This window comes from Hemiscyllium ocellatum, chromosome 13 (assembly GCF_020745735.1).
Source record: "Hemiscyllium ocellatum isolate sHemOce1 chromosome 13, sHemOce1.pat.X.cur, whole genome shotgun sequence".
Classification (NCBI taxonomy): Eukaryota; Metazoa; Chordata; class Chondrichthyes; order Orectolobiformes; family Hemiscylliidae; genus Hemiscyllium; species Hemiscyllium ocellatum.
This window is the reverse complement of record NC_083413.1, coordinates 19,448,755-19,586,496: the sequence shown is the minus strand read 5'-3', so window position 1 is coordinate 19,586,496 and position 137,742 is coordinate 19,448,755. Positions and strand designations below refer to the sequence as shown.

At 40.2% G+C, this 137,742-nt stretch overlaps 1 protein-coding gene across 1 annotated transcript; it reads left to right on the top strand.

The window, feature by feature from the left end:
• Positions 1 to 17,510: 17,510 nt before the first annotated feature.
• LOC132821456 (ski-like protein) lies at positions 17,511 to 88,060 on the top strand. The gene is made up of 7 exons (XM_060834043.1): positions 17,511 to 19,972; positions 67,606 to 67,698; positions 68,446 to 68,546; positions 75,477 to 75,718; positions 81,624 to 81,886; positions 85,503 to 85,730; positions 87,497 to 88,060. Exons 1-7 carry the CDS (start codon positions 18,854 to 18,856, stop codon positions 87,677 to 87,679), a joined length of 2,229 nt encoding a protein of 742 aa, XP_060690026.1. The 5' UTR covers positions 17,511 to 18,853; the 3' UTR covers positions 87,680 to 88,060.
• The last annotated feature ends 49,682 nt before the right edge of the window (positions 88,061 to 137,742 follow it).

Here is a 137,742-nt window from a genome sequence, read left to right as displayed (position 1 = left end):
TACCATTCTGATTACACTTCAAAACTACTTAGCTTTTGGGAATCCTGATGTATGAGAGGCACTCTTCAATCACAAAATTATCCTGACACAGAAGGAGGCCTATTGATCCTGCATCCACTCATTAAATAAACATCATTACATGACACCAATCTCCTGCATTTTCCCTGTACACGTGCACATTTTAAAACTCTAAATAATCACCCAATAGCCTCTTGAATGCCTAAATAGAACCTGCCTCCATCACATTTCCCTGGCAGTGTACTCCAGACTCCTACCATTCTCCGTGTACACATCTCATTTGAACTTGCCCCCCCCTCCCCCATCTTAAATACATGCCTTCAAGTTATAGAAATTTCAACTCTGGTAGAAAAGATTCTAACCATCAATCCTATTTCTGCATTTCATAACTTTATAGACTTTTATCAAGTCTCCCCTCAGCCTCCACTGCTCCAGAGAAAACAACCTGAGCTTATCTAACCTTTCCTTATATCTCATACCCTCTAATTCAGGCAGCATCCTAATAAACCTTTCCTGCATCCTCTCCAATGCATTCACGTCCTTTCTGTAATGTGGCAACCAGACCTGGATGCAATAATCTAAGTGTGGCCTAACCAAAATCTTATAAAGCTGCAACATGACATCCTGACTCTTGTACTCAATTCCCTGACTAATGAAGGCAAGCTTTACCTATCTACTTGAGTGGCCACTTTTAGGCAGCTATGGTCTTGAACCCAAGATCCATCTGTACATGAATGCTGTTCAGGGTCCTGCCATTAACTATATACTTTTCCTTAACATTTGACCTCCCAAAGTACAACACCTCACACTTACCTGGACTAAACTCCATTTGCCACCTAAGTGTCAAAAATCAAAGATCCAGCTCAATGAAAGACTTGCATTAGTGCAACACCTCTCATTTCCTCAAGATTGAGAGTAATAATCCACATGCTCTTTCAAAGTGATAGTACAGATAAAATGGGCCAAATAGGTTCCTTCTGTTTTGCATCATTCATTGATAAGATAGAATTTTTTTTAACATCTCTAGGGATGAGAAGCATGGGAAATGTGAGACATGTGACACCTGAGGACCTAACAATCTTCAATGCTGCTGGAACAGTTCACACCAGGATCAGGAAAGGTGAAAAATTATGGTTCATTAACTTAACAAGACAGTAATTTTGTGATGATTTTAATCCAACAACAGGCACAGGTACTCTGCTAACTTTATTAATCCATAGAGTGTATATTGACAACTTAATAATGGTTTTGTGTTTAAAATATGTTTTCTGCAAGATAACAAGTTAGAATGAAATTTTTACATAAAGTACAAGAAATTCTTCCAACAAAAACAGAAATTGCTGGAAAAACTTAGGTCTGGCAGTATCCGTGGACAGGAAGCAGAGTTAACGTTGCGGGTCCAGTGGCCCTTCTTTAGATTTGATGGTAGCTACAAAAAGGTTGTACTTATGCAGAAGAGGTTCTTATTGCTGGTTGCACACTTCTTCTATGTCGGTTCTGAGGAAGTGTCACCTGACGTGAAACAAAAACTCTTCTTTCTTCATGCAGATTGTGCTAGCCCTGCTGAGTTTCACCAGAAATTTCTATGTGGTGGAGGCAGATATGTTAGGGGCATTTAAGTGACTTTTAGATAAGCACATGAATATACAAGAAATGGAGGCATATGGTCCCAGGGTAGGCAGAAAGGGTTAGTTTAATTTGGCATTGTGTTCAGAACAACATTGTGGGCCGAAGGGCATGTTCCTAAGCTATTCAGTTCTAAGTTCTATATAAATGATTCAGAGCTGACTTTCTGCAGATGTATAGCAGTGGCATCCCAGAATCAAAACAAACTTAGAAGAAGCTTATAGCCATCATGCTTTGTTTAATATGTACTGTGCTCAGCCAATTAAAGAGATGGAATTCTTTGTAGTGGGGTATTTTTCAATTGACTTTGAGTACTAAGGGAAGGTGGAGATGGAGTAGAACAACAGTTTCCAATGTATTGATTTGTGTTGCAATCTTGGAAGGTCAAATGGGACAGACTTCTCCAAGATGTTGCACATGCAATTACACATGCTATCTGATCAGAGCCATTTCCATACGATCCAAAGTCTTGGGTGATAGATTTTCCCCAAGCCCTGAATTTATTTTCTGTTTCAAGTGTAAATCAAAGCTGTTGTGGTTCTGTTCGCCGAGCTGGGAATTTGTGTTGCAGATGTTTCGACCCCTGTCTAGGTGACATCCTCAGTGCTTTGGAGCCTCCTGTGAAGAGCTTCTGTTTTGTTTCCTCCGACAGTTACAGTGGTTTGTCTCTGCCGCTTCTGGTTGTCAGTTCCAGCTGTCCGCCTGAATCCGTTCTGTCTGGCTGTGTCCATTCTGACTGGCCACCAGTCAACAGCCCACAAGCCAGAGACACAGGGGACGAACAGAACCACAACAACGAGCATCCGAGCTACAAATCTTCTCACAAACTGTAAATCAAAGCTGTTTTGCAATCCTGCATTCATTTCTCTTTTTCTAAAAAAAACTCTGCGTTATCTCATTTATAATTGCAACATAAATAGGGCAAAGGTCCTTGTCTGAAATCAAAGAGAATGTTTGCAAACAATTGATTACAATTAAAGGCACTGACTCTTTAGTAATCATGAAAGTAATTGTTTAGCCTTAAGTCAAGGTGTAACCCAGATGACATCTGTTTTCGGCCATAGACTACACATGTTGTTTTTCCTAATACATTGTCACGCATGGGTTTCTGTTTACTTGTCTGTTTATTCCCCTTGACAACATGTGCCTCACTTGCACTTTTCTGACCAAGAATTTCCTATAGACTAATGCCTTTGTAATAGCATATATACAACATTCTTGAGTGGGAGAAAATAGTGAAGAAATCATGGTGTAAGTAAGTTAAGCCATTTCTTATGGTGCATTCATCATCTTTTCCCAGAACTTTTGGTTTCTTGGCACACCTTTCATTAAAACTTATGAGATGTAAATTACAAAAGTCAATTCTGATTGTGAATTTCGTTATACAATGGCAAATTTCACAATGCTGTCACTAAAAGCTGATTAAAAAATAATTGTGTGTTGTCTTAGTACCAAAATGATCAACGATTGAGATAACGGTTCAATTTATATTTGAAAATATGCAAATGCTGTGCAGTTCTTAATGTTTTCACAAATTCAGAATGATCTTAACCTATGTGTCCATGTTAGGAAGGTGAAGGCCATTTGTTCATAGGTTTGGAAAATCTAGAAATGGTTTCTGTTAAGGTTGCTTGTGCAATTCATGAAGACCTAGAAGAAGACTGGGCCATTTAACTTTGAGCCTACTACACCATTCAACTCAATGCTACCTGATGTTCTACCACAACTTCACCTTCCTTTAGCACCCAAAAGTCTCTTGACATTGGTCTTGAACATACCCTGCTTTGAAAAATCCCAGCTCTTTAATTAGTAACACTGCATATATTAAACTACTAGAAATCATATGAACGATAAACCATGGATTGAGAAGTAGAAACATTACATTTTAAAGCATAATGTTTTTATTAGGGCTTAATAAACAAAACAAGGCCAGAATGTACAAGATCCTGCTTGTTTTGCCAGGATGAAATTAAGTTCATGTTGTCATTAGAACTCGAGGGAAACAAAATCTCTCTTGAAGATGAGTAATCAAACAACAGAACCAGCCATAATTGACTTGACTGGAATATTTCAAAGATAGTGGGATAGCCAGGTAGATCTTCAACTGACTGATTTTGTGCTCTTTGTTTTATTTTTTAATTAATTTAAATCCTAGCAAAAGAGAGTAAAGAACAGAAGAATTAAGGACCTGGAGTAGGCCATTTTGCCTCTCAAATTTGCTGCACTATGCAATAAATCAGCCATGGCTGATCTGATTGTAACTTTAACTCTTATTTCCTGTTTGCCCCCTTGCCACTTTTGTTAACCAAAAATCTGTCTAAATGAGTCTTGACTCCATTCAATGAGCTGAGCTGTGGATGACAATTCCAAAGATTGATGACTCTTTCAGGGAACAACTTTGTTCTTAAGTAGGGGACCCTGTATTCTGAAACTAAACTACTTATAGATTCCTCCAGTAATGGAAATATCCTTTTTACATCCATCCTATTAAACGCCTTAGAATATTAAATGTTTAAACAAAATCATCTTTCATTACTCTAAACTGTAATGAGTATAGGCACAACTGGCATAACCTTTCCTGCTAAGACAATCCCTTCATGACAGGAATCAGCCTAGACATCCTGTTTTAAAATAACTTCTACTCTAGGGGTGATCACACAATGTGCCATATAGTTGTAAGAAGATTTCCTTACTTTGAGATTCATGTATGAGGCCACCCAGATTGCTCAGTAGTGCAAGATTCTGTGGTCTCTCCCCATTCAAATAATATTCCATGGTTGTTTCCACCAGAGTGCATTGTCTCAGATTTTCCTGCATTATGTTTCCACTTCTATTTTTTTCTGTCTCATTGACTTTATATCTCTCTGCAGATTCTTGTTGTTTTGTTTGTCTTCCTACCTAACTTTATAGCATCAGCAAAGTTAGCTACACTACAGTGTGTCCCTCCATCTGTGTCATTAATGTAGATTGTAAATGGTTGCAGTCCCCAGCACTGAGACCCAACTAATTATACCCTCAAAACCTGAAAATTATCTATTTATTCTAACACTGTTTCTTGCTAGTTAGCTGTACTTCTACCTATGTGGCACCCAAACTAAGCTTAGTGAGCATTTTTGTTTTGCTGTTTGAGTGTCAATTGATAGCACTGTCAAAGTTTTGAGCTCAGTATCCCTTCCTCCCTCCAGTCACTGGTCTTGAAGCATTAACTTTCAAAGTTTGGCAGCATCTGTGGAGAGAAAACAGAGTTTCTCCAGCAATTTCATATTTTCAGCATCTGCAGATGTTTGTTTTATTTTAATGCCTGAAATCATAATTAGTTGTAGAGCACAGCACTTGAATCAGGACACATCACCTTTGCTGTGCCCAGTGATTTCTCATGTTTCTTGATATCATGTGCATTGAATGGATTAGTTAGCATGTGTAATGATATGAACCTTAAGAAGAGGCTGGGTTGGGTAATCCCCTTGGCACTGCTGGCTGAAAATATTTGCAAATACCTCAACCTTGTGTTTTGTCTTCACTGGGCAGGGCATCCCTTCATTGAGGATGTTAATGCAACGTTCATTCACTTGTTGTTTTGTTTTTTTGCTCCCTACTAGCATGTTATGTTCACACTACATAGGAACATACGAGAAGACCAAATCTACATTGTGGTTTTACCACATTGTTTTCTGTAGCATATTCTACTTAGAAGACTCAGAAACTGCAAAATAATTTAGCAAGAGCAAAATGGGAACATTTATGGTATATGTCATTTACAATGTAGATTAATGACTTGGATGATGGAAATGAATGTGCTACAGCCTGGTTTGTGGATGACACAAAACTAGGTGGGAAGGCAATTAGTGAGGATGACACAAATTGTCAACAAAGAGGGATATGGACAGGTTGAGAGAGTGGGTGAAAACTTGGCAGGTGGAATATAATATAGGAAAATGTGAGGTGATGCACTTTGGTAGAAAAAGTAGAAGAACTGAATATTATTTAAATGGGAAGAATATAGAAAGCTTGACTTGGGATAGTCAACACTGTTTTGTGAAGGGTAGGTCATGCCTCACAAATCTTATTGAGGTCTTTGAGAAGGTGACCAAACAGATGGAGGGTAATGTGTTTGATGTGGAGTATATGGATTTCAGTAAAGTGTTTGATACTGCAGGGCAAGAGTTATAGCTGGGGGAAAGTCAATTATGATGCAATTAGGCAAAATGTAGGATGTGTAGGATGGGAAAGGAAACTGCCGGGGGTGGGCACAATTGAAACGTGGATTAGACTAGATGGGACTGAGATGCAAAAGGAGCAATTCTGGAAAGTGTGAAAATAGATAAGTCCCTAGGCTGGATGGGATTTATCCTTGGATTCTCCGGAAAGCAGGGATGAGATTGCAGAGCCTTTGGTTTTGATCTTTATGTCGTCATTGTTTGCAGTGACAGTGAGCCTGGTTTTGATTGTGGGTAAAGTGTTGGAAAGGATTATAAAAGTGAGAATTTATAATCATCTACAAAGAAATAAGTTGATTTGGGATACTTAAGATGGTTTTGTGAAGGGTAGGTCATGCCTTATTGAGAAGGCGAACAAACAAGTGGATGAGGGTAAAGCACTTGATGTGGTGTATATGGATTTCAGTAAAGCATTTGATAAAGTTCCCCATGGTAGGCTATTGCAGAAAATATGGAGGCATGGAATTGAGGGTGATTTAGTACTGTGGATCAGAAATTGACTAGTTTTAAGAAGACAGAGGGGCGGTGGTTGATGGGAAATGTTCATCCTGGAGTTCAGTTACTAGTGGTATACAGCAAAGATCTGTTTTGAGGCCACTGCTGTTTGTCATTTTTACAAATGACCTGGATGAGGACATAGAAGGATGATTAGTAAATTTGCAGCTGACACTAAAGTCAGTGGAGTTGTGGACAGTGTGGAAGGATATTGCAGGTTATATAGATAAGCTTCAAGGCTGGGCTGACAGGTGGCAAATGGAGTTTAATGTGGAAAAGTGTGAAGTGATTCACTTTGGAAGGAGCAAAAGGAACACAAAGTACTGGGCTAATGGTAAGATGCTTGGTAGTGTGGCAGAGCAGAGAGATGTCGGTGTCTGTATGCATAGTTCCCTGAAAGTTGCCACCAAGATCGATAGGGTTATTAAGAAGGCATACGGTGTGTTAGCTTTTATTGGTTTGTGCTGAGTCTTAGCAACATCTATATGTATTCACCCTCCATTTCCTTTGAAATAATTGGATTGAGTTTCGGCGCCATGAGGTTATGTTGCAGCTGTACAAAACTCTGGCGCTGCTGCACTTGGATTATTGCGTACAGTTCTGGTGATTGTGACATCTGGCACAATTGTATGGTCTGACTTCACAGGTATGACCATGTCAGGCTGTTGCTTAACTAAACTATGAGACACCTCTCCCAATTTTGGCACTAATCCCAGACATTAATAAGGAGGACTTTGCAAGTTGCCCTTGGAGTATTGCGTACAGTTTTGGTCACCGCATCACAGGAAGGATGTGGAAGCATTGGAAAAGGTGAAGAGGAGATTTGAGCTGAAAATGTGTTTCTAGAAAAGTGCAGCAGGTCAGGCAGCATCCAAGGAGCAGGAGAATTGATATTTCGGGCATGAACCCTTCTTCAGGACCCTGATGAAGGGCTTATGTCCGTAACGTCGAATTTCCTGTTCCTTGGATGCTGCCTGACCTGCTGCGCTTTTCCAGCAACACATTTTCAGCTCTGATCTCTAGCATCTGCAGTCCTCACTTTCTCCCTGCAGAGGAGCTTTACCAGGATGTTGCATTGGTATGGAGGGAAGGACTTATGAAGAAAGGCTGAGGGACTTGAGGCTGTTTTCGTGAGAGAGAAGAAGGTTGAAAGGTGACTTAATTGAGATATATAAGATAATCAGAGGATTAGATAGGGTGGACAATGCAAGCCTTTTTCCTCAGATGGTGTTGGCCAGCATAAGGGGACATTGCTTTGAATTGAGGGGTGATAGATATAGAACAGATGTCAGAGGGAGGTTCTTTACTCAGAGAGTAGTAAGGATGTGGAATGCCCTGCCTGCAACAGTAGTAGACGTGACCACTTAATGGCATTTAATTGATCATTGGATAAACATATGAATGATAATGGAACAGTATTGGTTAGATGGGCTTCAGATTGATTTCACAGGTCGGTGCAACATTGAGGGCTGAAGGACCTGTACTGCGCTGTAATGTTCTATGTTCTAGCTATAGCACAAAGGGACTTGGTGGTTCTCATGCATAAATCATTCAAATGTAGTATCTATATTTAATGGGCAATAGGAAGACAAATTGACTGTTAGTTTTTATTTCAAAGGAAATGCAGGGTGAATACATCTTGCTAAACCAAGGCCTCATAGTATTATCTAGAAACTCAGCTAATGTTCTGGGACCCGGGTTGGAATCCCATCATGGCAAATGTTGGAATTTTAATTCAATTTTTAAAAATTTGGAATTAAAAATCCACTGTTGACCATGAAACCATTGTCAATTGTCGGAGAACCCATCTGGTTCACTAATGTTCTTCAGGGATGGAAATCTGCCATCCTCACTTGGCTTGGCTGACATGTGATTCCAGACCCACAGTAATGTGGTTGACTCTCAACTGCTCTCTGAATTGGCCCAGCAAGCCATTCAGTTACATCAATCACAATGAAATTTCAACAAAGAAATGAAACTGATCAACTACTGAGCATTGACCTAAGCGCTGGAAAAGATAACAGCAGAAATAACCCCGGTGAACCCGCAAAGTCCTTCTGAATAATGTCTGGTATCAGTGCCAAAATTGGGAGAGGTGTCTCATAGTCTAGTCAAGCAATAGCCTGACATAGTCATACTCAGATCCAGCAGAGGTGATGGCAGCCAGTGGTATACAGCCAGGAGGGAGTTGACCTGGGAGTCCTCAGCATCGCTGTTTATATGCCATGAAGCCTCATTGTTTCAAGTTAAACATGAGCAAAGAAACCTCCTGCTGGTTACCACATACCATCCTCCCTCAGCTGATGAATCAGTACCTCCTACATGATGAACAACACTTGGAGGAAGTACTGCAGGTGGTAAGGGTGTAAAATGTGCTCTGGGTGGGGGATTTCAATGTCCACTACCAACAGTGGCTCTGCAGGAGCACTACTGATCGTGGTGGTCAGGTCCTAAAGGACAAAGCTGCTAGACAGGTTCTGAAGCAGATGTTGAGGGAATGAACAGGAGGAAAAATACTTGATCTCAGCCTTACCAATCTGACAGTTGCAGATGGATCTTTTTGTGACGGTATTAATAAGAGTGAGAACCGCACAGTCTTTGTGGCGATAAAATCCCATCTTCACATTAAGAATATCCTCCACCATGTTGTGTGGCACTGTCATCGTGCTAAATGGGACAGACTTTGAACAAGTCACGCTCACAACTGGGCATCCATGAGGCACTGTGGGTCATCAACAGCAGCAGAATTGTACTCCAGTACAATCTGGAACCTGATGGCCGAGCATATGTCCCATGAATAATTATCATCAATCTTACTTCAATGGAGAGTGTAGGAAGGTATACTAGGAGCAGCACTTAAAAATGTCCATTTGGTGAAGCTACCAAAGGCGTGTGCTTGCATGCCAAACAGCATTAGCAGCAACTGATAGAGCTAAGCGATCCCGGAACCTAAGGACCAGATCTAAGCTCTGCAGTTCTGCTACATCCAGTCATGAATGGCGGTAGACAATTAAAGAACTCACTGAAGGAGGAAGCTACACAAGTATCTCTATCCTCAATGATGGAAAACATCAGTCCAAAGGATAACGTTGAAACATTCACAGCAATCTTCAGCCAGAAGTGCCAAGTTAATGATCCATCTCAGACTCCCAGTATTATCCAGTCTTCAGCTAATTCGATTTAGTCCACATGATACCAAGAAACAGTTGGAGGCACCGGATACTGCAAAGGTTATGAGCCCTGGAGATTAGTGCTCCAGAACTTGCTGCTCCACAAGCCAAGTTTGCCCAGGTATGTCCTGTTTATAAAAAGGAGGACAAAGCCAACCCAAACAATTACCACCCAATCAGTTTACACTCAGTCATCAGTAAAATGACAGCAGATGTCATCAGCAGCGCCTGCTCAGCAATAACCTGCTCACTGACGCCCACTTTGGGGTCCACCAAGGCCACTCAGTTCCTGACCTCATTACAGTGTTTGTTCAAACATTGCCAGAGGTGAGGTGAGAGTGACATACTTTGACATCAAGACCACATTTTGATCAAATGTAACATCAAGAACTTGCAACAAAATTGAAAATGGGTGTTTTGGGGGTAATCTCTCTCTGGTTGGAGTCATACCTGGCACACAGGAAGATGGTTATGGTCATCGCAGCTCCAGAGCATCTCTGCAGGAGTTCTTCAGGTTGGTATTCCAGACCCAACCATCTTTCACTGCTTCATTTTAACCTTCCCTCCATCATTAGTTCAGAAGTAGGGATACATGCCAATGATTGCACGATGTTCAGCACCATTCACGACTCCTCAGATACCGAAGCAGTCTATGTGCATATGTAACAAGATCTGGGCAATATCCAGACTTGGGCTGACAACTGGCAAGGAACATTCATTCCAAGCAATAACCATCTCCAATAATATTTGATCGAATCACCACCCCTTGACATTCGATGGTGTTACCATCATTGAAACCCCTACTATCAACATCTTGGGGTTACCGGTAACCAGAAACTCAGTGGCTACAAGAGGGGTCCAAAGCTAGGAATATAGTGGTGAGTAACTAAATTCCTGACTCCCCAAAGCCTGTCCACAATCTATAAGGCAAAAGTCAGAAGTGTGACCCCATTTGCCTGATTGGGTGCAGCTTCAACTACATTCAAGATGCTTCATATCTTCCAGGACAAAGCAGCATGCTGAGAGGTTCCACATCCATCAGCATCCACTTACTCTACCACCAATGATCAGTAGCTGCAGTGTGTAAGATCTACAAAGTGCATTGCAAAAATTCATCAAAGATAGCACTTTTCAAACCCAAGACTATTTCCATACAGAACAACAAGGGCAGTGGATACACGGGAACAACATCATCTGCAAGTTCCTGTCCAAGGCTCTCCTGCAAGTCACTCACCATCCTGACAAGGAAATATATCATTATTCCTTTACTGAGCTGCCGGAGGAAGAGGTGGAGGCTAGTACAATTGCAACATTTAAGAGTCATTTGGATGGGTATATGAATAGGAAAGGTTTGGAGGGATATGGGCCGGGTGCTGGCAGGTGGGACTAGATTTGGTTGGGATATCTGGTCGGCGTAGACAGATTGGACCGAAGGGTCTATTTCCATGCTGTACATCTCTATGACTCTATGACACTGTCACTGGGTCAAAAACCCTGGAATTCCCTCCCCTAAGGGCATTGTGAGTTAGCCTACAGCACATGGACTACAGCAGATCAAGAAGGCAGCTCACACCCACCTTCTCAAACACACAGAGGAATGGGCAATAATGCTGGCCAGCCAGCGATGCCTACATTTCACATGTGAATAATACAAAAACAGAAGACGCTCTTTGCCCGTTGAGTCAGTACTTCCAAAAAGGGTTTGAGGTCAGAGTCAGATAGATGTTTGTAAGAGAAAGGCTTTCTTTCTCTGGTAAGTGAAAGCCATTTAACGAAACCCAATTTGATATAACTGTAAAGACAGCCAATTTTTTGGGGGTGATTAACTGGCTCTTTGACACCTTTGGAAGCTCTGTGATGTCAGAAACCCTTCATGTATATGTTCAATCAGGACACAAAAGTAAAGTAAGGTACAAAATTACATTTTGATTGTAATAAATTAACAACCCAGAGGCCAAGAGTTCAAATCCTAACATCATAATTTTCATAATAAGTTCAGTTAATCTACCCAAGTAAATCTGCGAGCTAGTATTAGGAAAAATGACAATGAATTCTGCACATTGTAAAGCCCAAACTGCTATATATGTTTTTGTGAGAAGGGTGCTCTATACTCAATGTTACTCTAACCCCACAGTATATGATGAACTCCCAAGCTTCTGAGTAATGGATCATACAGTGTTTCCAACATCCTGAGAACCGGTGGAAAATACCTACATTTAGTCCTGAAGAAGAGTCATATTTGTCTTGAAGTATTAATTCTCTCCAACGATGTTACCATCTCTGCTGAGTTTCTCGTTATTAAAGATTTCAGGGCATTATTCTGAACTTTTCCATACATTTATCACTCAACTTGAAACAAATCTTCTGGTCATTATCACATCACTGTTTTGGTAAAATGGTCCTGTTTTCCGTGGATAGTCTTAATGAGATACTCTGTCTTCAGCCAAACAATGTTACCAGTTCACTCAATTGAGTGGTGGTGACTGGTCATTAGCTATAGTCCATTAGGACTGTAGAAATCTCTCTCCATTAGAATGAGACAATTGGTTAAGCTTGAGGGGCATCATAGAGTCATAGACTTATACAGCACAGAAACAAAACCTTCAATCCAACTCATCCATGCAAACCAGACATCCTAAACTGATTTAGTTCTATTTGCCAGCATTTGGCCCATATCCCTCAAAACCTTTCCAATTCTGTACCCAAGCAGATACCTTTTAATACCTTTGGGACCAGTGGCCATAGTTCTATTAATTATAAATTAGTTATGGGGAGGAACAAAACTGCTCCACAAGTTCAAGTTCTAAACTAGGCAAGGCAAATTTTGATGGAATTAGACAGGAACTTGAGGGGTTGATTGGGGTACTTTGTTTGCAGGTAAAGGGACCTCTGACAATCGGGAGACCTTTAAAAGTGAGATAGCTAGAGTTTAGGATCTATATGTTCCTGTGAGGGTGAAGGGCAAGGTTGGCAGGAATAGCAAACCCTGGATGACAAGAGGTATTGAGGCTTAGACCAGAAAAAAGGAGGTGTGGCTCAGGTACAGGCAGCTGGAATTAAGGGAATCCCTGGAGACCTACAGGGAATGTAGGAGTTTATTGAAGAAAGAAATCAAGAGAGTGAAAAGGGACATGAGATAGTCTTGGCTGAGAAGATTAAGGTGAATCCAAGAGGTACTTTAAGAATATTAAGAAAAAAGAATAACTAGAGAGAGAATAGGGCCCCTCAAGGACCAGAGTGGACATGTATTTGTAGAACTATAGGAGATGGGCAAGGTTCTCAATTAATATGTCTCCTCTGTGTTTACCAAAAAGAAAAACATGAAGACTTAGGAACTTGATTGTCATATTTTAGATTAGATTACTTACAATGTGGAAACAGGCCCTTCAGCCCAACAAATCCACATTGCCACCCATACCCCTACATTTACCCCTTATCTAACACTACAGGCAATTTAGCATGGCCAATTCACCTGACCCGCACATCTTTGGACTGTGGGAGGAAACCGGAGCACCCGGCGGAAACCCACGCAGACACGGGGAGAACGTGCAAACTCCACACAGTCAGTCGCCTGAGGCGGGAAACGAACTCGGGTCTCTGGCGCTGTGAGGCAGCAGTGCTAACCACTGTGCCACCGTGCCACCCACTGTCTTGGGGACAGTCCATCTCACAGTAGAGGAGGTGACCATAAATCTCCTGATCCTGACCAGATATATCCAAGAACCCTGCAAGAGGCTAGAGAGGAGATTGCAGCGGCCCTGGCTGATATTTTTGCATCATTGTTAGCCATGGGTGAGGTACCGAAAGACTGGAGGGTAGCCATTGTTCAAGTAGGGCTACAAATAAAAGCCTGGGAGCTCTTGTTGGCAAACTTAATATCTGTGGTGGGTAAGTTATTTGGGAAGATTGTTAGAGATAGGATATATGTGCATTTGAAAATACAGGATTTCATTAGGAGTAGTCAGCATGGCTTTGTGAGGGAGAAATCATACCTCACAAAATTTGCCCGAGTTCTTTGAAGAAGTGAGCAGGAAGGTTGACGAGGACAGAGCTATTGATGTAGTCTATATTGATTTCACTCAGACCTTTGATAAGATTCAACACGGTAGGCAGTTTTGGAAGGTTAGATCGCATGGAATCCGGGGGAGCTGGCAAATTGGATACCAAATTGGCTTGATGGTAAGAAAAAAGGAGAAAGTGAGGACTGCAGATGCTGGAGATCAGAGCTGAAAATGTGTTGCTTGAAAAGCGCAGCAGGTCAGGCTGCATCCAATGGAGCAGGAGAGTCGACGTTTCGGGCATGAGCCCTTCTTCAGGAATGAGGAAAGTGGGTCCAGCAGGCTAAGATAAAAGGTAGGGAGGAGGGACTTGGGGGAGGGGCATTGGAAATGCGATAGGTGGAAGGAGGTCAAGGTGAGTGTGATAGGCCAGAGTGGGGTTGGGGGCGGAGAGGTCAGGAAGATTGAGGTTAGGAAGGCGGTGCTGAGTTCGAGGGATTTGACTGAAACAAGGTGGGGGGGGGAGGGGAAATGAGGAAACTGGAGAAATCTAGGTTCATCCCTTGTGGTTGGAGGGTTCTTAGGCGGAAGATGAGGTGCTCTTCCTCCAGCCGTCGTGTTACTATGGTCTGGCGATGGAGGAGTCCAAGGACCTGCATATCCTTGGTGGAGTGGGAGGGGGAGTTGAAGTGTTGAGCCACGGGGTGGTTGGGTTGGTTGGTCCGGGTGTCCCAGAGGTGTTCCCTGAAACGTTCCGCAAGTAGGCGGCCTGCTTGTTGGACTGGACGCCTGTAACTAGTGGAGTGTCTTGGCTTGATGCTGGCCCCACTACTGTTTGTTATCAATATCAATGATTTGGATGAGAATGTACAACACATGATTATTAAGTTTGCTAATGACACTAAAATAGAAGGTATTGTGGACAGTAAGGAATGCTGTCAGAAATTGGAGCAGGACTTTGATCAGCTGGGGAAGTGGGCCGAGAAATGGGAAATTGAGTTTAATATAGAATAAATGTGAGCTCTTGTATACTGGAAAGTCAAACCAAGGTTGGAGTTTCATGGTAAATGGTAGGACTGGAAGGAGTGCAGTGGAACAGACGGATCTTAGAAAATGTGTTCAGGTTCAGAGGTCTCTGAAAGCAGACTCGCAGGTAGACTGGGCAGTGAAGAAGGCTTTTGGCACACTGGCCTTCATCAGTCAGGGCATTGAGTATAGAAATTGGGAAGTTATGCTGCACTTATACAGGACGTTGGTGAGGCTGCACTTGGATCTGTTGTGTTTTGTTTCGGTCACCTTGCTTTAGGAAGGATGCTATTAAACTGGAAAGACTGCAGAAGAAATTTAGAAGGAAATTGTTTGGATGCAATGGTCTGAGTTAGAGGGAGAGGTTGGACAAGTTAGGACTTTTTTCTTTAGAGCATAGGAGATAGAGGAGGGAACCTTATAGAGGTATATAAGATAATAAGAGGCATGGATAGGGTGATTACACTCAGTCTTTTTCCCAGGGTTAGGGAATCGAGGACTAGAGGGCATCAGTTTAAGATTAGAGGGGAAAGAATAAAAAGGAACCTGAGGGGCATCAGGTTTACACATAGAGTGGTATGGATATGGAATGAGGTGCCAGTGGAAGTGGTTGAGGCGGTTACATTAACAACATTTAAAAGGCATTTAAATACATGAAAGGGAAAGGTTTAGAAAGATTTGGATCAAGTACAGGGAAATGGGGTTAGCATGGACCAGTTTGGATCAAAGGCCTGCCTCCATGCAGTAGGACTCTTGATCCAAAATTGTAATTGTATCTGCCTCCATCTTGTTCCATACTCTCGTGAAAAAGTTGACCCTTAGGTAACTTTCAAATCTTTGCCCTCTCACCTTAGACCTAATGCCCTCCAGTTAGGACTTCACTACCCCAGGGAAAAGACCTTGTTTATTTACTCTATCCCTGCCCTACATGATTTTATAAAACTCTACAAGGTCACTCCTTAGCCTCTAATGCTCCAGGGAAAATAGCTCCAGTCTATTCAGACTCTCCCTCTAGCTCAACCACTCTGACAGCTTGTTCCATGTATGCACTACCCTCTGTATGAAAAAGCTACCCATTAGAACCCTCCTAAATCTGACCCTCTTGCCTATTCAGCCTATCTGTGCCTCTCTAGATTTTATAAACCTCTATAAGGTCAGCCTCAGCCTCTGATGCTCCAGGGAAAACTTCACATCATTGGGAAATTCAGGGCGATGGGCTTCCATGAATACCACAGCTGGTACAGATCCAGCACCATATCCTAGCTATCTAACCAACTGACTTAACCAACTTTAACCACGGGCAGTGTATTCCTGAACTATTAAGGGTTATGCAGGTTCAAATCAGGATCCATCTGACACCAAGCTCTCTGTAGTCAGCCAATAAAATGGATGTAGCTTAGCAGATTCTGTTCAGTAGGATTGGAGAAATTGCTGAACCAGTACACAGTATATACCATAATAATAAATATTACAAAAAGAAAAGGTGCAGGAATAAAATCTCAGTCTAGCTGCACTGACCAGAGAAAGATGAAGGCAGAGGTTATCACCTGAAGTTCAACTTATTTCAACATTTTGTTGTTTCTTTCTTCATCCCTTCAGATGGCTTTTATTTGATTGGTTGTGCCTAGTTTATACAGGATATCTGTTTCTTCATCATGTCCATTACCAGCTGGAGCTGGACTATGTGGGCATCCTGAGAAAGGGATCAGAGCTAGTCAGTGTTCCCAAACAAGTATGCATTGGACTGTGCTATCCTCTCTCGCATTTTCAGAAAAAATGGTCACATTAGTCTGTAAGGGGATTTATCTGTGTGCTAAACAAAAGCATGACCCTTTTCTGCAGGTCGTCCCATGGAATTGAGGATACTTTGCCTCAACTTTGTTTCAATGGTTGTTGAGATGGCTGATAAATCCAATGATTTACACACTATTTTTCTTTATTCTTTCATGGGATGTGAACATCAGGGGCAAGGTCAGCTTTTGTTTCCCATCCTTAATTGCCTTTGAACTGAGTGGATTCCAGGTCATTTCAGAGGGAAAGTAGGGTTCAACTGCATTGCTGTGCATCTGGAGTTACATGTAAGCCAGACAATTAAGGACAGCAGGTTTCCTTCCCTTAGCACATTAGTGAACCAGATTTCTTTTTCATCGTAATCAATGATAGTTTCAAGCTCACTGTTACTAATACAGTACTACCTTTCAATTCCAGACTTTGTGAAGTGAATTAACATTCTGCCTGCTGCTGTTAAAATCCTTGTCCCAAAAGAGAACCTTCCTTTTGATTACTAGTCCAATGATGGTAGAAATACATTACCACCTACCCCAAAACCTCTTTCACTTGTGGAGCACGTAAGTGCTTCAGTGAGTTGCTGTGTGGATGGTTTTATAATGATGTGACTTAACCTACATCCCCAGATCAGCACTGACATTATCTTATAATAGTGACTGTCCACTGGAACTATCTAGTTTAACTTTGGTGGATTCACTGCCACCCATCTTTTTTGGTGCATTGGTCTCAGTTTTTAAAAAAACAAATGGGAAGGATGACCATAGAAGGTTTTCTGCAGAAGGAAAGTCTAGCCTTGATTGAAGATTACTTAATAAAGTTACATTACATCTGAGGTGCACTGGAGGCGGTCGTGGTAATGCCACTGGACCAGTAATCTATCTGAATGAATTTTTTAAAAAGTGTATTTGATTGATTGTGAAGGTTCTTTGGGATTTTCAGGGTTGGCGTGCCAACGCAGGGTAACTTCTTGGCAGTCACGGTGTCCCTTTAAGGGCGGTGTGGTCAGGTGACCGGGCGTCCGCACTGGGTCGGAGAGTGTGAGTCAGCGCTCCGTCTCGCCGGCCGCGTGACGTCGGCGTTTCCTGAGTGGGCGGCGGTGACGTCGGCGCTTTCTGTGCGGCGGTGACGTCACCGGCATAGGTGGTCCGCGGCGGAGGGAGGGAGACAGACAGTCAGACGGGGGAACGACAGTCTGTCTGTCTTCGGCAAACAGCTGGCTCCCGGGGGAAGGCGAGGATTGTCAAAAGAAGTCTTGAGGAGCACGAACTGCGAGTAAGAAAAGCGGGAGAATTGTGCGGGCGAGGGAAGAGGAGGAAGGAAGGAAGGCCGGCCGCTGGGAAGAGGAGGAGGGGGCTCGAGGGTTTGACAGGTCCCCGGGACAACGAGAAGGCCGCCCCCCCACCCCCCCAGTCCCCCACCCCCACCCCCACCCCGGGCCTGTCAGCCAGCACCAATCCATCCGACACTGGGACTGTACAATCATTGACATATAGTGGTTATATAATTATTATATATACAATTCAGAGAGATACATGTGAGGGGATATAAAATTGGAAGCGGTCTGGAACTGTCAGTCCTCAGTCGACAGGAACTCCCCACCTCCTTTCCCCCGACCCCTCCTTTCTCACCCCCGCCCCCACACCCACTTCTTCATTTACATTTCCAACCTGCTTGTGGATTAGAGGAGCCGCCGTCGATCTCAAGAAACAGGCTGTTTCCCCCCCCCCCCCCAATCCCTGGGGGAGGCAAGATTTCAGTCGGCAGGCCCTCCCTGCACATCGCTGCAAAGGAGCGAGACGGAGGGACAGAGAGAGAGAGAGCGAGAATCGTCGTTTCATCGAAGAGAGGGCAGCGGCGCCTGCTTTCCACCCCCCCCCCCCCCCTGTTCACTCTACCAAAGTAAGGAGCTCAATATCAGCCTTCAGTCAGTCGCACCAGGCGTGCTTTGGATCGACAATGTGTTAAAATTCAGTCGCGAGAAAGAAAGGAAGAGGAAATTTAAATTAGGGCGACAGAAGTACGGACGATTTGCCGTGCCTTTGGCACATCCCACGTGAAATAGTGATTTGGATCCAAGTCCCTTTCTGGTTAGAAGGTGTATTTCCTCCCATCTGGCGAATGATCAAATCAGTGCTGAGAAATTTCAAACGAGGAGAAGGTTGGTTCGCCACCTGCTGAGCAGATCGTGTTTGTGTGTGTGTGTGGTTTTCGTTTCTCGTCTGAATATTGGCAGCGGAATCAGACTGCACAACCCGGCACTGTGTTGATGGAATTGATTTGATAGAGGAGTGCAAATGTGGAATCAACCGAAACTCGTATTGTGCCTTAAGTAGCTTGATCATACAGAGACTTGAGACATTTTGTTCGCGACATTCTAACCTTTATCAATGATATGTGACCAGAATGTGTTGAAATGCATGAAGACCATCGTGTTCTGATTTTGTAGGCGACAGTCATTTAACCTAAAATTGTGGCATATATATTGGAAAAAAATCATCTGGCAGTTTTCCCAGTAATGATGACAAGTGCACAAGCAGCTATGAGAGTGATGGATGGAGTTAACTTGGGTGAGGTAATCGTAAAAAAGGAGCCAATATATGATGGAGTGGGAGAACGAAGCAATGCGGAAAAGGAGTTTGATGGTAGTATTACAAACATGCTCAAAACACCAGGAGTAAAGCAGGAAAGTGGACAGGGCCTTGGAGTGGAGGAGACAGCACACACAGACATGAGTGTGTCCAAAGCTTGCCTGTTGTCAGGAGTTCGTCCATTGGATCTTAACCCTGCTCTCAAACACACGTTGGCACAGTTTCACTTGAGCAGTCAGAGTTCTCTGGGTGGGCCAGCAGCATTTTCGGCACGTTGTACTCAAGAATGTATGTCACCAGGAGGGCTTGTGCCCATGACATCACCCCCAGTGCTGCCAGGACCACTGCTTATACCCTCTGACAGTTCAACTGAGCTCACGCATACTTTACTGGAGGGAGAAACTATCTCATGCTTCATGGTTGGTGGGGAGAAGAGACTATGTTTACCACAGGTCCTGAATTCAGTGCTGAGAGATTTCTCTCTTCAACAGATCAACACTGTCTGTGATGAGCTGTATATTTATTGCTCAAGATGTACTGCAGAACAGCTGCAAATTCTCAAGGTCCTAGGCATCTTGCCTTTCAATGCTCCCTCTTGTGGACTTATAACCCAGACTGATGCTCAGAGGTTATGTAATGCCTTGGTTCATCCAGGCATACTGCCTCCAGATGCCAACAAACTCCCTGGCAAAACATGCCTTGCCCAGCTACAGAACACTGGTTGCAGTTTTGAAGTGGAACATTGGTGTCTTGGGAAATGCCAAGGTCTGTTTGTGCCACAGTTGTACAGCCACCCCGATGCTACCTGCATTCAGTGTCTGGACTGCCACATGATGTTTTCTCCCCAGAAATTTGTCCTGCATTCACACAGGTCTCCAGACAAGAGAACCTGCCACTGGGGCTTTGATTCAGCTAAATGGCGCTGCTATGTGCAGTTGAGCCGTAAATATGCAGAAACATCTGAAGAAAAGATCTTACAGCAATGTTTGGAAGAAATGAAAGAGCGATTCAACCTCAATAACCAGCAGAAAAGAATGCTTCCAAAGGTAAATTTCATATTTCACTAGAAGGATAGCTTTGCTAAAGATATATGTTACTATGCACAAATATTTCCTGGTCAATATTTTTCTCTCAATTAACCTCAGTGAAACAAATTGGCATGAATTTAATTCTTGTATGTAGTAGGTACGCTGCATTTTAATACTGAATACTACATTGGTTGTAGAGCACTTTGAGATCTAAATAGTGTGAGGTAGTCAATTGGAGACCTTTTATCCAAGATGTCATAAATCTGTGTTTTGTGTGAGCTGAGTGGTGCATTAACTTCAACATAGTGATTTTCATGTCTGAGAAATTATTCAAATTCAGCCAGACTGATAGGACAAAAAAAAAGTCTTCTCTATCTACTGCCTAAATGGTCCCAGGTGGGGGAAAAAGCTTGCAAAGTATCTCTCCAATTCCAGGTGAGCACAATGAGCCTTTAGTACAAAACTGCCTGTAACTTGGCACTGATTGACAGTCTTCCTTAGATCACAGCTTCTGGTTTAGGAAATAGAATACAAAATATCACTCTGTAATTGTTAATACCCTGGTGTCTTTGTACACCCTATTATGTATAAGTTCCAATGTGATATAAAAGCTTGCTGATGCTGGGAATCTGAAACAAAAGCAGTGTCGGAAATACTCAGTGGGTGGTAGCATCTAAAGGGAGAGCAGTGTTTTGGGTTGATTTTTTCATTAGAAATGAGAAATGTCAGGTTTAAAGATTTTATTTTTAAGAGTTAAACAGAAATAATTTAAGCAAGTACAGAGGCAGGGAAGAAGAGAGTGGAGGGAGGAACAAAAAAGGAAAGTCTTTGGGGTAAATGTCATGAATGATTAAATGTCTAGTGTGAGGAAGTGGCGAGTGATAATTGGATAAATAGAAAAAAATGAAAAATGGGTGCAGAGGAAGTGTAAATGGGAAAAGAAGAATCATCAGCTGCTATCTGGAAAAAGTGAGTGCAGTGGTTGTCATTCATATTTTTCCCTGACAAGTTGTCAACCACTCTCATTAATATCCTGAATTTAATAAAATAAAAATGTGTTAAATAAAAATTTTGTGCTTTTTGGATTAAATTTTTTTTTCCTCACTAGAATAAGTATACAATACGTATGCAAGCTGTGTACAAGGATTTAAAACAAACACTCATGGGACATGGGTCTCACTGGCTGGGCTGGTAATTATTGTCCATTTCAAGTTGCTTTTGAGAAGGTGGTGATGAGCTTCCTTGTTGAACCTCTGCAGTCCATGTATTGTAGGTGGACCTACATTAGGGTGGGAATGCTTGAATTTGACTCAATGACATTAAAAGTCAGAAGTCAAAAAAAGTTCCTTCTGCCTGGATTTGCAAAAACTGAATATAGGGTTCCAAGAATTCTTCATTCTGTTTGTTTTTGTATTTGTTTGTTTACTTCCATATTATTCCAAAAGATTTACTAAGATATTGCCAGGACTGGAGGGTTTGACTTACGTAAAGAGGCTGGATAGGCTGGGACTTTTTTCACTGGAGCGGACCAAGTTGAGGGGTGACCTTAGAGATTTATAAAATCATGAGCATAGGTAAGGGCTTTTACCTAGCGTAGGGGAGTTCAAAACTAGAGGGCATATTTTTAAGGTGAGAGGAGACTTTTTCACACACAGGGTGGATTGTATGTGATAAACTGCCAGAGGAAATGGTTGATGCAGGTACAGTTACAGCATTTAAAAAAACAATTTGGACAGGTACTTGAATAGGAAAGATTAGAGGGATATAGGCTAAATGCAGGCAAGTGGGACTGGTTTAGTTTGGGAAACTTATTCGACATGGACCATATTTCCATGCTATATGACTCTAAAACTGCAGAAAACGTTGGACTGATGGTGAATAGAGATACCCTGAGGAAATGCTTTTATTAGTAAAGGGCTCTGAATCCAGACAAGCTTTAAAATTATTTTGCATTAGTTTTAACCTTTAAAATTAATTGCATAAAATTTATAAAACAGGCCATTTGGCCTGACTAAACCTTGCTGGTCTTGTACTTCAAATGAACTCTCTCCCATAAGACCATAAGAAATAGGAACAGGAGAAGGCCGTCCAGCTCCTTGAGCTTGCTCCATCATTCAGTAGGATGATGGGTAGTCTAACACTCCTCATGTCCAGTTTCCTATCCTTTCCCCATAACCCTCAATTCCTCCATTGATCAAGAATCTATATATCTCAGCCTTAAAAATACACAAGGCCATTGGAACTCCTTGCCACAGACAGCTGTGTGGGCAAAGACTCCGCCTTCTGAGAAGAAATTCTTCCTCATCTCAGTTTTAAATTGGTGTCCCTTAATTCTGAGACTGTGCCCTCTGGTACTAAATTCTCATGAAGAGAAACGTCCTCTTAGCATTTACCCTGTCAAGCCCCTTAGGAATCCTATATGTTTCATTGAAATCACTTCTTATTCTCCTAGTCTATTTCACCCTAGCAGCAACTCTTTGATTTCTTTTCTCACTTATTTAGTCAATGAGCTTATAACTAAAGTATAGCATCATAAAAGATGCATCAGTGATTGTTTTATCTCCTAGATGCAGCTTCTGTGTAAGCTGATCATGGATCAGTTAGATTTATTGCCTAGCTGATATGTTTTATTTTCTTGAATATGATTGCATTGTGATGAAGTTTGCGCTAAACTAAATTGAAATCTTCCTCATTGTGATCTGCAATAGTGATCCCTAAAACTGTGAAAAGTCTTAAAGTTTGGTGACATTGCTAGCTTTATATAAGTACCTATGCAATAGTATTTTTTTTTCTGCATTTGAGGAACTGCTTGCAGCTAATTGTCATTTGTAAGACTTGATTTAGCACACTACTTGGTAGAATTCACAAACCAACTCCATTCCAGATGTCTTATTTTCCCATTATTGGTTGATCAATTTGATGACTGTTGATCTGAAACTTTCTGGTAATATTTAGAGCAACTGGAACAAAGATTTATAATGTCAGAGAATAGCCCTGTTCATAAGTACCATCATTTTGCTGTAGCTATTTCTGAATTTGCTCTTAATTGCTTGGACTGCCTTGTTGTACTCTGATACAACAACTGAAGGCACGGTCACCAGTGATGGAGTAACTAAAATTAAGTTGTTTCAGTCTCAAACCTGATTAGTTCTGATGGTTATTGTAGGCTGTAGGGCTAGAGGAGATGTTGAACATAGGGTGGAGTGAGGCTATGAGTGAATTTGAAAACAAGGATGAGAATTTTGAAGTTGAAAATTTCCAAGGAGCTGTTGGAGGTCAGCAAATGGTAATAGGTGAACAGAACTAAATTTAGTTATTCTCTAGGCAAGTTCATTAAATTTTAAGAGGCATTTGGATGGGTATTTGAATAGGAAGGGTTTGGAGGGATATGGGCCGGACGCTGGCAGGTGGGACTAGATTGGGTTGGGATATCTGGTCAGTATGGACAGGTTGGACCGAAGGGTCTGTTTCCGTGCTGTACATCTCTATGACTATAAAACTTCCTCTGCATTAAGAAATGGTAGCAGTTTTTGGATGACCTCGAGATTACATGAAGTAGAATGTTGGAGACCAGCTCAGAGTGCTTTCAATCAGACAATATGAGAGGAAACAAACATATGCATAAGGGTTCAAAGTTTGGGAGAAGATTTGTAGCTCGGGTGCTAATTGTTGTGGTTCTGTTTGCCGAGCTGGGAGTTTGTGTTGCAAAAGTTTCGTCCCCTGTCTAGGTGACATCCTCAGTGCTTGGGAGCCTCCTGTGAGGCGCTTCTGTGATGTTTCCTCCGGCATCTACCCCAACACACAGAAACGAAGTTGCATCAGGACACTATTCAAAAGGGCCACAACACACTGCAGCACACCAGAACTGCAAAAAGAGGAAGAAGAACACCTAAACAAGACATCCACCAAAAACAAATACCCACGCAATTTCATCAACAGATGCCTCAGGGAAAGACAACGGAATGAGGACATGCCGCAACCCAAAGGACTAGCCACACTGCCATACATTAGGAGCATTTCTGAACTGACAGCCAGACTGCTGCAACCACTAGGACTCATAACAGCACACAAACCAACAGCCACTCTCAGACAACAACTCACCAGAACGAAGGACCTGATACCCAGCATGAGCAAAACCAATGTAGTGTACAAAATCCCATGCAAGGACTGCACAAAACACTATATAGGACAAACAGGAAGACAGCTAACGACCCGCATCCATGAACACTAACTAGCCACGAAACGACACGACCAGCTATCCTTAGTAGCTACACACGCAGATGACAAGCAACATGAATTCGACTGGGACAACACTACTATTATAGGGCAAGCCAAACAGAGAACAGCTAGGGAATTCCTAGAGGCATGGCACTCATCCACAGATTGTATCAACAACACATTGACCTGGACCCAATATGCCGGCCACTGCAGCGGACAGCAAGAACTGACAACCGGAAGCGGCAGAGACAAGCCGCTATAAATGCCGGAGGAAACATCACAGGAGACTCCCAAGCACTGAGGATGTCACCTAGACAGGGGACGAAACGTTTGCAACACAAACTCCCAGCTCGGTGAACAGAACCACAACAATATGCATAAGGGTTTTTGCAACAGAAGAGTTGACAATGAAGAAGTTTGGCAATATTATGGAGGTCTAATAGGTGATCTTGGTGATGCTATAATATGTGGTCAGACCTCATCTCTGGGTCAGATTTGAAAGCAAGATAAAGTCTTTGTTTCCAGCGAGTGCGATGGAATTTGCAGTTAGGGTACAGGATTGGGGCTAAATGGGTGGTCTCTGTTACTCTTAGTATAGGATTTATGGTACCACTGGATATGGTGGAACGTAATTCAGTGTATGAATATTTGTGTAGCAGCATTATAGTAGATATTCATAATAACATTATGGTGGCTGAAGCTAGAACAAGAGGGCATAGCCTCAAAATTAAGATTTAGGACTGAATTAAGGAAGAACTTCTTTACACAAAGGGTTGTGAATCTGGAATTCCCTGCTCAGCGAAGTAGTTGAGGCTTCCTCATTGCATGTTTTTAAAGTTAAGATAAATAATTTCTTTACTGTTCAAAAAATTAAGGGTTATAGTGACAAGGTATGTAAATGGAGCTGGGGACTAGTTTAGATTGGGAAACTTATTTGGCATGGACCATATTTGCATGCATTTGACTCTATAATACTCTGTTGGACTGATGGACAGAAATACCCTGAGGAAGTGGCCGCAAAAAGATCAGCCATGATCTTATTGAAATGGAGAGCGTGCTTGAAGGGCCAGATGGCCTCCTACTCCTGATTTTTATGTTCTTAATATATTAGAAAATTATATAGCAGCTATTTATAATGTAATCACTACTGGTGAAAATGTTAAATGTACAGTTTTAAATTGTTATTTTCAAATTAAATCCTAAAATGAAGTTATAAAATTGTACTGATACAGGCCGAGTTTTAATATCTTAATGGAAATATTTCGGTTGTTAAGCTCTGTAATTAACCATGTGACTAAGAAATAGTTGATTAGTTTCTGCCAACTTGTGTGATGAAATTTGTTTTAGATAACCTGCTTTTGATTAATCTCCTTATTATGTAAGAGGTACATTGTTTTTGGAAAGAAGGGGACTTCAAAGGTGATCTTCACTTTGTGATTTTGTGGTCAGCTTTCCCAAAGATAAGTTTGGCCAGAGATAAATGAGAGAATGCCTTTGCTTCTGAAATGAAGGGAATGTTTTAATTTTAGATTGTGGTAACTGGTTCCATATACCTCTGAACTGGAGTAATGCTGACAGCATTATGCATGTAATGCTGCATTTGCTGTGTTACATTGAAGTTCGATGCCTATGAAAGCCTGAATATGTGAACTGTTTTCAAAACCACTGCTGAAGCTGATATTTCTAACATGTTTGTATCACTTCGTGTTGATGTTCTAGTTAATATAGAACGTTATAATAATATGAGAAGATTGATGAGGGAATATCTATACTCCTTTATTGTACTACTAAAATTACAGAATTTTAAAAAAAACTGGTTTTACATATGTTGCTATTTGAAAAGTGGAAAATGTTTTGGTCATTAGTGACCTCTACCTTATAGGTCAGGCCTGCCAACTGAAGGCACACTGCTGACTCAAGCCTTTATGTTTGGGTTCTGTTCTGAATTAGACTGTCTGTTTGTCAAGCCAAACCTATGACGACCAGCTGGTACAATCTGTGAGCAGTAGTCAGGAGGGCCCATTTTTACCAAGATTTCCCAATTGTTGCTGCACATTCTGTAAGTGCAGCATTCTAGATGCATTGCAGTCCTTTTGGTACATTGTTTCAGTATGTTGATATACTGACAATATTGAAATGGGATACTTTTTACCCATGCATTGCAACATGCAGACATTATGTTGGGCACTTTGGATGTGGACAGTGTGTGCCCACTCTGAATAGTTGAATTAATTTTCCAGCTCCTTACACTGAGGTTTCGCTAAGAATAGTTTATATGGGCTATTGTCCTGTCACCTGATAAAGCAAAGAGGTGCAAGTTTTAAGGTGAGGAATAATTGGTTTAGAGGAGATCTGAGGAAAAGGTTGTCACCCAGAGGGTGGTAGACATATGGGCTGAGCTGTCTGAGAGAGTGTTAGAGGCAGAATCTCTCACAGCATTCAAGAAGCATTTGGCTGGGCACTTAAAATGCAAAGGCATTGTGGACAATGGACCAAGTTTATATGGTTTTCTTTTAAAAATAGTTTCTGTAGAATTAGCAATTTCCAATTGTTTTGTGAACTGCAGCCTTGGATAGGGAAATGGGAGCAGAGATTTGGGGTAACTGGACAGGCACTGTGCCTGCTAGTGGTACGATCACTTGGTGTAAAGCACAATTACAATTTTGACCAGCAGAGTTGTGGTTGGCCTTTATGAACAAATCTGTTTCAGACATGTCAGCACTCTCACCTCTGAGTCAGAAGGTTGTGGTTCTCCAAAGATATGAGCGTAGATGTCATGTCTCTCACTCCAGTGCGGTGATTAGGGAGTATTGCACAGTTGGAGGCATTGACCTTTAGATGAAACGTTACACCATAACCCTGCCTGTTCTTTTGGGAAATGTAAACTACCCCATGGTATTATTTTGAAGAAAAGTAGGAGATTGAAGTTCTTGAGAATTATTGTGGATTAATTATCTGTCAATCAAAAACACAGATCGATGTGGTCATTATCAGACTGATGTGGAAGTTTGCTCTGGGCAAATTGGACGCTGTATTTCCCACATTACAACAGTGAATGACTGCATTGCGAAGGCTATTTGTGAAGTGCTTTTGAGACCTCTGGTGGTTGTAAAAGGTACTATATAAATGCAAGCGTCTCTTTAGATGATTGCCGATGATAAGTTTTATGAAAATACATCCATTCTCTTGCTTGAGCATTGCTGGCCTAGTGGTATTAATGAACTGTTGAATTTTGCATGGGACTAGGTGATGATTAAACCATATCAATTAGTTTTGAGCTTCATTTTAAGAGATAATGTGCATTGACATGGCACTTTTCAAAAATTTTTGTGGGTGCTTTTGCAGTTCTGGCTGAAAGTACCGTAATTCTCTATGTTTGATAGTGCTGTTAGTATGTCGGAATGTTCTTGTGGTTGATGGTATAAAGGAACAGGAAGTGCAAGTGTCAATAAGTAATCTCTGTGGACCTGATGTGTATCCAGTGGTTAGGGCTGTGGCAACCACAGTTTTTTTTTCTTTTACGTGGAACTAAGTGAGTCATTACTGTCCCCTCCCACTTCTACCTGAAACCTGTCCTCTCCACCCCATCCGTATAGGTCCTGCTGACATCACTGGCATTTCCAGTTGATAAAAGGAGATTGTGTCATGTAGTTTGTCTCCCCTCCTCACTATGGCACTTTGTATCTGGAGCAGTACTAGATTATTGAAAGATGAGTAGTGATGTGAAAGATGAGCAATACAACCCAATTTATTGTGTCATTCACTCACACAGCAACCTTTCCTTGCGTTTGCTCTTTCAATTAAAATTTCTTAAATAATTAGCAAATGAATTATTGAAATTTAGTTTTATTTGTTTAACATATATTGGTGTTCAATTTACTCCCATTTCTAGTATATTTTGTTCATATAGTATCAATGATTTTCTTGAAATCCAATTTTTTCAATATTGTGCCATGATTGTTGTAGCCACTTTTGCATGTCCGCAGTATTTTTTTAAAGTCATTTGTGATGATGATACAAAGTACATACGACTGAGCTAAGATTTAATCCAGAAATCTTGTGCAGAAACCGTACTTGATTTATTTCTCTCCCCACATTTTTTGCCAGAGCTACCAATGTTTTCAAGTGTATTTGTTCTCATTTCATTAATGTCATACTGCATTGGCAGTATTTTGCTTTCATTAAAATTTAACTCCATCTCCCTTTGCCCATTTATTAAGCTATCAACTGTCAGTAAATATTCTGGAGATGTCCACTTTAATTTCCAAAAAAAAGAAATTTTAAGGGGAAATTCTAATCATGTTAATATTGTTCCAGGAGGTCTAGTTTAAACTTATAGCAGATTCATTGCTTCTGATTAAGTATCCCAAGTCCTCCAAGAGTTGAGCATGAAGATCAAGGCCACTAATAACTGAGGGAGTGTTGTACTATTGAGGTACCCACTTTCGTAAGTGACACTAAGCTGAGGCCATGTCTCAGGTGGATGTAAAAAAATCCCATGGCATGATTTTGAAGAAGACTACACTCCAGCATGTCAGGGCCTTCAATTTGAAAATAAAGCAGATTATTCAGATGTACATTGGTGCTAGTAGAAGCTTGCTGTGTGCCTGTGTGTGATGAGTCGCCTATATTACTAGATTCCTGACACGTCAAAAAGTAAGTCATTGGCTATAAACTGCTTTGGTACATCAGGGGTCATGAAAATCCATTTGAGGGCAAAACCTACTCTTTTTTTTTACATGCGCTCAGTAAGTAGTGTATAACTGGAAAATTATAGGAACTTTGTCTCATCAGCCTGTTTTTCTTTAATGTGGTTATGGTTGATCTGTGATCTAAATCCATTTATGTGCCTTTGTCCTTACCACACAATTGTTAAGACGCAGAAGAAAGCCATTTAATTCATTATGTCTGCCCATTTTTTTCAAAAGGCCACCATGACCTAGTGCCAATCATCTGCTTTTCTCTCCATACACACTATTTCTATCCAAATTATCATCCAATGCCCTCTTAAATGCCTCACTTGAATTTGCCTCCACCACATTTCCAGGCAGTGCATTCCAAACCCTAATAGTTGCTGTGTGAAAACCTTCTACAAGGGGAAACATCTTCTCTATCAAGTCCGCTCATGATTTTGAAATGTCGTTTCCTCTCAGCCTCCTTTTCTCCAAGGAGTACTGTACCCCTTTTGGTTTACAATGATCTGTCAATCTCCGATTTGAAATGAACATTTATTTCACTATCAATTGCTGTTTGTGCAAAAGCGTTTCAAATTTCTATCATCCCTTGTGTGGGGAAATGTTTCATACTGTCTTTGAGTGCTGGTTTGATCTTTTGTAAAGCAATAAGAAATTGCCACAACTGGGCATACTTTCAGTTGACTTCCATGATCTGTTTAATTGTTGTCTTGTTCATTTTCCAAGTGTGACGTTTGATTAAAAACAGTTTAGGATGTTAGTCTTCCAGACACCAGGGTATCGATTTCCACATTCCCCTTCTCTTTCAAGATGATGTCTGTTATTCATGTTCCATTCACTTATTTTGATATGTGATATCGTTCCAAAATAGTGAATCATAACACTAATGTTTGAAAAGGAAGTTATTAATAGGCAATGTGCTGCTACTGAAAGTTATGAGCTTAATTTTTTTTCTTGCAGGGTATATCTATATATGTACTTTACAGCAACAGTTATGGTATGTTAAAGATTGAGGAAACTGTCTCTAATTAGAGCAACTCTGCTGAGATGTGCAAAATCACTGTTGAACATGGAACGACTCAGAACTAATTTGCCCATAAGGATTAGTACTGCAAAGGGCTGGCTGACCAGTTGTGGTGCCGAAGGCTTAGTTCATCTTCGATAAAGTTGAAAACAAATTGTTTGTCAAAATTCCAAATTCTTTATTTTAAATCTAGTTGTGTCATTAGAAGTTGTATGCAGTTTCCATGGAATTGGTTAATAAAATAACCATATATTTCATACATTTGAAATGGAATTGCAATCAGGATCAACAAACAAAGTTGCATTTAAAGACATGAACTTAGAAAAGTCTTAAAAGGACATAAGGAATTGGAATTATTGTAGAGAGTGGCACCCAGTCAGCAGAAGACATATCCATCAGTTGTAGACAGGATGAAAGAGTCAGGTAAGGAACGTGTGGAAAGCCAAAGCCAAAGGAATGCTGAAGGCTTGGGAATGATATTTTAAGTGCCAGTCATTGATTTTGCCATCTTGCTGTTGTTAGCAGTTTTTTTTGTCTGTATTCTTTCAACTATGTCCTTATCTCAGATGGCAGTGCATTTATTTTTAGGACTGCTGATTATCTTTCCAATACTGACATCGCCAGTGTGCTTTCCAGTCAGCATTGTGCCAGGTTAAGGGCAGTTTTCTGTGAAAGAGTTAATTTTTTCCAATTGAAATAAAAACTTTTATCACTTGTTTTAAAATGAAAACGGGAGCTTTGTGTCAATGGAAGTATTATACCCAAGTTTAGTTGGGCAGGGTTTTGCAAGAGTTTTTGAACACAATCATTGCACTTTTATGATTATTTAAAAGTGGTGGGAAGCATCTTGTGCTGATTATAGTAACAGGTTTGGGATCACTAAAAATGTCCATGTTTGTGGAAATATCTTAATTTGAATGCTCATTTGAGCAAGTGCAGAATTGATGGATTCATATTTGCTTTTCTAAATTTTAAAGAACTTAATGAATGAGAAGCAACCTTATTGAAACATGCAAGGTTGTTTGGGGAGTTGACACTATAGATGCTGAAAGGTTGTCTTCTCCTTGTGGGAGAGTCTAGGACTAGAATGCAAGTGTTAGGTGGCTTATTCAAGACAGAGATGAGAAATTTCTTTTCTAAGGGTAGTGAATCAACAGAGGCTGTAGAGGCTGGATCATTATGACTATTCAAGGCTGAGATAGACAGATTTTAATCATAAGGGAATCAGGATTATGGGGAAAAGGCAGGAAGGTGGAGTTGAAGGATTATCAGCAGTAATCTTATTGAATGACCTACTTCCGCTACATTTTATGGCCTAATGTGGGTTGTAGAGGAAGATGGGAAGAGAAGGACAGTATACAATGAGGTAATTTTTGGATTTGCTGTGAACATAGTATGGTTTCATAAGCTCAACCTTGCACTAAGTCCCATTTTAACAGTTGTAATTTTATCAGCCAGTTGATGCACATTCGTGCTCAGTATTCTGAAATATTGATGCTGGGTAGCATGCAGTGTGCCCCACACTTTGTATAGGCAATAAACCAACCCTTCAGTCCAACTAGTCCAAGCCAAACAAGTTCACAAACTAAACCACACCCACCTGCTAGTGTTTGGCCCATATCTCTCCAAATCATTCCTAGTCATTGATTTATCCAAATGTCTTTCCAATGTTGTAAGGGAACCTGCATCCACTACTACCTCTGGAATTTCATTCCATACACTAATACTCTGTTTGTGTGTCTGTAAAAAAGATTTGCTGCTCACATCCTTTTTAAATCTTTCTCCTCTCACCTTAAAAATATGTCCCCTCATTTTGATGCTGGCAACCATTAGGGAAAACACCTTTGTGATTCACCTTGTGTGTCTGTCATGATTCTACAAACTTATGTTAGGTCACCCTGCCACCTCCTATGCTCTAATGAAAAAGGTCCCATCCTATCCACCCTCTTTATATAACTCAAACCCTCCATTCCCAGCAATATCCAGTTAAATCTTTTTTGAATCTGCACCAGTTTAATAATAACCTTCCTATAATAGGGCAATCGGAACTGCACACAGTATTCCAGATGAAGCCCCACAAATGTACAACCTTAACATGATGTCCCAACTCCTATACTCAAAAGGTCTGAACAATGAAGGCAAGCATGCTAAATGCCTTCTTAACCACCCTGTCTACCAGTGATGTAAATCTCAAAGAATTAGGTAGCTGAATCCCTACATCTCTCTGTTCTACAACACTATGGAGGGCCCTGCTATTAATTGTATAAGTCCTGCTTTTTTGTTTTTACCAAAATGCAATATATCTCAGATTATATGGCATAAATTCACTCGAATGATATTGGTAAGGAAAACCTATTTATGAGGGGAGACTTGAGAACATGGGCTATTCCATTGGAGTAGAAAAGTCTGAACTATAATTGTTTTTTTAAACATTTATTAATATTTAAAAATGTTAAATATTTAGTTAAATCATGAATGTGGCATGTGTGGAGTGTATTTGCTCATGAATTATGCGTTCTTTGTTTGGAATTTGTAACTTTGAAAATGGATTATTTTAAGAAAGATATCATTTGTAAAATTATTTGTGCGAAAGTTTGACTAGAAGATGGATCGTCTCCTTCAACCACACAACCAAACTCTCCAACCATCAGATTTTCGTCTTTTTTCATCAAACTCAGTTTACCTACCAATAGCAGATATTATTTTAGCTGTGCAGATTTTACTCTCCAGAATTCCTCCTGTACCCCTCGTTCCAGCTACTGTGCAGTCTTCTTTAGCCCATCTCTTCTACTGAACTTTTGGACTTCTATCTTACATTTCCTTGTTTGGCTAAATATACACATTAAATAAATGAATCTTTTGTTATGCTGCAACGAAACATATGGAATTTTTTTTTCTCTCTATTACAGGCATTATATAAATGTAAATACTATGTTTTGGCTTTGAGCCCAGAATACAAAAAAACAAGCTAAAGCCATTTGTTATTTTGGAAAATAAGTCACTCAGTAGAGTGCTACAAATAGTTGATACAATAGTTTGTCAAATCAGCTTGTCCGGATTTAATGACACACCTCTATGGCTATCAAGTGGATTTTAAGTCTGGACTTTCTGGCCTACTGGTAGGGATGCTATCACTATGCTGAAAAATCCTCCCTATTTCTGAGCTATCAGTTCAAATCTACACTTAGGATTATCTTGATGTACTATCACAGAGAGCAATTGTCAGAAATCACAGTTGGTCATTGGCATATTTGTTATGGATTGTGTTGTGAATTATTCAGATGTAGTGGCTCTATTTTATAAGCTGATTGCTCAAAGCAAGTACATGTCACAAAGATGTGTAAACTTTTAAAAAAATTATCATGTAGGTACAGTTTTGACACCAAAATATTACAGATGCTGGAAGTCTGAAATAGAATTAATTGCAATAAATACTTGGGTCAGACAGACATCAAATATAGTTAACGTTCATCAGGACTATGAAAAGATAGAGGTGTAGCAAGTTCAGAGACAGGGTAAGGGTAGTGGGGAGGGGAAGGGTGACAAACAGAAAAACTGCTCTCAGAGGCTGTAAGACTGACGATGGATGATGTGAGAGACCAAATAAGGTGTCAATGTAACAAATAAACAATATTTATCAAGAGAAAGAATAAATGGGAATAGATTCATTAACAAGAGCTGCTGTCTTAAAGGGGGACAGAAATGTATTGGGTTCAAAGGGCTGTAAAATGTCAAATTACCTGATAAGGCATTGTTCCTCAAACTGACACTCAGCTTCATTTGAGCATTTTATTCTTGTGGATTTCACTAAAGGCATTCAACAGTGTCAGCGTTTGGGGGCTGTGTAAGATTTTGGGAAAATTGGCTATCCACCAAAGTGCCTCAGTCTTTTCTGCACCTTCAGTGACAACGTACACTGTATAGTTTGATGGCTCCATCTCTGACAGTTTTGGAGTGAAGAATGGAACAAAGCAAGACTGGGTCCTAGCCCCACTCCATTTGTCATGTTTTCCATGTTCTGACCTATGCTTTCCCAGTAGATATAGGACTACATGCACACCAGGGCAGAAGGCAAGCACTGCCATTTATCAAGACTGAAGCAAGCACAAATTGGGAGCAAACTGGATTTTAGCAAAGAAAGATAAAAGGATTGATTAAAAAGGGGGAAAAAATGAGTATGAACGTAAGCTTATGGAGAACATACAAATTGATTGCAAAATCTTCCAGCAATCAGAAGCATGCAACACTACAATGGGGAAACAGATGACAAATCAATTAAATACATAAACAAAAACAGAAATTGCCGGAAAAACTGAGTCTGGCAGTATCGATTTCTCTACCCCACGCACCTATCTCCCTGTGAACAGATATACTCCATGCGCTCCAATCCAATTCTGATTTTGTCATCAAGCCTGCCGACTAGTGTGATGCTGTTGTTGTCTGGGGTACTGCCCTGTACGTTGTGAAGGCTGAGTGCCAGCTCTCGGATGCCGCCTCCTTTTCCCCAATAGACCATGATTCCACCATTGAACACCAGGTAATTGTGTCCACAACAGTCACTAATCTAATTTCATCTGGGGATTCACCTACCACCATCTCCAAGCTTATAGTCCCCTAATTCTGCACCAAGGTGTCTTTTACCCATTCTTTTGCTCAGCAGTATTTCTCTCTCTTTCTCTCTGGGTTGTATCTCAACCTATATGTTACTCCTCACCTCTCCCCCACCCAATCTTCACCATATGTAGTAAGCTTTTTCAAGCTAAAGCCAGTTCTGAAGTAGGGTCGCTGGATCTCTTCTCATAGAGATGTACAGCATGGAAACAGACCCTTCAGTCCAACTCCTCCATGCTGACCAGATATCCTAAATTAATCAAGTCCTATTTGCCAGCACTTGGCCCATTTCCTTCTAAACCCTTGTATTCATGTACCCATCCAGATGCCTTTTAAATATTGTAATTGTACCATAGTGGTGGAGTGCCTTCACCACTTCCTGTGGCAGCTTCCAAACACGTGCCATCCTTTGCGTGAATAAGTTGCTCCTTAGGTCCCTTTTAAACCTTTCCCTTCGCACTGTCAACCTATGTCCTCCCGCAAACCAGGGAAAAGACCTTGTCTATTTACCCTATCCATGCCCCTCATGATTTTACAAGCCTCTGACACTCCAGGGAACACATTCCCAGCATATTCAGCCTCCCCCAAAACTCAAACACTCCAACTCTGGCAACATCCTTGTAAATCTTTTCTGAACCCTTTCAAGTTTGACAACATCTTTCCAATACGAGGGAGACCACAATTGCACACAATATTCCAAAAGTGTCCTAACCAATGTCCTGTACAGCCACAAATACGACTTCCCAACACCTATACTCAATGCTCTGACCATTAAAGGAAAGCATACTAAATGTCTTCTTCACTATCCTATTTACTTGAGACTCCACTTTCAAGGACCTATGAACCTGCACTCCAAGATCTCTTTGTTCAGCAGGACCTTCTCATTAAGTGTAGAAGTCCTGCTAAGATTTGACTTTCCAAAGTGCAGCATCTCACATTTATCTAAATTAAGCTCCATCTGTCGCTCCTCAGCCCATTGACCTATCTGATCAAGATCGCATTGTACTCTGAGGTAACCTTCTTTGTTGTCCATGGCATTTCCAATTTTGGTGTCATCTGCAAACTTAGTAAATGTACCTCCTATGTTCACATTAAAATCACTTCTATAATTTATAGAAATGTAACAAGCTAAACAAAGGGAAGAAATGGTTCATAATATTGAGTCAACACCTTCAAATTAAGTCCAGAAGGCTGTAAAGTGCCTAGTCTGAAGATGAGATGTTCATCCAATGTGTGCTGTTATTCACTGGAATGTTGCAGCATGCCTAAGACAGACATGTGACCATGCGAGTGGGACGCTGTGTTAAAATGACTGGCAGTGGAAAGGGCAAAGTCATGCTTGCGCACAGACCAGAGGTGCTTTGCAAAGTGATTAGCCAGTCTGCATTTGGTTTTTTCATTTACCTGCTATCCTACTCCTGTTCTTGGCTTACATACTGACTGTTTTGCAGTCACTGTCAAAATGGTTGGCTGTGATGCTGGACAGAGTACAGCAAATTTAGTGCTTCAAATGGTAGTTTTGCTGATGATTCTTTCTCTGCTGGTTCTGATATCTCTTGAGCAGGACTATGCTGTTCCATAACAGGACATTTCTGTCAAGGAATCGGCAATGTAGAACTGATTTAAAGGTATGTGGGTTTCTGACCTGGATTTGAATATCTTTGCCAGCATTTCAGGTTGATGACTATTCTAACTAAAGGTCATTTAACTGAATGTCTGGAAATAAGTTCAGATTGTTAAATATAAAGATATTTTCATCATTTTTATAAATGATTTTGATGTGAGCATAAGAGGTATAGTTAGTAAGTTTGCAGATGACACTAAAATGGAGGTATAATGGACAGCGAGATTTCAACGGGATCTGGACCAGATGGGCCAATGGGCTGAGAAGTGGCAGATGGAGTTTAATTCAGATAAATGTGAGGTGCTGCATTTTACAAAGCAGATCTTAGCAGGATTTATATACTTATTGATAAGGCCCTAGGGAGTGTTGCTGAACAAAGAGACCTTGGAGTGCAGGTTCATAGCTCCTTGAAAGCAGAGTCGCATGTAGATAGGATAGTGAAGGAAGTGTTTGGTATGCTTTCCTTTATTGGTCAGAGTATGAGTTCAGGGGTTGGGAGGTCATGTTGCAGCTGTACAGGACATTGGTTAGGCCACTGTTGGAATATTGTGTGCAATTCTGGTCTCCATCCTATCGGCAAGCTGTTGTGAAACTTGAAAGGGTTCAGAAAAGATTTACAAGGATGTTGCCAGGGTTGGAGGATTTGAGCTATAGGGAGAGGTTGGATAGAGTGGGGCTGTTTTTCCTGGAGCGTTGGAGGCTGGGGGGTGGGGAGTGACCTTATAGTGGTTTATAAAATCATGAGGGGCATGGATAAGATAAGTTGACAAAGTCTCTTCCCTGGGGTGGAGGAGTCCAGAACTAGAGGGCATAGATTTAGGATGAGAGGGGAAAGATATAACAGAGACCTAAAGGCCAACATTTTCATGCAGAGGGTGGTACATGTATGGAATGAGCTAACAGGAAGTGGTGGAGGATAGTACAATTGCAACATTTAAAAGGCATCTGGATGGGTATATGAATGGGAAGGGTTTGGAGGGATATGGGCTGGGTGCTGGCAGGTGGGACTGGATTGGTTTGGGATATCTAGTCGGCATGAATGAGTTCGACTGAAGGGTCTGTTTCTGTGCTGTACATCTCTGACTGTATATACCCAGGCAGTTCACAGAAGTATCATCAGAAATTATGTTGACCAGCATGATATTTGATGAACAAAATTTGTTTAATTTCCTGGAGAAAGGAACTGCTGAGTTTAAATAGAAAAAGAGGTTGTGATGGTGATTTTGGGGAAGGGGGTGAGGTGGGCGTTTGGTATTGTAGAGGAAAACAGTGAATACAGAGGCGAGAGAGCAAGACGAGATGACAGGTTGAAATCAGCAAGATCGGTTAATGCAGATTGAGAGGAAGGATATCTTGATGAAAAACCAACAGCTTTCCTATTGATGTTTCAGTGTATGTTACCTTGCAGTTCGGAATGTACATGGACTTTAAATAGCTCCTGGACTTTGATTCTGTTAGCTGATTGTAATGTATTAATAGAACAAGAATTATGTTGTGCCTCTTTGAAATGGCACTTCTTCAAAAAGTATTTGGAAATTAACAAAAAAAAGTGTTAAGAGAATAATCTTTACCAGAAGATCTTGAACTGTTTGTAAAATTAACTGGATTTCTTGACTCTGAGGCTTGCTTTCTGATCCATATATGCCTACTTAAAAAAAAAACACAACTATCCTGTAAAATAGTCTTGCAGCAGTATCCCAGTGCACCCTACACAGATTGGATGCTGCCTGCAGTACATTGTACAATAGCTAATCTTGATTTCACTGGATGTTACGTCACCCTTTTGCATTGCAGCAGTATAATTGTAACTTTCTGTTCCTTCTGCATAGTGGAAAACTGGTCACAGTCATCTATTGAAGCAATATATAGCAGCATAAATGGACCAAATCAAAAAAAAAAACAAAATTGCTCATTTAAATCCAAGCGCATCATTTACTAATTTGTAACTTTTAGTAGCATTTTGCTTCTGGTAAATGACATTATCAATCATTCCAGTTATGTTACTAAAGCCAAGTTAAAAGTGTAATCTGATTACAAATGTTTATTTTAATATTTATTCCTAAATTATTAAATAAGAAACATTGTGTAGTGCCATGCATTTTGATAAGTTATTGCTGCAGATTATTATAAAAGCACATTTGTATTTTGAGAACTGTAGTATTCTGGTTCAAAGGCTAACCCGGTGGCTCAGTGCTTAGCACTGCTGTCTCACAGCGCCAGAGACCCAGGTTCAATTCCCCCCTCTGGCAACTGTCTGTTGGAGTTTGCACATTCTCCCCATGTCTGTGTGGGTTTCCTCCAGGTGCTCCGGTTTCCTCCCACAGACCAAAGATGTTCAGACCAGGTGAGTTGTCCATGCTAAATTGCCCGTAGTGCTAGGTGTATTAGTCAGGGATGAATGTAGGGGAATGAGTCTGGGTGGGTTGCTCTTTGGAGGGTCGGTGTGGACTTGTTGGGCCAAAGGGCCTGTTTCCACACTGTAGGGAATCTAATCTAATCTATGGGTTTATCATTTCTCTAAATGTATTTATTTATAAATCTCTTTCTGTAATGAAGAGCAGCACACATGACTTATTGGTTATGGTAGGATAATTGTTACTGGTTGAAGGTAGACGAAGATGACAAAATTGATCATTGATCGTTGGCCTCTAGCGTGCCAGTTTAGCCTTTAGCCATCTAAGGAAAAGGGTGTTTGAGGACAAGGTTCTGTTCACGATTTACTGGGAAAGAGTAATACCTGTTCTCTTTAGTGCAACAGAAGTGTGGATAAGCTATAACCGGCACTTTAAGGCAATGGAAAAGTACACCAGCAGTTTCTTTGCAAGGTCTGCCAAATTTAATGGCAGGAAAGGCAGTCCAACAGCAGCATCTCCCATGCTCACACCCTAAATCAAAGTCCTGATTACCAACACAGCACAACCAGTATTGAATAATGTGGTTGTAGTTTGACACCAGAATATGGAAGCAACTGCTCTCCTTAGAGCTCCATAGTGATAGGAGGCTCACAGGACAATGGAATCACATCAGGAATATCCATTACCCTAATCCTAATGTCTCTCTCTGAAGAGGTGAAACATATGTCACTTCATTAGAAACACTGGCTTGTGCCTGATTAAAATGGAGAAGATTCCTTGGTAAGACTTCGAACATGCTAAGACTTTTTTGGGAGTTTGCAGGACAACGTTGAGAGATCAGAGGGAGTGAACCAAGCATTTTGAATAAATTATCAAACCAACTCTTTACTGAGGAGTTGTTGCTGAATGAGGAACTGAGAGATCTGGATTAATATCAGAGAATGAATTAAAATCCCACCATAGCAGCTGAGGAATTGAGATTCAGTAATTAAATAATTAAATTTAACAATTAAATAATGAATTGAAAAGCTGAAATATGTCAATTGCCATAAAAGCCCATCTGAATGATGTCTGTCCTTTTGGGGAAGAAAATCTGCTGTTCTATCTTGACTGATCGATATGTGACTTTAGATCCACAGTGGGGCATTTGAAACTTAACTACCCTCCTAAATAATCAAGTCAGCTACTTGGTTGTATTCAAGATGTCAGTTCAGTACTGTCTTTCCAAGGCCAATTAGGAATGGACAATAAGTGCTGACTTTTTGAGTAACACTCTCATCTCTTGGATAAATAGAAAGAACTTTCTGTAAATTTTTTTGATTCGTCTTGAGTCAGAGGTAGAGGAATACAGAAAACCATAAAGTATGCATTTTATTTCATTTAAAAAAAACAGTCTCGGCTATAATTTTGAATGTGATGTTGAAGCATTACTACTTTGAAGGGTGATGATGGGAGCTGAAATCTAGAAGTTGTGTGTTGAAGCACTGATGTGAGTCATTGGAGATTAGTGGGATTCATAATCCAGATCCTTTACTTGAATCTCAATGAAGACTATGTATGAAAGCCAGAGAGGGAGCGATGTAAAGAAGGAACATTGGACAGAGAATCATTTATCAGCCTTAATGTTGTGGGTGTACTTTGTTTTGGATAATTAACTGCAGAACATAACAAATTTAAATGTTCCTGTCACTGGAAGGTTAAAGTGAGGGATGCAATTTAGTTGCATGTATTTGGATGTTGTAGTGAGTTGAGTACTGCAGCACTCTATATTGTGAGGACCTGGTATTGACGCAGTCAGGTCTTGAACCTGTGCGTGTACAACATTTTCAATTAGGTATGGATAATAGTCTAATGAGGTCTTTCGAGTGGTAACAATACTCCACTTGGCTGATGCGTCTAGAATTAATAAATGAACTGGTATTTTGAAATTGTACGGTTTTTTAAACTTTTTTGAAATAATTCAAGAACCTAAGGATTTTTTTTATCATTCAGGAAAGGTATAACTGTAATGTATGCTCATGTGTGCAGGATAAATGCTACCAAAAAACAAACTTAGTATTCCATTTAAATATGTAAAGTATATATCAGTGCTATTTGCTCTCCCACTCAGCCCCCTACGTAGTCTGATCAATCCAGTCAATTACTGACACATTTACCTATCTTCCCACTGAGTCATCTCAGCATGTAATATCAAAAATGCTACAGATATTTAACCTCTTATTTATAAATTACTTTTTAAAATGTGGTTTACTGGTAACTCCAAATGTACTGAATCTATCATTGTGGGAGTATTCAGTTGCACACTGTCATGTGTTGTTGCTCTGAAAACAGCAGGAGCATTCGTTCCTTGAAAAAGGGGAAATGTTATTTATTTAAAGAAAGGCGAAATTGCAAATATTTGGATTTTACGTACGTCCTGCAGTATCAACACAATAATCCATATTACAGAATCGTGGAATTGTTATGGTGCAGAAAATGGCCATTCAGCTCATTGTCTTCGAATGAGCTGACTTAATGCCAACCTCTCACCTTTTCCCCATGACCTCACACAATACTTAAAACTGAAGTAATCACCCAATGCCCTTTTGAACACCTTGATTGAACCTGCTCCCACCGCACTTCCAGGCAGTGCATTCTAAGCCAAGACTACTCATTGTGTGAAAATGTATTTTCACACATTGTATTTACTATTTTTGCAAAACACTTTGAATTTTTGCCCTCTTCTTCTTTACCCTTTTATGAGCAGGATCAGTTTCTCCTTGTTGACTTTACCTGGACTCTCATAATTTTGAAAACTTCAATAAAATCTCATTTTAGCCCCCTTTTCTTGAACGGAAACAGTCCCAGCTTCTCCAATCTGTCTTCAGAACTGGAGTTTCTCATCCCTGAAACCAGATTATCAAGGAGATGATGGTTCAGTGTACTCTTGTGCAGAATTGTTTTTAGTTTTCAAGTTGTAAAGTGTTGTAGACTTCCTATGATACCATACCAGTAGAGTCTTACTGGTTCCACATGGTTTCTTTCAGGAATTTCCTAAATTTTGTTTTTCTTTTAACCGTAAATTGAGACCTGGCTTTTAGTAGATTTTGCTCCACGCCCCCTTAAGAGATTGTGACACTATTTGTCAGAAAGACTCAGCTTGAGCATAAAGATATTAGTGTGCAGCAAGTAATTTTAAGTGTTACACGTGTAATTTTAACATGTCTTAAAATTACAAAATCTTAACTGCTTTGCAATATTCAAGTTTTTGATAATTTTCAACTCATGAAGAGTTTTAAAACTGAGTACTGTATATACCTGTCAACTTATATCAGATTGTAACTCTATACAATATTGTTTTGGAATGTTTATGAAATCAGTAGTGAAAGAAGTTTGTAATCTGGTAATTTCAACAGAAAAACAATTTGAAAGTTCCCACATAGTCCAGAGTTTCACTTAGCTTCAAAATAAGTAGGAGTTTTACAGAAAAGTGACCTAGACCTGCCAAAGCATCATGCTGAGATGCACAAAATGATTAATTTCCCTGCAAACAGAATTTTAAAACCAACTACTATGTATCTGTGATTAGTTTACTGAAAATTGGTGGGGAAATTCTTTGGTTATTGCTACTACAGAATTCTGTAGGTGGCAGGTAGTAACCACTATTAACATTTGGGGACCGCCCAAACTCTGCTGTATATAATTCTTGTTAGTTAACTGTGTCCTAGTTAACCTTTTTTCTCAGCGCACATGACCTAGCATTAAAGTTACTTGCTTTAGCTTATGAAAGTTAAATTTATTTCATAAAATAAATGCTGGATAACTGTCAACCATTTTTGAAGCAGTCATTTGTTGTAACTGACTTTGTTATTACATTGTAACTTTGTAGCAGTTAACTAAATATTTCTGACCTTTTAATGCTAACATTTTCTCTGGTATTTATATTGAACAAGAGCTGGTCCGTACAAGACTGAAGATGTTGTGCCTGAGAAGGATTAGTTATAACAGGGGACGTTGCTGGAATTTGTAAGCTGGTTTTCTCCCATGCCACAGGTGATGTTATACAATGATGCAGTAGAGCGATTTTGAAGGATGTAAAAGGTTATTATACTGATGTGGAAATTACAATACAACAGAGGGAGAAATAAACTGACTATCTTCTATGTTAGAATAGTAAGGTGCAGATTAACCACTGTCTGCTTGATAAGATTGTATAAATTGAAATTTGGTTATTTTTTAATTATTTAAACATTCACGTTTTTAAGTAACTATTTCCACTTTAGTGCATTTTGTGCATTTTGTTTTTTTTTGTTTCAAAAGAAACAGCAAGTAACCTGGAGTAGCTTGTACTTTAAAGAAACACTGCCTATTTTCCTTTAACATACTGCTGCTTGTAGTAGGTTAGAGGGGTTGACTATAATTATTTAAATAATTACAAAAAGAGCATTTTGGGATAGATTCAACGGAATTTTGCCGCTTGTAAAAGTGAATAAGACGTAGAATCACAAGGCTGACATATGTAAAGACAGACGCTATTATGTATGGGCAAAGTAGAGATTGTATCTTGAACAGTTGAATGTTGATTTAGGTCGAGGAAGATAGGTCATTAGCCACGGGAACGTGGCTTGGAATTTGTTTATCTGAGTAATTGAGGTCTAGAATTCACTATGATCCTTTGGTCTCTTGAGTAATGACGTAGTAGTATTATGTACAGTTCAGGGAAGGTACTTTCAACTGATTTCTGGGGTAAAGGAGTTATTTTTAATGAAAGTTCGGACACTTTGTAATGAATCCATTTGAGTGTAGAAGAATGAGAGGTGAAAGATGTAAGATCTTGAGGTGAATTGACAGGTGAAAGTTGAGAGGATGATGCCCTTGAGAGCGAGACTAGAAGTAGGGAGCATAGTTTCAAAATTAGGGGTCACTCAAGATGGAGATGCGGATTTTTCAAGTTGTAAAGTGTTCTAAACCCAACAATGAAACCTGACCTCAACCTACTTGCCAGCAACCACTTTTAATTTAGAAAGGGTACTTGATTTTTGGTTCAAATATGCTAGAACTTTAAATATTGAGGCTGCTTTTTAAAAAAAAGTACCTCAAGATGGATTCCCCTCAGCTTGGAAAGCCCAGGAGTTGAAGGAAGCTGAGAATGATTGGATCAGAGAGCCAAAGTCAGTTTACAGCATTGCTTATGTGCTGTGGGAGTTGGAACTTTCATTTGATTACTTAATGATTGGCCTGCTTCAAGCCTTGCAATCAGGTATCAATCACCAATGATCAATTATTGGCCTTATGACCTGTTCTCTTATCTCTCCCATTGCAGCCTGTGATCTCTGTCAGGTCCTTTCCTAACTCTTAGTTGTTGTACCCTGTGGAGTCTTCCAAATATCTTCCCTAACCTTCCCATGATTGATCCAACTCACTGATCCTCCACTTCTATCATCCCTTGCCTTCATTGAATCTTAGGCTTTCATGCTCAATTACTAGCCAGAATATGACTGGGAAGCACAATTGATAATAGTCTGGATTTTCTGCTGAGAACAGTGAACTGCACAAAACTCACATTTAGGTTCTCTGTTGCTGCATCTCCCTTCTCACCTCACTGTAAATATCAAGGTCTATGAATCACCAGAGATGGGAAAGGTGTCATTCCACTTCCTGTGAGATTTCACAAAAACAGTGTTACTTCTCCTCCCCACCCCCAAACTCTTGTGTGAGAATGAGGGAATCCCTTCATGTCCATGTAGGTTGAACTTCAACTTTAAAGGCAAACAAAAAATCTCTACTTCATGAGTCATTGAATCATGCAGCATGGAAACAGACCTTTTGGTCCAATCAGTCCATGCCGACCATAATGCCAAACTAAACTAATCCCACGTTGGGCTCATATCCCTCCAAACATTTCTTATTCATGTGCTTAACTAAATTTCGTTTGAACATTTTAACTGTGCCCGCATCCACCACTTCCTCTGGAAATTCATTCCAGACGAACCATTCTGCTTTTAAAAAAATTGCCCCTCATGTCTTTTTAAAATCTTTTTCCTCTCCCCTTAGAAATATGCCCCCTAGTCTTGAAATCCCCTACCCTAGGGAAAAGACACCTGCCATTCAGCTTATCTATACGCTTCATGATTTGTAAATCTCTATAAGATCACCCCTCAACCTCCTACATTCCATTGAAAAATGTCCCAGCCTTCCAGGCCTCTTGCTATAACTCAATTACCTTCATTCCTGGCAACACCCTTGTATATTTTTACTGAACCCTCTCCAGCTTAATATCGTTCCTACAACAAGGCAACTGGAACTGGACACAGTATTCCTGAAGAGGTCTCACCAATATCCTGTTCAACCTCAACATGACATCCCAACTCCTATACTCAAAGATTTTGAGCAACGAAAGCAAGCGTACTAAATGCCTTCTAAATTGCATTCTTAATGACGTGACGCAAACTTCGAGGAATGATGTACCCTAGGTATCTCTGTTCTACAACTGTGCCCAAAGTCCTACTTTTAGTTGTACAAATCCTGCCCTTGTTTGTCTTACCAAAATGCAACACCTTACATTTATCCAAATTAAACTCCATCTGTCATTCCTCAGCCCATTGACCCAATTGATCAAGATCTTCTTGTAATTTTAAATAACCTCCTTCACTGTCCACTAAACCACCAATTTTGATGTTATCCACAAACTTACTAATTGCACCTTCTCTATGCTCATCTAAATCATGCAAATAAATGGTAAGCAAAAGTGGACCCAATGGATGATCCCTATGGAACACTGCTGGTAACAGGCTTCCAGTCCAAAAAAGTAACACTCCACCACACTCCACCTTCTGCCGTTAAGCCAATTTTCCAACTGACATGCCTACCTTGAATCCCATGTGATCTAGCTTTACTAATTTGTCTACCATGTGGAACTTTGTCAACGGTTTTACTAAAGTCTAAGTAAACAATGTCTACCATTCTGCCATCATCAGTCTTGGTTACTTCCTCAAAAAATTTAATTAAGTTTGTGAGACACAATTTCCCTCGCACAAAACCATGCTGACTATGCATAATCATTCTTTGCCTCTCCAAATGCGTGTAAATCCGATCTTTCAGAATCACCTCAAACAACTTACCGACCATTGAAGTCAAACTCGGAAGTCTGTAGTTCTCGGCTTCTCCTTACACTCATTCATAAACAAAGTCTTCTATATTCTATGATGATATAAAAATAGTATACAAGGTTTAAAAAAAAAGTCGAGGAGAAAGTGAGGACTGCAGATGCTGGAGATCAGAGCTGAAAATGTGTTGCTGGAAAAGCGCAGCAGGTCAGGCAGCATCCAAAGAACAGGAGAATCGATGTTTCGGGCATGAGCTCATGCCCAAAATGTCGATTCTCCTGCTCTTTTGATGCTGCCACACCTGCTGCACTTTTCCAGCAACACATTTTCAGCTTAAAAAAAAGTCTGACTGCACAACCTAAATTTGCTATAATTTTTTGTGAAAGCATTGAAGCTTCAATCCAGCCCAAATCGGAGGGAAGGCTGATTTTTGACCTTTTAACTTCTAATTAATTTTCATAATTGAAATTAGTTATGTGTTACTCTGTATGCTATATTAATAATGAGTTGATTATTTATAATGTTTTCATCTATAAATTCTGGCATATACGTATCATTTTCTCATTTATGAATTCCAGCATATACACACACTTATTTTTCAAAAGGAACAGGGTTAATTGCACCATAACATGAGGCACCTGTGAGTATTCAGAGCAACAATGATTTGCATTTATGCAGTAATTTTAAATGTAGCAAAATGTCTTGAGTTGTTTTGTGTAGGCAAATCGGACAAAATTGGGGCACTGAGCCAGAGAGGGACATATTAGCTGGGGGAATCTTAAGTTTGAGTAGAGAAATAGATTTTGAGGAGCATCTTGAGGGATGTGGTGGTGAGTCAAAGGGATTTTAGAGAGAGAATTCCAGACGGTTGAGCCCAGATAGCTGAAGCCATGGCTGGCAAACATGGGGGCTGGAGCAGACCACCGAACTGTTCAAAATTTTCTAGGTTTTGAACTGGAAAACTGTTCATTATATTGTGGAGTTGGATCATGAAGCGATTTAAGCATGACAATGAATATTTTCAGTCCAAGTTTTGGAGGATTAGCAGAAAATGAGGATCAGCAAAGGCGAAGCAAATGGGTGATCAAAAATAGTTGCATAACAGAATATGGGCAGCAGAGTTTTGGATGAGCTGAAATGTATGCAGGGTGGAAGATGGGAGGCCAGCCAGGTATGGATGAGAGTTTTAGCAGCAGATGGGTTGAAGCAAGTGTGAAAGTAGGTGATATTATGGAGGTGGAAGTAGGCAGTTATTCTGATATGGAGGCTATAGAATCAGGAATTCCATTCAGGGTTAAATTGAAATCTTAAGGTTGCTAAGAGCCTCGTTCAACTTAAAACATCACGCGGTTTTTAAAGATGACGTATTTCTTCTTAATTGTAGCAGATGATTGGTTCGAGATATCCCCTAATCTGAAGCATAAATTAGGGATTATATATCCATCTTGCAATTTCTATGGCGATATACTAATCTAGATTGGGAGAGATATTTTCTGATCTCTCAGTGCAGTGCTACTGCATTAAGAAGGATAAGCTGCAATCCATAAAAATATTATTAATGCAACTATCCACATCATAAAGTTTGAATTTATCCTCAAGGGCTAGATTCCTGGTTAGAAACCAAAGACCAGCTGATGGTTGTCATTTTCTGTCTTTTTGTTTTATTTGGTTTTGATTTTCAGCATTCTCATGAAACTCTGTCTTTCTGCATCTGCTTTCAGTTGTCACCTGTGCTGCAGTTGTTAATCGTGATCCTGTGTCTCCAATAACAAGAAGGAAAATAAGAAAATTTTGGGAAGGCAGGAGTTGGTTAGAGGGAATAATAACAGTAACAGTGAGTGGGGAATGATGTTTTATCCTTTGGGACTTTGTATTTTTTTTTAAAAAATGATCATCTGCAAAATCTTAGTCTTCCAAGATTTAGTGTTTACTTTACAGTGAAGCAAACCAGTTGATGCAACACACTGAATACAAAAACATGACTTACTTATTATATTCTTAATAACTATTTAGATTAGAAATTGATATGAGTTTTTTAATGTGTGATTTTCCGCCGCCTATTACTGGATAGTTTCCATGCCTGTTCTTATGGAAACCATGGGCATAATAAGGAGTTAGGGTCAGAGTGGTGCTGGAAAAACGCAGCAGGTCAGGCAGCATCCGAGGAGCAGGAAAATCGACGTTTCAGGCAAAAGCCCTTCATCAGGATTAGAGGCAGGGAGCCTCCAGGGTGGAGAAATAATAGAGTTAGTTGACCATAAAGCTAACCTCTGATGTATATATTTCATATGTCGACTGTAAAGCCTTTAGCTCTTCATTTTCATTTCAGGATCTTTCTAATATAAATTTAGAAAAGAGCTGGTCATGTGTGAATTTGCAATTTGTGTATGTTATAAGTTATGGTTTAATAATAAGCATATACTGCAATATGGAATGGAAAGAACAAGTACTGCAGAGTAATATTTTGCACAGAAAAGATATATTTGCTGACATAGCTTCGCAGTTTGCCTCTTACCGTGGATTTAGATCGGCTCAGGCTTGGAGGGGCGAAGGGCATGTTCCTCGGCTGCAAATTCTTTTGTTCTTTGTTCCTTGTTTATAAAATACCCATAGTGTGGAAACAGGCCATTCAGCCCATTGAGTCCACACCGATCAGCCGAAGAGCATTCTACCACCCTGTCCAATCTCTGTAACCTCGCATTTCCTATGGTTAATCCACCTAGCCTGAACATCCTTGTATACTGAGTAATTTAGCAAGGGCATTTCACCTAATCTGCACATTTTTGGACTTCGGGAGGAAATCGGCGTATTCGGAGGAAATCCATGAATACGCAGGAAGAATGTGCAACTCCATGCAGACAGTCACTCAAGGGTAGAATTGAACCCGGGTCCCTGCTGTTGTCAGGTAACGCTGCTAACCATCTGTGCTGCTCATCTTTGTGCTTTTGTTAAATGTCTGTTTCTCTGAAAATAATTTAGTTCTTTTTCCTTGCTCATGGTAGTTTGTAACTGCAAGGCAGTTGACTTTTTAATTTCTAGCATAATTTCCAGCCCTATCAGAGCCCCAGAAAATATAATTACTGTATAAATGCAGAATGATTACGTATGCCAGTGAATGACCTTTGTTCTTTATTAACTTTGGGAGCAAAGACAAGAGAAAGTTGACATTTGGCACCACTACTTTGTCCTTGATTTAAAAAAGTATCATTTTAAATAATTTCATAAATGACTTGTTCCCCTTTCTGCCCATTATCATCTCCTTGATTTGCAAAATTTTCATACTTTATTCGTATGTCCTTTCCAAACCATTATCTTATATTTAACCTTTTCTCGCTGAAAATTCCTTGGTCTGTGATAATAGAATTCTTTTGAGCCTAGATTTCAAACTGTCCACAACTGCAAATGCATTCTAGTTAAAGTCATTTTTTAAAAAAGTGACTGGAAATGAGCACCTTCTTGACATAATCAAGTCTGTGCTATTCATTTTGATGAATAACTAAGCCTAGCCCTGATCTTTAAAGGCCTGAAGAGAGTGCAAAGGAAATTTACGAGAAGGAAACCAAGAATGAGGGATTTTAGATTCAATGAAATATTGGAGAAATTGGGCTTATTCTTGCTGGAGCAGAGAAGATTAAGATGTGATCTTATAGATTATTTATAATTATGACATGGTAATGAGGATATTCTGTTTTTAAAAGTTGGTATGTCTGTAACCAGAGGTCACAATTTCAAGATTGTTAGCAAGAGAGCATGGTGTGAGGAGAAACTTCTTTACTCAGAGATTTGTTTGGATTTGGAATGCACTGCCTAGGAGAGTGGTCGAGGAGAATTCCATAAGAGGGCTTTCAAAAATGCGCTGGATATATATTTAAAGTAGTGATTTTAGAGCGCTATGATGATCGGGGTGGAGATTGGGATTCACTGAGTGGTTTTTTTGGGAGTTACGGACGTGATGAGTTGAATGGCCTCCTTCTGTACTGTAAAATTCTACAATTCGTCACTTTCCATGATCTACTTTCCTAGAATCCTCCTTGCTTTCTAATCATAAATGTCCATCGTATCTTTGACATTTATTTTGGGATATGGGCAAAACTAGCAAACCTCCTCCCAAGTTGTCCAGATGAAAATAAGAGTCAACCACTTTCTCTGTAGTGATTCTTTTTTTTCCTCCTCCTCCTCCTCCTCCTCTTCCTCTTCCTCTTCCTCTCACATGTTCATTCCAGATATTCAAGATTCCACATCTTTTGTTATTTGTTGCCTTTCTTTGTTGTTTCTTGGAATTTCTGCCCATAGGACTGTAACCTATTTTCATAGAAGGTTTTATGCCGTTCTATTCAATCTCTACTTCAAGCCTTCATTCCATGATATTCTATTGTCAAACTGCCTATGGGACTATTTAATGTAGTTTTAATAATTATGACATTGGCAATCAAACATTATTGCATGAAAGCACAGGGAACATCTTTGGTTTTTTTTTGCTTACACATGGACAATTTCACTTCTTCTGACTTATATTTGACCTTTCATTATTAAGAATTGTCACCATCTAGTTTCCCTCTGCTGTGTGAGAGAATAGGAAATTATGTATAAATGAGACAAAAATAAGTAATAGTGTGATGTGAATGCATGCAAATAGGTCTTTGGCCGTTTGCTAACATGATTCTCAAGACAACTTTGGTTGGAAAATCAGATTTTTTTTCTTGACATTACGAATCTCATTTTTCTGATCTAGCCATATTTTCCCAGTTGGTTTGCCATTGCCATACTGTTCAGGGGTTGAGAATATTCTGCCAACTGTGACAAATTCTACCTGGTCCTGTTTCTTGTTGTTATGCAAGCAGGAATCAATCTTGTTAGTTTTGATTTTCATGCTGTTTTTGCAGCATTGAAGGAAAATACAGTAATGATCAATTTCAATAAAGCCTATAGGGTCCTGACAGTGAAAAGCCCTTAACGTTGGGTGTCGCATTGCCCCGTTCAGCTTCTTAAATCCTGCTCCAAATCTTTTATATTTAGACATGACTGTTACAGATTTCCAATTTACATGCTATGTAATCCCTGACTGGTTCTAAATTGCCCCACCCATTTCCTAATTCTCATCAAATCCTTTTCATCTATTACTTGTGCATGTCTGCTTCGAATCCCAGTACTGTAACATCTCAATTTCAAAAGCTTCATCCTTGTTTTCAGTTCCTTCCATTGTTTTACCCCATCCTTTCCATCTAATTCCAACCTACAACCTTCTGAGATACCTCTGCTCTTCAAATTCTGGCCTCTTTTATGTCTTAAATTTTCTTGGGTATTCCTTCAGCTGCTAAGCTCTAAGTTCTGTATTTTCCAATTTACCTCTCAATCTTTGCCTCTTTTTTTGAAAAATATCTGACCCAATATATCCACATTTGGTTCTGTAAATATAATGAATCGCCCCTGTGTAGAACATCAGGGGATTTTGCCATATCAGAAGTGATGTATGATGCAAATTATTATTATAGTAAAGAGAACCATTTGGATCCTGGAGTTTAGTGCTACAGAGATGCATACAAATTGACCTCCTCCTTTAAGGACTTACGTTTCAGATTTCTGGAACAAGGTGGCATGGTGGCTCAGTGGTGAGCACTGCTGCCTCACAGCGCCAAGGACCAGTGTTCGATTCTAGCCTTGGGCGACCGTCAGTTTGGAATTTGCACATTCTCCCCAAGTCTGTGTGGGTTTCCTCCAGGTACACTGGTTTCCTCCCACAATCCAAAGATGTAAATGTTGGGTAAATTGGCCATATTAAATTGCCCATAGCGTTCAGGGATGTGTAGATTAGGTGCATTAATCAGGGGTAAAATGTGGATTAATACAGTCAGGAAATAGGTCTGGGTGGGTTACTCTTCAAAGGGCTGTTGTGGACTTGTTGGGCTGAAGGGCTGAAAAATGTGTTGCTGGAAAAGCGCAGCAGGTCAAGGAGCAGGAGAATCGACGTTTCGGGCACAAGCCTTTCAGGAATGAGGAAGCTGTGCCAAGCAGGCTAAGATAAAAGGTAGGGAGGAGTGACTTGGGGGAGGGGCGTTGAGAATGCGATAGGTGGAAGGAGGTTAAGGGGAAGGTGATAGGTCGGAGAGGGGATGGGGGCGGAGAGATCATGAAAAAGATTGCAGGTCAAGAAGGTGGTGCTGAGTCCGAGGGTTGGGACTGATATAAGGTGGGGGGAGGGGAAATGAGGAAGCTGGAGAAATCTGCATTCATCCCTTGTGGTTGGAGGGTTCCTAGAGCGCCTCATCTTCCGCCTTCCTCCAGGCGTTGTGTTGCCATGGTCTGGCGATGGAGGATGCCAAGGACCTGTATGTCCTTGGCGGAGGGGGAGTTGAAGTGTTGAGCCACGGGACAGTTGGGTTGGTTGGTGCTGGTGTCCCAGAGGTTCCGCAAGTAGGTGGCCTGTCTCCCCAATGGAGAGGAGGCCACATCGGGTGCAGCGGATGCAGTAAATGATGTGTGTGGAAGTGCAGGTGAATTTGTGACGGATATGGAAGGATCCCTTGTGGCCTTGGAGGAAAGTGAGGGGGGAGGTGTGGGCGCACGTTTTGCATTTCTTGTGGTTGCAGGGGAAGGTGCCGGGAGTAGAGGTTGGGTTGGTTGGGGGGTGTGGACCTGATGAGGGAGTCGCGGAGGGAGTAGTCTTTCTGGAACGCTGATAGGGGAGGGGAGGGAAATATATCCTTGGTGGTGGGGTCTGTTTGGAGGTGGCGGAAATGACGAAGGATGATACGATGTATATGGAGGTTGGTGGGGTGGTAGGTGAGGACCAGTTAGGTTCTGCCCTGGTGGTGATTGGAAGGGCGGGGTTCAAAGGCGGAGGAGTGGGAAGTGGAGGAGGTGCAATAGAGAGCATCGTTAACCATGTCTGAGGGGAAATTGCGGTCTTTGAAGAAGGAGGCCATCTGGGTTGTTCAGTATTGGAACTGGTCCTCCTGGGAGCAGATGCGGCAGAGGCGAAGGAATTGGGAATATGAGATGGCGTTTTTACAGGGGGCAGGGTAGGAGGAGGTGTAATCTAGGTAGTTGTGGGAGTCAGTCGGTTTATAGTAAATGTCTGTGTTGAGTCGGTTGCCCGCGATAGAAATGGAGAGGTCTAGGAAGGAAAGGGAGGAGTTTGAGATGGTCCAGGTAAACTTGAGGTGGGGTGGAAGGTGTTAGTAAAGTGGATGAACTGTTCAACCTCCTTGTGGGAGCACGAGTTAGCGTCGATACAGTTATCGATGTAGCAGAGGAAAACGTGGGGGGTGGTGCCAGTGTAGATGCGGAAGATAGACTCTTCCGCATATTGTTGGGCTGAAGGGCCTGTTTCCACGCTGTAGGGATTCTGAGACTTTTTTTTTGAGAAAGTATGAGAATAAAATTAATTTATTAGAGGTTCAATTTTATATATAAAAAGAGAATGGGCGGCACGGTGGCACAGTGGTTAGCAGTGCTGCCTCAACGCCAGAGACCCGGGTTCAATTCCCACCTCAGGTGACTCTCTGTGGGGAGTTTGCACATTCTCCCCGTGTCTGCGTGAGTTTCCTCCGTGTGCTCAGGTTTTCTCCCACAATCCAAAAGTGTGCAGGTTGGGTGAATTGGCCTGGCTAAATTGCCCCTAGTGTTAGGTGAAAGGGTGAATGTAGGGGAATGGGTTGGGTTGCGCTTCGGAGGGTCGGTGTGGACTTGTTGGGCCGAAGGGCCTGTTTCCACACTGTAAGTAATATAATCTTTAAGAATCAGTCTTGTTTTCTCTCTTGGTACTATGTCCTTTCTATTTTGATCATGAAACACTGAAAGACAATGCATTGGTCAATTAACTAGTGCTATTGAATTTTCCATGTATTCTTGAACCTCTTGATTGGCACTGACCTTTGGGGGGCGGGGGGGGGGGGGGGGGCAAAAATTAAATGATTCTTCTATCCTGGAGGCATATAATGATGATGATGAAAAGAAAGGATGCAGAAGGTTTCACTTGGCAGAGATCTAATGTCTAAACCGAGAGATTGTGAATTCAGAAGCGATTGGTGAAGAGCAAAGAAATCTCAAAATATTTGCTTTGAATTGAGTTACTTTCAGGGTTTACAGTTAACACCAATCCTCTTTTTGTTTTGTTAATGAGAATGTTTTCTGTGGTAGGTAAAGTATGTGATAAAATTCAAGAATGCATATATTATAATAGCAAGTAGCTGTCTGGAAAATTCTTCACTTAGTTTGCTCAATACATTTCATTTGAACATCTGGAAGAGCTTTTTCTTTTCAAACTGCAATTTAGAATGAGCTTCCTTCTTGATAATACTGTCTGAATACTTTTGTGTAGAGGCTGGGTCTTTAAGTATTTTCAAGGCTAAGATAGACAGATTTTTCATCAATAAGAGGATCAGAGGTTATGGGGAAAAGGTTGGATGGTGGAGTTGAGGATTCTCAGAGCAGCAATGATCCTATTGAATGGCAGAGCAGACTTGATGGGCTGAATGGTCTAACTATGCTCCTTCATCTAATGGTCTTAGTCATGTTTTGCAGCCTTGTCTTCTCCATGACATGAATCACTTTAGGGATCCTGTTAAGTTGAAATTGCCCTCGGTATCATAACCCGAAAGAGCATTGCCCCTAATTGTATGGCAAAAACATCAGTGCTGAAGCTAACTTTTTTAAAATCATAACACTACAAATTGATGAGACTGCTCGACAATGAATTTGATTCAATTACTTCAAAGAAAATGATTAAAAAATTATTTTTTATATAAGGGTATACTGACATATTACCCTTTATGTACCTTGCAGATTTCATTTTTAATGGATTTTGATCTTTAAAGAAAGCTCTTATAGAGTTGATACATTGAATTCAGGGAACACCATCAGTTTGTACATCTATTGCACTTTAGTATAGAAAAACATCCTCAGCAGCTTGATCTTTCTATCAACTGGGCATGAAAGGAGAGGATGTGTGGGAAAAGTATGTTGCCTTTCAAAGTTGTCTGTTAGCATCACACATAGCAATGAAATTTACTTTTTAAAATATCTGTTAGCATTTTTTATGTAAACGGGTTGCAGTAGGTTCTGAAATGTTAACTCTGGTTTTTCTCCACAAATGCTGTTTTTGTTGGTGCAGGTGATAATAGGCACTGGGCATAATCACAGCTGTGATCTTGGATGTGCATCGCATTTGCACTTTAACCTGATAAAAATGCTTCCTCCTTGGATTTTAAGAATTCAAATTGGCGAGTTTTGCAAAGTATAAAACAATTAAAGTTTTAACTGCATAAGCACAGAAAGCATTTTAAAAAGATAAATGGTATGTTACCTTTGATTACGATAGAGTTTGGGTATAAGGATAAAAGAGACTTGCAGTAATTATATCAAGCCTTGCTGAAAGTTTGATAAAATGATCAGATCCCAGTTTGACTATTGTGAGTAGTTTATATCTGCTTACCTTTGACAGGGGAAATTCAAAATGGTTTCATCAAACTAATCCCTGGAATAGAGAGAGTGGTTGTATGGGAAAAAATTTAATAGACAATGCCTTTGTTCTCTTGAGTTTAGAAGAATGACAGGTGATGTCGTTCAAACATTCAAAACTCTTACAGGGCTTGAGAGGTTTATTTTTGTATTCATTTGTACTGGATAAGTGGGCAGTTTCTGAATGTTATAACATTCTGAGAAGATGTTCTCAAATGGGTACTATGTTCAGTGTCCAGGATGAAGGATGGGGTTTATGATGTTTTCAATAGATCATTCAGAACAGTTCAACAGTTACTAAGAAGTTTGTTTGAGTTAGTTGGAGACATGTAAGAAAGAGTCAGACAGAAGCAGAGTCCATGTAGAAAGGAGGTGAAAACAATGACTGCAGATGATAGAAACCAGATTCTGGATTAGTGGTGCTGGAAGAGCACAGCAATTCAGGCAGCATCCAACGAACAGCGAAATCGATATTTCGGGCAAAAGCCCTTCATCAGGAATAAAGGCAGAGAGCCTGAAGCGTGGAGAGAGAAGCTTGGGGAGGGTGGGGGTGGGGAGAGAGTAGCATAGAGTACAATGGGTGAGTGGGGGAGGAGATGAAGATGATAGGTCAGGGAGGAGAGGGTAGAGTGGATAGGTGGAAAAGGAGATAGGCAGGTCGGACAAGTCCAGACAAGTCATGGGGACAGTGCTGAGCTGGAAGTTTGAAACTAGGACGAGGTGGGGGAAGGGGAAATGAGGAAGCTGTTGAAGTCCACATTGATGCCCTGGGGTTGAAGTGTTCTTAGGCGGAAGATGAGGCGTTCTTCCTCCAGGCGTCTGGTGGTGAGGGAATGGCGGTGAAGGAGGCCCAGAACCTCCATGGCCTTGGCAGAGTGGGAAGGGGAGTTGAAATGTTGGGCCAAGGGGCGGTGTGGTTGATTGCGTGTGTCTCGAAGATGTTCCCTAAAGCGCTCTGCTAGGTAGTGTCTAGTCTCCCCAATGTAGAGGAGACCGCATCGGGAGCAACGGATACAATAAATGATTTTAGTGGATGTGCAGGTAAAATTTTGATGGATGTGGAAGGCTCCTTTAGGGCCTTGGATAGATGTGAGGGAGGAGGTGTGGGCACAGGTTTTACAGTTCCTGCGGTGGCAGGGGATAGTGCCAGGATGGGAGGGTGGGTCGTAGGGGGGTGTGGACCTGACCAGGTAGTCATGGAGGGAACGGTCTTTGCGGAAGGCGGAAAGGGATGGGGAGGGAAATATATCCCTGGTGGTGGGGTCTTTTTGGAGGTGGCGGAAATGTCAGCGGATGATTTGGTTTATGCGAAGGTTTGTAGGGTGGAAGGTGAGCACCAGGGGCGTTCTATCCTTGTTACAGTTGGAGGGGTGGGGTCTGAGGGCGGAGGTGCGGGATGTGGACGAGATGCATTGGAGGGCATCTTTAACCACATGGGAAGGGAAATTGCGGTCTCTAAAGAAGGAGGCCATCTGATGTGTTCTATGGTGGAACTGATTTCGCTGCTTGTTGGATGCTGCTTGAACTGCTGTGCTCTTCCAGCACCACTAATCCATGTAGAAAGGTACAAGTTTTAAACTGTGCTGAGAAAGTCACTGATTCTGTGTAACTGGGACTGAATGAGAGGTCTCAAGAGAATTTAGACAGCTCTTGGTGGAAGTCCTAGGAGCTAGAAAATGCAGTTAAGTATTAGAGTTAGGACTTGACAGTCCTGGAAACTGAGAGGCTTGACATAAGCTGTGAACAGTTAATATCTTAGTTCATCTGAAAATGGGGTTTGAAAAGCTTACAGCATTGGAGGACATAGAACTGGGGAACATGGTCGCAGAAAAACGGGCAGGACACTTAGCACTGAGATGGGGAGGAATTGCTTCACTCAGGTTAGTGAAACTTTGAAATTCTGCTTCACAGAGCTGTGGAGATCAGTCATTTAGTTTGTTCAAGTCTGGGACTGATTGTACATCAGCGATATGGAGATTGGGCAAGAAAATAGCATTGATGTAGATCAGCCATGATTTCATCGTGAATGGTGTAGCAATATTGAAGGTCTGAATGGCCAGCTTCCAACTCCTATTTTTCATGTCCTTATGAGTCTGTTTGCTCCATGATACAGATCTAGTTTGGGTGTTCTTGGCAATAGCTTGATTGGGTGGATCACATTTAATGGCATCTGATGGATTAAATGCTGTTTTGTCAATTTTTAGTTCGGACTTTTAGCCACTAATTTCCCCAAAGTGTCGAAGGTGGGCACACTGCCTGTCTGAACAAACGTGCTCTAGCAGATTGAGTAAATCTTATTTTTGAAAGATGGGGTTTACATGAGCTGGTGAAGTTACCAATGTGAAGAAGTACCACACTTGACCTCAACTTCATCAATCAATCTGTAGCAGATGTACACCAGATGCCTGGAGGAAGAACGCCTCATCTTCTGCCACGAGACCCTCCAACCCCATTGCATCAATGCGGATTTCACCAGTTTCCTCATTTCCCCTTTCCCACATTATGCCAGTTCCAACCTTCCACCTCAGCACCACCCTCATGACTTGTCCCACCTATCCATCTTACTTCCCACCAATCTGCTCCATCCTCCCCTCTGACCTTTCACCATTAATCCCACCTCCATCCACCTATTGCACTCTCAGCTACCTTCCCTCCAATCCTATCTCCCTCCCATTCATCTCTCCACTCCCAAGGATCCCAGCTTCATTCCTGATGAAGAGTTTTTTTGCCTGATGTTGATTTGTCTGCTTCTCTGATGCTGCCTGATCTCCTGTGCTTTTCCAGCACCACACTCTCAACTCTCATCTCCAGCATATGCAGTCCTCATTTGTGCCTAGTTGATTTTAACCTCCCTGTGAATCCTCTTCCAAGGATGCCGACCTTGAAGAAATTCTCCTCATGTCTCTGCAAAGATCTCAGTGCGTCTCGCTATCACTCTTGCTCTCGCTCTCACACTGCAATCCCCAGGTCATCTCCTCTGCCCTGAAGCTCTTCAGCTATGTCCTGAAACAGACTCAACACTGGCATTTTCTCCAAACCCACCGACTCCCACAGCTACCTGGATTACACCACCTCCCACCCTGCCTCCTGAAAAAATGCTACCTCTTTTTCCCAATTCTTCCACCTCAGTTGCATCTGCTTCCAGGAGGGCCAGCTCCACCATAGAACACGTGAGATGGCCTCCATTTTAAAAGGCTGCAATTTCCCCTCCCACGTGGTTGATGATGCCCTCCAGCGCATCTCATTCACTTCCTGCACCTTCACCCTCAAGCCCCATTCCTCCAACCGCAACAAGGACAGAACCCCCTGGTTCTCACCTTCCACCCCACCAGCATCCATATGCATCGCATCATCCTCCACCACCTACAAACAGATCCCACCACCAGAGATATATTTCCCTCCCTACCCCATCTGCTTTCCATAAAGACCGTTCCCTCTGCGACTACCTCATCAGGTCCACGCCCACCAACAATCCACCCTCCCCTTCCGGCACCTTCCCCTGCCACAGCAGAATTGAAAAACCAGCTCCCACACCTCTGTCCAAAGCCCCAAAGGAGCCTTCCACATCCATCAACATTTCACCTGCACTTCCACACATGTCATTTACTGTATCTATTTCTCCCGATGCGGTCTCCTCTACATTGGAGAGACAGGATGCCTACTCACAGAGCACTTTAGAGAACATCTCTGGGACATCTGTACCAACCAACCCCACTGCCCCTTGGCCAAACACTTCAACTCCCCCTCCCACTTTGCCAAGGACATGCAGGTCCAGGGCCGCCTCCATCACCACTCTCTTCCCACATGACGCCTGGAGGAAGAACTCCTCATATTCCGCCTTGGGACCCTCCAACCCCATGGCATCAATGTGGATTTCACCCTTTCCTCATTTCCCTTCCCCCTCACCTTATTCCAGATCCAATCTTCCAGTTCAGCACCGCTCTCATGAATTGTCCCACCTGTCCATCTTCCTTCCCACCTATCCGTTTCCCCCCCCGACCCCCCATTGACCTATCACCATTATCCCCACCTCCATCCACCTCCATTTATCTCTCCACCCCCAAGGCTCCCAGCCTCATTCCTGATGAAGGGCTTTTGCCCGAAACGTCGATTTCACTGTGAGGGAATCCTCTATCAAAAAAGGCAGAATTAATTCAATGGTGAGTGGAACAGACGTGAGAAGTTAGCAGCCAAAGACTCAACATCATACTGTTGCTTGGGCGTCAGCCTCAGGAGAAGTATTTAATATCACAATTTAAAGCCTTTGGTACATTTCTGCTTGGTAATCGTTTTCAAGACAAGAAACCAACTCTGGTTAATACAGATTGTAGAGGTTCAGGTTAGTACTCAGCATTGGTGAAAAATTGAATTGAAATTTGGTCACAGCTGCAAATGTGTTGCTGGTCAAAGCACAGCAGGTTAGGCAGCATCTCAGGAATAGAGAATTCGACGTTTCGAGCATAAGCCCGAGTCCTGATGAAGGGCTTATGCTCGAAACGTCGAATTCTCTATTCCTGAGATGCTGCCTAACCTGCTGTGCTTTGACCAGCAACACATTTGCAGCTGTGATCTCCAGCATCTGCAGACCTCATTTTTTACTTGAAATTTGGTCAAGCTACCACACATGGGTGGATAGCAGGAGAGCAGATTATTATGTAAAAAAAAGAGTTGCAAGATGTCAGAACTTACAGTAAAAGACCTTTCTTAAATTAGCTGAATTCCTAAGTAGTTCAGTGAATTCAACGGGTGTTTGAGTCAGTTGTTTTGTATTAATTTGATTGTATTCTCTAAAGAATAATATAGTAAGCATTCTGTGAACTTGATAAATATTCTCAAAGTAAAGTCTGGCTAAAACTGCCTAGTGGTTACCTGATACTTGCATGCAATACCTTACATAGTTCTACATTGTTGTCACAAGACTTCTCTCAAACAACAGTCAAGAAAGAATAACAACATCTCTATTTCCTCGGGAGGCTAATTTGCCATGTCCACAAGGAATCTTACCAATTTTTATCAATAGAAAGCCTCCTACCTGGGTACATCTCAGTGTGGTTTGGCAATTGCTCTCCTCAATGCAGCAAGAAACTACAAAGGTTGTGAACGAAGCCCTTTCCATTCATTGACCCCATCAATATTTCCTGATGCCTTGGAAAAGCAACCAACATAATCAAAGACTCCTTTGTTATGCTCTCTTCCATCCATCGGGAAGAAGATGTAAAAGTTTGAATGCACGTATTAAAACAGGTAGTTCTTCTATAATGTGATTGTTGTATTCTTGTGTAATCCTGTGTTAAAGAAAAACCGTGCTTGGTGTTGGCGATGTAATCACATTACAGCCAATACATGTTTTAAAAGTTTGTGCATGAGAAACAATGTCTCCGATTCGTCAATTGCGTTATAGCTAATTTGCATTGACAAAATGTGTTATAACAGAACGAACTGTAGATACAAGAACAGTTTCTCCATTTCTGTAATCAGTGTTGAACAGAACTCTCAAATGTTATTTCAGATCTCTCTCTCTCTCTCTCTCTCTCTCTCTCTCTCCATCTTCTCTGCACCTATTCCACTCTATTCTGCACTCTGTTATAGATGTTAGGCACGGAAACAGACCCTACAGTCCAATTTGTCCATGCCGACCAGATATTCTAACCTAATCTAGTCCCATTTGCCAGCACTTGGCCCATATCCCTCCTAAACCCTTCCTATTCAGATATCTATCTAGTTGCCTTTTAAATGCTGTTATTGTACCAGCCTCCATCAATTCCTCTGGCAGCTCATTCCATACATGTACCACCCTCTACGTGAAAAAGTTGCCCCTTAAATTCCTTTTATATCTTTCCCCTTTCACTGTAAACCTATGCCCACTAGTTCTGGACTCCCCCACCCGAGGGAAAGGACCTTGTTTATTTATCCTATCTGCGTGATTTTATAAACCTCTGTCAGATCACCCCCTCATCTGCTGACGATCCAGGGAAAACAGCCTCACCTTGTTCAGCCTCTCCCTATAGCTCAAATCCTCCAACCCTGGCAACATCCTTGTAAATCTTTTCTGAACCCTTTCAAGTTTCACAACCTCTTTCTGATAGGAAGGAGACCAGAATTGCATGCAATATTCCAACAGTGGCCTAACTAATGTCCTGTACAGCTTCAATATGACCTCCCAACTCCTGTACTCAACACTCTGACCAATAAAGGAAAGCATACCAAACGCCGCCTTCACTATTCTATCTACCTGTGACTCCACTTTCAAGGAGCTATGAACCTGCACTCCAAGGTCTCTTTGTTCAGCCACACTCCCTAGGACCTTACCATTAAGTGTATAAGTCCTGCTAAGATTTGCTTTCCCAAAATGTAGCACTTCGCATTTATCTGAATTAAACTCCACGTGCCTCTTCTCAGCCCATTGGCCCATCTGGTCCAGATCCTGTTGTAATCTGAGGTAACCCTCTTCGCTATCCACTACACCTCAAATTTTGGTGTCATCTGCAAACTTACTAACTGTACCTCTTATGCTCGCATCCAAATCATTTATGTAAATGTCAAAACGTAGAGGACCAACACCGATCCTTGTGCCACTCCACCTACTTAGTGTATCTCCTATGTTTACATCCAAATCATTCATGTATGTGATGAAAAGTAGTCGACCCAGCACCAATCCTTGTAGCACACCACTGGACGCAGGCCTCCAATCTGAAAAGCAACCCTCCACCTCTGTGTTTTGCCTTCGAGTCAGTTCTGTATCCAAATGTCTAGTCCCCCCTGTATTCCATGAGATTTAACTATGCTAACCAGCCTCTCATGAGGAACCTTGTCGAATGCCTTACTGAACTCCATATAGATCACTTCCATTGCTCTGTTCTCATCAATCCTCTTTGTTACGTCTTAGAGCTGCTCATGAGGATTTAAACTAATGAGGTGGGGTGATGGGATCCAGGGAAATAGTGGGGAAAGAGATCAATCTTTTTGGTACAGTTGGGAAAGGGAGCAAAGCAGACAGTCAGAGCAGGCAGGAACAAAACCGAGAACAAGGTAGGACTGATAAATTAAACTGCATTTACTCCAATGCAAGAGGCCTAACCGGGAAGTCAGATGAACTCAGGGCATGGTTAGGAACATGGGACTGGGATATCATAGCAATTACAGAAATGGGGCTCAGGGATGAATAGAACAGTCAGCTGAATGTTCCAGAATACAACTGCTATTGGAGGGTAGGAAGGGAGCAAGAGAGGAGGGGGAGTGGCATTTTTGATAAGGGATAGCATTACTTAGTTGTACTTAGGATATTCCTGGGAATATATCCAGGAAAGTTATCTGGGTGGAACTGAGAAATAAGAAAGGCATGATCGCCTTATTGAGATTATATTATAGATCCCTAATAGTCAGTGGGAAATTGAGAAACAGATTTGTGAGGGGATTTCAGTTATCTGTAAGAATAATAGAGTGGTAATGGAGGGGATTTTAACTTTCCAAACATCGACTGGAACTGCCATCGTGTTAAGGGTTTGGATGGAGAGGAATTTAAGTGTATACAAGAAAATTTTCTGATTCAGTATGTGGATGTATCTATTAGCGAAGGTACAAAACTTGACCTACTGTTGGGAAATAAGACAGGGCAGGTAAATGAGATGTCAGTGGGGGAGCACTTTGGGGCCAGCGACCATAATTCTACCCTGGTTGTAAAATAGTGATGGAAAAGGATAGACTGGATCTAAAAGTTGAAGTTCTAAATTGGATGATGGCTAATTTTGACAGTATTAGGCAAGAACTTTCAAAAGTTGATTGGGGGGCAGATGTTTGTTGGCAAAGGGATGGTTGGAAAACGGGAAGCCTTCAAAAATGTGAGAGTATATTCCTGTTAGGGTGAAAAGAAAGGCTGGTAGGTGTCGGGAATGCTGGGTGACCAGAGAAATTGAGGTTTTAGTTAAGAAAAAGAAGGGAGCATATGTCAGGTATAGACAGGAGAGATCTAGTGAATCCTTCGAGTATAAAGGAATTAGGAGTATACTTAAGAGGGAAACCTGTAGGGCAAAAATGGTACATGAGATATCTATGGCAAATAGAGTTAAGGAGAATCCAAAGGGCTTTTACAAATACTTTAAGGATAAAGGGTAACTAGGGAGAGAAGAGGGTCCAGACACCCTGCTATGTTTTTCCAGCACCACATTTTTCAACCCTGGTCTCCAGCATCTGCAGTCCTCACTTTCTCCCAGAGAAGAGGGTCCCTCAAAATCAGCAAAGCGGCCTATGTGTGGAGTCACAGGAGATGAGGGAGATACTAAACGAGTAATTTGCATCAGTGTTTACTATGGAGAAACACATGAACTATATAGAATGTAGGGAAATGGATGGTGACATCTTGAAAAATGTCCATGTTACAGAGGAGGTGGTGCTGGATGTCTTGAAATGTATAAAAGTGGATCAATCCCCAGGACCTGATCATGTGTACCTGAGACTTCTGTGGGAAGCTGGGGAAGTGATTGTTGGGCCCCTTGCTGAGATATATGTATCATCGGTAGTCACAGGTGCGGTGCTAGAAGACTGGAGTTTGTCTAACGTGGTGCCACTATTTAAGAAAGATGGTAAGGAAAAGCCAGGGAATTATAGACCAGTGAGCCTGACATCAGTGGTGGGCAAGTTATTGGAGGGAATCCTGAGAGACAGGATTTGCATGTATTTGGAAAAGCAAGGACTGATTAGGGATAGTCAGCATGGCTTTGTGTGTGGAAAATGATATCTCATGAACTTGATTGAGTTTCTGCAACCCTGATGCACTTTGTAGCACACAAAGCCACCGACACATTTTTCCCCCACTGTATCTCGGTACATATGACAACAATAAATCGATTATAAATGTGGCATAAAATCTAAAATTATAGGTTAAATCAGCAATCTTATCTGATGTATTATAATCTGTTGCGTGGAGGAGTTCAGAGGCATTTTATTTTGTGTTGGATAGAAAGGTCCATGAGGCTGAACAATGAATGACAAAGTACTAATATGGCCAGGCATGTTGTTTGGAACTCCTCATGACATTTTCATTTTTGGCTTTCTTGCCCTATGATTTGGTTTTAGTTTATTCACATGATGTGTGTGTTACTGGCCAATATGGGTTTATTTTCCATCACTAACTGCCCTAAAGATAAGTCATGAGAAATAACTGCACATGTTCAGTTCAGTAAGATCTATTTACGATGTTCACTTCCAAATTGTTTCCAACATAGTATAGGTTTGGCTGAGACTCATAACTAACAACACAGAAATGTAATAATGTCAAAGGTTTTTGGGATAACCCAGGAAAGTGGCATTGAGGTAGATGATCAGCCATGATCTAACTAAATAGTGGAGCAGCCTGATGTACTGAATGACCCACTCTAGCTCCTATGTTTTAGACATACATATACCCTGAAACTACTGTGTGGAACCTTATCAAATGCCTTACTGAAGTCCATATACATCACATTAACCATTTTACCTTCATCCATCTGTTTTGTCACCACTTCAGAGAAATCAATAAGGTTAGTGAGGCATAACTACCCTTCACAAAACAGTGTTGACTATCCCTAATCCTATTATTCCTTTCCAGATTATTATAAATCCTATTTCTTATAACCTTTTCCAACACTTTACCCACAACCGAAGTAAGGCTCACTGACCTATAGTTACAAGGTTGTTCCGACTCCCCTCCTTAAAGAAGGAAACAACATTTGCTATCCTCCACTCTTGTGGCCCTACTTTTGTCGACAATGAAGACATAAAGAACAAAGTATAAGGCTCTGCAATTTCCTCTCTGGCTTCCCAGAGAATCTGAAGATAAATCCTATCCAGCCCAGGGGTCTTAGCTATTTTCAGATCTTCCAAAATTGATAAACACTTGTTGTGGTTCTGTTCGCCGAGCTGGGAGTTTTTGTTGCAAACGTTTCGTCCCCTTTCTAGGTGACATCCTCAGTGCTTGGGAGCCTCCTGTGAAGCGCTTCTGTGCTGATTCCTCCGGCATTTATAGTGGTTTGAATCTGCCGCTTCTGGTGTCAGTTGCTGTCCGCTGCAGTGGCTGGTATATAGGGTCTAGGTCGATGTGTCTGTTGATAGAATTTGTGGATGAGTGCCATGCCTCTAGGAATTCCCTGGCTGTTCTCTGTTTGGCTTGCCCTATAATAGTGGTGTTGTCCCAATCGAATTCATGTTGTTTGTCATCTGAGTGTATGGCTACTAAGGATAGCTGGTCGTGTCGTTTCGTGGCTAGTTGATGTTCCTGGATGCGGGTTGTTAGCTGTCTTCCTGTTTGTCCTATGTAGAAAGGGGACAAAATGTTTGCAATAAAAACTTGCAGCTCGGCGAACAGAACCACAACAACGAGCACCCTAGCTACAAATCTTCTCATAAACTTTGATAAACACTTCTCTTTGTCAACCTCAATGCCATCTAATCTTGTAAACTGTATCTCCATATTCTCTCTAACATTGCCCTTTTCCAGTGTGAGTACTGACAAAAAGTATTCATTAAGTGTTTCCCCTATGTCCTCGGATTTCACACACAACTTTCCACTGCTATCTTTGATTGCTTTCAGATGCAACCAGACTTACCAACAATTTCAGGTATTGTTTAAGGTCTTCAGCATCCATATGTCTTTGTTGTATTGTGGTGTTTCCATGTATTTGCTGCCCTTGTCCTTTTAGATGAAGTGGTTGTGGATTTGGACTTAAAGACTTTGGGATGTCAGATGGTATTTATATAGTTAGTCCAGTTTAGGTTCTGGTCAATGGTCATCCCCAGGGTGTTGATAGTGGAGGGCTCATTGATAGTAACACAGTTGAATGGTAAGAGACCTAATTAGATTATCCATTATAGGAGATGATCAGAGACTGGCATTTGTGTTGTGAATGTTATTTGCTACTTCTCAGGCCAAGCCTGGATATTGTCCAAATCTTGCTGCATTTGAACATAGACTGCTTCAGTATCTGAGGAGTCGCAAGTGGTGCAATCATTGGTGAACATCCCTACTTCTGACCTTATGATGGCGGTAAAGTCATTGAAGAAGCAGCTGAAGGTGGTTGGCCTAGGACACTACCCGGAGAAACTCCTGCAGTAACTGGCTAAGTTGAATATGTCCTGATTTTTGTTTATAGGACATACCTGGGCAATTTTCAATATTGTTGGGTAGATACCTGTATTGAAAGACCTTAGCTAGGGGAGCGGCATGTTCTGGAACACAAGCCTTCAATAATATTGCCAGCATGTTGTCAAAGCTTTTGCAGAATCCAGTGCCTCCAACTGTTTCTCGATATCATATTGAGCAATTTGAGTCGGCTGACGTCTGGCATCTGTGGTGTTGATGACCACTGGAAGAGTCTCTGTTGCCAGTGCAACAGACATAACCAGGGATGATGAGATGATATCTAGAGCATTGTAAGGTTTGATTCTGAGTGCGTGACTATCTCATGATGTTGCTTGACTATGTGAGACAGCTTCCCAAATTTGGCGCAAGTCCTAGATGCTGGTAAGGAGAACTTTACAGGTTCGATAGAGCTGTTTTTGAATAAATGAATGATTTATTGTAACATACAGGTTTTTCTACTGAAACGAGCATTATGTTAATGTGAATTTGCTGTTAAGTGATTGGCGAGTTGGGGACATTCATTCTAAAGTGCAAACTTTAAAATGTGTGTTGGCTGTAATGTGATTCCAGCGCCAACACTTTAAACACTATTTCTAAATTCGTGTTCTATAATATGGGGTTGCACAAGAATGCACCCATCGTGTTATAGAAAAACTGTCTGTATATTCAGGGAGATATAGTTAAAAATGTTCTGTTATCACAATCCGGTACGATTTTGAGGTATAAAAGGAAAACACTCACTCCCAAACACGGCTCCGGGACATCTGCAGGGTTCCAACTCAGGGTCTACCACAACAGGAAGCCCCTGCTCTAGGCACCTGCACCACCACAGTTGATGCCGCCTGCTGCTGCTTGCTGCAGTCAAGAGTCTCTGCTGCGCCATTCTAGGAGGCCACACATTCGGCCTATGAGCCAGGAGTCACTGCTGACACCATTCTGGCCAACTCGACTCCAGTGAAACATCCACAAAGAGAATGCTGTTCTCATTTCTGGTGCCTAAGTTGATGCCAGATGGTCTGTCTGGTTTCATTTCTTAGGTATGAAAGGTTTAGAGGAGGGGTAAGTGTTTTAAAATGTACACAGAAGAGCTCTTTCTGTCAAGTTGTGAAGTGGTCCAACAAGTATGCTGCAGTGCTGGTCCTAATTCTGGAGAATGAAACTAGACAGGTATTCGAGGTGGCAATTTAGTTATCATAATTTCTTTAAGAATACAACATAATTGTCTAATGTTGACAAAAGGGGGTAAGATGTTGGAACAACTTGAAGATGACCAATCTTACTCTGACAGGTTTGGCAAGCATTTGCCAGTAAAATTCTGGGTGATCAATATTACCTTTTCTCTTCAAATTTTAGTTTAATGTTCGCATCATGTTTTCCCTTGAATTACTGATTTGTTGAGAGGTGTAGGCAACTCTTTTATGTTTTGCCAAATGTATTGATTCTTCAAATGTATTTTTTTTCTTTTGTAGCAATCTGATTCTGAAGAACTTCAGCTGAAAAGAATGCGGGTGGAGCATAAAGATCCTCAGGATGAACTGTGTGAGAAAAGTCTTGACAGAAAGGTACTCTATAAATGCAATGCCCAATTCTTTTTTTGGGATGTGGTTCAGTATCACTAGAAATATTTCAGCATTTTGGAAATGATCTTACTCCACCCATTTTCTTTTGCTTTAGTTTGTAATTTTGGAAATAAAAATGCTGAGGAAAGAAAATCAATCACTATCGTCTTGTGGTTTCCAGATCAATTGCGTGAGAATGGTTTGCCCAACAAATCATTGTTACACGACCAACAATTTATCAAGTCCTTCTAAACTGTTAGTGACTTGCTGTTTCCTTAAGTGATGAAGTTTGTGTTGAATGTACTGTTAGCAGTCCATGCTGCCTATGCATGAGCATTATCAGATCGTCTATAATCTCATTGAATAGCAGAGCAGACTCTGCTGAGTAGGCTGAGTTGCCTTCTTCTCCTCCTATACCTAATGGTTTTATAATTACTTGTTTCTCACTTAAATGAAATGTCATTACGTTGAATAGCAGTAGTGTCTGCTCCTGTCCAATATATTTTCAAAGCATTTTTGTAGAACAGCTTAGCAGCTATAGTTATCATATTATCATCACCGTAAAAGACTGCTCTAATGTTTTAGTTTTGCATGATTTGCTGAAAGGTGTTACTTTTGATGTAATGGAAGATGTTGTTAATTTAGTGTCACAAAAGACTGGTACTCTAGAAATGGTGGTTTGAGATGGTATTGGCATCTGTTTTATTCTAAATTTGTCAATGTTTCTCTTTCATGTTTGTTTTATTGCAGGCTGACTCCCAGCATCCTTTGACATTCCAGCACTGGTATCCAGTCATCAAACAAGAAATGGATCATCTGACTCAGCAACATACTTCAGTTATCCATCCCAGGTAAATATCATCTGATTACATTTACTGTCAACATCTGCTGTAGAAGATGACTTGGAAAAACTTGGATACGCTTTGTTGACTAATTTTCTTCTTTTGGAAATAGATGATGACAAATTATCAGCTGAACCTAATGATGTATTGTACATTGATAGTGACAGTAATTAACCCACCTAAGTTTATATTTATTGTTAAATTAAAACAGCTTTGAATTCTCTCCCATCAATGCAATAAGTAAACCTGTCAGTTTCAAGCTTGCATTACAAGTTACATCACCTATAGCACTTAGGAACATGGAATTAAGAACGCAATTAGGTCATTTGTTACCCCACCTACACTACTGTCTGGGAAGAGAACGCCACAGACTAGGAACCCTCTGGGAGGGGGAGAAAAGACTTCTCTAAAAAGGGAGTTCTTCTATTCTTGAACTGTGCCCCTGGTTTGAGAATCTATCACAAAAAAGAAATCTCCTCCCAGTATCCACTCTGTCAAGTCCTGTCCAAAATCTTGGATGTTTAAATAAGATTACCCATCAATGCAAAAGGCAAGGCAGAAATGCTGTGAACATTCAAGTGGACATAAAATGATTAATGTCTAAGATAGCAACTGAAGAACACTGAGGCGCTCCTACACTGTTACATGAGTTAGTTGCTGGTCCTGGTGCACAAAGAGGCCTGCAGCAGAATTGTAATGAAAGATGTCTTTGCACTCCATAGTGCAGCATGAAAATAAGTACTACATTCTAAATCAGTCGCAAATATGCTCATGACGTGGTGAGGCAAGTGTAAGTCTGATGTCAGTCTCCATGGATGGAAGGTTGCAGGTAATTGCTACCCAGGAAATTGTGCCCTGAGGTATTGAGGACTGTTGGCCAATGTAGAGGCTGAAGAGAAAGGGGGCAAAGCTAGAGCTGCCAGGGGTTGCTCATGTTGACAGTTGTTGTAATCTGCTTTCTGTTTGCCATGTGGGAAATTAATTTGGTACCCATGAGAATAGCCTCAACTGGAACTTTGGTTTCATGTCACACTACAGATGACTCAACTACATCTTATACTCTCTCGCCCACATACTTAAGCAGACCCTCTCTCATATACATGCTCTCCGTGTGTGTATCTCTCTCTCGCGCACATACCCTCTCTCTCAGGCTTATACCCTATCACACACACTTTACCAAGCTTGCGCACACGCAAACACACACTCTCTCACACACTCACTCATTCCTGCACATGCATAAACACATGAGTTATTTGTATTTGCTGAATTATATTTGCAGATGCATTCTATTTTGTGCAAAAAAAATCACAACCTGTAGACGGTCATTGCAGCCAGTTAATCCACATAATATTTTGTAAATTTCACTTTGGAAATAGGGCCAGTCTGACTCAAGATTGGAATACAGACAGACTCTGACCTTTAATTCATTGTCTGAGCTGAGATGTCACCTTTTTTTTGTATAAAACTGTAAGATATCTTGAGAATGTGACTCAAAAGAAGTTCCGGGATTTACATAGAGTCATAGTCATAGAGTTATAGAGATGTACTGCACGGAAACAGGCCCTTTGGTCCAACTTGTCCATGCTGACCAGATATCCCAACCCAATATCCCACCTGCCAGTACCCACCCCATATCCCTCCAAACTCTTCCTATTCATATACCCATCCAGATGCATTTTAAATATTGCAATTGTATTAGCCTCCACCACTTCCTGTGGAAGCTTATCCCGTACATGTACCACCCTCTGTGTGAAAAAGCTGCCCCTAAGGTCTCTTTTATATCTTTCCCTGTCACCCTGAACCTATGCCCTCTAGTTCTGGACTGCCCCACTCCAGTGAAGAGACTCTCTATTTTATACTATCCATGCCTCTTGTGATTTTATAAACCTCTATAAGGTCATCCCTCAGCCTCCGACACTCCAGGGAAAACAGCACCAGCCTATTCAACCTCTCTCTGTAGCTCAAATTTTCCAATCCTGGCAACATCCTTGTAAATCCTTTCTGAACCCTTTCAAGTTTCACAACATCCTTCCGATAGGAAGGAGACCAGAATTGCACTCAATATTCCAACAGTGGCCTAACCAATGTCCTGTAGAGCCGCAGCATGACCTCCCAACTGCTGTACTCAATACTCTGACCAATAAAAGAAAGCATACCAAACGCCGCCTTCACTATCCTATCTAGCTGCGACTCTACTTTCAAGGAGCTATGAGCCCGCACCCCAAAGTCTCTTTGTTCAGCAACATTCCCTAGAACCTTATCATTAGGTGTATAAGTCCTGCTAAGATTTGCTTTCCCAAACTGCAGTACCTCGCATTTATCTAAATTAAATTCCATGTGCCACTTTTCAGCCCATCTGATCAAGATCCCGTTGTAATCTGAGGTAACCTTCTTCGCTGTCAATGACACCTCAAATTTTGGTGTCATCTGCAATCTTACTAACTATATCTCGTTTGCTCACATCCAAATCTTTAATATTAATGGCTAATGAACCTCTAACCCATTCTAAAAGATGAAAGACTTAACAGCAATACCCCGAGGCTCCCAGCCTCTTTCCTGACGAAGGGCTCCGGCCCGAAACATTGATTTTCCTGCTCCTCAGATGGTGCCTGACTTGCTATACTTCTCCAGCAACACACTCTCAACAGCAATCTAAGCTTGTTAAATATATCACTTTTACTTGCGGAACACTAATCTTTTGCTATAAATTCTGGGTCTTACGGTCCTGCTTCACAACCACCTGAAAGAGATGCAGCGCTCTGAAAGCTAGTACTTCCAAATAAACCTGTTGGACTATAACTTGGTGTTGTGTGATTTTTAACTATCCACCCCAGTCCAGTATTGGCTCCTCCACATCATGTGGGATATTAGAAGCTGTATATAAATGAAGTTTAATTAAATAATATCAGTCACTAGTAAGATTCCTGGTTCACTTTCAAACCTTGGATGGAAATGGTGACTTTTTTTTCTTGATGACAAGAATCTCATTATTCTGATCATTTCATATTTTCCCAACTGACTCACCATTGCTCATGTCATTCAGGGCTGGGAACTTCTGCCCATTACAGAGGAACCTCGATTATCCAAGTATCAATTATCCAAATTTGGGATTATCTGAAGAAGATCTCAAGGTCCTGATAGAAACATTACGTCAAAGAGGTGTTACCAGCACTGATCGCATCATTTTGTTTATAGAGATTAAAGGTGAATTTGGCTTACTGAAATGCTGCCAAGAATAGTCCTGGACATCTATGGGAGCCCAGGCACCACCTTCAAATGACTGACCTCCCACCACCCCCCTCTCTCCCATAGTTTCCCCAGAGTTCTACACAGGAGTGTACCCTAAACCCCCCTTCCCTAGATAATCTCTCCAACATTGTCCTGTACAGGGCAGAGTGGGAACTTGTCAAAAAGTTGTGTGCGTGCCATTTTGAGACTCATTCCCTAAGGCGGCAGCAGTCTTACTGTTTGTGTCATTTCCGGCTGTCATCTCCATTTGGGGGTGGGGTGGGGAGGTTGGGGGCGTGGTTGGGTGGGGTGGGGGTGATGTGTTGTGTGCTGTGTGCTGCTGCCTAGTCTCCTAAAGTGTGAATGGACATAGCAAGTGCTCACTCTGTTCCATTGAAGTGAGGCAGCAGCGGGGAGAAGCTTCAGCTGTGCTGCAGGTCCCTTACACGCAAGTGTGTGTCTGCTCAGAAACAAACCCTGAGACAGAAAGAGGGAGCATGATAGGCAGAGTGAGGAAAAAGGCAACTTCAGAAAACTCCACGTCCCAGAGGAGAGGCATTGAATCAGTTATCCGAATAATCAGTTATCCAACGAAGTACTGCTCGTCCATCTCGTTCGGATAATCGAGGTTCCTCTGTATAGAGTCGCTCTGCACGGAAACCGACCCTTCAGTTGAGTTCATCCATGCCAACCAGCCAACCCAAATCTGGCCTAGTCCTATTGGCCAGCATTTGGCCCATATCCATCTAAACCCTTTGTATTCATATATCCATCCAGATGTCTTTTAAAATGTTATAATTGTACTTGCCTCCACCACTTCCTCTGGTTCCAGACGTGCGCCACCTTCTGCATGAAAAAGTTAATCTTTGGATATCTTTTAGTTTTTTGATGTTATTTAGTTTTGGACTCCCTGACCATAGGAAGAAGTTCTTGCCTATTCATCTTATCCATGCCCCTCATGATTTTATAAACTTATATAACCTCAGTCTCTAGTGCTCCAGGAAAAAGAGAAAAGCCCCAGCCTATTCAGTCTCTCCTTTTAGCCCAAACCCTCCAGTCCTGGCAACATTCTTGTAAATCATTTCTACACCCTCTCAATTTTAACAGCATCCTTTCTACAGAAAGGCATTAATTCAATCAAAGTGAGATGCCAATGTAATGTGTGCAATTAATTTAGTTTAGTTCTTGATCACAGCTGAATTTGTAGACCATTCCAACTGTACTAAAACAAAGGAGTACAAACGCAAACTAAACAAGACCATACATATCCATACTGTAGCCCATAGTCAGACCAAAACCTTCAGCCATTAGTACAATTTGTGCTTCCTTGTCTCTGATTCAGTTTCCCCATATTTAGAGTGAATTTTCACTTTTATTTCCTCTTTTGTCACTTTCTCTCGTATTGAATAAGACTGTTTGCATTCTTAACATTCTGTTCAACCCTGAATTGAGCTTGAAATCCCTCCACTGTGTAGACTGCTTGCTTTCAACTCCAGAATTTAATTCCTTCTTGCTGGCTATTTAGCTCCTCTACTCCTGGGATATTTAGACAAGCCTTTTGACTTGTCCATCTAAAGTCACCTCTAGACTTGTCCATCGCTTTCTCCTTACTGCTGCTTTATGGTTCACCTACCATAAACTGTTGAAATTTCTTTTTTTAATGTTCTGTCCCACATTGCTCTGTTCACTCATCATCCCCATCCTAGCTGATTTACATAGTCTGATGAGTCACAATGTAATGCATTCAAAGTCCTCTTCTCAATTTATAGACTCCATATTGTCATATTACTCCACTCTTACTTCCACAGTCTTTATAGCCTTCTATTATCTCCTCAACTAGTTGATTCTTTGACCTTGGCATCTCATGCATCCTGTCCTGCCCCCTCAAAGCAAGGATGTTTCAGTGGCAAAATCAAAAATTTTGGAACTGATTTTTTTTCTCTGCTGGTCCATCTTTTATAAACCTATGAAAACTCACTTCTTCACTAAAGCTTTCAGTTAAACTTCAGGGATGTTATACCTTCTGGCTTCTTTCTGAATATTTGTCCAAATAAACGTTTGAAGCTTCTGTAATAATAATATGTATATGAAAGTTTGTTAATCATATTTGGATTTAAAATTGCACATTCAGGGGCACAGATTTAAGGGTTTGGGCAGAAGGGTGAATTGAGGAAGGACTTTTCTATTCAGTGAGTTGTAATAACCTGGAATTTGCTGCTTACAAGGATGATAGTAGCAGAGACAATTAATTATTTCAAAAGGAAATTAGGTTTGCACTTGAATGAAAATTAAACTTAATGAATTACCTGACTAGAGCTGGAAAATTGAACTGATTAGATTACTTTACAGAGACACAATGGGCTGAAAGGCCTCTGACTCAGAATCGGAAATTGGACGTTTAGTACGTGATTGCAGGATACTGTAGTTGCATACAAGTTTTGCAATCTTTTTGTGACACTTGATTCTAAGCCTGAAAGTCTTGGGTTTCTTCATCATTTGGAACCCAATGCAATTAAACGGTGCCTTTCTAAATTAGGAAGAGTTTGTCTTTTGAGGAGCTCAACATTTTATCTTTATTCTTTCTTAAATTAATGTAATTGAGAAAATTTAACTAATGATTTTTAGTTCTATCTAAAGTGCATTGCTTTGTGGACAGCTGTGATCTACACTTGGGCACCACCTAGTGGCTATTAATTAAATGACATTAATGAAGAAGAATTATAGGGAAACCATTTAGAACCAGAAAGGATCCAATTGTATTGGTAGCACTTGTTTAAGAAAATATTAATTATTTCACTTTGCGCTGTTTTATATCTATTCAAATAGATGTTGGATGAAGCAAGAGTCAAAAGTTATTGTTTTATATTAGATGTAATGGAGCTGGGAATTATTAAATTCTCAATCAATTTTAAATATAATGAAATGAACTGTTGCAATTTTAAGTTCTTTTGCACTGTTTGAACCGAATTTCTATAAATGGACTTCTCCTCTGCTTTCCTAAAGAGTACATGCCGATCTATGGATTTAACTTTATCTTAATTCCATTACAACTACTTAGACTAGTCCCATGTTGTCTCATTCAGATAGACACCAAATATTGCCCATTGACTGCAGATTCAAATAAACTTGGGTAGAATTATAAATAATGTGGATAGCTTGCTGTTTGGGTGTGCAACTGGCGTGGCAGGTTGGACCTTTCCACCATTGTAAAAATGGTTTTGAGTTCCATTTGGGCATAACAGGCAGCTGAACTGCAATACCAGTTTTAAGCTTAAGAGGTTATTTGGAAGTTCACTTTAGTAGGTCAATTCAGTGTGACCATATAGCACAGCTGGATTTTATAAAGGAGCCTGCAAGCTAACTGCTTAATTTCTTTGAAGAAAGAAAACAAGTGAATTACAAAGACATTAACGTACAAAATCAAATGCAATAACAGTTCATAGCTTTGGAATGTGAAAAAGACTTAGTTCATTGAAGTAGCTTCCCAGAGAATGGAAACAGCGTTCTAACTTCAGCCATTGTTTGGAAGGACTAGTGCAACAACAGTAACAATTTGCTTTTAATGCAGGAAAATATCCACATACATTATGAAAAAGCAAAGTTTGATATCCCTGTCAAGGCTATTAGGATAGATGCACAAATTTCACAATATATGATACAAGTATGTATATAACTTATTTTTACTAAAAAGCTGTGTTTGAAATTCTGCAGCTGTCTTCTCTATATGTATGACAAGGTGATAGCTCCAAATGTCTCATTGGCTCCACCTTTACAACGATGTAGAGATGCTACTAAGTCAGTGAACAAGGATTCTGTGATGAGCACACCGACAACCTTCGAAGAAGAGGCAAAACGTCAGAAGAATAATAAGAATAAGAAATTGATTTCTCGTTTCGCATCCTCTCCAGAAGCGGAAGTGAATAACATTCCGAGTGCAGATTCCTACAATCCATGTGAGTTCAATATGATGATATTACATTATTTTCTGTAGACAGATCCATTTTCACATGGCTATTGAGTCTCAAATGGATCTTTTGTAACAACAGGACATAAACATGTGGTTGGGTTATTTGATAATGTCTTAAAATATAAAATTAATTTCAAGTGATTTTGAGCATTAAATACTTTTCATGTAAGCAAAAACTAGGGCGTGTGGAATTCGAATTGCCTTGTCATGAGTTGGAAATTCTTTGGCAAGGTGAAACCCAGTGATAAATTTTGTATTCTCAAGTTTCCAAGATATGAGAAGTGTGAAACCTAGAAATATGTCTGCGACCTTAGCTTTATGTTGTGCATATTAACTTGAATAAGATAATAGATAACTGCATATGCAAGTTTGAAGAGACAATGTTAATAGCATAACAGTTCTTAAAGAAGAGAGTCAAGTCATAAAGTTATTGCAGAAAACTGTGGAAACTGGATTTCAAATAAGGAAACACCAAAACTGGAGGTGTAGTGGATATCAAAGAAGATTATATCAGAATACAGCGGGATCCTGATCAGATCGACCAATGTGCAGAGGAGGGCAGACGGAGCTTAATTTAGATAAATGTGAGGTGCAGCATTTTGGAAAGTGAAGTCAGAGCAGGACTCATACACTTAATGAAATAAAATTCTGGTGTCCCTGCTACAGGAAGAATGTTGTGAAACCTGAAAGGGTTCAGAAAAGATTTACAAGGATGTTGTTAGGGTTGGAGGGTTTGAGCTATAAAAAGAGGCTGAATAGGCCGGGGCTGTTTTCCCTGGAGTGTTGGAGGCTGAAGGATGACCTTTTAGAGGTTTATAAAATTGAGGGGCATGGATAGGGTAAATAACCGAGATCTTTTCCCCAGTGTGGTTGAGTCCAAAACTAGAGTTCAAAGGTTTAGGATGCGGGGGGAAAGATTTAAAAGGGATCGGAGTAGCAACCTTTTCATGCACAGGGTGGTGTGTGTATGGAATATTCTGCCAGAGGAAGTGGTGGAGGCTGGTACAATTACAACATTTAAAATACATCTGGATGGGCATATGAATAGGGGTGGTTTGGAGCCATATGGTTCAAATGCTGGCAAATTAGACTAGATTTATTTAGGATATCTAGTCAGCATGACCGAGTTAGATCAAAGCGTCTGTTTCTGTGCTGTACATCTCTAACACTGTATAACTCTAAAAAAGACATAATTCAATCCGATCAGGATTCAAATCGGGTTAGATCATACTTGAGAGGCTAGGCTTTTGTGGAGAAGCAAAGGATCTATAGTGTACATATGCTTAAGTCATGAAAATTTGATACAGTTTGAAAGTAAATGTAAGGTTAATGGGATGTCAACTTTAACTCGAAGTTTGGAAATCAAATGTGAAAACGTAACCCCAACTGTGATACATATTAAATATTGGACTCTGAACCTTGGGGAACATGTTTTTTTAAATTCATGGGAGAAAGGCTGGCAAGGTCATAGGGTGTAGCTGCACCCACAATGCTTCTCAGACAGAGAGTTCCTAGATTTTGATTTAGTGGCAGTCTGGGATAGCAATATAATTCCAAGGCAGATGGTGTCCAACTGGGAGAGAGACTTGAAGATCATGGTGTTCCCTAGTATCCGTTACCGTTGGCGATCACAGGAGAAGGTGCTGCCAAAGGAGTCTTGACAAGTTGTTGCAGTACACCTTATAAATTATGCAGCAGAGCTGATACTGCACTGGTTGTGTTGAAAGTGTTAGCTGAAGTGCTGATCAAGAGCTCTGTTTTATTCCAAATGATGTTGAGCTTCTTGAGTGTAATTGAAACTGATCACATACAGGTCAAATGAAGAGTTTGCATCACATTCCTGACCTGTGCCCTGCAGATGGTGGAGAGACAGGAGATGAGCTCCTGTCATTGTATTTCCAGAATATAATCTGCTGCTGTAGCATTAATTTTTTTTTGTTGAAAAATTCAGTCATGGCATGTGGCCGTGGCTGGCTAGGCCTGTATTTATTGCCCATCTTTAGTTCATAAGATATAGGAGCAGCATTAGATCATTCAGCCCATCGGATCTGCTCTGCCATATGGCTGATATGCTCCTCACCCCTATTTTCCTGCCTTCTCTCCATATCCCTTCAACCTGTTACAAATTAAAAATCTGTCTAACTCCTCCTTAAATTTACTCTCTGTCCCAGCATCCACCACACTTTGGGGTAATGAATTCCACAGATTTACAACCCTTTGGGAGAACAAGTTTCTCCACAACTCTGTTTTAAATTTGCTACCCCTTATCCTAAGACTATTGCTATGACACTGGGTAAACTCTCCTAGTTAATTTAAAAACCAACAACACAGAGAAGGTTTATCCCGTGTAGTAATCTGTGAAAATTTGATAGGCCAAGAAGTATTTAAAGTGAAAATTAACAAGTTTATTTCTTAAAGTATAACAGAGAATAATTAACTAACCACTATTTGCAATTACTTCCTCTAATCTATCTTTTACCTTCCAATCCATAATACCAGTTTGATAAAACTCCCAATTAAGATTTACAAAACATCACTTTTTATCTCCAAATCAGGCAGCTTTCAGTTTTCTTTGAATTCCTGTCTTCTTTTCTTCTTAGGAAGTCTGCTTCACAGGTTACTGATCGATTTAAGGTATCTTTTAAGAGAACTATTCTCTGGACAGTGTGCACATGTCATTGGCTTGGCAGTCCTCTTCTCAATTGTCCAAATTTCCACAGTCTTATACCCCCAAAGCATCAAATTGTCATTGGCTTTTAAGATTGTCAATACACTAAATTCAAACTGGATTGGAGTTTGGTTTTTTTTAGGGGTATAATTTAAACTGATTGGCCTAATTTGAATCTGTTTTGTCGTTTCCAGGCAATCAGCTAATCGAGTTGTTCAACCAAATGTTACTTTTTTTTTTCAGAACACTTGGTTCTGTTGGGTAGTTTTTGCTAGCTTTAAACTCTTTATATAGGTACAGTATATCCATATCTTCATAACACAATGAACTCTTGTCCTTGAATGCCACACAAGAGGAAGCATCCACTCCATGTCTATTTTATCCATACCTTTCATCATTTCGAATACCTCAATTTTATCTCCCCTTTTTCTTCTAAATTCCAGAGAGTGTAGGCATAAACTGTTCAATCTCTCTACATATGACAAGCCCCTCATCTCTGGGGTCAATGTAGTGAACCTCCTCTGAACTGCTTCCAATACCACTACATCTTTCCTCAAATAAGGGGACCAAACCTGTGTAGAATACTCCAGTTGTAGTCTCACCCATACCTTGTATAGTTGCAACAATACTTCTTATCTTTATATTCTATTGCTTTAGCTACAAAAGCCAACATTTCATTTGCTTTCTTTATTGCCGGTTTTGTGTCCTTGAGAAGCTGCTACCTCGAACTATTGCAGTCTATCTGGTGTAGGTACACTCAATACCATCTGACAGGGAATTCCAGGACCTTGACCCAGCAACCCCGAATGAACAGTGATATATTTTGGATAGTGAATGGCTTGGAGGGACCTTGCAGGTAGTGCTGTTCCCTTACATCAATTGCCCTTGTCCTTCTAGGTGGTGGTTGTGGGTTTGGAAAATGCTTTCTGAGGATCTTTTGTGGAACTTTTGAAGTGCACACTTCTGCTACTGAGTATAGGTGGTAGGGGGACTGAATCTTTGTGGATGTCGTGCCAATCAATTGGCCTGCTTTGTCCTCAATGATGTAAAGCTTCTTGAGTGTTGTTGGAGCTGCACTCATCCAGACAGGTGGAGAGTATTCCACCACACTCCTGACCTATGCCTTAGAGATGTTGGGTAGGCTTTGGGGAGTCAAAAAGTGAGTTATTCACAATATTCCTGGTCTCTAACCTGATCCCATAGCCACAATTCATACATAACCATTCTGGTCAATATTTGTTTGATTATATGTTATGTTTCTGGTCAGTTGTAACCCTGAATGTTGATAGTTGCGATTCAACAAAATTGATACCCTTCAACATGAAGGTTGTAAGTTTTATTCTGTCTTGGAGATTTTCACCGGCTGCTATTTAAGTTGTAAATTATATTTGCATTACATCAGCTCCAACCCGAATGATGCCCAGTTATTTCTACGTGCAGGCAAAAACTGCTAGGTTTTATCTGAGTAGATGCAAAGTGGATTGCAAGACTGTCAGTGAATATCCTGAGTGTTGGTTGTATGCTGGAGAAGTCATTGGTGAAGCAGCTGAAAATTGTTGGGCCTCAGAGCGACACTGTCCTGAAGAAATCCTGCAACAAAATCCTTCAGCAGTTTTGACCCTGAAAAATCGCCAGAATGATGCTAAGGCTGAAAGGCTCAAATTGAGCACAGGCTGCATGACCTTGATTTCTGTTCCCTTGACTTTATATGGTTGAGAAATGATTGATGATTTAACTTGAGTGTTAGATTCAATAGGGTAGATCAAGTGGAAGTGTTGATTTTAGTAGTTGAATGGTCTTGAAGAAGGAGATGCTATCTGAAAATTAAAGCTAATCCATTTAGGAGTGAAATCAGGAAATACTTATTTCACAAAAAGTGACATACCGGGTGTACTTTGAAAGTTACTCCCCAGGTTAGGTTAGAGATAGGATTAGACCGTGATCTAGTTGAATCATGGAATGGAGTGAAGAGGCCGAATGACCTATATAATCAGTTGTGATAGTGAAGCATGAATTATCATTTAGAGTCATAGAGTCAGCATGGTTCAACTCGTCCATGCCAGCCAAATATCCCAACACAATCTAGTCCCACCTGCCAACACCAGGCCCATATCCCTCTAAACCCTTCCTATTCATATACCCATCCAAATGCCTTTTAAATGTTGCAATTGTACCAGCCTCCTCCACTTCCTCTAGCAGCTCATTCCATACATGCACCAACCTCTGCATGAAAACATTGCCCCTTAGGTCCCTTTTATATCTTTCCCCTCTCATCCTAAACCTATACCGTCTAGTTCTGGGCTCCCCCACAACTGGAAAAGACTTTGTCTATTTATCCTATCCATGCCCCTTGTGATTTTGTAAACCTCTATAAGGTCACCCCTCAGCCTCTGACGCTCCAGGGAAAACAGCCCCAGCCAGCCCTCGCCGTAGCTTAAATCCTCCAACCCTGGCAACATCCTTGTAAATATTTTCGGAACCCTTTCAAGTTTCACAATATTTTTCTGATAGGAAGGAGACCAGGATTGCACACAATATTCCAACAGTGGCCTAACCAATTTCCTGTACAGCCGCAGCATGACTTCCCAACTCCTGTACTCGATACTCTGACCAATAAAGGAAAGCATACCAAACACCACCTTCACTATCCTATCTACCTGCGACTCCACTTTCAAAGAGCTATGAACCTGCACTCCAAGGTCTCTTTGTTCAGCAACACTCCCTAGGACCTTACCATTTAGTGTATAAGTCCTGCTAAGATTTGCTTTCCCAAAATACAGCACCTCGCATTTATTTGAATTAAACTCCGTTTGCCACTTCTCAGCCCATTGGCCCATCTGATCAAGATCCCGTTGTAATCTGAGGTAACCCTCTTTGCTGTCCACTACACCTCCAACTTTGGTGTCATCTGCAAACTTACTAACTGTACCTCTTATGCTCGCATCCAAATCATTTAATAAATGACAAAATTTCATTTTTATTATTGGATTAGATCCTTACCTAACTTCCAGTTTATTTTAATGATGACTTAATTTGTAATCCTTGAAAAGTATTTTCTTGAGATCTTGGTTATACAATTTGGAACTTTATTTTCTGTTTTAGTCTGTGTGGCAATAATGAGTTCACTGGTCCTGTTATATTGACCTTTAAATGTGGTGATTTATCTGCGCTTAGGGCCAGCTAGATGGTGTTTAAAATTTTGGTTTATTTATCTCATTCGTAGGTTATCGAGCCTCAGAGTCCTCTACTGAACATGCAGGAGAATACATAAAATCTAAACATTCCAACCACAAAAATAAACACGGGATTGCTGTGGAACCGAATGAAAATACAAATGCTAACAGAGAGACTGGGAATTCACCTCAACGCATTGGAATGAATGTGGAAGAGGAGAATGAAAAAATAGTGGAACAAATAATGAAAACGTACTGTAAACAGCAAGAGAAGCTAAACACAACTATTCAACAGAAGAAACATTTACAAATGGTAAAGAGCAATACCGGCTATTATGACCAACTGGAAGAAATGCTGGAGATTAAAGTCAAGTGTGACGCTGGAAAAGCACAGCAGGTTAGACAGCATCCGAGAAACAGGAGAATCAACGTTTCGGGCAAAAGCCTTTTATCAGGAATTCCTGATGTAGGGCTTTTGCCCAATACATGGATTCTCCTGCTCCTCGGATGCTGCCTGACCTCCTGTGCTTTTCCAGCACCACACACTCAACTTATTACCAACTAGTTCAGGATCATTAACATTTCAAAAAGAAACCCGAATATCTTATTTTAACCAGTAGAACTACACCACGAGATTTAATAATTTTTTAAAAAAACAAACAAAAAGTAATGTGTACAAAAAAATTAAACAAAAACACTATTGATAAGGTTTATAATATGTAAGTCATAGGTTTATTTAGTTTTGCTTCCAATAATTCTCCTTTTATCAGTCCCATGAATCTTAATTTTATTTACTTCTGTAGGGAACACTAATAGATATACCAACAATCGGCTGAAGAATTTTCCTCAGCTTCATCTGTTCTCAGACATTAAACTTTCATTTGCCTTGTCTTGACGGCAGAAGCCTTAGCACCTTACTCTGATAACTTTTCAAAATGTCCAAGCTAAACTGCTGATTCCTTTTCTGATGAAACACTATGAAGACTATTGTATATTTTTAGCTTCAAATTAGGTAATTTTCCAACTTCTGTTATTCACAAGGTTCAAAGAATAAGTTTCACTTTCCTTTTACACAGTTGATAATAAATTTGGGGCTTTCTTGGCTTACGGCGCAGGTCTGTCTAGCTGTCACTTATTGTGGCTAACTTTTGTCATTGAGCTGAAAACTGCATCAGGTCGAAACTGTAACTAACATTCAGCAGCCACTGATAATTTCAGATAAATTGAAACCCAGAGAGACTTCCTAAATTCTACCTTTCTTCATGAAAATGTACCTGCTTTAGACTATCTTAAACTAACTTCTAAAATAATTATCCCACATTTATGATTTTTAAAAATCTGATGAAGTAAAAGGGTTTTGCAGCCTTTCAAGGCTTTCTGAAGGCTGTTGAATTAATTTAGTTCTAATTCCCAAAACAAAAACTTCTTTGGGAACTTTCTTTATTTGCAAGCATTATAGACATCATGTCTTCAACTGGGTCATCCATCAGCTGTTTTATAACTCTGAAGTGGAGCCAGTATGGAGACAAAAATGCATATCCCACAGAATGCCATGTTTTGTTTCTGGCTAAAACTAGATTCTACGTGTTAATTACTTTATCTTTACAACAATCATCTTGCTAGAACTAAGCATTATGTCAAAAATGTTAATATGAACCATAAACTAGATATTAACAGCAATTTACTTAAAAATATTTTGTACACGAGGAAGCATGTATACTCGCTTTCATAAGCAACATATTTTTAAAAAAATGAATTTTGAGTTATAATGGAATTGACCTAAAATCTGCATCTGCTATAGGGTTGTATGGTGTTCTTTTGCCAATAGAAAGAAAGGAATGTATTTATTTAGCACATTTCATAATGTGGCTCATTCCAAAGTCCTTTCCATTCAACAAAGTGCCTTTGAGGTATAGTTACTGTTGTACAAAATGCTGCAAAATGCTCAGAGCGACCACAATTTTATTAAGAAATACAACCCAGCAGTATAATAACATCCAAAAACTTTTTTTTAAAGAAGTGATATTAATTGAAGAGTAAGTATTGGAATTTGGCTTTTTAATACCTCCTGGATGCCTAGTTTCTGTTAGAAGTTTATCCCATTCAAAATGTTGGTAGCATCACAGATGATGGATAGTATCCTCAATATCCTTTCTCTCCAAAAGAACCGTGTGGTTGTCCCTCCTTCCAATACTGACCTGGATAACTGCATCTGTGACACATATATTTGGGTGTATGAGGTCAAATACATGCTTGCTTCTTGTTGGATTCCTCACCACTGACTGCTGGGCCAGATTAGTGGCCTTAAATTTTAGGGTGTAACTAGCGCAGTCAATTATGTTGCTATCGAGCCATTCTGAGTGATGGATATCAAAGTCCTCCATTCAGAGTACGTGCTGTGCCCTTTTCTCCTTCAGTGCTTCCTCCAAATAGTGTTCAACCTGGAGAAGAACTGACTGAACAGCTGAAGAAGTGTAATCAGTAGGAGTTTCCTAAAGCTGTCCTCCTCAACGCATACACAATGAAACAACAGAAATCAAACTTGAAGCTACATACTGTTCTGTCCAGTTTTGAAGTCGAAATTCCAAACAAAATTAGTATGTCACGAACCTTCTTTACACTGTCATTACTTGCTAGCTTTTTCTATTTTAAACGGGTTGGCATAGATTTGTCATAAAATATTACACTGTTTAGACAGCACAATTTTAGAGTGAAAACTAACCACCAAGTTTAATAAAAACAGAAACTCAGCAAGTCTGGCAGCGTCTGTGGAGTCAGATCAGAGTGTGTTTCTTAGTTCAGTTCTGAAAGGTCACTCAACTACATGTTGAACCAGAAGTAGGAGGTGGTTACGATGCTACTAGTTTATTTTGATTTTTTAAACAGTATTTTCTGAAAGTTGATACCTTTTTAAAAAAAATTCAGACTGACAAGACATTCAACCCAATAATTGGCATTTACAAACCCCTGCATTTCAGGTGGTTACATTGAGTTTATTTAGCAAGTGAAAATATTTCTAAGAAAACCTTAAGGAACTGATGGTAATCTTTCCAATGACTATGTGGCTGTAGTTTTTTGAAATGATTGATAGTCCAGGGGACTAAATGCATACTCTGCATTACATAACTGAACAAAGCAGGAAATTCAGATATGAGCAAATAATTAAATACTTAATTTGTGTTCCAACTAGATAGTTACTTTGAAATATGTTCCTTGAATTAAATGGCTTTCTGCTGCCACTTTTCTTTTCGCCAGGAGCTACTTTATGGTGAAAATTACGAATTGAGACTAGGACCAAAATTTATTGTAATTTTTTGGTTATAACCTCCAATTACAAATGGTCACTTGAGATGGTTTTTGATGGCCGCATATACTTTGATGCAAAAACCCAAAGTAGAGATGTATTTTCAATCCCCTGGAAGTCTTGTTATTTTGAATCATGACTACTTGTATCACAATGGAAGATGATCATAAATAGCGTAAAATTTCAGTGTTAATTTATAATAAGCATTTGCTTATTAATATGACCGTGCATATGAGCATATTTGCCCTCGTGTATTAAAACTAATGTTTTAAGATTGATTCCAAGATCTATGCTTGTTACTGAGTATTTGAATATTGATAATTTCACATTTGTTGTGACATTGACATGCATAAATGGATGAGAACTACTGAAGAATCTAAAGCTGTTTTTCTAACATAACAAATACCATTTTCTTATAAGTAACAAAAGTAACTTTTAACCTACTTTATAAAATTTATATATTTAATCACTGGTGCAGTAATATTTTTGGATTTACTGGCTAGAATTTGTGGTCAAGATTATCTATTGCTTTGCACAGTTACAAAGAGTGGGAGTGTAGAAAACCTGGATCAAGAGACCAATCTATTAGACATGTAATTTAAATCTCTGCTTATTTTCTGTTCAGGAAGTGGAATTATTGCAAGTTACAAAGCGAATGAAACTCAAAGAATTGACTGAAGAGAAGCTTGGGTTGCAGCAAGAGCTGGATTCTCTGCAGTCTGAGCATGCTCAGAGAATGAATGCAGTCTGCGATGAACAGGCAGAGTTGGAGTGGCGACTGGATCAGCTGAAGCAGGGTTGTTTGTGTGACCATACAACAGAAAGGAGCCAAGAGGCCGAGTACACAGCACAGGTATAGGCTTACTGAAAGTGTTATTTACAATAGAAATAAAAAGAAAACAAGACTTATAAATTCATGGCTAAACTTAAGAGAAATGAAAAAAAAATGCTATATTTGCAACACATATCTTTATAGAGAACATTTCTAAGTTTGAATCAGTAATGCAGACTCAACTATATTTGGAAGACACCTGTGAATTTTTCGATTCAGATCTATTTTGGATCTGCATGACATTGTGTGTTAGAATAATGTTTCTCATTGCAAAATAGTAATTTGTTGAGTAGAGATTTGATTTATAACCACTCTTTTTAATGGATGGAAATCATGACTGGTGTATATCTGAATTTCTATTTAAAGCAAAACAGTAGCGGCAGATGGTGGAATTTGAATTCAATAAAAACAGCATGGAATTAAGAATCTAATTATGACCATGAATCTGTTGTTATTTGTCAGAAAGACTCATTTGATTCACAGATGTCCTTTAGGGCAAGAAATTGCCATCCTTACATGGTCTGGTCTACTTGTGACTTTAGATCCAGAGTGACAAGGTAGACCCTTCACTGCCCTCCAGGCCTCTATGCATAGACAATAAATGCTGGCCTAGCCAGCGAAGTCCTTATCTCACTAATGAAGGGCTTTTTGAACAATATTTTGAGGATTAAATATTTGTGAATAAATGATGAGACAACCTGCGTTTGATAAACAGGTGAACACTCCCAAGATTTCCACTTTTAAAGATAAAATGCATGTTTATTTAAAGGGATTAGAATTAGAGGTGTAAAAACCTTCAACAGCAGACGGTCCTCTCTTAGTTTATAAGGGTATGAGTGAACCGGTGAGATTGCAGTTACTCCTGTTAAAGATATAAATTGGGTCCCAGAATTGAAGGGATGATTTGAAGGCCAAGTTACTTTTGTCACATCTCTGTATTGGACATCCCAGGTATGCCAAGTTGTTATGAGAGAGAGACTGGAAGCAGTTTTCTTGTTTTGGGTTTATTAGTGAGATTTTGGGCAGAAGCTGGTAGTCAACTTAGGAGCAGCTTGAGACAAGAGTTAGTGTGTCAGGAGCTGTTTGTTAAAGCAAAAGCTGTAGACCCATAGCCGAAGGTTATCCGAAAGCAAAGGTATTATCAAATTTGGAATCACTAAGCAAAAAGGACGTGAAGCACATGCTTGAATCATGGAATACATAGTTAAGTGTTTGGGTTTGTCTAGTCAGATCTTAATGTAAAGGCCCCAGGAAATCTCATACCCCTGCTGCGGGAATATTGAGGAGAATCAGAATGAATCCTTCAGAACTTTGGCACATTTGGATATCGTCCCAGGAGTTGTATAGAGTGGTTTAGTTGTTCAGGAGATCTTTTGAAGTAGAGTGGCAGTGTCTGTTGATATCTTTTTGACTTAAATAAGCATTTTTGAAATAACATTGTTAGTAATACTCGCCTTGTTTCACATCTGTACAGTAATTATTTTTCTTTAAGATGTGAAATCTTGAGGAGCAATTCTGTTAATGAGTGATAGTTTGAATTTATTATTAAAAGTTATTGGCCTCCAATGGGATAGTAACAATGGCAGAAAATTACAGTTTTTGGTAGGGTTGCTCATTCCGAACTGTGCATGTTCCAGACATGATGTTCACGCAGTCTGACAGAAGTTTCTGTTTTCTTTTTCTAAGTTGTTACTGAAATATTATTTAAATATTAGTCAAATAAACTTGCTGATGAAGTAGCTCTGAGTCCAGCTTTAACTTCGGTCTGTTCTTATCCCCTTGTACAGTTATCAGAGTTGAGGCAGAGACTGGACCGAGCAGAAGCAGATCGCCGAGAACTTCAAGAAGAACTGAGATGTGAGCGTGAAGCACGAGAAAAACTGGAAGCCATGGTTAAAGAACTGAAGCTTCAGATCTTAGAAAGCTCTGGAAATAAAGCTGGCACTGAGGTGAACTCTGTGGCAGATTGATAATAAAAGCTCGACTGATGACCAGCTACTTGAAGTGAGCAATTGCTCAAAAAAAGGAAAGACTGTTGAGTTCAGTCCTCGAACTTACAGCTGCAAGAAATCTTTTCAACTGAGTAGCAGCTGCATTGGGATACTGGAGTTTATTTTAACTGATTCAGTTTAGAGCAAAAAGTAGAAATCTTGGTTTAAACTCATTCAGTTTTGTGTATATAATGCGCGCACACACTCAATACAAAGTGAAATGCCATAGCATGGGAAAAATGTTGTTTCGTTAACTTCGAAAAATTTATATGCATGGAGAGCCAGTCAAACGTCATAATAGTCCTCTTTCTCAATGCCTTTGTAAATGGCTTTTGTTAAAAGCATTAGCAGCATCAGTACCAGTCCTTTTGTTTATTGCAGAATCCTGTTTACTTCATAAATTGCATAGATATGCTGGCAGCTTGTTTTGTAATTTGTTACTATTTGAAGATTCAAAAAAACATCTCAAATGTATGGTCTGGATTTGCATGTGTTCTTATTGGTGCTCGTACTCCTTATCTCCTCTGAGCTACTAGTCCTAATATAAGACCATAAGACATAGGAGTGGAAGTAAGGCCATTCGGCCCATCGAGTCCACTCCGCCATTCAATCATGGCTTATGGGCATTTCAACTCCACTTACCCACATTCTCCTCGTCGCCCTTAATTCCTTGTGACATCAAGAATTTATCAATCTCTGCCTTGAAGACATTTAGCGTCCCGGCCTCCACTGCATTCTGCAGCAATGAATTCCACAGGCCCACTACTCTCTGGCTGAAGAAATGTGTCCGCATTTCTGTTCTGAATTTACCCCCTCTAACTCTAAGGCTGTGTCCACGGGCCCTAGTCTCCTCGCCTAACGGAAACAATTTCCTAGCGTCCACCCTTTCCAAGCCATGTATTATCTTGTAAGTTTCTATTAGATCTTCCCTTAATCTTCTAAACTCCAATGAATGCAATCCCAGGATCCTCTGCCGTTCCTTGTATGTTAGACCTACCATTCCAGGGATCATCCGTGTGAATCTCCGCTGGACACGCTCCAGTGCCAGTATGTCCTTCCTGAGGTGTGGGGACCAAAACTGGACACAGTACTCCAAATGGGGCCTAACCAGAGCTTTATATATGTAGGATAAACCATAGCTTGGGATTTTGAAAAATCCGGAAGGGTGTGATTTATTAATGTCACAGCTCAAAAAGACCTCGGCAGACGTTTTTCACTTGTTTTGTTTCAAAACACAGGCTAGGTGATAACTAAATTGCCACCTCATATCAAGTCCTGTAAACATGCATTTTAACAGGGCATGGTCACAGTTTCATGTAATTTTCTCAAAGTGTTGACTAAGTGTGTAATAGCTTTTACTAAACTGTTCAAATTTTTTTTTGCTATTTCCCTATCTTTAAGACACTCACTCTGCTGATATGACTCCTTTTGGGATTTTGCCTACTAAAAGTTGTGACCATTGTTAATGAGTTGCAGCCAGGCTTCTATAACCTGATTTGTACCATCACATAATGTCCACACACATGCTTGTCCAGTTGGAGCCACTTGGCAGTAATCATGGAATTAGGAATGGCTTCCAGTTTGTTTCCCTCCAAATTTTGGGAAGCTAGAGCAATTTTTTAGAACCCACTGTTGCCATCTCAGTTAAGATTAACCAATGCAAAATTGACTTGGCATTGAATCTAGGACATCCCTGGTCTGTGCATGGGAATATGTTGTCTGTTAAAAACCATTTTAATTGGTTTTATATAGTTCTATGACAAAATGTAAGATGGTTCTGAAGCAAACATGCAGAATAAATGAGAACTACATATATTAATGGGAACTAAAATACTCGACTATATGGTTTTAAATATGGATGGAGAATCTAAGAGCTCACTGGCTTTTCATTGCAGATGCAACTTGCATTCTTGTATATATTTAACACTCATAGAAAAAAAGAGTATTTTATTCTGAACATTTATCAGGAGACCTTTTAATTTCCATGTGTGAGGTTACACATCTACCTCTTTTACTGACCTTTTAGCTGCTATGGTAACATAGATATGGCACTATTCAGGTCCAGTGACATTGCAATGGTGTATTGCATCATGTAATACCAATCCTATTGGCAAGATAAGAAACTAGATTATTATTTCAGTTTCTGTTTGGAATTTATAATTTTGTTAAAGTTTTACGTTGACAATTTAATCAACAACATCTATCTGGTCTTCCACACCAAATAGGATGTCCACCAGTTTGGTAGTTAACTTTCACACTGGTCTGCCAAAGGGCTGTTATTTGTACTAGTTGATCTGATTCTTTGTGTTTCATATTTTGTTTATTCCAAGTTTCTCTACTTAGTTTTGTTGTGCAGAAATATATGATGCAAAACTTAAAATGCATATTTCCTCCCGGATGTTTACATAACTGTACCTCACCATTGCAAACCTGGCCTTTTATGTATTGAGATCCCTTTTTGCACAAGTTGACCTAACAGTGGCATTTTAAGTTAACATTATTAGTAAAGGTACTAGCAGCTATTGAATTTGCAATTATAGTTTTTTTAAATAAATTACTTATGGATTAAAGACATAGTCAAATCTGGAAAGTGATCTGGGCTTCGAAAACAGATAAAGATGGTGAGATTAATAAAATAATACAATAAGTGTCAAATGTTAGACTTGAGCAAATTTGATTGAATTTATAAATCAACTTAGCTAGTAGTCTGAAAGAATAATCTTGAAGTTATATTGCATGCCACAACTTCAAGATTCTCTGTTATGCAGTTACATAGACAAAAAGTTGATGGGGCTATAATTTTACCCATTCTAATTACCAAAAGAGGTCCACTTTACGGGAATTATGTCAGGGAAGTGTTCAAAAAAAATTATATCTTTTGAATGATGGATGATGTGAATTTTGATTTATGTAATCTAATTTCATTGGCTTGGTGAAACAATGACTTATGTTACAGTGCAAGTTGACAGCATTTGAAATTTTAAAAAAAAGGAGTAACTGTAGACCATACATGTGTAATTTGTTTTTTGGGCTCTACCGAATGAAGAAATGCAACTTGCACAATGTCCATTTTGGGTTAGGGTCAGATTAAAGCAGTCATGATTCTGACTCCTGATTGCTATAAATTGGAAAGTTGGGTCATGCTGAGTGAAAGAGGACAGGATTAAACTTTAATATCTTCATGATTGAATAACATACTGAGATTCATTACACAAGGGTCAGGAGTTAAGTAGCTTATTGATAGTCTGTAGAACAGTCAATAAGTTCATGAAACCCAAGAAATTGAACTTGCCTAGAAGTACAATTTCCTACCTCAATAGTGTTTTCTTATATAAGCAGTTTTAGTTTCAGCCTCAGCCATTTGTCATTGTTAAGTCAATTCACTGCAAACTCAGAAAGCTGGGCCATTTGTGGAATCTCATGCATCTTGAGCTAGATCAAGAACGGCTTTCCTTTTGGGAAGTTGGGAATCTCCATGGAATTTAAACTTTATCCATAAATAATAAGGTTTTGCGTCAACAGGTTTTTAGTTAGTGTGATATAATAATTTCCTCTCAATCATTTCTGATTCCTGTTTCAAAATAATCACACTAGAAAAGTACTGTTCTTGATGATATGAATGTATGTAGTAATTGAACACTAATTGGCTATTCAGTAACTCAGTTTTATCATTTGCTAGCAGATTGATAGGAGACTCATGTCAGATGTAATAAAATTGTAAACACATTTATAAAGAATGAATTTAATACTTGGCTGTACATAAAATACAGTGAAAATGTGGTCCATTAGAAAATTAGTTCTGCTGAAAATTGCTTGCTAAATTTCAGGTAAATGGACTTGTTTAAAGAAAAATTAAGTTTTCTTATCCATTTAGTTTGCAAATGTTGAGCTTGATATTTGGTTAAGTACACCCTAAATATGTATAATTACACTTTTGTGTGGAAAAATACTTTCACTGTTCCTCAAATCCAGGACAAATCAAACCATTTGATAAGACAGGAAAGATATACTGCTATCTTTCCTTCCTATTAACATTTCCCCTTAATGCGAGAGGGAATAAATCTTCTCAAAATAATTAAAAGTTACTGCTGGCAGGTTAATGCACAGTGAATTATTTCTCTATTCAGCTTGCATTCTCACAAAGGTTCTGACTGGTTTTAATTTTTAATGACCTCTAGGTGACCTATAATTTCAGAAGTACTATGAAAAGATACCAAGCATTAAATTAGATGTAGGATGTTGAAATTAGGAAATAATTTCTTTGCTTATTTTCAGGTCTCTGATGTTGGAGGAATCACATTGATTATTCCATTCAATTTTTCTCTCCAGCTGTGATTAAAATTCTTCAGAAATATATATTTAAGGATTGTTGGCATTTTGTGGTAGTTGCCCTCTTTTTGTATTGTATTTGGCTCTGCTTTGATCTGTCAATATTATCTAATGGAAAACCAAACCTTCATTGGGCTTTTGAATTTAGTCTGAACTTCAATGTTGCTAAGTGACGAAAAATATTATAGCATGTATAGGTAGGCAGGCCTATGTCATATCAAAATATTTTCGATGACAGCTTTTTAAAAAAAAGTCTTAATTTGAATCTGTATATGCTTAGTAGATTTTCCAGTAAATGTAAAGCAGAATTGACATTAGCAGGTAATGGAAAGCTTTCCATGTAACAGAAGCTGTGAACTTTACAGCAAAAAGATAAGATATATTGCAAAAAAGGAATGTAACACAGAGTGCATTACTCAATACAGCATCACCCAAGGCACTCTTGAATTTTCTCTTGCACATAGGAGAGATAGGAGAATGATAATGCGTGAAAATGAATGTTATTTTTGTCAATAACATTAGTGTGTAATTTGAATGCAATTTTAAATTATTTTATATTTGCTTTTAAATGGTTAGAGTAAATGTGGTGGCTGGATTTATCTGAACCCTGACTGATGATGCAATCCCAATAACTATCAGGCTGTAGCTCCACATTGAAGTACAAGATAAGGTGCTGTATGAAATCTAGTAATGAGTGAGCTTTCATTGAAGATTTTTGTTTGCTTCTTGCCTTGAAACATTTTAATTTTAGGGGAACAGTAGGGGAGGGATGTGGGGTGGGACCTGTTTATATCAGAGATGTCTGGGGTCAGGTAGGGCATCTGCAGTGTTTGGCCAGTGACATCCCAGCCATTGTGTACATCACCAAGGACTTTTGGATTTAACCCACACAGCTAGGAACAGTTAAACCACACGCTGTGAGCAAAGATGAATCCACACATCATACAGTATTAATACAATGTGATAATGCTTCCATTTACGCATTTCAGAACTGACAAAGTTCTCTCCACTCACCAGTTAAACCTTTTGAAGGCTTAATGATGTTCCTGCAACAAAAGAAGTCGACAGTTTTGAAAAAAATACAGTACTGTGACATAAAAAGCAATTCTATGTTTAGATTCCAGTGATTGTATTTTATAATCCACTTTTGAAATTTACACAATTTCTACAAATACTATAACAGATGATGTGTACAGTATAATTGTTAAATGCAATATGTCACAATGTTGCATATATCTAAACTTGTATATAATGGGAATGCTTATATCAATGCAGGCAAAGTCAGGAACATATATGAACTGGGTGAATCCTTGCTTTTATCAGGTACTTCCTTTTATCAGATTGTACAGAAGTAGATTTTAATTATATGTACCTGGGAAGCAGAGAAAAAGGTATTGGTACTTAAAGGTTGAGATAAACTAACAAACTTAGTTAATTCATGTTTGATCATTCTTTGCTATTACCAAGTAGTGATGAAAAGTGTTACCAACACCTTAACCCAAAGAGGCTTCCTGTCAAAGAAGTAATCTTGTGATTGCCTGCAACGCATTATTACATGGACATTTTTCCAGTATTTACCTCATATGAAAGCAATGCAGATTTTCTATTGTCTTGCCAACATAATTACAAGGTGGTAAACATAAAATATTTACAGATGTACAGTACCTGGTTATTGTAATGTAAAATGTCTGTTGTATTTATTTTCCAGAATCTTGTATAAGCAGCACACTGAACCAAAATGGTGATGATTGAAGCTGTGCATGTAACCAATAGTTTACATTTTTTGTACATTGTTCACCTTTGTAAGAGTCCATATTTAAACCATGATTAAAGAAAAAAATCATCTGAAACCAAAACAATTTCAGACGAAACTGCATGAACAGTCGGTCTGGAGCACAATGATTAAAAGTTTCTGAATTACTATAGTAGTTAATTTTTGTGTCTGTACTAAAGTTCATGGAATTTGGGAAGACTATTCATGACATTTTATGTAAAGATGAACTCAGTATAGAGTAGTGGGGTTTCAGCCACATTTTTTAAAGCAGAAATATACAATAGAAGCGAGTCTCTTTGGTTTATATCTTGGCTTTCAAATTATTTATTCAGTTTGTTTTCTATTTAGATTATTTAGAGTTCTGCAGATCTCAACTTCTTATAGTTACCAGCAGGATATTACAATTTATTTTTAACAAAAGTAATTTAGTGTTAACTCTCAAAATGAGTATTGCAGTTAACATGTTCGGTACATCCTTCAGCTCATTGTTGGGATAGCCTTATTGGGCAATTGAATTTTTAGTTTTTTTCCTAATAGGTCAGAAGGGGTAGCACTTTTGGATCAATGTTATTGTAAATCTTGCTACAGATAACTCAAGAGGGCAAGTTCTATAATTGGTGTGAATAACCCTACTGCTTTCTAAACAGCAACGGCATTTGAGTAAGTGTTACAGTTTATGATACTTTTGCTATTATTGACTAAACTTACGTTTATGTAGCAGCTTGAATGCAATATGTCCCAAGATATTCTAGGAGATTCTTGTTAAAACTTGACAGTAAGTCATCAGTGCATGAGAATCAACGTTTCGGTGAATGAGCCCTTCCATTCCTGAAGAAGGGCTCATGCCTGAAACGTTGATTCTCCTGCTCCTTGGATGCTGCCTGACCTGCTGTGCTTTTCCAGCAACACATTTTCAGCTCTGATCTCCAGCATCTGCAATCCTCACTTTCTCCACCAAGTCATCGATGTTTTCCTTCGTCTTGTTCAGAGATGTTATTGGAGCAGGTGGGACTTGGAGCAGGGCCTCTTGGCAAGAGGTGGAGATACTACCGCTGCTCCAACGATACCAAGTTATATATGAAAATATTAGGACAGATTGCCAAAAGCTTGGGCAAGGAGGAAGGTTTTAAGAAATTTCTTAAAGGAGTAAAGGCACATAGAGTTGGGATAGCCTTATTGGGCAATTAATCCAGATACTTGGATTAAGACAGTTGATAGCATATGTATTAATCGTAGAGTGGTGAAAATTGGGGATAAATAAAAAGCTATACTTAAAGGAGAGTAGAAATTTTAGTTCTCAAGCTGGTGGAAGAAAAGGCTAAAATTCCATCTCAACTTCACTTATACACTTTATATTTATAATCCCTTAGTCTCCTTGATGTGATGTTTTGAACATATCCATTGGCTAGGTGTCTGCAGACCTCTAGGGTGGATAATTTAAAAGATTCTCAACCTTGTGGTTGAAGAAATTTCTCATTTAAATGGTCATTTCTGACAATGAGTGGATTTCTGAGTCTGAACGGTCAGTTTGAAGGCCGCCTTGCACTGGAAAGTACCACACCCTTGAGATGGAGATGCCTTTTGGGAATTTTGAATGTGTGGAAATAATTTGGTCATTCCTGTCAGTTTATAAGAAAAATGTTTTTTAGCTGTAGCCATGATCCTTGAAAAATGGCACTAAGGTATGGAGTTGGAAGGTACAAGACTGTCATTTTCCCCTCTCGTCTCTTCCAAAGACAAATAAGAAATAATTTGCAATTTAGCTGTGCGATCCCCTTGGGGAAGATTGACCATAAAAGGAAACTATAATGGTATGAGGCTTAAGCTGTCTATGATAAATTGGGGAACATTGTCATTACTTAAAGTGATGATAGTGAATGAGCAATGAATTGCAACAAATATTCATTCCTCTCTGGCATAAAATGAAAAAGATAACCTGAGTATGCTAAACAAGGAAATTTAAATCCAAGAACGGGACATATTTAAAAAGGAAACAGCTGATCAGAGAATCCGTTAAAGTGATCAAAGGGGTTAATTAAGAGGGAGGAAATAAAGTATGAGAGCAAGCTTATAGAGACCATAACTAAAGGTTTCTCTAGGCACATGAAGAGGAACAGATTAACGAAGGCAAATATTATTTCTGGCAAATGTCAGAAAGAGGGGAAGTTATATTTTATTAACCAATACAAATTACAAACAAACTGTTAACATTAACAGCTATATACAAGAAACAGCAGTTTACAGGGGAAAGGGGCAGCAAAGCCAAAGCCAAACCCTAAAACCCATCATACAATCAGTTCATAGGGAAACAAGGACGAACCTCGAATCCCACCTTATGTCAATCGAGGAAACAGTAAATGCAATCTCACACAGTTTGATGAACCAAACAATAAAAAGTGCAAATATATCATGGGCACCCCTGGCAACCCAGCAAAACACCTGTCCCTCCCAACTTCCGTCCACTCAAAGTGCCCACGTTTTCTGGCTCACGGTCTGCCCTATGTCCCTTCCTGCTCTTCGTGAGAGAGGAATTTATAATTGGGAGCAAAGAGATGGCAGACTAATTAAAATACATACTTTCTGGTTCAACCTTCACAAAGGAGGACACAACATCCCAAAAACATTGGGAAACATCGGGTCCAAGGAAAGTGAGAAAGTGGACGAAATCTGTATGAGTAAGGAAATGCTTTTGGGCTAATTGATGAGACTAAATGCTGCTACAATCCCCAGAGCTCATAATATGCATCCTTGAGTATAGAAGGAAGTGGCCATAGACATGTAAGATGCTTTGGCAATCTTCTTTATTCAATAGACTCTGGCATGAGTCCTATGGATTAAAAGGTAACTACTGTAATTACACCAAATTGGAAAAAAGACAATAGTAAGAAAATGAAATTATAGAACAGTGCTTCTGATGTTGGTAGTAGGGAAGATGCTCAAGTCATTATCAAGGATTTAATAGCAGAATGCTTGGAAATGAATAATAGGATCAGGCAGTCAGTTTGTAATTACAAAAGAGAAATCATATTTGGCAGATCTGGAACTTTTCAAGAATGCAACTGGTAGGGTTGATGGATGTGGGACAGTGAATGTGGTTAGCTTGGATTTTCAGAAGCTTTTGGTAAGATCCAACATAAGAGATTCACATGTAAACAGAAAATGCATGGGATTTATGGTGTACTGATATGGATAGAGAACTGTTTGGCAGATAGGAAACAAAGAGTAGGAATAAACAGGCATTTTTCTAAGTGACAAGCTATGTGACAGATTTTGAACAGATTTAGCAACTCAAGACTGGGCATTAATGAGGCACTGTGGACCCTCAACAGCAGCAGAATTGTACTCCAGTACAATCTGTAGCATCATAGCCTGGCATATCCCCCACTCAACCATAATGATCAAGAGGGGATTAACCATCATTCAATGGCGAGTGCTGTAGAGCAGGCCAGGAGCAGCATCAGGCAGACATGAAGATGAGGTGTCAACCTTGTGACGCCACCAAAAAAGACTACTTGCATACCAAACAGCATAAGCAGTAAGTGATAGACAAAGCTAAGCATTCCCACAACCAATGGATCAGAGATAGACAAAGCTAAGCATTCCCACAACCAATGGATCAGACCTAAGCTCTGCAGTTCTACCACATCCAGTCGTGAGTGGTGGTGGATGATAAAACAACTTACTGGAGGAGGATCCTCCGCAAATATCAACATCTTCAATGACAGGAGATGTAGTAAATCAGTGCAAAAGATAAGGCTGAAGCATTTATATCTGTCTTCAGCAAGAAGTGCCATGTGGATGATCCAAATTGGGGTCCTCCTGTGGCCACCAGTATTACAGTTACCAGTCTTCAGTGAATTCGATTCATTCCACATGATATTAAGGAAGAGTTGGAGACACTGGATACTGCAAAGGTTATGGGCCCTAACAACATTCGGGCAATAGCACTGAAGACTTGTCCTCTAGAAGATGCTGCTCCCCTGGCCAAGCTGTTCTAGTACAATACTGGTTTCTACTTTACCATATGGAAAATTGCCCAAGTATGTCCTGTGCATAAAAAAGACACATCCAACCTAACCAATTACTACCCCATCAATCTACTCTCGATCTCAGGAAAGTGATGTAAGGTATCATCAACCATGATATCAAGCAGCACCTGCTCAGCAATAACGTACTTACTGATGCCCAGTTCAGATTCAACTAAGGTCACACAACACAACTCCTGACCTTGGTTCAAACATGGACGAAAGGCAATATTCCAAAAGTGACCTAACCAATGTTCTGTACAACTGCAACATGACCTCCCAATTTCTGTACTCAATGCTCTGACCAATAAAGGAAAGCTTACCAAATGCCTTCTTCACTATTCTATCCACCTGTGACTCCACTTTCAAGGACCTATGAACCTGCACTCCAAGGTCTCTTTGTTCAGGAACACTCCCTAGGACCTTACCATTAAGTGTATAAGTCTGCTACTATTTGCTTTCCCAAAATGCAGCACCCCGCATTTATCTAAATTAAACTCCATCTGCCACTTCTCAGCCCATTGGCCCATCTGATCAAGATCCTGTTGTAATTGGAGGTAACCTTCTTTGCTGTCCACTACACCTCCAATTTTGGTGTCATCTGCAAACTTACTAACTATACCTCTTATGCTCAAATTCAAATCATTTACATAAATGATGAAAAGTAGTGATCCTTGTGGCAATTCTGGTCTCCTTTCTATCGGAAAGATGTTGTGAAACTTGAAAGTGTTCAGAAAAGATTTACAAGGATGTTGCCAGGGTTGGAGGATTTGACCTACAGGCAGAGGTTGAATAGGCTGGGGCAGTTTTCCCTGGAACGTTGGAGGCTGAGGGGTGACCTTATAGAGGCTCACAAAAAAAATGAGGGGCATGGATAGGCTAAATAGACAAAGTCTTTTCCCTGGGGTGGAGTCCAGAGCTAGAGGACATAGGTTTAGGGTGAAAGAGGAAAGATATAGAAGGGACCTAAGGGGCAACATTTTCACACAGAGGGTGGTACATGTATGGAATGAGCAGCCAGAGGAAATGGTGGAGGCTAGTATGATTGCAACATTTAAAAGGCATCTGGATGGGTATATGAAAAGGAAGTATTTGGAGGGATATGGGGTAGGTGCTGGCAGGTGGGACTAAATTGGGTTGGGATAGCTGGTTGGCATGGATAGGTGGACAGAAGGGACTGTTTCCTTGCTGTGCATCCCTATGAATCTTTGACTCAATGACCAGAGTTGCAACAATGAGGTGTGAGTGACAGTTCTTGACATGAAGGCTGCATTCAACCCAGTGTGACATCAAGGAGCTCTAGCAAAACTAGAATCAATGGGAATCTGGGGTTAAACATTCTAGCAGTTAAAGTCATACGTGACACATAGGAAGATGGTCGTGGTTGTTGGCGTTCAGTCATGTCAGCTCTTAGATATGTTTGCAGGGGTTCCTCAGGATGGTATCCTTGGCCCAACCGTCTTCAACTGCTTCATTAATGACCTTGCCTGCATCATAAGATCAGAAGTGGAGATGTTCACTGATAATTGCACGATGTTCAACACTCATTGCATCTCCTCAGATCACAAAGCAGTCCATGTTCAAATGCAATAAGATCTGGTCAGTATCCATGCTTCAGCTGACAAGTGGCAATTAACATTTGTGCCATCACCAATAAGAAACAATCTAACCACCGCCCCTTGACATTTTATGGTGTTACCATCACTGAATCCCCCACTGTAACATGCTGGGAGTTATCATTGACCAGAAACTCAACTGGACTCACAACATAAACACAATGGTTGCAAGAGCAGGTCAGAGGCTAGGAACAGCATGCAAAGTAACCCACCTCTTGACTCCCCAAAGCTTGTCCACAATCAAGTGTGTGATGGAATACTTCCCATTTGTTTGGATGACTGCAGCTGCAACAATACTCAAGAATTTTGCCATCCAGGACAAAGGAGCCTGCTTGATTGGCACTATAACAACAACCATCTACTCCTTCCACCACCGACGCTCAGTAGCAGCAGTATTTACTATCTGCAAGATGCATTGCAGAAATTTAACAAAGGTCCTCAAACAGCATCTTTCAAACTCACAATCACTTCCCACTAGAAGGACAAAGACAGCAGATAGATAGGAACACTACCACCTTCAATTCCCCCTCCAATTCACTCACCATCCTGACTTGGAAATATATCACCATTCCCTCTTTGTCACTGGGTCAAAATCCTGAAATTCCCTCCCTAATGACATTGTGGGTCAACCCACAGCAGTTGGACTGCAACGGTTCAAGAGGCAGCTCAGCACCACCTTCTTAACGGCAACTAGGGTCAGGCAATAAATGGCCAGCCAGTGATGCCTACATCCAACAAAATGCATAAATTAAAAAAAACAGTGACTGTGGAGCACCATGGGATCAGTGCTTGGACCCCAGCAATTGCAATATATATTAATGATTTAGACGAGGGAATAAAATGTAATGTTTCCATATTTTTGATAACCCTCTCTCACTCAGCTTTGAGGATGATGCGGAGATTCTTCAGTGTGATTTGAACAAATTGTGAATGGTCAAATGCATGGTGTATGGAGTATAATGTTGATAAATATGAGATGATTCACTTTTGTTGCAAAAACAGGAAAGCAGATTATTATCTGAATGGTGATGGTTTGGGCAATGGGGATGTACAATGAGACCTGGATGTTCTTGTATACCAATTGCTGAAAGGATGTATGTAGGTTCAGCAGATAGTGAAGGAAGAAAAGGGTATGTTGGTTTTCATAGTGAGAGGATTTCAGTACAGGAGCAGGAATGTCATACTACAATTGGACAAGGCCTTGCCGAGGCCACTCCTTGAGTTTTGTGTTTAGGTTATGTTTCATTTTCTGAGCAAGGATGCTCTGACTATCAAGGGAGTGCAACAAAGATTTACCAAAGTGATTGCTAGGATGGCAGGACTGATGTATGAAGACAGATTGGATCTCTATATTCATTGGCATTTAGAAGAATGAGGGAAATCTAGAATCGTATATAATTTTAACAGGAATGGGCGGGATAAATACTGAAAATTTTTTACCGATGACTGGGGAGTTCAGAACCAGGGGTCACATTTAGGAGATGAGAAATTTCTTCACCCAAAGCGTGGTGAGTCTGGAATTCTTCACCAAAGAAAGCAGATGAGGTCAAAGTGTGATTCAGATCTCTGGCTTAAAAGGATTAAAAGAGATGGGAGCAAAAGGGAACAGCATACTCAATTGGACGATCAGCTTTTACATTGAATGACAGAGCAGGCATGAAGGGTTGAATGGGTTATCTCTGTTCTATATTCCATGTTTTACACATTAATGATATGGTTTCCTGGGAAGCTGCATCTATTTAATCGATGGCCTCCTGACTCAACAAGTATCCTGTATGCCAGCTGGATAATTCAGTTGGTATTGGGAGAGAGCCCTTTAATGACCATAAATGGTAGGATAAGCAGTTCAGCCATCAAACGTTTCCCTGTCCTGCCATTGGAGAGAGAGCATGTTGGTGAGTTTTCCTCACAGGGTTTCCCTCTCCTCTTTTGGCACCCTTGGTTTCAGACCTGCATCCAAGAGCTAATGAAATTGCAATGCTTCATCATTCCCACCAGGAGAACACTCACCCTGTCAAACCCATTCAGAAATTGTGTATGTTTCAGTGAGATCCCATTCATCTAAATACCAGAGATGTAAATGTATTCTACTGAATCTCTCCTTGTGGGACAGCTCCCCCATTCCAAGAATCACCCTGATGAACATTTGTTGCATTACTGTAATGGAATATATATCCTTAGGAGACAAAACTGTACAAAGCATTTCATCTATGGTCTTGCCAAAGTCCTCTATTATTACAGCATAAGATATAAAAGAGACCTAAGGGGCAAGTTTTTCACGCAGAGGGTGGTACGTGTATGGAATGAGCTGCCAGAGGATGTGGTGGAGGCTGGTACAATTGCAACATTTAAGAGGCATTTGGATGGGTATGTGAATAGGAAGGTTGTGGAGGGATATGGGCCGGGTGCTGACAGGTGGGACTAGATTGGGTTGGGATATCTGGTCAGCATAGACAGGTTGGACCGAAGGGTCTGTTTCCATGCTGTACATCTCTCTGACTCTATATGCTATAAATTTCTTGCAATAAAGAGCCGATGAGGCAATGGCAAGATTTCAAAGTCACATATTGTTAACTTGCCTGTATGAGTGACATTTTAGAAATTTATTAATAATCATATATGGACACATCAAACTCAGTACAGGTCATTCTGTTATAACGTGCATTTCATCAACGCGAATTTGCTGTAACGCGATTGATGAATTGGGGACACTGTTTCTATAGTGCAAATTTTTAAAAAATGCATTGGCTGTAATGTGATTACAGTAGCAACACTTTACTTGCTGTTCCTAAAGCATGATAGTTTCTATAATGCAGAGCTGTTCAAGAATGCAACCATTGAATTATAGACGAGCTGATTGTAGCTAACTTTGAAATTAAACTTTAAAAAATTTAAATGAAGAAAACCTACAAAATTTAGACTTTTTTAATATCCTGGGAACATATTCAATGTTAGCTCTATCAGTACTGATGAAAGTAGTTGGAAATCATAAAAAAAAATTGACTGGAGGCAGAAGGGCAATCACATAAATACAAACAAATCCCTGAAACTGAACAGGAATTAAATTTGAGGTCAGTATCTATCCTTGTAGGCATAATTACATTCAGAGAATTTCTGCAATTTTGAAATGCATTCCAGAATTGGATGTGCCAATTCCAATTTTCAATTGCTACAAATCTCAGAAGTGTTCTATACTGAGAAGAATGGTAGTAGATTCAAGAGGACAAAGGTAGGTAAAATGAGTGGGCAGTTGGCAGAAGAAACGTAATACAGAAAATGATGAAATAATGCATTCCGTAGGAAGAATCAGGAGTGAAATATGAAGTGAAGGACACTATTCAAAACTGGGCATAGGGCTGAGGAACCTAGAGGTATATGTGCACAAATCCTGTGAGGTTGGCAAGTTGAAGAAGTGATCATTTAGGTCTGCAGGATCCTGGATCTTGTGAATAGAGGTACAGAGTAGGAAAACAAGGAGGTTATAGTAGATTATAATCAAAATAATGAAGATCTGGAAATTTGAAATTAATTGCTGAAAATACTCTGATTAAATCTGTTTCTTGCCCCACAGATAAGTCTAGCGTTTCAGGGCTGAACTTTCATCAGAACTGAGAAAAGTTGGAAATGTGATAGGTTTCCAGCAAATGAAAAGTGGAGAGGGTGGGGGAGAAAGGACATAGGTAAAACAAATAAAAGGAAGGTCTGTGATAGGTTCGAGGACAGGACATTAAAGAATAAAAGATTTTGTGGTACAAAAGCTAAAGAGTGTAATTGTGGGACAAATAAGATACATTAAAAGTTGGATCACTTGTTTAACAAATCATTTATACAGCTTCAACTGGAATATTATTCAATTCTATTACATTCTGGAGAATGAGTTGACAATTTGGGCCTCCTTTCGAATACTGAAGGCCTATGAATTTGGAAAGGTTTTGATTTTGGGTTGAAATTGGTGCAGATTGGACAGTTTCCTGTTTATTCTATCATTTATCTCCATGCCTTTTGATTATTTGTTGGAGATGAGGTGCAATATTGCAATAAAGGAAATGGAGAAAAGAGTAAATACAATATGTTTTGGCCTTGTTTGACCATGGTTTTCACTGTTTATGATGGTTCTGTTGGTGAGAACAGCATGCATGTCATCATGGAGTAAGTAGTGTTTAATAAGAAATGTTTGAGGGTAGCCAAATTTGAGGAGCATATTTCATAAACCTTTGAGAGAGTCAAACATATTTGTGAGACTGAGAAAGGTGATTTACAGTATTTGGTGTTGTTCCTTGCATTTTCCTTAAATTTCCTTCTCCAATGCTCCTTTTCAACGAAAATCAAGGCAGAATTTTGGATACTGCCAAACCTGCTGAGTTACTCCAGTCTTCATGCTATTTGTTTTGGATTTTCAGCTTTTGCAGTAATTTGCTTTTATATAAATTGCATAATACAGGTGCTGAATACATTGAATATAATCAATACATTAATAAATTCAAGACTGAATATTGAATAGAAACCAAAGCAAATAATACATAATATCTAAGATAGCATGCTTCCTGTACAGGTTTTAGAGGATTTGGATTTGACACTGATAGTTTTTACAGCGAATATTTCATTAGAACACATCACGTGTTAGAGGATTTCACGTCTATTTACAAGGATACAATGTAATTAACAATTCAGTAAAAGTGCCTTTTCTTGTCCTTTATTGAGTTAATGGATGTGTTAGGCCCTATCAGTCTTTACATTCACCTACATAGGTCAAAGGTCTTGTGTGAAACAGAAAGGACTATAACTACTCAGCAAATCTGACAGCTTACATGGAGAAATACAAAAGATTAACACTTCAAATCTGATTACTTTGGAACTTCAGTGTTTGCTGGTGTTTTGAAGAACAGAACTGGGAGTCTCATTAAGTAAATAAATTTAAAAACATTGAATGTTATCTAAATGCCAAATATTCAGCTATGTTTTATTCATTCACAGGATGTGAGTGAATAGTTTTTTTGTCAGTGCAAGTACAATGAGCTGAATGGCCTTTTTTTCAAGTTACAATTTTTCTGTGGTTTTGTGTGAGGCATGGCAGATGCTAGTGACCATGGGATTGCTACTTTGGCATTGAAGAACACAGGGCTTTGAGGGATATTGTGTTGGGTATGAGGACACAGGACAGACCCAGCAGAAGTGGCAGCACAGTGGTATACAGTCAGGAGACAGTTGTCCTTGGAGCCCTCAACATTAACACCAGACCCCATGAGTCTCATGGCTTCAGGTTGACCATGGGCAAGGAAACCTCCTGCCGGTTACCGTGTACCATTCTCCCTCAGCTGAAGAATCAGTGTTGAACAACACTTGGAAGAAGCACTGAGGATGGCAAGAACACAAAATGTACTGTAGGTGGGGGATTTCAATGTCCATCAGTGAGAGTGGCTTGGCAGCAGTATTATTGATCAGGCTGGCCAGGTCCTAAAGAATACAGCTCCTAGACTGGATCTGCAGCAGCTTGTGAGGGAAGAACATATTTAACCTCATCACAATAAATCTGATGGCTGCAGATGCATCTGTCCATGACAATAACAGTTAAGAGTGACCTTGTTGACAACAAACCCTGCCTTCACACTGAGAATAACCTCCATCGTCTTTTATACTATCACTATCACAGTACTAAATGGGACAGATTTCAAACAGATCGAGCACCTCAAAGACTGGGGATTCATAAAGCGCTGTGGTCCATCAACTGCAACAGAATTGTACTCCAACACAAGCTGCAACTTCATGGCCAAAGGTATCCCTCACTCAAATGGCCAGGGCATCAGCCAGGGCATCAAGCCAGGGCATCAGCCTTGGTCCAATGGAGAGCGCAGGAGGGCAAGCTCGGTGCAGCATCAGGCATACTGAAAACTGAGATGTCAACCTGGTGAAGATACCAAACAGCATATACAGTAACTGATAGAAAGAGCTAAGTGATCCCACAAGCAACAGATCAGATCTAAGCTCTGCAGTCCTGCCACATCCAGTCAAAGAGTCATAGAGATGTACAGCATGGGAACAGACCCTTCAGTCCAACTCGTACATGCTGAGCAGATACTCCAACCCAATCTAGTCCCGCCTGTCAGCACCTGGCCCATATCCCTCCAAACCCTCCCTATTCATATACCCATCTAGATGCCTTTTAAATGTTGTAATTGTACTAGCATCCACCACTTCCTCTGGCGGTTCATTCCATACACAAACCACCATATGGGTAGAAAAAATGCCCCTTAGGTCTCTTTTATATCTTTCCCCTCTCACCCTAAACCTATGCCATCTAGTTCTGGACTTTCCCCACCGCAGGGAAAAGACTTTGTCTATTTATCCTATTCATGTCCCTCATGATTTTATAAACCTCTATAAGGTCACCCTCCAGCCTCAGATGCTGAGGGGAAAACAGCCCTAGCCTATTCAACCTCTCTTTATAGCTCAAATCCTCCAACCCTGGCAACAACCTTGTAAATCTTTTCTGAGCCCTTTCAAATTTCACAATATCCTTCTGATAGGAAGACCAGAATTCCATGCAATATTACAAAAGTGGCCTAACCAATGTCCTGTACAGCCACAACATGACCTCCCAACTCCTGAACTCAATACTCTGACCAATAAAGGAAAGCATACCAAACACCTTCTTCACTATCCCATTTACCTGCAACTCCACTTTCAAGGAGCTATGAACCTGCACTCCAAGATCTCTTTGTTCAGCAACACTCCCTGGGGACCTTATATCATGAATGGTGATAAATAATTAAACAATTGTCTGGAGGAGGAGTCTCCCAAAACCTGTCTATCATCTACCAGGCACAGGTCAGGAGTGTGATAGAATACTTCCTGCTTGTCTGGATAGCAGCATACTCAATAATACTCAAGAAGTTTGACACCATCCAGGACAAAGCATCCAACTTAACTGGCACTACATCCACAACTATTGAGTCCCTTTACCCTTGACACTCAGCAGCAGCAATGTATACTATCTACAGATGCACTGCAGAAATTCACCAAAGATCCTCAGAAATCACTTTCCAAGTTCACAACCACTTCCATCTAGAAGGACAAGAGCCACAGATACATTGCAACACCACCATCAACAAGTTCATCTCCAACTCACTCACCATCCTGTTTTAGATTCGCAATTTCTGCTCGTGGTGGTTAGCTCCTGAAACATACACAAACTTTGAACATTTACAGGAGCCTGTCAATGCACTTTAAGAAAAGAAAATCAAAGTTTATGACACATAAAAGTGAAATAACAAACTAATTTTACAATACATAAGAACTATTTGAAATGGTGTTATTGCAAATGACAGCAATAAAGATTCAACCCTTTTACCTTCAATGGAAAACAATGAAGTCATTACAATGTTTCCACTTTAAATAATCCAGCCGAGTTTTGCACAGGTGTACTTTATGAAACAACACAGACTTATAACTCTTTTCTTCTCTACTTTTATTCAGGCAAATTCTGCATTCATTCATGGCCATCGTCTTTAAACATTTCAGCCAAGATTCTGCTGAGTTTGAAAACTGATACTTAACAACCCAAATGTAAAACTGTCATTTTTTTTGAGAAAGAGGATTGTCACAACTCAATGGCACAGTGCACTGGAAATCAAGGCCCACTCTTGCTGGAATCAACATAAACATGAAGGTATGACGAAACTACCAAAATCCCCTCTTACTTCTGAATGACCCAGAGCAAAAGGAAAACATATCACCGTTCTTCAGTAACAATGAAATAATTCATTTACGTAATGCTCTTGACTTTAGCAAGGACATTAAAAGGCCAGGACTTTTGATTATATATCTTAAAATTTACCTCTTTTAAATAACACACACACACACTCTCTCTCTCTCTCTCTCTTTTTGCCTCTTTCGCTCCCTTCTGGAAATACCTGAGGCTGAAAGTAAATGTGGAGAGAGAAGAGAGTCATAAGCCTGTGATGCTTCATAAATATAATAGTAGCCTGCAGATGTCTAAAAATTGTGTCAAAGGTTTATAATGTATGTTATTATCATCATGAATATGGATGCTAAAATAGGGGCACAGAATTTTAGTCAGTTCCATGAAGGCTCTTTTTTTCCAACAGGGTCAGGAAGTCATTTTGAACAGTGATCTAGATACATATTCTATGGAGGCATATGATTTCAGTCAGTTGTGTGGCAAGACACTTGTTTTTAATGGATAGAATATTTGTGCTGCTGAGTTTACATCAGATTAGAGGCCATTAGTTTAGCATTTGATTTCAGTTCAGAAGAATCAGAAGTTCAGTTCAGAAGGGGGTGCAGTTTCCTCCCAGCAGGACAGAACAAATGTTCTGTTCAGGGAACCAGTCACCTGAATAGAAATGTTTTTGATTGATGAAGCTTCCAAGCTGAAAGTTAGAACTGAAAATATTTAGGCCATCAAAATTGAAAACGTTTATGTCAGCAGACTCAGAAAGGAATTATAAAGTTGACTCAGTAGACTAAGGTAAAGACATTGGGAAGAGTCAGTTAAGTAAGGAACTAAAGAGTTAGGATAGGAGTGATAGTTCCCCCGAACTGAATTTCTGTAGAATGACGATGTTGAAAAACAAACTGAAACTTTGTTTTTCTGTTTCTATTGAGATCTTTCAAACTGTCTTTAATTTTATATTCTTGTGGCCATCACGGAAACGTGGATAGATGAGGGACAGGAATGGTTGTTGGAGGTTCCTGGTTACGGATGTTTCAGTAAGATTAAGGAGGGTGGTAAAAAAGGAGGGGGGGGTGGCATTGCTAATTAGAAATGGTACAACGGCTGCAGAAAGGAAGTTTGAGGGGGATCTGCCTTTGGAGGTAGTATGGGCTGAAGTCAGAAATAGGAAAGGTGCAGTCACCTTGTTGGGTGTTTACTATAGGCCCCCCAATAGCAGCAGAGATGTGGAGAAACAGATTGGGAAACAGATTTTGGAAAGGTGCAGAAGCCACAGGGTCGTAGTCATGGGCGACTTCAACTTCCCAAATATTGATTGGAAGCTCTTTAGATCAAGTAGATTGGATGGGGAAGTGTTTGTGCAGTGTGTCCAGGAAGCTTTTCTAACTCAGTATGTAGATTGTCCAACCAGAGGGGAGGCCATATTGGATTTGGTACTCGGTAATGAACCGGGACAAGTGATGGGCTTGTTAGTGGGTGAACATTTGGTGATGGTGACCACAATTCTGTGACTTTCACCTTGGTTATGGAGAGAGATAGGTGCGCACAATAGGGTAGATTTTACAATTGGGGAAAGGGAAATTACGATGCTGTAAGACAGGATTTGAGGAGCATAAGTTGGAGCATAGGCTGTCAGGGAAGGATGTGGTGGAAATGTGGAACTTTTTCAAGGAGCAGATACGACGTGTCCTTGATATGTATGTACCTATCAGGCAGGAAAGAAATTGTCGTGTGAGGGAGCCTTGGTTGACGAGGGAGGTTGAATGTCTAGTAAAGAGGAAGAAGGAGGCTTACATAAGGTTGAGGAAACAGGGTTCGGACAGGGCAGTGGAGGGATACAGGATAGCCAGAAGGGACCTGAAGAAAGGGATTAGGAGAGCTAAGAGAGGGCATGAAAAATCCTTGGCAGATAGGATCAAGGATAACCCCAAGGCATTTTATGCGTATGTGAGAAACATGAGAATGACAAGAACGAGGGTAGGTCCGATCAAGGACAGTAGTGAGAGATTGTGTATTGAGTCGGAAGAGATAGGAGAGGTCTTGAATGAGTACTTTTCTTCAGTATTTACGAACGAGAGGGACCGTATTGTTGAAGAGGAGAGTGTGAAACGGACTGGTAAGCTAGAAGAGATACTTGTTAGGAAGGAAGATGTGTTGGACATTTTGAGCAACTTGAGGATAGACAAGTCCCCCAGGCCTGACGGGATATATCCTAGGATTATGTGGGAAGCAAGAGAGGAAATTGCAGTACTGTTGGCAATGATCTTTTCGTCTTCACTGTCAACGGTGGTGGTACCAGGGGACTGGAGAGTAGCGAATGTTGTGCCCCTGTTCAAAAAAGGGAATAGGGATAACCCCGGGAATTACAGGCCAGTTAGTCTTACTTCTGTGGTAGGCAAAGTAATGGAAAGGGTACTGAGGGATAGGATTTATGAGTATCTGGAAAGACACTGCTTGATTAGGGACAGCCAGCACGGATTTGTGAAGGGTAGGTCTTGCCTTACAAGTCTTATTGAATTCTTTGAGGAGGTGACCAAGCATGTGGATGAGGGTAGAGCAGTGGATGTAGTGTACATGGATTTTAGTAAGGCATTTGATAAGGTTCCCCATGGTAGGCTTATGCGGAAAGTCAGGAGGCATGGGATAGAGGGAAATTTGGCCAATTGGGTAGAAAACTGGCTAACTGGTCGAAGTCAGAGAGTGGTGGTAGATGGTAAATATTCAGCCTGGAGCCCAGTTACAAGTGGAGTTCCGCAGGGATCAGTTCTGGGTCCTCTGCTGTTTGTAATTTTTATTAATGACTTGGATGAGGGAGTCGAAGGGTGGGTCAGTAAATTTGCAGATGATATGAAGATTGGTGGAGTTGTGGACAGTGAGGAGGGCTGTTGTCGGCTGCAAAGGGACTTAGATATGATGCAGAGCTGGGCTGAGGAGTGGCAGATGGAGTTCAACCCTGCCAAGTGTGAGGTTGTCCATTTTGGAAGAACAAATAAGAATGCGGAATACAGGGTTAACGGTAGGGTTCTTAGTCAGGTGGAGGAACAGAGGGATCTTGGGGTCCATGTACATAGATCTTTGAAAGTTGCCACTCAGGTGGATAGAGCTTGTAAGAAGGCCTATGGTGTATTAGCGTTCATTAGCAGAGGGATTGAATTCAAGAGTCGTGAAGTGATGTTGCAGCTGTACAGGACTTTGGTTAGGCCACATTTGGAGTACTGTGTGCTTTTCTGGTCGCCTCACTTTAGGAAAGATGTGGAAGCTTTGGAGAGGGTGCAGAGAAGATTTACCAGGATGTTGCCTGGAATGGAGAATAGGTCGTACGAGGATAGGTTGAGAGTTCTCGGCCTTTTCTCGTTGGAACAGCGAAGGATGAGGGGTGACTTGATAGAGGTTTATAAGATGATCAGAGGAATAGATAGAGTAGACAGTCAGAAACTTTTTCCCCGGTACAACAGAGTGTTACAAGGGGACATAAATTTAAGGTGAAGGGTGGAAGGTATAGGGGAGATGTCAGGGGTGGGTTCTTTACCCAGAGAGTGGTGGGGGCATGGAATGCGCTGCCCGTGGGAGTGGTAGAGTCAGAATCATTGGTGACCTTTAAGCGGCAATTGGATAGGTACATGGATGGGTGCTTAATCTAGGATAGATGTTCGGCACAACATCGTGGGCCAAAGGGCCTGTTCTGTGCTGTATTGTTCTATGTTCTATGTTCTATGTTTATATGATTTTTTTTTCTCTGTTTTGTGTAATAAATGTACATTCCACTGTTCATCACACCAGGTCATATTGTCAACAGAGCAAAACACTTTAGTTGGAATAATTTTCTCAGTTACATCAATTCAGGAAAGAATGAAGATAAAATGTTGAGCTCCTCAGAAAAAAGACTCATAGTTGAGAAATTAACCTGCTGTGTCCTGGCATACTAAAGATGGTAGTGGATTAGGGCTTCTGAGTTTAGGGCTCATTCACTCCATTTGCTTTTCTTTTTGTTTCTTTTCCTTTTTTTCTTCTCTTTTCTCAGTTATTTTCTTCCTCTTGCTTCTATTTTACTTACCTCTTATTGAAGAGCTAAGTCATCGCGACTGCATTGGTGGCGAGTGGGTCCAGCATGGACTCATGGCAGCGGTCTTGGACACGGCTTAGATTCCCAGTGGCCTCTGCATTGACAAGGTGGTCCTAGCACTGACTCATGGTGCTGCACTGGGATCGGGTTTGGGTTCCTGGTGGCATCTACATCCAACATAAGTTCATGATGGAAGTGGAGTCAAATTTGAGCCAGTGTGACACCCAATGGCATCAGTGGTGCCTGAATGGGTGAGGTCCAATGAGGACTCATAGTGGTGAGGGCATCCGTGGAGATGAGATGGTGCTGAACAGGGGCAAATTTCATTTCAGTGTTGGTAGTGCAGTGAAGGGACTTTCGCTTGGCCACCAGGTCCATTGCCCATAGCGGAGAACTTAACAAGAAGGACTGTAAAGTTGAACATCTTATTTCTTTATTCTTCTGCCTTTATGTTCTATGTTTTGTTGTTTTTTTGTAGTTTAAGATGGCACCTGAGTGGCAACACTCACACTTTTCACTGTATTTTGTAACAAAGTACATGGGCCAATAAATAAATCCAATAAAGAACATCTACATATCATCTGTTTAAGTGACTAATGATCATGGTAAGCAACTGCAAAAGTTAAACATAATTTCTTAGACTGGTATTTCATTCTGAAATCTGACTTGTCCAGTACTACCGTCAGCTGGAATCAAAGAAAAAAATGGGGCTTATATGGGATCGGAATTATTTCAATTTAAGAGGGATCTGCTCTTCTTTTAAAGAAATGAGCACGAGGTGATACTGGACATAAAGTAAAAGTGTTATGGTGAAGTATATTGCATGGATTTGACTTTGACAATGGCTTGAAATGTCAGTAAGATTTTTCTGGAACTAGGCAATATAGCATTATTTACAATTATTGAAGTGGTAAAGTTATATTTTGATCTTAATGTTACAGTGTGTTTGATAGGTACAGATACAACTTGTATTGTACACCAGTTTGCCAGAAGCTCAAACTGCAAACTATGGAGTGGTTAAAGAAAAGCATATAAACCTATTGCCTGGAAGTTTAATACTTACTGTTTAGGATTTAAAGAAAAAAATATGATCAGAGATTTGTAAAATTTGTAAGAGAAAAATAAATTGAAAGGGATCAGTGGTTTCAATGATTTACATTAGAGGGAAAAAATGAAAACAAAGAACATCATAGTTATGTGTGATGAAAAGTACATAATCTCATTTTTAGGATTTGAATTTCAAAGTAGAACCAAATGATATTAGTTACGTGTGTGAAGCTCTTTCTTTAAAATAACGCTTATCCAGCAATGGCTAAATCCAATGTTTATCACACAGCAGGTGACTGCACAGTCTTGTAGCGTTAATGGAAAGATGTTTATATTGTTGGGTTTATAACAGGTAGGTAAACTTATAAAGCTATTAGCTTTGTTTACAATTCAGAAAAACCTAGGATGAGCAAGCTTCGAAAAGCTTGTTTCACAACACTTCAGGATTTAGTTCAGAAGCAAGTTTAGTTTTTCTCCTCAAAAGATGTTAGGACAGTTAAGGGATCAAGCCACTTCATCTGAAGGGTTCAATTCATAAAATTTCTAAATGAGGAGAATTTGGTCACAAACCAGAAGGCCATTAGAATAGGGAATGTTTCGGTGTTCAGATTAACAAAAAAGTTCACGTTGGTAGGTTCGGAAAGGATTCACTGAATTGTTTCCATAGTCCATAGGGAAAAAAAAGAGTCACTTATGTGGAAAGATAAGAGTTGAGAAAAAGGTATCATTTTTCTCTGGGTTTCTGTGACAGCTAGTGTTGGTAAACATATTGACACTTTGTTTTGTGCCTTAAGTGGCATCAGTACTTAATTATTTTGGCTTTTAAAAATTTCTTCTTTACTGCATTAAATTTCTATTCTTTTGTTATTGAAAATCTGCAGCCTCATGTGTATATATATCAGTATGTTAACTTAAATAACTTTCAATCTAGGTTTTATTCTAGGATCTCACTTGTAGAACTATCAGCTGGGCACATAACTTATGGAAGATTTCAGAAATATTATTCATGTAAAATTTAAGACCTATTTAGATGGGTATCAAATACTAATGATCCAAGAAACAGCAGTTCTAGCAGATAGCTTGCTTAAGTAGTTAGATGTGGAGAAATAGTCATTTGGAATGTCACAAAGCAATTGGTGGAATGGAAAATCCGGGAATGGAAACGCCATTATTTTTAGAGTTAAAAACAGGAGGAGGCCAAAAGTAATAAAGGAGGAAGACTAGATAGTGGAATTTGAATTCAATTTTAAAAAAATCTAAAGATGCCCATGAATCCATTGTTTACTGTCAGGAAAAACCCATCTGTTTCACTAATATCTTTTAGGGAAGGAAACTACCATCCTTATATGATCTGACCTACATGTGCCTCAGGACCCATTGTAATGTGGTTGACTCTTCACTGCCTCCTGGGCAATTAAGGATGTGTAATGAATGCTGGCCTAGCCAGTGACACCCTCATCCTGTGAATGGCTTTAAAAAGTATTCCATCAGGTAGTTGTACCAGATGAGTATTTTAATGAAAGTCTGCGATATGCTCATGAAATTCAAATGCTAGACAAATCAGGCTAAAATCCTAATAATTTTTATTGGCAAGGATTATATAAAGATGTGGTGAAATTTTGCCAGACATGCCATATATAAGCTAGTGGGGAAAAATAGTCAGCAAATAAAGCACATCTTCAATTCTGATATCAATTTTCAAAGAACTGTTTAGCAGGACCTTAATAAGTTATGTAGGGCCCCTACCTAAAATTAAGGGTCAGAGTCAGTATCTTTAAGCCAATTTACATGTTTCAACAGAACTTTCTGAAACCATGTCTTTGAGTTAAAAAAAATGTGGGAAAAGTAGTGATGAGAAAAATTGCTCTATTTATATAGATTTCTCAAAGAAATACATTCAGGTTAAGGTTCAAAGATTTTGGCACAAAAATTTAAGAAATGATTAATAATTTGGGAATAAAATAACTTACGTCTTCAATTTATAATCCACAATATCAAGGAACGTTGGAACAATATCATCAAATTTCAATGAGCATAATCAGAGCATATTATCAGGCATGTTCCAATATTAGGAAACATGAATTCCTTTGTTAACTGTTTGCCCTTAGGGATATCCTGATGAAGGGCTTTTGCCTGAAACATTGATTTTCCTGCTCCTTGGATGCTGCCTAGCCTGCTGTGCTTTTCCAGCACCACTCTAATCTTGACGCCATTAAGGGTATCTCTAATCAGTCCACAGGATCCAGTTCTTTGAACTGATAAATGGATATGAGATAACAGTAACCATCAAACTTGATTAAAATCTAGAAACTGACATAAAAAAACAAATAAACACACACAGAAATTACATTAAACAAAAAACTGAAAGAACTGCAGATGCTGGAAATCAGAAACAAAAGCAAAAATAGAAATTGGTGAAATAACTCAGCAGGTCTGGCAGCAAAGAAACCAAAGTATACTTTTCAGGTGAAGTAGAAGGGTTAAATGTTACTCTTATTTTTCTCTATGGCTGCTGCCAGACCTGCTGAGTTTTTGCAGCAATTTCTGTTGTTGTTTTTATAACACAAACTATATTTCATGTTTCCAAGCAGGTGCACAAATGCGGACTCCAATTTCACAATGAGAGGACTGTCCTGAACAAACTTAACAGGCATGATTTGTTCTGAAATTTGATTTCTTAAAAGAGGATTACCAAGTTTTTTTTGACTGGTAAAGCCAAAGGGATTATAAAACCAAATGAATGTTATCAATGTAAGTCATGTCATTTAGAATGCAAAAATACACCAGAAACTTTTCAACAATTATATGCAGAACAGCAACAACAGCCATCCTGTAGACAGCTTTACTCATCATAGGGTGGGCCCCCAGCTCTGGCAACCAGTTAACTGTGACTTACAATCATAGCAAATTAGCTGAAGATTATGCCCTAACATTTGACATTGCATCATCCAGAATCATCCAAGGAACTGCTCTGCCAAATGCATCACAATGCATAAAGCTCCAAAACCTACCAGGAACCAAGTAATGTACAGGTAGACGCAAAAGATTATGTAGGCAAAAGTGAGGACTGCAGATATTGGAAACCAGAGTTTAAATCAGAGTGGTGCTGGAAAAGCACAGCAGGCAGTATCCAAGGAGCGGGAAAATCGACGTTTCGGGCAAAAGCCCTTCAACAGCCCTTCATTCATGGTGAAGGGATTTTGCTTGAAATGTCAATTTTCCTGGTCCTCGGATGCTGCCTGACCTGCTGTACTTTTCCAGCACCACTCTGATCTAAGCAAAAGATTACGTAGCCTAGAAGCTCTCAAAGCTGCCTGGTTGGCCATAAAATGCAGGTCAGGCCTGTTAACGCTACCAAGGACATGCTTTGAGTACAAATATCTCTTCAAATACAGAAAGACTGGAAGACAGCAAGACCACAACTGCTGAAATCAACTTCAACTTTTCAGGACTGGGCCTCATTGTCATGGGTTACAAATATTGCCAATCAGTTTCTTCAGGTATGACTTGGTTCCAGGACAAGTGGGATTTGAACCCAAATCTTCAGGTCTAAAGGCAGAGATGCTGCCACTAAAACACAAGAGCCTTCTGTCACAAATTATATTGATCTCCCCATCTGTTATTACTTAATAATTTGCTCAATAAATCACTCAGAAAGCATACGTGAGCTTTCACAATTTTGGGTGTATCTGTGACCTCTGAACTTAAATTTTAGAGCAGATTTCCTGTATTTCGGATGTAGGTTTGCTCGCTGAGCTGCAAGGTTCATTTTCAGACATTTCATCACGATACTAGGTAACATCTTCAGTGAGCCTCCAAACAAAACACTGCTGATGGGTTTCTATGTTTGGGTTCCTTTGGGTTGGCGACGTCATTTCCTGTGGCGATGTCATTTCCTGTTCTTTTTCTCAGCTGGTGATAAATGGGGTCCACGTCAATTTGTTTGTTGATAGAGTTCCATTTGGAATGCAATGCTTCTTGGCATTCCCGTGTGTGTATCTGTTTGGCTTGTCCTAGGATGGATATGTTGTTCCAGTTGAAGTCGTGTTCTTCCTTATCTGTATGTAAGGATACTAGTTAGACAGGATCATGTCGTTTTGTGGCTAGTTGGTGTTCATGTATCCTGGTGGCTAGTTTTCTGCCTGTTTGTTCAATGTGGTGTTTGTTACAGTTATTGCACTGTAAATGACATTAGTTTTGCTTGTTGTCTGTATAGGGTCTTTCAAGTTCATTAGCTGGTGTTTTAGTGTGTTGGTGGGTTTGTGGGCTACCATGATGCCAAGGGGTCTGAATAGTCTGGCAGTCATTCATGAGATGTCTTTGATGTAGAGGAGAATGGCTAGGGTTTCTGGACACATTTTGTCTGCTTGTTTGGGTTTGTTGCTGAGAAATCTGTGTTCATTGGGTACCCAATCTTTTTGAATGTATGGTATAGGTGATTTTCCTTTGCTCTGCGTGGTTCCTCTGTGCTGCAGTGTATGGTGGCTCATTGAAATAATGTTCTGATGCAGCTTCTTTTGAGAATGTTGAGATAATTGCTTCTGCCGTTCAATATTTGGTCTGTATATGTTGTTTTCCTGTAGACACTAGTTTGAAGTTGCCCATTGGCTGTTTGCCATACTGTGACATCTAGGAATGACAGTTTGTTGTTGTTTTCCTCTTCTTTAGTGAATTTTATGCCAGTAAGGGTATTATTGATGGTTTTGAAGGTTTCCTTTAATTTGTTTCATTTAGTGATGACAAAGGTGTCATCCACATAGCGGACCCAAAGTTTGGATTGAATGGTTGGCAAAGCTGTTTGTTCAAGTCTCTGCATTATTGTCTCTGCTAAGAACCCTGATATCAGAGATCCCATGGGTGTTCCGTTGGTTTGTCTGTAGGTTTTGTTATTGAAGGTGAAGTGGGTGGTAAGGCATAGGTCCACTAGCCTGACGATACTCTCCTTGCTGATGAAGTTGGTGGTGACTGGTGTATGTGTCTTTGAGTCTTCTAATAGTATAGTCAGTGTTTCCTTGGTCAGGCTGATGTTGATTGATGTGAATAGGGCTGTTACATCAAAGGAGACCATTATTTCATCCTCTTCTATCTTAGTGTTTTTGATGGTCTTCCAGAATTCTTGGGTGGAGTGGATAGAGTGGTGTGAGTTATCTACTAAGTGCTTTAGTCTTTGATGTAGTTCCTTGGCCAATCAGTAAGTTGGTGTTCCAGATAGTGAGACTATGGGTCTGAGAGGGGTTCCTGGTTTGTGAATTTTAGGTTATCTGTAGAAGCATGGTGCATTGGATCCACCTGGTTTCATTTTTTGGAAGTTGGTCTTAGTTATTGCGTCCATAGATGTTCGTGACATGTCTGAAAATGAACCTTCCAGCTCAGCGAGCAAACCTACATCCAGAACCTCAACCTGAGCTGAAAATCTTCTCAAAACTCACTAAGATTTCCTACATGGTACATTACAGGATATTTATCCTTTGGATGAGATAAATTCCTCCCCAAATTATCTCGCCAGTCCAGTTTAGAAGGAGCACAGTGCATCGGTTTTCACTGATGAGCCTATACTACACCCATGCATACCTTCTTTCCTGACAAAGAAGCTCATTTGACATGGAACCTAGTTCTATCTTTAGATCATTTGTCAACATGACCCCAGTGCTCCTAACTCAGGATTTGATCAAACGAGTGCTGCATGTGATATGTTCCACATGAATATCAGGCACTAGCTCAATTCAAATGGGAAAGAGTCTATACGGGCAAGGCTTTTACATTCAACTATATTTCCTGCAATTTATAATTGAACAGAAGCTTACCTGGATTAGTAATATCATTCGGCTTTGTTATAACAGCATAGCAGAGATTTAGGATTGTCAATTGGAAAATAATTAAGATCTGACCCTGCAGATTGTCATTTATGAGACTCAAGAGAAGAATATAAGGGAAGTCCCATTAGTTATCTGAATCCTATCTCACACTTACTCCAAAAACTGGATACTGTTTCTGGTAATGAGTATAATGAAGGTGGTGTAATGTACTGTAAGGGCCAAGCGTCTTGAAGGCCCATGTTATTTTCCATCTGGATGCAATAATTCTTAATATTTATGTTTGGTGTATTGCATTTGCGACTTTTTGTCAAAGGGAAATATGACTCTTCAAATGGTCACAGAGTAATAGAGATGTACAGCAATGGAAACTGACCCTTCCGTTCAACTCGTCCATGCCGGCCAGATATCCTAACCTAGTCTAGTCCCATTTGCCAGCACTTGGACCATATCACTCTAAACTCTTCCTATTCATACAGATATCCAGATGCCTTTTAAATGCTGCAATTGTACCAGCCTCTACCGCTTCCTCTGGCAGTTCATTCCATGTACACACCATGCCCTGAATGAAGAAGTTGCCCCTTAGATCTCTATTATATCTTTCCCCTTTCAATCTAAACCTATGCTCTGTAGTTCTGGACTCCCCACCCCAGAGAAAAGACTTTCTGTATTTATCCTATCTAGCCCCTCATGATTTTATAAACCTCTGTAAGGTCACCCCTCAGCCTTCGACACTCCAGGGAAAACAACCCCAGCCTATTCAGTCTCTACCTATAGCTCAGATCCTCCAACTCTTGCAACATCCTTGTAAGTCTTATCTGAACCCTTTCAAGTTTCACAACATCCTTCCAGTAGGAAGGAGAACAGGATTGCACACAATATTCCAGAAGTGGCCTAATCAACATCCTGTACAGCTGCAACATGACTTCCCAACTCCTGTACTCAATACTCTGACCAATAAAGGAATGCATACCAAAAGCCTTTTATCACAATTTTATCTACCTGTGACTCTACTCTCAAGGAAATATGAACCTGCACTCCAAGGTCTTTTGTTCAGCAAACCCCCTTGGACCTTACCATTAAGTGTTTAAGTCCTGTCTGATTTGCTTTTCCAAAATGCAGCACCTCACATTATTTAACTTAAAATCCATTTGATCAAGATCCCATTGTATTCTGAGGTAACCTTCTTCATTGTCCACTACACATCATATTTTGGTGTTATCTGTAAACTTACTAACTATACTTTCTATGGTTACATCCAAATTATTTATATAACTGACAAGAAGTATTGGACCCTGCACTGATTCTTGTGGCATTCCACTGGTCACAGGCCTCCAGTCTGAAGATCAACCCTCCACCACCACCACTATCTTCTACCATCAAGCCACTTCGTATCCAAATGACTCTGTCTCCCTGTATTCCGTGTGATCTAATCTTGCTAATTAGTCTCCCATATAAGATCACGTCCACTGTTCTGCTGTCATCAATCCTCTTTGTTACTTCTTCAAAAAACTCAATCAAGTTTGTGAGACATGATTTCCCACACAAAAAGCCATGTTGACTATCTCTAATCAGTCCTTGCCTTTCCAAATACATGTAAATCCTGTCCTTCAGGATTCCCTCCAAGAACAGGCTCACCACTGATGTCAGTCCCACCGGTCTGTAGTTCCCTGGCTTTTCCTTACCACCTTTCTTAAATAGTGGTATGAAGTTAGCCATCTTCCAATCTTCCAGCACCTCACCTGTGATTATCAATGATACAAATATCCCAGCAATAGACAATAGACAATAGGTGCAGGAGTAGGCCATTCTGCCCTTCGAGCCTGCACCACCTTCAATATGATCATGGCTGATCATCCTTAATCAGTATCCTGTTCCTGCCTTATCTCCATAACCCTTGATTCCACAATCCTTGAGAGCTCTATCCAACTCTTTCTTAAGTGAATCCAGAGACTGGGCCTCCACTGCCCTCTGGGGCAGAGCATTTCACACAGCCACCACTCTTTGGGTGAAGACGTTTCTCCTCATCTCTGTCCTAAATGGTCTACCCCGTATTTTTAAGCTGTGTCCTCTGGTTCGGCACTCACCCATCAGCGGAAACATGTTTCCTGCCTCCAGAGTGTCCAATCCTTTAATAATCTTATATGTCTCAATCATATCCCCTCTCAGTCTTCTAAACTCAAGGGCATACAAGCCCAGTCGCTCCAGTCTTTCAGTGTAAGTTAATTCCGCCATTCCTGGAATTGACCTCATGAACCTACGCTGCACTCCCTTAATAGCCAGAATTCCCACAGAATCACTTCCCGCAGAATACTAGGATACACCTGATAAGGTCCTGGGGATTTATCCACTTTTGTCCTTTTCAAATAAACCACCACCTCCTCCTCCGTAATATGGACATTTTTCAAGATGTCACCATGATCACCCATAATCATATTAAGAGATATAGAACCTGGTCGAAGTCTTTTGAGGGAGAAGGGCACAGGTTTCCCTCTAAATAATGAAATGAAAGCCAAAGTGTCAATGAACAGGATAAGCGTGGAATATATCCAAGTTGAACTGTATCAAGTACTATGACCAGGGCAGTGACAGTAGCAGTTGTGAATAAATTACCCACGGATAGAGTTGGCTTACATTTAGAAATGATATGGTGGAAGTAAAAGTTATAGCTTTGCCTCCAATCTCAGAAAGCCCAAATGAAGATACAGAACAGTTACAGAACCAAGTTCAATGTATCTTTTTCTTCCTGTGGTAACCAGAGCAATGGCTAACCAAAATACACCATGAGACATGTGAATAAGGAATAGATGGGTGGTACCACTATTTGATGAATACCCAACTATAAGAAATTGCATAAAAACAAATTACTGCGGATGCTGGAATCTGAAACCAAGGTTCCAGCATCTGCAGTAATTTGCTTATATTCGGTGTTTAACCGACTGCCACCTCTCTCCCAGGAATGCCTACCCTGAAGAAGTACTGCTCTTCTCTCTGACAGGATTTTCGTTTGTCTCTCTCTCCCTTGTCCACCTTCACTGCTTTTCTCTCTCAGTGTAAAACAGCTTTGACAAAGGGTCATTAGACTCGAAATGTCAGCTCTTTTCTCTCCTTACAGATGCTGCCAGACCTGCTGAGATTTTCCAGCATTTTTTCTTTTGGCATAAGACATTGCAAGTGGCACAAGAAATCTTTACAACAGTGCATATAGGAAACCAAAAAACTCAAGCATCAATAAACAAGCATTTTACCTGGACAAAACTTCATAAGGACATAATGCAATATTGTAAGACATGCCATACATGTGTTTTGGACCAGGCCAGAACTCCCTCAAAGTATGTTACGAAGGTAGCCGAGAGGATTCACGATGGCGGCAATCTAGGAAGGTTGTGTTGCAGAGCTCGGCACTGCATTGCAAGTGGGACAAAGTCCTAGCCCACCCTACTCTGACCACAGCAATATTGTGGGACACTGGAAAAGTCATGGAGTCCCAGGAAATGGTCAGAGAGCAACTTACCTTGGTTTTTCACTATTCAGGGATGTCAAAGAAGGGAGGAGATACGTCCAAGGCCAGGCCCGTGCCCCAAGCTGCAGGATCCTTAAACTCGATTACTTAAGAGATCCTGGTGAAGGAGCTCGTGAAATCTTGCGAGATGTTGGGCAAGTAGTTAGAGGAAAAGCTGGCCAATCTCTATCATGCTGCAGAAGCATGAACAGTAGCTGGGAGACCTGGAGAAAAGGGTATTTGAGGTAGAACACAGAATCGCAGTCATGGAAGCTGATACTGGGTCATCCAAGGATAGGATCCAGGCCCTGGAGACATTGTTCCGGACTTTGCTTGACCAGGTTGATGGCCTCGTGGAAAAATATTCAGATCGTCGGTCTGACGGAGGGTAAGGAAGATGAGCAACGGTGGAATTTATTGAGGACTAGTTGCCAAAATTCCTTAACTTGGAGGCAGGAATGCGAGACTTGAAGATTGAGTGGGCTCACCGGGTCACGGTGCAGAGGTAAGGTCTGGACTGATGTCCTCATCCTATCAGGGTGCAGGTTCATCACTATGAGATAAGGAGAGAACTGTGAAAGCTTCCAGGATCCAGGGGAAGGACCTAAAGGCCCTAGTTTATGAGGGCTCTAAGATCATGTTCTTCCAGGACTTCTCAGCCGAGGTGATCTGGAAAAGAAAATCCTATGTTGGCATCAAGAGAAGACTGAGGGAGCTCAGGATCCAGTACTCTCTGAGGTATCTTGCAGTACTTCAGGTCACCTTAGATGGATCTGTGCATCTCTTTGACACACCGGAGAAGGCAAGAGACTTCATAGACAAATTAACTTAATCTGAACAATTTAGTATGTATAAATAGTAGTGTTGTTTATGTATGTCTCTGGTTTCCTTTAAGAAAAAGAGGAAGTCTAGCTGGGGTTTTCTTTTCCTATTTTATATTATTGGTAATAATCTGGTCTAAACTATGTTCGGGGGTAGTAGGGATGTGTACTTTCAATTTGTAATTTAAGTTATATCAGAGGATGGGTGGGGTACTTAAACTTTTTTTTTTCAAAATGTCTTTGTTCACATTGTTGTTTTGTGGTGCATTTTCTTTATTTTCCACTTGTGTTTGTGGTGTGGCTCCAGCTAGGAGGAGGGAAAATGGTTGGGATAGCTTGATGCCTATTTATGGGCATTTTATGCCTGGATCAGATATTTAAATGCCCTGGCTGCAGTATTGGCATCAGAGAGGGAAGATGGGTTCTGGGATGTGTTGATGTCCCCTTTGGGCAGGGGGTGAGTTTTCCTATTCAGTGTGACCCGAGTCGTGGGCGGCACGGTGGCACAGTGGTTAGCACTGCTGTCTTACAGCGCTGAGACCCGGGTTCAATTCCCAACTCAGGCGACTGACTGTGTGGAGTTTGCATGTTCTCCCCGTGTCTGCGTGGGTTTCCTCCGGGTGCTCCGGTTTCCTCCCACAGTCCAAAGATGTGCGGGTCAGGTGAATTGGCCATGCTAAATTGCCCTTAGTGTTAGGTAAGGGGTAAATGTAGGGGTCTGGGTGGGTTGCGCTTCGGTGGGTCGGTGTGGACTTGTTGGGCCAAAGGGCCTGTTTCCACACTGTAAGTAATCTAATCCCCAAACTGTTATGACATGGGGTAAACCCTCCTGCGAAATTTAAAGCCAGCTACACAGAAAAGATTTATCCCATGCAGTAATCTGTAAAAATTTGAGTGGCCAAGAACTACTTAAAGTAAAAATTAACAACTTTATTTTTTAAAGTATAACAGAGAATAAGTAACTAACCACTATTTACAACTCTTTCCTCTAACCTATATTATAGCTTCCTTTCTATAATACTAGTCTGATAAAACACCTAATTAAGATTTACAAAACAACACTTTTTGTCTCAAAACCAGGCAGCTGTAAGTTCTTGTCTTCTGAGCTTGCTGTGTCTTCTTTTCTCCTTGTTAGGAATTTCCACATTACAGGTTACTGATTAAAAAGGGAATTTTCAGAGACCTTTTTTTCAAGCAGTCTCTTACATGCTTAGACATGGCAGATCTCCCCTCAACTGTTCAATTTTCCCTTGGTCTTATACCCCAGAGCATCAAATTGTGTCATTGGCTTTTAAGATTATCAATATACTCAATTCAAACTTGATTGGAAATTGGTATTTTTATCAGGGTATAATTGAAACTGATTGGCCAGATTCAAATTTGTTTTGGTCTCCAGGCAATGAACTACTCAAGTTGTTCAACCCAATGTTACATACATTATTGCCTTATTGAGAACACTTAGTGCTTTCCGGTAGTTCTGCTGCTTTAAACATGTGGTTCACCCACATCTTCATAACAATATCTTGTGAGGTTAAACCTGTTGGACTATAGCCTGGTGTTGTGTGATTTTTAACTTTGTACACCCCAGTACAACACTGGCATCTCCAAATTGTGAGGTTGGGTATCTGAAAATCCCCCGGACCCGCCGGGTTGGCTGAAGACTGTTATGGAGCATATCGTCTTGGATATTCTCACAAGTATGATACACCACAAAACTGAGCATTTCTATGAGATATGGTGACCCTTTTTTGGAATACCTGGACACAGATTTGAGTGCCACACTAATAATGGCTTTTATATAGCCGTAACAATTGTGCTTTATGAGTCCAATATCCAGATGGGGAAGCTGGGAACGTATGATTAAGTGAAAGTTAATGCTCTTGATATGCAAGAGTTAGTGTTTTGTTTGGCTGACCTGTATTATTATTATTTATGAGTTTATTGTCAGTTATTATTTATTTAGTTAAGTAGGTAGGTTTTTTATATGTATATATATTTACATGTTTATACATATGTACATGAGGGTGGTTTGGTATTTTTTTACTTTTTTTTGTGTTCTTCCTTTGTATTGTTTGAAATTGTATTGTTTTGTATTTGTTGTAATATTAAAACATCAGCTTTTCATTAAACATATATTTTTTAATAAAGAAACTAACCTAGAAACTAACTTTTCCTTATTTTAAAATATTCCAGGTGTGATGCAGCTGGCCAAACCACTTGCCTTTAAGCAAAACAGAATTTATTTAAACACTACAGTTGAAACACAAACCAAAGAAAGAATATAGAGTAACACTTCTACAGTCCTTTTAGCTGTGATATTGCATAATGGAATGGCCTCTGGGAATCCAGTAGATACATCATTATTGTCAACAAATACTGATTTGTTTTCAGTAGGGGTCCTATACAATCAATTAAGACTCTTGTAAACAGTTCCTCAAATGTCGGAATGGGTATTAAAGGTATGGGTTTCATGCATGCGGTTTTCCAATTACCTGACATGTGTGACAGGTCTGGAAAAATTCAATTACATCCTTATGCACTCCAGGCTAGTAAAAATGTTTATGTATTTTTAGTTTGAGTTTTTATTACCTCTAAATAAACTCCCACTGGTAGTTCATGCATTACGTGCAACACCTCCTTTCTATAACCCACTGGTAACACGACTCGATGAATTTCTGCCCATTTCTCATCTGTCTGAGTATGTGATGGTCTCCATTTCCACATTAAGATATCATTTCTTAGAACTATATTTTTATTGAAAATAGATTTTTAAATATTACATCAAATACAAGATAACACAATTCAAAACAATACAAAGAAAGAGCACCCAAATAATGTAATAAAACCCAAACCACCCTCATGTACAAATGTATAAATATGTATAAAAAATTTAAAACACCAACTATTTAACTAAATAAATAATAACTAACAACAAACTAATAAATAATAATAATACAGCTCAGCCAAACAAAACACTAACTCTTGAATATTGAGAGCATTAACTTTCACCTATTCATATGTTCGCAGCTCCTTCTCTCTGGATATTGGACTCGTAAAGCACAACTATTATGGCTATATAAAAGCCCTTATTGGTGTGGCAAACAAATCTGTTTCCAGGTATTCCAAAAAGGGCTGCCATGTCTTATAGAAATACTTGTGAGAAAATCGCCAACCCAACAGCCCCAGGGGATTTTTGGATACCCAACCTAACAGAAAGTGTGAATGTTGAAAAGTTTGTTATGTGCATCTACAGGGAACACACTGAGCAAGACAAGAAGAAGAGAGATTGGGTCGTTCTCCATCTTTACACCCAAAATCCCCTTTATTGCACCCGCTACAGCACTCCAGTATGTTTGAAGCCTATCACAGGATCAGAGATAATGGGTAAGAGTGTCGTACCAACTTTACACTTGTGGCATGTTGAAGATGCCCTGGTTTAAATTTTGGCAAACAATCTGAGCCAAGTGGAATCTGTGGAGAATCTTCAATTGTAAAACATGGGTTCTATTGCAAATTGATATCATCATTGCATTTTCCCAAGTATCTTCCCATCCCAGGTGACCTCAATGCATGGCTCTCTCTCCCACACTCTGCAGAATCGATTGAAACTGTCTGGTGGGCTGCCCCCCCACAAAATGATGATATAAAGTGTTGACATAAAGTGTACTCTTCACACAGAGCACCCTCTTCTCTATGTCGGATTTGTAGGAATCAGTCTTATTTTGAATAAAATCCCTAACTTGAAAAAAACGGAAGACATCCTGCTAGATAGCACATATTTCAGTGCTAACTGATCAAAGGATGTCGTTATGTCTCCCTCAAATAAATCACCCATGTAAGACACACCACGAGCTGCCTAATGTTTGAACCCTGAATCCATCATCCCTGGTTAAAAACCCATCATACCCACTATAGGTATAAGAAAAGATGTTTTGCCAATTTGCCTTCCCTCTGCCGAATTGCCCTCCATGCTTTAACAGTACAAATAACTGTTGGGTTGTGGCAATATTCCTTAACTGTCCTCATTTTGTCCAAAATCAGTAAGCTAGTAAGGGGTCACTTTGCCTGAGAGGTTTTGATATCTAACCATATTGAAAGAGGGTCCCCACATGCCCAAGCACTCATGTAAAATAAAAGCGAGTGTAGTCAATAGTATTTAATGTTCAGGACAGCTACTCCCCCCCCATCTGTGAGGCAATTGCAGTTAAGCTATTTTAATATGGGGCCATTTATGATGCCAAACAAAAGAGCTGAACCAGCCATTCAGTCTCCTGAACGTTTGCTTATTGAAAATCAGGGGGAGCATCCGTACAGGCTACAACAAACGGGGGAGAATATTCATCTTAATAAGCACTATCCGATCTAACCATGAGACTGGAATTGCTTCCCATATTTGAAGGTCTTGTTTGATTTTGTTGAATATTTGAACAAAGTTAGCTTAAAACAACCAATCAAAAACTGGACTGATGAATATGCCCAGATACATAAAACTCCCCTGTGACCACTTAAAAGGGAATTGAGATTCACCCTCAAGACCTAGCACCTTTGTAAGACCACCCTCAGGCGTAGCCTCTGATTTTGCAAAATTAATCTTGTATCCCAAAAAGCTGCCAAACGAACTGATGCGTTGTATCAGGCGATGCACCAAAACTGCTGCATTTGACAAAAAAATGAGGATATCGTTCATGTACAATGAAATCTTATGTAACTTTGACCCTACTTGTGGAGCCGATATATTAGGATCTCTACGAATGGCTTCCACTGATGGTTCAATCACCAATGTAAAAAACAATGGCGAAAGGGGAGAGCCCTGCTGGCTGCCCCTAAAAATGTTAGAATTGCTTGATTGTACTCCATTGGTAATGATGACAGGGAAAGGGACACTGTAGAGGACTGTTACCCATCTTATAAAGGCTTCACCCAAGCCAAACCGCTCCAGTGTATAAAAAAAGTATGGCTGCTCAACTCAGTCAAATGCCTTCTCTGCATCTACAATCCCTGTATTGACCGTTGTTGGTATGCTTGAATTACATTAAGCAGCTTCCGAATATTATTGGAGAATCTGTGGCCTTTTATGAAGCCCGCCTGGTCCTCTTTAACAATAGAAGGTAACACAGTCTGCAGCCTTAACGCAAAAGTATTAGAGAGGAGTTCAAAGTCTACATTTAAGAGTGAAATGGGTCTGTAGGCAGCACAGTTGTCCAGAACCTTCCCTTTTGTCAAGAATAAGTGAAATATTAGAGGTGGTGGGAAACAATTATGACTGTACAAGTCATTAAACATGTTGAGCATTGGGCCTGACAATATGTTTACAAATTCCTTATAGAATTTGCTGGGAAGTCCATCAGGACCAGGCATCTTTCCACTCTGAAGCTGCTGCATAGCCTCCTGCACTTCTTGCTCTAATAAGGGGTCATTGAGAAAAGACTCTTGTTTGGGCGTCACGCCCGGGAGCTCCAGATCCTTGAAAAATGACTTCATCTTGGCCTGCCCATCCTCACAACCATCAGATTGGTATAATTGAGAGTAAATTATTTTTTTAGAATCACAAGGTAGGTTCCCAGACCTTCCCTAATTGATGTAATGGCTTGAGGGACACTCTTTTTCCTGGTGAGATACACTAGGTACTTGCCTGACTTGTCACCATGCTCATATAATCTTTGTGTTGCAAAAGTAAGCTCCTTCTTTGCTGTCTGAATAGGCACAGAATTCAATGCAGACTGAAGTGCGATAATCCTCTGTAGTTTGACCGAGGGCCTGTCAAAGTAAGCCTTCTCAACTGCCTTCAACAGTGCTTTGAGGAGACGTTGCTGCTCACCCTTCTGCCGCTTCCTACTGGCAGAGTAGGAAATAACTAACTCCCTGGCATGGGCTTCGGCAGTTTCCCAAATGATGGATGGGTTACTAACCGAGCCTGCGTTAATGTCTAGGAACGCCCTAAATTCCCAAGTGAAGTACTCCACAGATTTATTATTCTTAAGGACAAAGGAAGCCATTTGTTAGTGGCTTGGGCCCACCATAATATCCTTAATCTTAATCAACAAGAGCATGATTGGAGATGGTAATATTACCAACCGTACAAGATGCCACCAAGTCCAGAGTTGCCACAGGAGTCAGAAAAAAAATCAATCCTGGTGTGACATCTGTGTGGATTGCACAAAAAATGTTAAATTCCTGCTTGTAGGGTGGAGATGCCTCCAGACATCCACCAACCCTAACTCCACACACTGATCCACTAATTGTTTAGTTTGCACAGATGGTATCGGGGGCCTTTGGGCAACCTGTCTACCGTAGGATCCATAAGACAATTAAAATCTCCCCCATAATGATATTCTCTAAATTCTGATCAATTTAGAGAACGCGTATAACAGAAATTTGAGGAGATGTGCCAGAGTGCAATAAATGTTTAAAACACCATATTCTTCACCATTTATTAGGGCTTTGAGGATTACAAACCTCCCGTGTCTAGCCATTCCTCTACTCTTGATATTAAAAGATGAAAAGTAAACACAATCAAAACCTTTCTATTGCAGTTTCAAATGCTTCTTATCATCCAAGTGTGTCTCCTGTAATAAAGCAATATCCACCCTTTCCTTTGAAAGACTCAAAAGTACCTTCTTCCCCTTAATTGGTGAATGACTCCCCTTGATGTTCCAGGTACACTATTTAATCAAGTCATTTGTCACAACCTTCTGTAGTAACATTTAGATTCCAGACGGGAAGAATTTGAATTATAAATCGCCAAGCCTTAGTGTCGCAAGATCCATTGAACATAAAAACTGTATAAACTCAAACCACTACAGTTAATAAATCTGCAAAGTTATCAAAAATTACATACAACAAAAACCAAAATATAAAGCCCCAATGGTGCTGAATAGGGGAATTCACCCCCTGCCCAAAGAGGGATCTACACATCCCAGAACCCATCCTCCCATCCCGCTGGCAATACTGCAACCAGGGCATTTAAATATCTGAACCAGGCATAAAGTGTCCATAAGTAGGCAACTAGCCATCCCAACCATTTTGCTGCCTCCTAACAAGAGATGCACCACAAACACAAGCAGAAGAGAAAGTAAATATGCCACAAAATAACAATGTGAACAAAGAAATTTTGAAAAAAAAGGGTAAGTACCCCACCCATCCTTTGGTATAACTTATATCAGAAATTGAAAGTACACATCCCTACTAACCCTGAACATAGGTTAGACCAGATTATTACCAATAATTTAAAATCGGAAGAGAAAGCCCCAACTGGACTTTCTCCTTTTTTTGAAGAAAACCAAAACAATCCAAAACAACACTAGTATTCGTACACACTAAATTGTTCAAATAAAGTTAATTTGTCCACAAAGTCTCTTGCCTTCTCTGATCCATCAAAGAGATGTATAGATCCATCTAATGTGATTCGAAGCACTGCCAGATACCTCAGAGAGTACTGGATCCTGAGCTCCCGCAGTCTCCTCTTGACACTGTCATAGGATTTTCTTTTCTGGATCACTGCTGCTGAGAAGGTCTGGAAGAAAATTATCTTTGAGCCCTCATAATCTAGGGCCTTTGGATCCTTACCCCGGATTCTGGAAGATTCCACAGTTCTTTCCTTATCTCTATAGTGATGAAACTGCACCAAGATAGGACGACGATGTCAGTCCAGACCTGACCTCCGTGCCGTGATTCAGTGAGCCCTCTCAATCTTCAAGCCTCACTTTCCAGTCTCCAAGTTAAGGAATTTTGGCAATCAGTCCTCAATAAATTCCACCAGCCTCTCACCTTCCTTACCCTCCGGCAGACTGATGATCCGAATATTTTTCTCCTGCCCCTGTTCTCAAGGTCATCAATCCGGTCAAGTAAATTTCAGATCTGCGTCTCCAGGGCCGGGATCCTATCATTGGAGGAACTGGTATCAGCTTCCACCACCACGACTCTGTCTTCTACTTCATCTGTCCTTTTCTCCAGGTCTCACAGCTGCTGTTCATGCTTCTGCAGTATGATAGAGATCGGGGCCAGCTTCTCCTCTGTCTGCTTGCCCAAGATCTCATGAAATTTCATGAGCTCCTTCACCAGACCTGGTGGGAAATCGAGTATGAGGATCCTGTTGCCTAGGCTGCGGCCTGACCTTGGAAGTACCTTGTCCTTTCTTTCACATTCCTGGATGGTGAAAACCAAAGTAAGTTGCTCTCCGACAGTTTCCTGGGACTCCATGATATAGAACATAGAATTAGATTACTTACAGTGTGGAAACAGGCCCTTCGGCCCAACAAATCCACACCGACCCGCCGAAGCGCAACCCACCCATACTCCTACATTTACCCCCCACCCCTATGGGCAATTTAGAATGGCCAATTCACCTGACCCGCACATCTTTGGACTGTGGGAGGAAACCGGAGCACCCGGAGGAAACCCACGCAGACACGGGGAGAACATGCAAACTCCACACAGTCAGTCGCCTGAGTCGGGAATTGAACCCGGGTCTCCGGGCGCTGTGAGGCAGCAGTGCTAACCACTGTGATCTTTCCAGAGATGCAGGACATCGCGATGGCTTGGGCAGGGCAGGCTCGGACTTCAACCTGCTCTGCAGCGTGATCTTCCTGGATCGCCACAATCTTGGGTGATACACTCATAGGGATACACTCAGGTCCATTTCTATGTATGTTTTTTAATACAATTGCTTCAGTTTTTCATCTTTGTATTGTAACTCAGTTAATTTCTCTGAGCTAAAGATATCCACGTTGTCCTCCACCTGCACCTATTCTGCCTCAACCATTCCATCAAAAATGGTGTCCGATAATTCTAATTCAAGTCCCTTATCTTTATTCTTTGATTTCTCCTCCTGTTTCAACCGGTAACTTTGTGACCTTGTTACCACTCAGTTAAGAAAAATCCCAGAGTATGCTTCCCGTAGTTCCTCAGTTGCCTGAGTTTCCACTGGATTTTCAACCACAGTAGGCAGCACTCCTACTTGTGAACCAGCTATATTGTTAGCAAGGACAAATTGTATTCCTACAGCCGAGAGTACTTCCGGTACTCACACCACGACTTCTCCCCTTTTTACTGGACACTCTAACCTCACTTGTCTCACTATGAATTCCACATATTAGTATTATTTCTGGCCGTAGTTCATCTGAGTTACATATCTCCTCATCTTCCAACATCAAAGATGTTGATTCCATATCTCTTAATACTGTAACCACTTTACCTGCTGCTCTTAGCCTATGTGAGTAAACCTTATCTTTGTAAGTATATGGTTTAAGAAGATCTGGCACTTCCTCCTTAACCAATCTCTGACAGGATTGTAGATTCTGGTGAAGCTTTTTAGCTTCCATTGTGCTTTCCTTAACTCTAACAGTGAACATTAAACAACAACTATTCACAACTCTAAGCCCCCTTTCTCTTAACTGCTTATTAGCTGCCTCCAAATCTATAATAATATACTATTCCAATAAAAACCCATATTAACATTACATCAGCTTAATTTCAAAACCACACAGTGGCTATCATCTCTGGTGTTTTCTTCTTTCAGATGAAGATCTCCCTGGGTCATCTTCTGTCCTTACTGCAAATTTGTTTCATATGAAAAAGATACCTTTTGAATAGAGAGTGTTTTGAATGGCAGTCTTTCTCAACAGCAGTTGCTTTCTGTCAATGACAGTCAATGACCGATAGGCTGTGTCTGACTTTCAAAATGCCTGCTTTTTTAATGTCCCATCATCTCATGGGTTCGAGTTTGGCCACACAATAAACTCAAACTTGACTTGTACCTTGAGAAATAATTTAAACTGATTATTTAAATTTGAATTGTTGTCAAAACAGCAAACAACTGAGGTATCTATTTCACAGCCAAATGTTACATATTTTCAATTTTCCAGTGCACTCTGAGACTGCTAGCTAGTCATATGACAAGTGCTTGTTAGCTCTCAGTGCAAAACAGCATTCACTCTCTCTGAAAAGTCCAGTACATGCCTTCAACTGCTTAACACTATTTCAGGAAGTGAACGTTTGAACTCCTCCAAAATAATCATCTCTCTAAGAGTGCCATATGTTTGATCTATTTTTAATGCCGTTATCAAATTACTTTGTTTGATCTTTTCAAACTGAATGTATGTTTGACCAGGGTCCCTTCTTAGATTCCTGAAACAATGTCTGTAAGCTTCTGGCACAATCTCATCTGCACGTAAGATGGCTTTCTTCACCTCCTCATACTCCCCAGATGAGGATCTAAAATCTGGATTTAGGCAGTTGTCAGGAGCAACCATTTAATGCATGCCTTTATTAATTACAAAATGGCTTCTTAATGCAAGTTACATAAAATAACATAACAAAATGGCTTCTAGGCTGTAAAGTAACAATTCTGTTTAAAATGGAACCTAACTCTGCTGAAAGCTGCATTCCTGAACTAATTGAAGAGATTGGTAAACAATGTCTTTGTCATAGTATTAATTAACTAAGCAAGATATGCATTATTAAAGTATTCTAACGGGCCTTAGGATTCAAGTGGCAAGAGATAAATACATGCAAAACAAGTCAGTTCCCAGGAAATATCATTAGCTTAATTTTATGTTTATTTGTCGTTTTATTGGATTAACTTTGAAATTAAGGCTGTACTGTTTGATAAGAGACCTAGAAAAATTGTCGGTGTTTTAAGCTAATTGTGCAATTTATCCAGAGTATACAGATGTGCTCAATCATTGTGTTGCTGGACAGCCACAGCCCGGCCATTAATAAAGTGTGAAATATTGCTGAACCATACCAAACGGCTAATGTTTACTTGACCTATCGCAGAACCGAGAGGCAACTCCCATGGGTAGAATCCTAATATAGTGCAGTGGCTCAGGTTTGGCAGTGGTGTAAGAGCCTTGCATCCTCCACTGTTGAATGTTGAGGAATTGGCCACCCAGTCATGAGTTTTGCATATCCATCCATTTTTTTGTCTCATTCAAGTAGTGATTGACCTGACCCCTCACTGTCTATTGTCTGAGTCCAGCCCGTGAAGGATCGGTCTCAGTAAGATTGAGGTCGAGGACCTGTACAAAAAGAGAAAAGAGAAGATAAGATAGTTTCGGGGATCCTAGCAGGTCAGGGACCTGTATGCAGAGTTGGGAACTCTGATTCAGTTGGATTGGCATTGTCTAAATTGATACTTAAACTATTCTGTGAAATAAAGAAGTATCACGATATCTTATAACAAAACTGTCAGGGTTTTAGAATGTCGATAATGTTTTGCAGAAACCATTAGTTGTTCGTTATCAGGTTGTTGATTAGTGAAAGTTTTACATTGGAATTATCTCCTCTGTTGTATTTGTTTGGCTGGTCTTGTCTTGCTTTGCTGTTTTGTCTTATTTGTTCTGTTTGTTCTTTGTTTACGAAATATACAGGGTGGTTGCTGCTTTTGTCATGTATAAAAAATAAGAAAGCTGGCCAGTGATATAATTCTCGCACACTTGGTTAAACAGCTATGTGCCACAACCAAGATTTATAAGAATAAAACTCCCTAATTTTGACTTCTGGAATGTGTGTGAGAGAGAGAGAAAAAAATCTGCACCGATTCATTCCCTGCAGCTTGCAAAACGTTTCATCCTTTCAGATTCAGTATGAATTCACATTTGCTTGTTGGTGATTGAATGTTGGGCTTTGTTGCCTGGAGCTCGAGATCTGGGACTGTTTTGGATTTGATTTGCATTTCAGGAATTTAACATGATTTCCTTTAAGGTTGAGGATCTTTCAGTGATTATGAAATGAAATATTAACCCCTGTAATTCTTACAAGCCATGACTGCCCTACTGTCAGTTTCTAACTAATCTCTTTTATGCTTACATGAATGCCAACCTTATTCAATTTCAAATCAGTTTAATACAGAGGAAGACAACATTATAACCTTTAAAAAAAGCCTTCTCCTTTGATTTTGCCATCAGTATAAACTTGCTCTCAAATTCCTCATAATTTCATACTACTGCCAAAGATCATTTTCACCCCTCTCCCTCTCACCCCTACGTGCTATACTAATGAAAGATTTGACTGAAGGAAGTAAAGCAGTAGCACCAAATCTGGGCCTGAGGTACAGAATCACCCTGTTCCAGGATGAAAGCAGGTCTCTGCTCAATTTTAGTTATAATCTAAACCTAACATTGAGGAAAATCACTTCTGACTTTAACATTTTCCCATTGAGTGGAAGAATTGCATGAACCTTATTTAATTTAGTTAAATTTTGTAAAACTGAAAGTATAAAGATAGATCCAAAATATCCCAAATCAACAGCATAGTTTTCAGAAAATGAGATTAGCAGATTTAATTTTTGTTTCAGACTTATTTGTTTCCATTTAATTTTCAGACTGCTGTGTTTCATTGGTGATTATGGTGTGGCAGAGTTTAGATCACAGTGATGCTGGAAAAGCACAGCAGGTCAGGCAGCATCAGAGGAGCAGGAAAATCAACATTTCAGGCAAAAGCCCATCATCAGGAATAGAGGCAGGAAGCCTCCAGGGTGGAGAGATAAATGGGGCCAGAGTGGTGCTGGAAAAGCACAGCAGGTTGGCAGCATCAGAGGAGCAGGAAAATCAACATTTCGGGCAAAAGCCCTTCATCAGGAATAGAGGCAGGAAGCCTCCAGGGTGGAGAGATAAATGGTGTGCCAGTCATGGCTTTATTTTATATCAATTCCCCTCCCTCAATTATGATTGAAGTTTCAGTTCAACATTAGGTTGTGATAAATCATGTAACAAAATGATTTAACCATATTATCCTATGGTTAATATCTGTGTCTTTGGATTGTGCCATTACTCGTGCATTAGAAGTTTGTTTTGTTACCATGTGAGTAGACAAGACCTTTTAGCATTGTTAATGAGCAATGACTGGTCAGGGCCGCTTAAGGAACCTAATCAGGGGTTTAAATTAAGGGACTAGAACCAGGTAATTAGAGTGGATTTCAAAGTTGGAAACTGTATACATTTTACATTTTAAATATTGAATACTGAAGAAATGAATTTCCAATTTATATTGATGACTTTTAAAATGTCTTAGTCACTTGTTCAGTTTCCACCTCTGAATTACTGATAATGATTATTTCATGTATTATTCTTAATAATCAATTGTTTTAGCCCGAATCGTAAAATCAAAATTAATTGACAGGACCGCTTGGTTTTATTCCTTCACATATTGTCAGTGACCTGTCTCATTGCCTCATGGTTAATTTGAAACATGACTGCATTAATTCATTGCTAATTAAAGAATGGAAAGATACCTCACTGACCAGTTCAAGGAATTCTGCATGGGATTGGGGGATAGCAGATGGAACTCCCAAAAGCTGAGAGGAGACTGTGAATGGGTATATGAAAAAATAAAAGGGATATGAGATTTAAAAAAAATAAAAAGGACATGAGAAACAGTGTAAGGCCATTGAGGTTGAGGAATATACAAACAGAGTTAAAGCAACAATACAGTAAAATAAAGAACTTTAGTTTCTACTTGGATTCCCGAGCCTATGTCTGACATACTGACACTTGTTGAGGAAGGGGATTTTGTTCCTGGATACCTGCTGAGCCCCTAACATCACCTGATTGTCCCCAGCACATCACCCACTTATTACAAACCTTTCCTTCTTTTGAAAATGAAGAATCCAGTCTTCATAGCCAACATCATGGGGATGAGTGGCCTGCGCCGGTCCATGCCGAGGAAACTGATACTGTTTCCAAAGTAGTGGGTAGGTAGTTGCAGCAGCCAAGCAGACAGCCTTACACCCCAAACTTCTGGTTCCATTGCGCCCCCAGAAAAACCCAGTTAGACACTGTATAAGGATGGGTATGCCAAACCTGGGTAAGGTACTGAAATCACGGGGGAAACCCCTGCTGAAGAGCACAAACTATGGCCTCAAATAGGGTTCTCCCTCAATACTCAACCCAAAATGTGGGTGACCACTACCGGACAAGTTTGTGTTCCTTCTTTGCTGCTGTCTATTTTAGTTGATTATGTGTATTTTGTACACACTTGGGCAAAGAGGGAATGGTTTATTCTCTATTACGATGGACTCCAACCCTGACGGCAGGGGCCCTTCTAGGTTCTCTCCACCATCCCTACTGCTGATAAGGTCATTGGGCACTTCCATCATTGCAAGTTCATCAGACAAACCCTTTGCAAGGGGGGGAGTTGATGAAGATCGAACTTGCCCTGCTGTGTGCACTTGCCATTGCCAGCATTGGTGCTCAAGAAGGGACAGTTTATTGTGTGATCCTCAGCAACCAGAGACTGTGTACCCTCAATGCCAAAAAGATGTCCTTGTATGCTGAGAAACTGACTCTTTTGATGCGTGGAATGTTACCAAGAATGATATAGCGGTCAACTGCATTAAAAAGATTGGATAGTTCATTTACAGAACAAGTCTCAATGGTCTTTACCCTCTCAAGGTGTTGTGTGCCAGTTTGATTTCAGTTGAGCTATTGGTGACCTTGGTACGCCTTGCCTGTATTCAAATAGGTTATGCCGCAAAAGAGAAAAGGGGGAAATGTTATCTTTCACTAACAATTTGTTTCTCCAAAGTCACAATAGAATATTTGACAGGGATGAAGTGGTCTGTTTGCTGAAGATTGTAATGAATCATGTAACAAAATTAATATCCTATGGTCAATATCTGTGTCTTTGGATTCAGCAAAAGACTTTGACCTCTTTTCCCCTCCCGAATCCCAACAAAGGAGTATGGAATGCTTCTAAAGCATTTACTGGACATAATTTATTTTTGAATATTACTTATCCCCACCTGCTAGTTGCTTATGGGCGTCTTCCAATAAGTCCGGAGTAGCTTATCTAAATTGTTACAATGGTAAAGGATGGGGGTGTACTATGTTAATGTGACCAAGATTATCACCTGTGCAATGACCAAATGCGCCAGTCGTCACTGCTCCCGTGTAGGACTTCGCATCTCATGCATATGCCTTGAGGAGGAGTGTGTCTCTATTACCACTGGTATTCAGGCCCTTTGCGGCATAGCATCCACCTTCATTTGACACCTGTAATGGCACTCACATCTTCCCAACTGTGGGATTGGAAAAAAGCATTCTGGGATAATAACTGTTTCTCTTACCGAAAAACCCGCCTCTTTCTATTGAACAGTTTTCACTCCAAGTGCTCAGGACAACTGTACTTTGTAGCCTTGGACTATCCATATGTTCCAGAAAGTCACAAAGTCAGGCCTGCTTCTTATTGGGAAGCTCCCTCCATTATTTACACTAAACCTGGTTACTATTTTTTCAGTCAAGGCAAAGCAACCAATTTTCTTGTCCTTTAATGAAATAGATACTCCCCATGCTGTAGCTGTAGGAACACTTTTTCCAACCACTATTCCCTGTCCAATTACCTGGCAATGGGATTGGGATTTC

Coding starts and splice junctions, on each gene's coding strand:
- LOC132821456 (XM_060834043.1), top strand. CDS start 18,854: ATGATGACAAGTGCACAAGCAGCTATGAGAGTGATGGATGGAGTTAAC. Junction 75,719..81,623: donor TGCAGATTCCTACAATCCAT/GTGAGTTCAATA, acceptor TCTCATTCGTAG/GTTATCGAGCCTCAGAGTCC. Junction 81,887..85,502: donor AGAAGAAACATTTACAAATG/GTAAAGAGCAAT, acceptor TTTTCTGTTCAG/GAAGTGGAATTATTGCAAGT.